The sequence below is a fragment of the Microtus oregoni genome, unplaced genomic scaffold (assembly GCF_018167655.1).
Source record: "Microtus oregoni isolate MIOR12 unplaced genomic scaffold, Mior012 000001F_ref0000356, whole genome shotgun sequence".
Classification (NCBI taxonomy): Eukaryota; Metazoa; Chordata; class Mammalia; order Rodentia; family Cricetidae; genus Microtus; species Microtus oregoni.
Window position 1 is genome coordinate 80,194,932 of NW_024543060.1, and position 144,179 is coordinate 80,339,110.

Here is a 144,179-nt window from a genome sequence, read left to right on the forward strand (position 1 = left end):
TGGAACAGTTTAACTAATTTTTTTAGTAATCCCTTGTGTATAAGCTTTGTACGGCGTGTTTTACAAAGCTGTGCAGCATTGTGTGCAATCAGCTCTGCTATTCTAAGTCTCTTAATGAATTCTGTTCTCTCACTGAGTGAGGGTCTGTATGTGTATTAGACATGAGTCATCTGTTACTGCCAGCATCTCAATGAGTCTATAAATCATGATTCTGGATAAAGAATGACTAAAGTCTAAGCTTTTTTATCTGCACGACATACGCACTGTAAGTGGAAAATTGCTAAGTGAAGAGCAGCAAATCCCGTGTTTGATCAGGCATTTGTCTATGACATTGGGGTTTTAAAGCAATTCAGAGTCAGGCCTGGGTTTTCCTTAGTTAGCCTGAGGCAGCAGGACTTTCTCTAAAAGCCTTGCCCGGGAAATAGTCTTCTGTGGTTAGATACGCTACAAGATCAGACGCTAGACAAGAGCCCTATGGATGTATGCACCTTAGGAACCAGCAGAGGCAGAGTCCAGGAGGACTTTAATGTTGCCTATAACAGGCACTATCATTTTGGAGAAAGATAGAATATGAAATTATGGCTTTACCTGTGTAGGACACTCTGTCAAAAAAAATAAAAATAAAAAATAAAATAGAATAAAAGTGATGGTAGTTTTTGCAGGATCTTCCCAGTAGTAAGGGAGAGGAAACAACAGAAAGAACTTCATGGGAGAAAATGAGAAACAATTGAATTTTGTTAGGACCTTAGTAAGCGCATCTCAGCAAAGTGGTTAAAAACCATATAAACTTGAAAAAGCTAGAAACCTTGTTGTCAAAAGCTCCATCTGGGCAATATTTCTTATCTTGAAAGTTCTCAAGATGAAATGAAAAAGAATATCTTTAATAGAGTGTATATTCAGGGATTAGAAACTCAAACTGTTGAACCTGAATATAAGAGCTAGAAAAAAAAAAAGAAACAAAAACAAACAAATAAAAAACATTTAAGGTTTAAGGAACTGAAGACAGTCTCAGCACCCCGGCCTTAAGGTGTCTGCCTAACATTGGCTGGGTGTCATTTAAGAGGGTTTTCAGCTACAGATAGCCTAGGCAAAATTAAGGTGCTAAAAGAAATCTAACAAGGAAAGAAGTTAAGCCGTAGAATCCAGGACAAACTCCCCGCTGTAGAGATTTCTTCCCTTCTCTTTATTGCTATATAATCACAAAGAAGCCTATAGTACATTAAAGGTTTGCTTCTCTTCTTTAGGCATAAAGAGAGGAGCGGCAGCAGACAGAAGAGGCAGCCGAGGCCATTATATTATCCTAATCAAGAAAACAACATTTCTTAGGAGCCTGTGTCTCTCCACTTTCTTTTTTATTATATTAGTCAGAACTGGGTCACGGCAAGACTCCAGAGATAAGATAAGTTATCAGGAAATCAGTGTTGAGGAGGAAGGACATTACTGTAATTTAGACCAGAATTGGGATAGGGGTCAAATTGCCCAGGAGCCCTGTGGGTTAACCAAACTTATCAGGGTCTGTGCTAACAGGGAAGAGAGGATGCGAGAGAATGCCAGGGTGTAGTCAACGATGGCTTCTGTCAGAATTAGCTACGGAGCCCCAGCCAATCTTCATGGTTGAAATCCAATCTTTCCAAAAAGCAATATATATCATTTCAGTGCTGGACCCTTCTGGAAAACAAACAACAAGAAAATACCATGAGGATATATTAGTAAAATATGTTTCCAATTTGTTTACTACTTAGGTAACTATAATAAATTCAGAGGTTTGTTGTGTATACTTATACACTTTTAGGCATGTAAAGAAAAGAATAAAACATAGAATCCTTTTTTTTCTTTCAGAAAAAAGCTGAAATCTCTCAGCTTTGCCCTGAAATTATGAAATCTTTTGTTTGTTTGTTTGTTTGTTTTTGTTTTTTTAAGACAGGATCTCTCTGTGTCTTTGGAAACTGTTCTAGAATTAGTTCTTGTAGACCAGGCTGGCCTCTAACTCCGAGATCCACCTGCCACTGCCTTCTGAGTGTTGGGATTAAAGGCGTGCACCACCACCACCTGGCCTGAAATGATGAACTTTTATCTTTGGAAAGAAGGAAAAGTTTTTATTGTAAATGGAAAGAAATTTAATTAAAGGTCCTTGGTAGAGACAGTATTCCAACTTCATGGTTAGGGAAGTACTTTAAAACCTAGGACAAAAGTCCGAAAGTCAGTATGGCAAAATAACGGTCATCTGTTGCTGTGCTCAGAGAAGATGGAAAAGTTCTAAGACCCAGGAGAGAGTGTGTTGCCATAGGATGCAATCTCAGACCTCCTAAACCCATTTTGGAATGCTTTTATCTCTAGCTTTCTCAGGCTGAAGCCATCCAACAATCTGGGGAAAGAATGTGGGGTGGGTAGCATTCGTTCCTGTAAGAGAGCAACAGATAGGAAGAGGAATTCTCCAGAGAGCTTTACCTCCCAGCTAGGAGGAGAAGGCCAAAGGCTCCTGATAGCACAGATGGAAAGAAAAAGCATGTTTGTATACAACTAGCAAGCCTGAAATGTTAAACTCTCCCCCCACCCCGCCCCAATTTCCTCTCTTTATTTCTACGTGTGCTTATGCAGCCTCTGTTTTATAACTGACACAAAGTATAAAGTCAACGCTGGGCTTTGGTACAAACTAAATTTTGAAATACGCTTCTAGATTTTACATGTGGTCACAATCAAAATTATGGCTTATGATTCACTGGAAAGGAGCCTTCCCACAATGAGTTCAGTGTATCTAGCGTCTCGTCCAAAGAAGAAATGAATTTCTAATTTCATAGGAGAATCAATACTAAGTGAAGAAGTCAACTTTTGTTTAGGGTCAAAGTGCCAACCTGTCTTTAATTTAAGTGTGTTTGAATCATGTTCGTCATACAAGATATTTCACCAGGGAGACAGCTACAAAGCATGGTAGATTTCTAGGTGTAAAAAACAGCATCCAATCTATCCTCTCTCTTTCAACCGACAGCCCCTGCTCATTGAGATGAACGCTACAAAACACTCTCCCGTTTTTTTTTTAATATTTGAGATTAATGGTTGCTTTTTTTAAAAAAAAAAAAAGATTTATTTATACAGTATCCTGCCTGTAGGCCAGAAGAGGACACCAGATCTCATTATAGGTGGTTGTGAGCCACAAGGTGGTTCCTGGGAATTGAATTCAGGACCTCTGGAAGAGCAGTCAGTGATCTTAACTGCTGAGCCATCTCTCCAGCCCCTACTCTTCTGTTTTGAAAAAGTTTTTCCAATTTTTTTTTGAGAAAAGAAGAAAAAAAAACATAAACAAAAATCAAGTTTCCACCTCCTCCCAGTCTCCCATTTCCCTCCCCCTCCTCCCACCCTTCTCCCCCTCCTCCCACCCTTCTCCCCCTCCTCCCACCCTTCTCCCCCTCCTCCCACCCTTCTCCCCCTCCCCCCACTCCTCTCCCCCTCCCTCTCCAGTCCACAGAGCAGTCCGGGTTCCCTGCCCTGTGGTAAGTCCTAGGTCCTCCCCGCTCCGTCCATATCTAGGAAGGTGAACATCCAAACTGGCTAGGCTCCCACAAAGCCAGCACATTAAGTAGGATCAAAACCCCGTGCCATTGTCCTTGGCGTCTCATCAGCCCTCATTGTTCGCCATGTTCAGAGAGTCCGGTTTTATCCCATGCTTTTTCGGTCACAGTCCAGCTGGCCTTGGTGAGCTCCCAGTAGATCAGCTCCACTGTCTCAGTGGGTGGGTGCACGCCTCGTGGTCCCGACTTCTTTGCTCATGTTCTCTCTCCTTCTGCTCCTCATTGGGACCTTGGGAGTTCAGTCCAGTGCTCCTGTGTGGGTCTCTGTCTCTATCTCTATCCATCACCAGATGAAGGTTCTATGATGATATGCAAGATATTCGTCAGTATTGCTCTAGGATAGGGTCATTTCAGGTTCCCAATCCTCAGCTGCCCAAGGAACTAACTGGGAACCTCATCTTGGGCACTTAGGAGCCCCTCTAGGGTCAAGTCTCTTGCCCACCCTAAAGTGGCTCCCTTACCTAAGAATTGTGGTTCCGTGCTCTCCTATCCACCTTTCCTTTATCCCAATTCTCCTGTTTCCCCAAGTCCCCCCTCCTTCCCTTCTACCTTTTCTCTTCCCATCTCCCCTTACCCCCATCCCACCCCACTTCCAATTTTTTTAAGTTGTAAAGTTCACTTATCAGAGTCCATCTCAAGCCTCATCAGAAAAGCTTCTCCTTGCAGTAGGAACCAAAAGGACCTCAACTGGTCAGTGTGCAGAGAATGAGAGACTGTGGCCTGCTCATCCCTAGCTGAGCCACACCTATCACAGGCTTTCCCCCAAGGTTCAGGGAGGTTTGAGAAACAGAGGAACCAAGGTTTTGAGAGTCAGCGGTGGTGGATAATATCAAGGGAACAGTGTTTTCCAGACAGAGAAGGGCAGTGGAAAAGACAGACTCAACGTCTTTGTGATATTATGTACGAGAGCTACACAAGCTTAAGATCAGTATAACTGGGGCGGGATACAGAATCTCAGCATAACTAGGGGTGTGTGTATGTGTGAGGGATACGAAATCTCACCACCAGTCAAGAAGCTATTGGCGTTTGATAGCTGCTGGGAGGAGGAGAGTCTGTTTTCTCTAGTGTCGTGACCTATAGTAGGTCAAGCACACACCAGGGCAGCCCTCACTCCTGAAACTAGTTGAACAACACAAACTGGATTTGATAGGAAGAAGAAGATTCTTCTCAGAATAGGATGGAGAGTAGGGGAGGGTGGAGGCGGTACTTATCAGCTGAGTTGGGGTAAGTGGGGGCTGTTAAACTTGTTTAAAATACATTGCATGAAATTCTTAAAGAATTAATGTAAACATTGCTTAAATTATTTAAATTGATTATTTATAAATTCATTATGCATGGACATACTATGAAATAAAGACAGGCACATACATGACCATGAAAGTGGAGAACTGTAGTTCAGTGTCCGATTAAAGTTGCTACAGATGCATATCTGTTTTGATCTGGGGTAGAAAAGAATAGTAAAAAATTCACAAAGTACTGCTTAGAGATCTATTGCAAGCTAGGAATTCATCAAAGGAAACTAACCAAAGCATCACCCCCTCTAAAACCTCCATATATATTATGTCTTTTGACCCACAAAGAAACAGAAAAAATAACTTTTATTAGCCCCAGTTACAGTGATAGAAACAATGAAATTCTTAATGACTTATAGTTGGTAGGTGGTAGAGACAAGATTGGTACCCAATTGTGTATGAACTTAAAAATCTGTATTTTTTCAATGATGGAGCCCTGTGCCCAGGACAGGATAGATGGAGATCCATGTGTGAATCCCTATCTTTATATGGAGTCAGGGGAGACAGCTCCACCTTGATCTTTAGTGAAGACTAACGTACAAAAGGCATACTGATAATTGTACATTTATATACAATATATAAAGAAAGTCTTATTCTACTGATACAAAAGTTAGCATCTATTTTTGACTAATCTCTGCCAAGATCAAAAATCTATTTCATGCCTTTTTTGGTTCAAACCCCACTTCTTACTTTCATTAATTTTTCTTTTGCTCTTCAGTTGTTCCCTCTGACATCGTGAGATCTACAACTCATAAAGACATACACACCTTACCTAGAGCTCCTGGCTCACAACTCCCTCTCCAAAGCAGGTCACATTTCCCAAAAATTCTACCTTAGAGTTGACCATTGATGCTATTTGACCTACTTTGCCTGATAGTAGATAAAAGATCTTCATGTCAAAAGAGGTTTTGCTTCTACTGTGGGGACTGCTGCTGAGAGAAGCCACTAAGGATCAGGACAGGTCATACATGGTCCCCTGTCTTCTGTTTAGTATCCTTAGATCAGACATCCCCTTTCATCCAATTATATTTACACATGGACTGTTCAAGCTTCAGGGATGCCTATTCAATAAAGTTGCAGTTAAAAACTCCAAAGAAGATTAATGGATCATCTGTACACGGGAACTGGAGAGGCTCCCAGGAAGCAGACAAGGGTTCATTAGCATTCCATGACCATGACTCAATCTAGCTCCTTGGGAACAGCAACTCTTACTCTCGAGATCCTTTCAAACCTTACTTTCTTTATCTGGTTGTTTAATATTCTTTTAATATGCCACTGGATTTACAGAACATAAACGTTACCAATGAGGGGTTAGCTAATAAACTCATCAACTACAAGAATGTATCTAACAGAAGTATGATGCTTATTACTGTGTCCATTTTTGTTGGTCTCCATCATTTACTTTAATGTGCAAAGCATGAGAGAACTAGAAAAGAAGTGTTTTCCAGTAATAAAAAAGTGTATTTATTTATGACTAATTACATATTCTGAGTCATGCACTATGCAAAGTCTCCCATAATAAACAGTGAGCCCTCTTTAGTAATCAGCACTGTGCCTGAATTCTACCAACAGTTGCTCAAAATTGTTCATTAATACACTTGTTGTATCAAATAATGAGGAATATAATGGTTATACCTATACTGAACACTTGTAGATTTGTCTCCTTTTCTTTATGCTATTAACAGAACAGTCCAAGAACACTCATGAAGAATTTGAGTTCCATTAGATATAAAGGTAATTTAGAGATCTGACAGATTATAAACAGATATATTTTAAGTAACCTGAGGATCTGCAAACTTTTTCATCTGCTTTGTTCCTAATAGCAAGCGATGACTGTATATAATTATTGCCAAATACACCTTGATTAACAATGTTTTAAAAATACACATTTGAGGCTGGTGAGACTCAGTGGTTAAGAGCCCTGACTGCTCTTCCAGAGGACCCAGGTTCAATTCCCAGCACCCACACAGCAGTGCACAACTGTCTGTAATTCCAGTTCCGGGGATCATGACACCCATGGCAAAACATCAATGTACATAAAAACAAAGCAAAACAAAAATATGTATTTCCTATCATTAATTTCAAGTAACTGCCATAAAGGGCGATTATGACAGAGCTCTATGAAGGACACTCTGAGACTAATACTGTGAAATGTTCAGTTACACGGTCAGAACCTTCTGGGACCCCTTGAAGGCGAATGTGTTCTATGACTTCCACTTAACTTCTGGAAGTTGTAGCGATCCTCGATTTGTAATGTGTCACTGTCTTCTCTGCCTCATGACTGCATAGCCTTTTTTTCTCTGACCTTATCACCCTACAACCTCTTTCAACTCTAATCATTGAATTTTAGAGCCGTCGATTCTGCCTGACAGTAACACAGAGATAACCATACATCTGCAGACCCTACTAACAACCGAGTTCATGCACGGAGGTTCCAAGCAGATGTGAGTTATGAAAGGTGCTAGTGAGCCCCATGCAGTCACTTGCCAGGGACATGAATTTGATCAAGAAACTAACTTCTTTGGGCCTCATATATAAATGGAGACTAATAATAGCATCGAAATCCTAAATCCTAGGAACATATCAGTAAAACATAGCCATGTATTCAGGATATTGTTTGGCAGATAATAACTGGTAAACAAATGCCAAGAAATATTAGCTCTAAGCATAGCAGTTCACTTCTTTCTTGTGAAATCCATCCTGCTGAAGGGGTTAGATCACTCCCAAACTGCAGCACAACCTTATTACATGTTCACAAAAGCTCTCCAAGAAACATCAGGGCCAAGAACTGTACCATTATAAGTATGTGCAAGAAAAGTCATGTTCCAAGAATGTGTGCACTTGGGGACTGGCTGCCTCCACTTGATCTTCCGATGAAGACAGTGGGTTGAGTAAATCCATGGAAGAATCCAAGGCTAAGATCTGACTGTGACTTCCAATTAACTTGGATAGGAAACAAAGATTTCTGCCTGTCTTCTCCTCTACTCTCTGACGGCCAAGTATGAATATGGGAAGGCACACAGCAGATACCAGAAGACAAGCAGCATTGGCCCTTCACATTGCAGACTCTAGGACTCAGTCCTGGTGGCAGATCACAGGTTTGTCAAGCGTGAAAGATGGAGATGTCAAGGTCCCCTAAGAGATGTGATGCTCAAATTCCTGAAAAGATTGAGGAGGCTGAATGTGTGGTCCTTGGCAGGCTGCGAGGAAGTCCAGCAAGTTGGTCTTTTCTCCCAGACTAGCTCAATCTTCCCAAGGCTGGGCATTGAAATGGACCCATGGGACCTCCTCTGAAGCACATGGACCAGTCATTGGTGTATAATGCTGACTTCTTTTCCATCTGGTGGAGGACCCCTGCACAACAGGACCAATGTGCTCAGTGACCTCTAGCTAGGTACATTGCTGAATGTGACTACCTGATAACATTACTCTGTGTCAGCTGGAGTGTACCATTGTGATTAAAAACTCTCTACCCTTATGATGCTTGCCTTCTAAAGAAGAGCCTACCAACAGGAAAGAAAATCTCATCTAAAGTCCTGTAGTGTCTGGAAACAGTTAACAATGCAAGAGGATGAAGATACTTCTTTATACTGGTGAATTCTGATTTATGGAGATCCCACCATAGGATACTTGATATTTCAGGAGTGTCAAGCCTGAAGTGAATATTCTATGTCTCCCAATATTTAGGGAAGTACATTTCAGGGATCAAATACTCTTAAGGAAAGCTGAAAAGTTTTAAGGGGCCTGGTATCAGTTGAGTTTGAAGAAGTTCAATGATTTTGAGGAAAACAGAAGAAAAGCATCCAAGATAATGGATTTCTTTATGGCATTTTCACACTTGTATGTCACAGACAAATGTCCCCATAATCACTCTCATGGTTTGCATCCTTCCTCTCAAGAAGCACCCTTCTACTTTCACACATTTTGAGATAATTATTTTATTCAAAACATACTATTACTAATATTAATGAATCCCCAGTTCCTAACAGTTAATTCATACAACCCTGGCTGCCCACAAGTAATCTACTGAGTCTAACTTGTCAAATGACTGACTTGAAAAGAGTCTGGATCAAAGAAAAAGGTATATTCTGCCTTCTCCGAGATTTTTGTTAGATTTTGGATCTTAGAACTATTGGTGCTCTTTTGTTTCTATGAACAACGCTACTCTAAAGAGAAAGTCACTCTAGGGATGAAGCATGGCAGAGGAGGGTCCAAGAACTATTGGATAATGTCAACTTTAAGGCCATTTGACTTCAAGACTTCTCAGCCACTGAGCCATCTCTCCAGTCCCAGGCTTCAGGACTTCTCATTACGAGTCAATGCTTGTCCTCATAGACTAAATCCTTGAGTCACTTCCATTATGAGTCCATTCAAAACACTCTAATGCACTGTTCTCTACGACTAGGGCAGTTCCTTCTCAAGAAGCAAAATACCTTTCATTCAACACCAAACTAAATGATCACATCTTCCATTAAGCCTTCCTCATCCCATGGGCAAGAATCATTGACACTTATTCTCCCATAATGTTTTTTTTTCCTCACCGAATGTTGACTAATATTTATGTGTTAATTTGTCTGCATTAAGGATTGTCAGGACAGTTTAATGAAGCATTATTCCTCAGAATTCTTGCAAAGCTTCTAGAAGAAATTAGCATTTGAATACATAGACTATGGGAAGAGAGTGTAAGCCAAAAGCTTAAATACAAGAACAATGCAAAAGGGAAGTTTCACTTTCTAGAGTTGGGACATCCATCTTCTCCTGATTTCAGATGTGCGTATTTCTGCTTCTCAAGTCTTCCAATTGAACTGAGCAAAATTGCAACACCAACTTTCTGGTGGTTCTAGAAATGCTGATGGCATATCGTGTGACCTCTTGATCTCCATAATCATTAAAGCCTAAAGTTCCTATACCAAATCTCTCTTCTTTTGCTTTCTCTCTTTCCTCCCCCCCTTTCCTCTTCTCTACACATACATGAGAACATAAGAACATATACATAATCTGTCTGCTTCTTTGCAGAATTCGAACACTTCCTTTTATTCATCCTCCATCCACTCACTGTATATTTACTGGGGATTTGTAGATGGCAGTTTCTGGATAGGCAAAGCCATGTACAAATAAGGAAAATGGTGGAACTCCAAGCCTCCATGGACCTTATGTTCTAGGTGACAAAACAAAGTAAATGCTACCACCACCAACAGCAACAGAAGCATGTAATGGCTATTTCAAATGTTTTTGATGAAGCTAGAAAAATACAATGCGTAGCCATGGGGAGTGGCTGCAATATGAAATAGGAGGGTTAGGGAAGTTTTATGGCTTCTTTCAGAAGACGAAATTTAAACAATGATTTCAAAGGCATGAGGAAGGCCAGGTGTGCTTGGATTCTACAAGTAATGCCAGCACCTGGGAGGTAGAAACAGGGGAATCACAAGTTTGATGTCGGCCTGGGCTGTTACAGCAAGACTCTGTCTGGAAAAAAAAAAAAAAAACGTTAAGAAGTAAGTGTATGATTGAGGAAAATGAAGCAGGATATTGGGCATGTTCAAAATTACTGTGTGATGGGAGAGAAAGAGTAGAGAACCAGAGAAAGGTGGAAAAGAAAAGAGGGGAGCACATGGGAAGCAGACATCAGATGCACAGGGTCTTGTAAGTTCCCAACATAGCTATGGGCAGATGCTGCCAAGATCTGGCTTCTGACCCCAAAGCCTCTCTTGGCTGCTGATTTGAGAGTTAACTTTGGGAGGCTGTTTCTCAAGCTGTTGTTGTTAGTTATCTGTTTCTCTCTAGCTCTTCTCCCCCTTACCAAGACTGATGTGTCTTCATTTTAATATTCTTGCTACTTGACATTGTTTGACTTACTGAGTGGTCATCATTTTATTGATTTTTTTCTATTTCTTCATTAGTGATTGTATATGTACATATATGTGCATATGTGTATATGTGTATATACATATGTGTATACATATGTGCATGTATTAAATGTGATGTGAAAATGTATGCAAAGCATATATCACAGAAGAGGAAAACTAAACAGGCAGGTGAGATTCAGGGAAAAGGAAAGCTACATAAGCTTGCACGTAGGAAGATAACAGATTTAAAACAAAGAATAAAGCAAAAATGTTTTGAGATTCCAAAATGAATTAGGACCTAAACAAATTGAGGATTATGATACAAAAAAAGGTATCAATTCAACATCTAAAATGACGATTGTCCTGTAGTGCAGCCCAAACTTCTTTAAAATTAAATGTTGCTAAAAGCCTGGGTAGAGACTCAGATGCCTGTGCTAAGTCACTGTTATGGGCCAACCACCGGGTCAGTACTCCACAGCCAAAGAAATTTGTCCTCAGCATCTAAATCAAATGTGAGCTTGAGGCACATCTGCTACTTCCAAGTACAAACTTGCAACTTCATTGACTTGTCAGACAATTCATAGGTTTTTACTGAATTTATTCTTCAGCCCCGATTGTCTGAGGTTTGAAAAACAGTATTCATCAAACCACTGGAAAATACTTCTAAGCTGCGTGGTGCCAGGCATTGGCAAATGTCCTCCCCTGGACATGTGCTGGAGCAAACAAGCCACACAGCAACTTCCCTCCCGCATAATCCTTATGGTTCAGTGGGATTGGATGACCTTCCTGGGAACTCTTTAGGGTAGTCCGCATGAGTGCCAAAAGCCCAAGGAAGCTTGCTGCGTTCTTCTCATTCAAATACTTGGGCTTGCTGGGTTCTTATTCAGGCATCTTTAGACACACTTCCTTCTTGCTCAGCAAAACTGCTAATTGGCACAGGAAACATCCTGGCTTTGTCTGTTTTCTATAGAAGTTGGAAACGCTTCTACCTGACTATACGGGCAGAATTAGACTTTCAATGGTATGAAAGGCCCAGACATTTCAATGACAACATTGGGAGCAAAGTAACACATAATACAGTTAGCTGGTCTTCAACTGTCTCGTGAAACAATGTAAGTCATTTAAAGCAAAAATCCTCAGAAACCGGGGATTAAATAAAATAGGTGTTTGGGATACGGCTGTTTAAGTTTGGTGAAAGCCGTACACAGGACTTTTCTGTTTCTATGTTCTTCACCTTTGCCGGCTCCCGCCCACATGTTTAATCTGTTCACCACTTGCTATAACTAAGAAGGGTTATTATAGTTGCTTTCCCAAGAAATGGTTTTTCATGAGAGTACATTGTATTGTCAAAAGTAAAGAAAATAGTACTTGTACTTACTGCCAGCCAAAAGCCCATGTCTCGAATGGACCTGAAGGCAGAGGCAGGGGTGGGCGAAGAAAGCCTTTAATTCCTATTTTTATGTCCTTCCTGTTTCTCCTGGATTTATGTAGAGTGGAAGGCAAGGGGAGGAACAATTAATCCCTTGTGAGTACATTGGGAACTTGGATTGAAATTATTACAAACTTTTAAGGTTGACATTAATATTTTGAATCTACTTGCCCAAGACACCATAAATTATTAGGTTATGTAATTGCATATATATATATATATATATTTAAATTCATGTAGATGAATTAAGTTTCACTTGAGTCTTTAGGGGTTGTCCTTCGAGGATGTTCTGTTATGATGGCATAGTCTGTTCAAATACATCACTATGATTAGCCCTCATGATCCAATCAAAAATTTTAAATAACAATTAACTAACCAGGTAGGTGGCTATATATAAAAAAGTCATCCTTAGACTTTTCTACATTAGACTTTTCTACACTTATAAGAAATCCATTCATGCTACCCTACTTCAGTGTTGGAAGTTATTTGAGTCATGAAAGTTCTATGCCCTGACAATGTGCCCGGAACGGTGATAAACATTTGAAGGGATGGAAAAGAAGTCTCCTGGAGAACATCTGTTCAGACAATGATTGAATTGTGATTTTTACAATCAGTGCTCGCTAAGCTGTTAGAATTAGTTTTTAAAAAGAGTTTGGAAGGGTAATATTTTATGTTTCAAACCCTCAACTTAAATAATCCGTTAATCTGCAATGCTCAAGTAGAAACTGTTTTCAGGATCACAGTGAGTTAAACAGTCAGTCTTTGAGAGGGCATTAAAATGACAGAACAGAGCTGACAGTTACAGAAAGAAATACAAAATTCTCATGGGGATTTGGTGCGCGACAAAGCTGTTCCTTCCACACAGTGAGGGAAATCAATTATTTACTAAATAGGGGTGAAACAGCTGGCTAGCCATTTGGTTGAAGTTCAAGTGGAAGCTACATTTTTGAACTGAAATAAATGCTTTATTAAAACAAATGACTTAACAACAACAGTAAAGGAACATTAAAATGGGATATAGTTTTTCTTCATTGTCATGGAACAGGTAATGTCTTTTTAAAAATTAAACAACACATGCAGTCCACACAGAATTAATGACAGAATTGACTACATAAAAACATGAAATTTCATGTCACAGAATTATATAAAACACAGCACCAAACAGAAAAGGTAGCAAAAATTATCTTTAAGATGTAATAGATAGATAGATAGATAGATAGATAGATAGATAGATAGATGACAGACAAACTGGTAAGAATATCTGCTGAATATAGAAACAAGAATTGAATTTCTATGTGAGCAAAAAATATTCACAAACCCACAAAACAACAAGAAACACTTACAACTTGATTAGCAAAAATGAAGGCAGAAAAGTCACAGAAAAGAAAACATAAAGGCCAGTAATCATATACGTCTGCATACTTTAAAAAAATTCATGTAGATGCATCAAGTTTTACATGAGTCTTTAGGGGCAGTCCACTGAAAACCATGACTACTCAGATTGGAGTATCTGAGAGAGCAAAGCAGGGGCAAACCCCTTCCCACACACTTGGGCACATGCTATCATAATGGGTGCCAATGAGAAGCCATTTTCCTAACTCATCTAATACAGAAGGAATAGTACCCTGGGTTGGCTTGCCCCTTTCTTCTCAACAGTATGCTGCTTAAACTAGCAAGGGTATGAATGTGAGTGTCCCCCGAATGCATTTGTTGGAACTTAATTCTTGCTGTCATGGTAATAATAGGGGGTCGTTAGGGAAATGATTAAATCATGAAGGTCCTACCCTCACAAATGGGATTCGTGTCTTCATAAGAGAAAATAGAGAGCATGTAAGCTCTTCCCTGCTCTGTCAAGCTGACAGTCACGATTAACCACCTTAAATAGTTTTTGAAGCTGCACTAGTTTCTGAAAGCTTCAGGAAGGACGTTACACTAATATATTTTATATAACTGACATTTCACATTACATTCACCTTAATATGGCTATTAATTACAATCTTAATTACAATGGTGATCTTTCCTTTTGCTTATAAAATACTGTAGAATCTTTCAGACCTGCCTATAAATGAGATAATTTCTATATTGGAATAATTTCTAAATGAAATTAGGATACATAAATAAGTACTAAAATTAATGTTCCTATTCAGATATACTTTAGTCACAGTATGAATATTATTTGTGTGTTATTAAGTATTTTAAGCAAATTAATTTTAATTGACAAAAATGTACATATTAAAATTTACTGTGTGCTGTATAATGTTTAAATCAGGGTAAGCATAGCTATGTCTCTTCAAACACTTATCATTTCACTATGATAAAAATCTCACAGCAATTTAAAGTTACTTAAATTTATATTCATTATTAATGTTTATGATTATCATTCTGTGCAACGGTACATCAGAACACCTTACTCCTACACCACAGCACTCTTAACCATGGAGCCATCTCTCCAGGTTCAATAATGTTTGACTCTAGCAAATTATATAGTAGTGGGACATTCTTCAATTAAGAGATATCAATTAAGGGAATAATTCTTATTAATTCTAAGAAGTCATTTGGAAAACCTCTATATGAGTGCTGGAATTGAACCCAGATCCATGGGAGATGGGCCTGTCAGAGCTGACTGAGGAATGAGGTCTAGCTGAATGAAGTAGGTCACTCCTCTCTCTCTCTTCTCCCTCTTTTTTCCTCTCTGCTTCCTCTTAGATTTCTGGCCTACAGCGAGCAAACAGCCTTCTCTAGCACCTTCTCCTTCTGCCATGACGTTCTTCCTCACCACAGACAGACTTGAAAGTAATAGAGTCTCCCAACATTAAGAGAAAACATGATCAGAAGTAAGTTCTTCTTTAAAGTTATCTTCCTGACTTGGCTGCTCTTCCTAAGGCTCTGAACTCATCCACAGATATAAGGAACATCCCCATGGTTCAGTCACCTATTAAATGGTCCAGTGAGTAGGGTCAGACCCTCAGCTCATGAGCCTGGAGCAGTCTCTTCCTATCTAAGCCTCAACTGTGTAGATCTTTAACCATTTGTTAAACTGACGACACTTTTAAGCAGTTTATAGTTAATACGTCGTGGAGAACATATTATGAGCTTTGCGTTATTTTCCTCATTATGATATTTAGTTTCTTTCTTCCTTTTTTTTCTGAAATGGGTCTGTCTTGCCACACAACAGTGTAGACTGTGCAACAGCGTAATATTTCTGACTCATTCCCCCTGCTGAGATTACGGGTATGTAAGATTTCTCTATTCTCAGAAAACACAGGGCTGCATCAAATCAACAAAATCTTTAAGTAGTTTGTCAATATATTCCAGTCGGCCCATTTCAAAATTGATTATAAGCCTATCTAACTATCTGCTCATGATTCCCTTTGTGAACTTACATTTTTCTATTGGCAACTTACTGTTTTTTTAAATTTATTTTTATTTATCCTTTGTGTCTTTCACATCATGCATCTTGATCCCATTCCTTTCCCCGTCCCTTCATATCATAAAATGTAAGAGAAAAAAAGAAAAAGGAAAGGAAAAAAAGGGGAAAAATCTCATACAGTGTACCTTTTTGGTCATTTATCTTTACTTGCAAGTGTTCATTGCAGAGTCATTGGTCTGGTTTGAGGCCTCTGGTTTCTGCTACACCACCAGTATTGGGCCCTCACTGGGACTACTTTTGAATATCCTGTGGAGATCCTGCAGCTTTGGGTCTGCACAACTGGCCCCTTCCCATGCTCCAGCAGATCACAGTTAGGGTGGATGTTCCTGTGCACCGTCTGATTCTGGGCCTCGGTAGTTGCAAGGTTGGTCAGTCTACCAGCAGTCTGCCATCCTTACCACCAGGGTGAGCTCTCCAGCCCCGCTCCTTTACACCTTGGTAGTTCAACATTGAGGAAGGGGCCTGGCCGGTTCTCCTGGTTTTTTGCCCGCAGGGTCTACTCCCACACCTGAATCATCAGGACCAGCTCTAAAGTGTTGCCCAGGTGAGGTTCAGGGGCCACTCACCTGAGTCCTACAGCTGGTGGCGGGGCAGGGACAGCTATCCTGCTCTTAGGAACTCAGGGCCAGCTCTCCCACCTGCCACAGGCAGGAAAGGGGCCAGTCCCGAAGATGTGAGCACGTGAGCGTGGGAGAACTGTCCACACTACTTGTCTGTCATGAGGTAGCGGTGAAGGAGGGGGGGGGCTGTCCCTCCTTACTCCTCGCCCCTCGCCCCTGATACAAAGGAGGGAGCCTTCCGTCCTGTTATGAACTATAGTACTTAAGAAAGTAGGCCCTGCTTCTGACCTGGGCACCACAATAGAGCTGACCTTGTTGGTAGAGACACTCGTGAGATAACCCTGAGCGTGTGAGAGTGAGCCAGCTGGCCACACACCCCTTGTCTGCCTTGTGGTGGACAAGACGAGGGAAAGATTCCCTCCTCATCTTGCCCCGGCCCCCACTGCTATGCCAGGGAGCTGAGTCTCCCTTTACCAGCTACAACACTCAGGAAAGTGGTCCCCACCCCTCTCCTGGGCAACAAAGCAAAGCTGACCCTATTGACAGGGGTACTGATGCCCTGGTTCGAAAACAGAGCATGGAGATCCGGCCCCACCCCTCATCTGTCATATGGTGGTGTGTTCAGGGGAGAGATGTCCGCCTTGCTGCCTGTGATAGTGGCAGAGCTGGATCTGAGGTCACAAATTACTGGTTATATATGATGTTTTTGCTAAAATTTGATTCTCAGAAAATAATGCAATTTTCTTTCCTCGGTGATCTTTATTGATTTCTGGTTCATATTATTTATTTAATTTAAATATCCTCTCAATTATTTAATAAATAAATGAATACAGAGACAGACATAGATTTTTAAATCTATTTTATATGCTGGAACCCGGGTTTAATAATTTCTGAAATGGTTTTTATGATACATTCCAAAACAGCCTTCCAAACTGCAGTTAAATGTACATAAATTTTTGTCAACATTTTAATGTGTTCTGACTTTTTACGTATTAAAAATACATTCAAGAAATCTTTAGGATGACATACTGTATCGTATTGTTTTTTAGGGTGCAGTGTACAACATCTTGACCTCTTAAAATCGAAGTTTAGCCAGGCAGTGGTGGTGCACGCCTTTAATGCCAGCACTTGGGAGGCAGAGGCAGTTGGATCTCTGTGAGTTCAAGGCCAGCCTGGTCTACAAGAGCTAGTTCCAGGACAGGAACCAAAAGCTACAGAGAAACCCTGTCTTGAAAAATCAAAAAAAAAAAAAAAAATCGAAGTTTTCAAGTGTTAAACATGTTCTGTCGACATGAGAAATCAGGAAGGAAAACATACAACAGCTGTGACATGTGGGAAGCATCAAATTGTGGTACCATGTAGACTGCTTTCTGAGATTAAGGAACAGACTCATCATATGAGTCTCACGTGTTTTTAAAACAGTCGCAGATGCTCTGCAGCAAACACCGGGCAGATGGGAAAGGCGAGCCACAGGCTGGGATAAAGTCTGTGCACATCACACATCTAACAATGAACTTGCTTCCAAAACCCCACAAAGAACGCTTAAAACTCTAGGTAAGAAAACAAACAGCCCAGCTTCAAAGTGGACCAAAGATGTGAGCAGAAACCTCACTGCAGATGTACAGACGGAGAATAAGCACACGAAGAACACTCATCCGCCTCATTGGTCACCGCCGAGCTGCAGGCTGAACAATAGCGATGGGCTATGACCCCAGATTTGAAGGCAAAGCTGGCCGTGACAGTTGCTGGCAAGGACGGGGAGCTGCAGGAAGTCCTCCTAGTCCTCGTGGCCCTGGATGTAAGATGGCACCCTGACTTGGGGGAAATAGTTTGGCAGCTTCTTCCAAACCTAAACATAGTTTTACAGTATAACTAGGCACCTGTATTCTTAGGCGTTCACTCAAATGATTGGCACTCTCAGGCCCACACAGAAGCTTGTACTGTACTACTGAGAGTAGTTTTAATAATAATGATCAAAATTGGGAACCAATCAAGATGCCCTTTGTTGAATGGATAGATTTCAAAAAGCAAAAACACCTGTGATCCATACAATGGGATAATTTTGAAAGGGATCGCAGGACCCACCCACATGGATGAAGGAGAGAACACATCCCTGCAAGTTGTCCTCCGATCTTCACATGAATCTGGTGCCACACACACAAAGGTTATGAAAGTCTCTCTTTCAAAAAGCTAATTTTGTTAAATTTTCTTGTTTCCTTGCCATTGAAAATTTTTTTAAAAAGTTTGTCTTTTGTTTAACTCTGTATACAATCAGCCCAAGTCCATAGATTCCATGTCTGTGGATTCAAGTTTTTTGAAAGTATTTTCAAGTGTCTGTACAGGACTGGATGTTCATACTTTTCTGTGGTTATTCTCTAAGCTGTACAGTATTACACATATGAGTCTGGCTTTTTTATTTCATATTAAGAAATATCGAAGCCGGGCGGTGGTGGCGCACACCTTTAATCCCAGCACTCGGGAGGCAGAGGCAGGCGGATCTCTGTGAGTTCGAGGCCAGCCTGGTCTACAAGAGCTAGTTCCAAGACAGGAACCAAAAGCTACAGAGAAACCTTGTCTCGAAAAAGAAAAAAGAAAGAAAGAAAAAAAAAGAAATATCGAGATGATTTTCTATATTAGGGATGTGTATAGGTGAAAACACTATGCATTTCCTATATGAGAACTGGGCATCTTAGAGTTAGCTATGGGCAGCAGGTTCTTAGAAAAATCCTCCAGTATCAAGGGATAAGCAAACTGCCTCATTGACTTTCTGGCCAGGAGAAACTTCTGTTTGGCCAGACTTGGATGAAACCAGTGCTCCCTTTATAAGGTAAATTAGCAGTTCTGAAAACATTCTACAAAGTGTCTCCTGGCTCCATACAGTTCCTCAACTCTCACCAACCAACTTCAGGTATCAGGTCCACAGAATACGTTTCTACCGTGTTATAGCAATTGGCTATGTACCATCAGGTCACGATGGGTTAGCGAGCTGGCACAGTAACTGTCACTGGAAGCAGTTCCGCCATCATCACAGCTACTGGTAAATATAGATGGCTGAAAATTTACAGAAATCCATGTGCGAACATGTGACGAGACTGCTTAGGTCCCCTCTCGTGCCCTATAATGTATGTGTGAAACGAGAGATTCTGACATGATAGTCTATTGAGTATGACAGAGACGAAGACAAGGGTACAAATAAATCAAGCGATAGTTAGTGATCCAGGCAATAAAACCCCCAAGGAACTGCCTGAAAATCTGCTAGTGTATGAAAGGAACAAGGAATGACGTTAAATATGTACTCTGGGCGTAGACGAGTCAAATTAAGGACCCGGAAAGGTGCCGCAGATGATGCAATGAGGCATGGAGAACGCATCTTCAGATCGTGTGGCAGCTGTGGGGGAGCACAGTCATTGACGGAAAGGATTGAGGAGGCTGAGGGGTCCTGATAAGGACCTGTGTTTAATTCTGAAATGGTGAGGGGAAATTATTTTGAGTCTATCATGCATTTCACTAAGTGTGGGCTGAAATGTCGTCAAAGGGCACACATACGTCACAACCTTGATGTATATACCTGTGATTTCCTGTCTGTTGATGCACAGTGGAGTGTAGTGGGCTGTTTTTTAGTCTTTACTCTTTTGGGGGCCCGACACCCAGCTCCCAAATAAACACTCATTGAGTATTATTCTTTTTTATGAATGCCCTGCCTTAGCTTGGCTTATTACTAGCCAGCTTCCTTAAACTAAATTATCCCATTTACCTTTTGCCTCTGGGCTTTCTCTCTTTCTTATTTCTTTCTGTGTATTTTTTGTTCTTACGCTGTGGCTGACTGGGAGGCTGGGTGACTGGCCCCTACTGTCCTCCTCTCCTTGCTTCTTGCTCCTCAATCTTCCCCTCACAGATTTCTCCTATATATTCTCTCTGCCTGCCAGCCCCACCTATCCTTTCTCCTGCCTTGCTATGGCCCTTCAGCTCTTTATCAGACCAATTAGGTTGTTTTCGACAGGCAGAGTAACACAGTTTCACAGAGTTAAACAAATGCAGCATAAAAGAATGCAACACATCTTTGCATCATTAAACACATGTTCCACAGCATCAACAAATGTAACACATCTTGAAATAATATTCCGCAACAGTGGAGGTAGATCTTTCTAGGCTAATGCACACTCTTTTAAGTGTAACAAAGTACAGACCAACATTACATTTATCATTACATATTACATTACATTATATTCTACATATTACACAAAATTATACATATTACATTACAAAGTACAGACCAATATTACAATTACATACACACGCACATGTGTGTGTGCATGTGTATGTTACATTCAAAAACTATTCTAGAGGTTGGCAAGATGAGGTAGAAGTGATACCTTGGGCACAGCCAACTGTCCTATGGAGGGAAGGTTGTAGGGTTAGGGCTCGTAGGTTTAAACTTTGAGCTATACATTATTCCTTACTTCAGGGTAGTAGTGCTTCATTGTAAAGTGTGAAAGAGCCAAAGTATGAATAAAGCAGGCTTTTGTCATCAGTGGGTTCCCAATTAGTGGATTCAAGCAGTCATAGTTGAAATGTTAGATAAAGTCTTCTTCTTCTTCTTCTTCTTCTTCTTCTTCTTCTTCTTCTTCTTCTTCTTCTTCTTCTTCTTCTTCATAGACTAGGAGGACTGAAGGGCAAAACCAAACAGCTCCAAGTTTATTTCTCAGCCAGTATATATACTAAATACAGTCAATAGGCAGAACAAAGAGCATTTTAAGTCAGCTAACCATTTCCCTGCACTATCCTTGGGATGCAGCTCAATGAGGTGCATTATCTTATTCAGCCTAGCAGCTTTTTCTTAGTTAATTTTTTAAAAAAAATTTTATTGTTTTTTTTATTGAGCTCTACATTTTTTTCTGCTCCCCTCCCTGTCTCTCCCTTCCCCTTCAATCCTCTCCAATGTTCCTGATTTACTCAGTAGATCCTGTCTTTCTCTACTTCCTGTGTAGATTAGATCTATGTATGTCTCTCTTAGGATCCTCATTGTTGTCTAGGTTCTCTGGGATTGTGATTTGTGGGCTGGTTTTCTTTGCTTTATGTTTAAAAACCACTTATGTGATAATGGTCTTTCTGGGTCTGGGTTACCTCACTCAAAATGATGTTTTCTAGCTCCATCCTTTAGCCTGCAAAATTCAAGATGTCGTTATTTTCTCTGCTGTGTAGTACTCCAGTGTGTAAATGTACCACATTTTCCTTATCCATTCTTTAGTCAAGGGGCATTTAGGTTGCTTCCAGGTTCTGACTTCGACCAAACTCCCATTACAGTGGTCCATTGAGCTCAGATTGTAGCAGTTCAGACTTCTGCAGCCCATATCTCCAAATTCCTCAACAGTCCTCCCACAAAGTTTGTGTTGGCATTAGGAACTTTGTCGCTGTGACGTGATAAAAGCAACTTATGGAAGGGTTGTTTCATCTCTTCAGGAGTGCAGTCATGATGATAAAGGAATGACAGCATATGTGTGAAGTGGCTGGACACATTGGGTCCTCAGTCAGGAAACAGACATAAATGTCAGTGCCCCACGCAACTTCTTTCTGTTTAGACTGGGGCACCAGCACATGGAACGGTGCAACTCATATCACATTCTAGGTGGGTCTTCCAGTATCCATTGAAACTGTCTTGAAAACTGTATTTATTACAAATAAAATCCACCCGGTGGTATTTTTCCTAGGCAACTACGCAACTACATACAGACAGATTGACACAAAGATTAATCAGTGCATAGTCGCCAGTCAGTGCCAGCCAGGGATTGAGTAAAATGTTTATATACTACCCAAACCACAGACATCATAGTGAGTTTAATTATCCAATGATTTTCTCAAAAACACACATGAATGTAGACACTAGGACTGTGTCTTCATTACCTGTTGTACCATCCTTAGGTCTCATCTCTCTGTATATCTTTTTTTATATAATATATGCTGAGGATACACTTGTTTGACTAGGTAGGAGAAGCTAAGAGGTTTTGACACTTCCTTGGTTTCAAGTATGAGACTGTCTTATCCTTCCAAGTGATAACTCCAAAACCAACTCTTTAAAGAACTTCCCTTGCTTAATCCAGTTCTTATGTGCCATGTGCCATAAACATGTTACCTGGACTCCAGTTTAGCATGTAGGGGTAGCGTGTAAGTAGTTACTGCAGTGTGACTTTGCACACATTATGGTGGCTTTCGTTTCCTTTTCCCATTTACGTTGTAATACTCTTGAAAGCAGTATACTATCTAATCATGTAAAAATTTCCTATCTATTTGCATTTATACTTCTATGAAATGCTGACTTGATGACAAGGGTCCACACAGACATAGATCTGCAGCTTGATAAATGCTAATCCATGTTGTTAATAATGTAATAACCTGAAGATATCAAATGAGAGGGCAGATTTATGAGGGTGCATAAAATTCTTTATTTAGAACAATAAAGTATATGTTTATATAATGTAATTTCAAATTCAAACCTGTATAAAAAGGGTCAGGACATATACCTATTTTAAAAAGTACACATACAGTATATACACATACACATCACATTTTACAACTTTTATTTAATTAAACTTCAGTCATAAACTATTTAGAATAGTGTTGACATACACTTACATTTACAATATGCAAACTCCAATCTATGACTGAACTAGCAATATATCTGTGAAGCCATCTAAATGTCTGAATACTTCTCAAGTCTATTGACTTCAAAAAAAAAAAACAGTGGCAGGTGGGCACAATAATCGCACACCAATCCCTAGACTACGGGAGAAGAAGACTATAGGAATCTGGATTGCGAATTTGTATTTAGTGAAGTCTTATACCCTAGATATGGAGTAAATGAAAATACCTGTTTTTTTTTTCTTTAAGCATTTTCTAAAAACAGCATTGTAAGAAAATATTAGGAGATGGCAAATGTGCATTTCCAATACTTAAGAGCAAACATTTCAGAACCATAAATATCCACCTTCGTATGGATGGCTCCTCACCCACACCTGTTATGAAAGAGTTGCCGTTAATTTTATTCTGACAAAGGCATTTTAAGACTGGTAAGTGGAAGGCAGTAACATGAGTTGTGTAATCAGATCCCATAAGTAACTTTTTTTGATCTGAATTGGTTACATTTAGAGCCACTTTCACAATATCATCCCAAAGATAAACCGGCTTACTTTCAAATTCTCGTCCTACTTTCTCAACTTTAAATGTAATTTATGGATTATCATTTTACAGATTGGCTTGAAAATATCTCTTGGCATCTAAGATCTTTAGTAGCACCCTCCGTCTTTTTGTTGTTGTTGTTCTTAGCTTTCAACAACATGAGAACATTTACACTGGGACTCAGACACATTTCCAAATGTTACCCCCGTCTTGTGTCTCTTCCTGATGAAAAGTCACTACTGGTTTTCATTCCTCAGAGATGATCCCAAACATTTATTGAAGCAAAGGTAAAAGCCATCTCATGTGCAAATGATTATCCAATTCACCCTACTTAAAACTGAATTTCACTTTTACTAATGGACCCTATTTATATTAGAAACTAAAACAGAAAGGACTTCTTCCAGCCCAACACTTATGCAGAAAGCCAGAGTTGTGTGTTTTCCATAGGATGTTTTCAGCTGTTTCTCTGTTTTGTTAATTGTGTGGTGTAAGGGCTCACCCCTGAAGAGAGACCACAGAGCTTGTCCACACACAAATACAAAACTGAGATCCAAAGAGGGAGGTGAATTATTGTATCCGTAGGTGGCAACCTAGAGCCCCCTGACAATCTTTCTCAACAGTCACTCGATGCCACCTAACTGCCTAATTTGAAAACTATATGCCTTCAAGACTGTGTCTAGGATAGCTAAGATTCTATATCAGAACTAAATCACAAAATCAAAACCCACTGTAGAAACACAGTAGAAACCATCACTATTCCACAAGGGATTTTTCTGCTCATTTCTAACTTCAACTCAGTTACAGAACCAAACTAGGCCATGCTGCTTATTTCAAAGCACATGAAAGTTCACTGAAATGTGTTTTTTTCTCAACTAGAAGCACACACTTCATGGTGGTTGCATTCTTTTACAGAGTTCCACTTTTTCTCAATACTTTTTGTAGTGCAGCTTTTTTTATTATTGTAGAGAAAAATTCAATTTTTTCTATGATTCATTACAACGTGGCAGTGTGAGAAGCGTGTCAGATAACAATATAAAACCCAGGACTCCACTCGCACAACCCACTGGTCACACAGATAGTACTGCTACAGGCTTCATTTCTACCGGGGGATACCAAGCTTCCAACACAATTTACACTCTGCAGATTTCTTAGATTGTCGACATTGAAAAACAAGTTTTAAACATTACAAAAGAGAACTCTTGGAAAAATGGGTCACTTTCAGGGTGATTTTACATTTCATCTTCTCAGTTGGGAGGTTTTCATATTTTAAGAAAAATATTCAGAACATATATGGAATAAAATATGCAAAGATATGTATTTTTTAATCTGAAAGCAGATATGCCATAGTTAATGTCCAAGCAGCTAGCATTCAAAATAATGGTCAGCATTTTCCTATTGTTCATGCATTTTATTGAACCTTAGTATTTAAAAAGAATTGGCAATCCACGGACCAACCTATTTAATCTTCCACCCTATACACATCGGATGTTATAGTCTGTTAAATTTGTTTAATCACACTATTGATTAAGATCGTGGTTTCGAGTGTTAAAACCCAACTGCTAGCTTTGAAAACCAATGTATTTATTGTAGTCTCCAGCTCAGTAAACAGCACCTGTCATAAGCCTGAACAAAATGCGACTTCCAGAGCAAGAAATCAAGCCACGAAACTGAGAAATAACAGCAGTCTCAATCTATATACACCTACACCTATGATTTGTGCTAACCTACATCTATTATTATCCCAAAGCAATCAATGCCAAACAACAAAATAGGTCCCTTCTGTAACTAACTTGATTTCTAGTTTATTACTAATTACTGGGCTATCTTAGGGCTTGAACAGGCAAATACAACATCTCGACGCACTTGGCTTCAAGTTGCGGGAATGATAGCATTGGAGTAACCTTGGAGTTTGAAATTAGGAACTAAAGAAACCATCTGAATTCTTTGGTATGAAGAAGAGCAGCGGCCAGGTACTGGAGTTGTATTTGGACTAGCTTGGAATGTAAGCTAGAATTTTTCATGCACGTTCAAGAGAGTAGAGACGCTAGCGGTTAAGTTCCCATGCACTTTCACGTAAGAACATTGAAAACAGCTGTCTGGAGGTTTGAGTACAGGGCAAATAAGAGTGTTACAAGGGTTTAGAATGAAATCTTGAAGTTTTGTATATGCCTATGGTAGGTGAAAAGACCCTTCACCGAAATAAAATCAGAAGAGAAGTTATTCTTTGATTTGGGCCAATTGTTCTATTAAAAACCAAACCAAAACAAAACAAAAACGGACCAGGGGAATCCACATCACATCTTGTAAGTTCTGGTCTTTAAAAGTACTGTTCACTGCCAATTTCCGTCTACTAGGAGAAATGCTGTCACACATTTGAAGTAGCAAACTGACAGGCGTAACTACATACAGCTCTCTTTTTATTTCATTTCATAAACCTTAATGCATACAGAGGGTCTGATTTTCAATGAATGGCTACCTGAAGGAGATAATGGCTACACTGTAAGTCACTAAAGTTTTCTCGTTCCTCGCATTCTTGGACAGTCCGAGTTACGTAGTTTGCAACACCCATATTAGCATTAAGTGAGCATTACTAACCTTATGTACTACATACCATCATTTATTTTCATTCTCTTCCATGATAAAATTAAAAAACATAACAAAACAAAACAAAAAAAAACCAGCGGGACCCTTACACATTCAGCATATTCTCCCAAGTCTGCTTTCATAGCTCTGCGGTAGTTTCTAAACCTAAAGGTGTCACATTTTAGTTTTGCAAACACGAATCACACACTCTAGAGTGACGGTCAAGGGAAAAGACCGGCTTCACTCAGGGCCAAATGTCTTCCTTGGCACGTTCTTCCGCTGGTCCATGGCGACAGCTTTCTCTGCTGCGGCGACTGCACTGGAGTCTTCCGTACACCATGGCATCCTACATCAGTCCAGCGCTGCTTCTGCGGCACGAACCAGCCCACCATGTCCATTTTCCGGGCGGGATGTGGTGCACATGGTTTCGGTCAGGAAGAGCCAAAGCTTCGGCTGCTCTTGCTAATCACAACCACAGAACAGATGTGCCTGCTTCCCAAAACAAAACATGCTCCCCCATAGCTTTCAACTCTATACAGTGGCTGATGCTACAGAATTATTGTTTTTAAAACTGTTTTCTACATCCCTTTGTGAAAGAAAAAAGTCCCCCCTCACCCCCAATATCCAGGCTGAGATCTACTTGCAGGGTCCAGAATTAACTACAGGCTGCAGGTTGTAACTGAAGACCGAAGCTGTGTGGGCATTTCCCAAGCCCTTCAAATGGCGCAAGTGGACTAGACACGCGTTCCTTCCTTCCCATCATCACTTGCGAAACCTCCAGAGTCCTGCTCCATGTGAATTCTTCTTTCCAGATGACAAATTCAGTGCCAGGTTCGCAGCCAAACGCTCTGCTCCCACATCTGAATCATCCATACAAAGTCATGGGTAGCAAGACCAGACAAAGATGAGGGCTGTCACTTCAGACAGAATAGGAGTTTGTTTAAAGCTGCTTCATTTATGAAGCAAACATGAACTGTCACCAGCCTAGAGAACGAGAAAGAAGAAGAGGATTAAGACGTGTCTTGCTGCCTTCTTTTATAGCTAAATTCACAATCACATAAAACCCCAGAGCAAGGATCAGAGTCAATGTGTATTACTCTCAGCCTTAAAGGACTGGGTAGGATTTCTGTGATAATGAACCACTGTCTCCTTGGGAAGACTTATTATCTCAAACCATCTTATTGATGATCTGTTGTCTTCTCTTCTCATTACTAGAAGCTCTACAAGGTCAGATGACTTCGTCTATGATTGTCACTGTTGTAGACGACCCTCAGAAGAGGGCCTGGCACGCAGTATAATAGGCAGGCAGCAAATATTTCTTGGGCATACGAATGGATAAATTTCACTGCTTCTCTCTTCATGATAGCAAGAAAATGGAGCCTGCAGAGGTGTCCCCTGACAGGTGGATGGATAATGAGATGTGGCGGTGCCTGTACCCAGTGGAACTTTATTCAGCCATCAGAGAAAGGGAAAGTACAAAATTTGCAGGAAAATGGTTTGATCTAGAATATATAATACTGTGTTGAAGTGACCCAAACTCAGGAAGAAAAAAAAAGTATGTGATTTTCTATAGGCACAAACACACACGCAGACATGCATGCACACACAAACACACACACACACACACACACACACACATGCAAACACACAAATGGGCATAAATGTGGAAAAAGCCTAGCAAGCTGTAAAGGAAACCAAGAAGGGTAAATTGGTGATGAGGAAGGATGGGGTGGTGCGGGGAAAAGGGCAAAAAAGAGATGTGAAAATGGAGGAAACAATGGGGGGGTAGGATGGGGGTGGAGATAGGAAGGGGGATTTGCTCTAGCAAGGTGAGGTCACCCTGTTTATTTCATAAGCGTGCTGTAAAACTTCAAAGTAACCTAATAAAAAATTAAAGTTTTTTCCCCCCATGGATGAATGACTGTAAACTATAGGAAGGAAGGAGAAATGAGTGGGCAGAGAATCAAAAGCATACTTTGTTGAAAAATATTATAAAAACAGAAGAGCAGAATGATGATCATTGAAAAATTAAAAATAATAATAAATGGACAAGTGGGATGGGAAGAGAGCTCAGCTGAAAAAGTGTCTACCAGTCAAGTATAAAAACCTGAATTTGATCACCAGAACCTGCTTGAAAACCACACACACACACACACACACACACACACACATATACACATACACAGTCATATATATACACACATACATAAATGTATACACACACACAAATATACATACATGCATGTATCGCCATATCAAAACCCATTTCTTTGTAAGCCAATAAAAATAACATTTAAATTAAAAGAAAAATCTAGACATGGTGGCATGTACTTGTAACCCTGGCACTATGGAAACGGGGACAGGTAGATCCTTGGACATCACTGGCCAGCCAGCCCAGATGAACCGGCAAGCTCCAAGCTGGTATAAAGGACACTGTCTCCGAAAACAAGATGGGTGGTACTCGGAGAGTGAGAGCCAAAGTGGTCTCCCGTCTCAACATGCATAAACGCACATGAACACACGTACACGAGAAAAAAGAATGAATATATTAATATCCCATGGCTGTCATGCTCCCAGACCTCCATTTATCTCAGTTTGGGGCAGGAGAGTGAGCAATCTACATAGCTTTGAAGTTCTCTAGCATCCAGAGTAGTGAATGGATGGTGAGCAAACAAGGTTCGAACCCAAGAAAGTGTCTAGGGAGTGTGGAGCCAGATGGAGTGGCATGAGACACTGGGACAGGTGGAGAAGTTGTCCAGAGGCCACCGTTCCAGCCTCAGGGCTGAGCAGTTCCAGGGTTCTGGCTGCCTAGCTAGTTCGAAGCAATCACTTCTCCCAGCTGAGGAAATCCCAGCAACAGGCTCTCAGTCAGTGTTTCTAAACCAAGAAAGAATTAATGAAATGGTGGCAACACAGGCTGAAGAAGTAATTCACTTGGCCTTGGTACAGTTTATTGTACTTGGTGAAGCACAAAAACCATACTTTGTTTTAGTTTCTCGGGGCTGGTTTTAAACCACCGAATGCTCAGATGTTTCTGCTTTCCAGCAATTTAGGAAAGCAAATTTAAATCTATACAGAGAAACGAAGAGAGATGAAAAGAAAACTTCAGAAGTTGAGAATATATAGATTTTTAAAAATAGAGCATGGCAAAGTCAAGCAAACTGAAATAAGAGAGCACAGGAGAGCTATGTATAATTCGAAATTCTAGAGTTAATTAAATACAGAGAAATCTGTACTGGAAATCTATTTTAGATTTTTGTTCTTGAGTCACTAGAGCAAAGAAAAGAAAATTGAAGGCTGACAGCAATTGTTCCATCGAACAAAATTACAAGTTCTTTATAATGACGTCTTGGGTTTTGCAGCACACTCATGAAATAAATAGAGTGGTACAGTTATTCCATCAGTATACAACGATGTGCCACTTAACGATAGGGATGCCGTCTTATAAACAAGGCATTTGGTGGCTTTGTTGTAGCAACAGTATCAGGTCTACAGATCTAGCTGGGACAACATGCTACACACCTAGGCTATAGTATAATGGTGGCATTGGATGACAATACCATCACAAGTAGGGTACACTGGCCTACACAGCAGCATGTGCCTAGGAAATCACAGAGGTTAAAGGATGCCAAAGCATCCAGGATGCTACAACCGGTTGCAGAGCCAAGGTTTGAACTCAGGCCTAACCTAACCCTTTCTAATCTTTTGCTTTATCATGCAGAAATAAAAGAAAACTCACAGGAAAAAGAAGTCCTCCCTAAACAAAGACACTTTTAGGAAACATCTCAGAAAGCAATCAGGAACCTCAATAACAAGTGACCTTCCATTTCCAAGTCTGCGCCCTAAAAGTCCAGGCGTGGCTTGAGCTTCCTCTCCTACCAAGTCTCAGATCTATTTCTCCTAGTGTAGCTCAGATCTAAAGGGATATTTTACTTTGTGCTGTTTTTAATCTTTCTTTATGACTGTCTACACATGTGTGTATGCATATGTATATATATATATATAAATTATAAAATATATTTCAAAAATACTCAAATGTTTATATATTGAAGTTATAATAAATGCATGAAAATATCCAATTTTAAGATGTTTTGAAATCATGCTTTTTGAAATTTACTTTCTACTCTTACCGTGGTGAAGTAACAGAAAGTAACTAAGTGCACGCTACAAATGTTAGCTATTAATGACCAGCCAGCTGAGCCTTCTCAACAAGTCAAATGTTTCTCCCAAGGTCTCGAGTGAGATTCTCCGTAGATAACTCTCAAATTCCAATCTATAGGTTTCACTGCATGTGGTAACTCCTCAGCTCAATAGTCATCTCATCAAGAACTCTTTCTTGACTTCAGACATCCCATTTCCTTCGGCAGGAGGGCCATCCTCTCTTCCTTAAATTACAAATGGTCGCCAAGACTCATCAAGCTGTCCAGTCTACCAGGAAAGACTGGTTGTTTCTTCTACTGCAATGTCTCCAAAGTGGTCCATCTTTTTTTTTTTTTTCCAAATTGTCACAACCCTGACCCTAGTTCTCATCTCTCCCATCTGAATGGAAGACATTTCTCCGGGGGATAACCTCTACCTCCAGTTCAAACCTCAGTCCCTCTGGTCACATCAGTATCTGATGACATTTCCTAAGTGTCTGCTGGAACGGCATGGCTAGTACTTTTCTAAGCCCCTGAACAGCTTTTAGATTACTTAATGGAACATAAGTCATATTCCTAGAATTCAAATGTGCTTTTAAACTGACATCCACTCTTTCTTTTCAGCACTGACCCTTGTGTGCTGAATCCTTTTCCTGTCAACTTGATACAGGCTAAAGTCATCTGAGAGGAGGGAACCTCACTGAAGAAAATGGCTCCCTAAGAACCAGCTGTAAAGCATCTTCTTCATTAGTGATTGAAGGGAGAGGGCCAGCCCATTCTTGGTGGTGCCACCCCCTAAGCTGCTGGTGCTGGGTGCTGTAAGAAAGCAGGCTGAACAAGCCAGGAGGAGCAAAAGCCAGTTACACAGCACCCCTCTATGGCCTCTGTCTGCGTTCCTGCCTCTGGATTCCTGCCCTGTTTCAGATCCTGTCTTGAGGTCTTTGGATGACTTAGCAGTGATTAGGAAGCATAATAATAACAAGGCATTCTCTCTCCATATTGCTTTTTGATCATAGTGTTGCATCAAAGCAGTAGTAACCCTAATAAAGACACCCTGAGTATGTGACTTCCACTGGAGTCCTTTGTACCAGCTGTGTGGCTTTGCAACAGTTGTTCGTACTCTGAGCCCTTCCTAACTTTGTTCATGCCACGTGAAGTCTCTACATCAACCTTCTCTATTGCTAATAAAATGCTACCAACCAGCCACCATTTGACACATTCAATCTATACATTACCCCTATCAATCATAGGACCAAACCTTTCTTCTATGGCCAGTGATTTTTTTTTTAACCCCTGAGATGGAGAGATTGGGCCTGGCACAACCCTAGGGGATGCTGTCCATATCAATATCCAGGGTTGTGACAAGCTCACATCTTCTATACGCAGTGGCCTCATCTCTTAACTTCTTACTGTATAGCCTTTGCAAACCCCATTAGTTACTTCTGAACTTCATAAATTCATTTACTTCAACATTTCATCTTGTAGTATTATTACCTTTCGTAGGCCACAGTTAACGCGAGGACACAACTATGCTGTGGTGGGGCGCACACACCAATGTAGCTTTTGCAGTTTGTTGGAATAACATTGTGAGAAGCATGAAGAACACAATTTCCCAACAATGTACCAACATAAATGAAGCGTTTAATGTAAGTCATCTCCACTTTATTTCTCTCTTTTAAGTTGTACCCCATCCAACCCAATTCATGAGTAAGCTGCTGTAAGGGTAGTTAATGTCATCTAGGTGACAAAGTCAAATTCTTATGTACTATAAAATTTTTCACGTTTGATGTCAAACAAACACAACTTTAACATGTTTTTTTTTAAAGAAACTTCTCTTGCTTCCAGTTCATCATTTAGTTCCTTCCACATTATTTTCATTACTCTTATTTTCATCTACAAATTTTATTTCCTTTGAAGAATCAGCTAGTCAGTGTTTTCTCTTCCATTTGGTTAAAATAGTTTAAGCCTCACTGGTTCATCCGCATAATAAACATTCATCAAGAATCCATATTGTACTGGAAAAGAGTTCCCCGTGCTAGGGATGTGGCATGAACCAGACAGACCCACCTCCTGTCCTTGAATGTTAGGAGACTGGTGGAAGTGTGTATAACTTTTTTGATTATATCTGTTCTAAAATGTCATCAGTTCTTCTCCTCCTATGCAGTGGCTTGGGTTCCCTCATCATAACCCAGATGTCACAGGGCACACACCACAGTGCAACCCACAGGACTGAAGAACTACACACCAAAACAGGATCCCTGAAATGCAATCTCCCACCCAAACAACAGTGGCTATCACCTGAGCTTCTAGGGTGCAATTAACCATTAAAGGGGAGGCAGGTGGGAAAGGAACACTGAAGCTTGGGCTGGGACTGAAGGACAGAGAAAGGGGATTCAAGGAAGAACAATGATTTCAACTTAAAGAACACTGTTTTTTTTGGGGGGGGGAGGAGATTTCATTTCCTTATTATTGCATCTATTACAGGAGAGGGGAAAATTGAGCCTCAAGAAGCTAGGACGGGAGCAGATAAGAGCCACAGTCATGGCGTGCACGTGGCAGTCAGGGGGATGGCTGGCAGCAAAAGCCAAATGTATATGGAGCAATTAGTTTCTCATGGTAAGTCCAGTTGTTAAAAATGGTCTCTTACACCAATCAAAGGGAGTTATTAGAGCAAGACGCAGAGGCTACGACCCAGGTTCCCCGGGGAAGATTCAATTTGGAGATAATTTTGGAATCTGGGACAGAGTGACAGCTGGAAGGACAGTGACCTGTAGGGAAAGGAGAGAATTCCCCCAGGCACTTTATCCTGAGAGAAGAAGGAAACGGTCCTTCGAAATGAAGGTGTGTAGGAAGAACTGAGGCTCTGGGGGGAGGAGCAACCAGTCCATCTTGCTGCAGAAAATGCACACAAGGCTAAGAGAGTGATCATTACTGACCAGGTGCCGGAAGTGAAAGTGAGTCAGAGGTTGAACTGATAATGGATCAAGCAGAGGGCTCTCTGGGTGTCCCACCACACGCATCTGTGCCTGAGAGCAGGAAAAGTGGCTAGCGTGAGAGATAATGAACACCTGTCCCCTCTAGCCAGGCCATACTCTCCTTTCTTGCACAGCATCCCCCAACCCCAAACCACATGATCACATCAGGTGTCTGTTCTTGGTTTATGGAGTCAGTCCACTGAGCAGGCCTGCACCGGTGACATTTTGCCTTAACAGTTTTGTTCTGGCTATAAGAAGCTGTTTTGTTTTGCTTTGTTTTCCTTTAAATGGCAGGAAAATAGTTTGGGGTTTTCTCTTTATTATCTAGCAAATAGGTCGCTGTCCTTTGAGAGTGGTCGCATCTAAATGAAATCGGTTGCGTTTATTGTTTTTTTTATTTTATTACTAATTTTTTCTGCTTCCTTTTACTCCAAGTCAAAATGACTAATATTTTGTGTATCCCCCATCTAAAATGAAGCCACTACTGTGGACCAACCAATGCTACCTACTTTTCAAAACCTGAGAATTTGCCAGTGAGAGAGGCAGGCACCATTCGACTTTGTAACCACTCCAGCTACATTTAGACACCAGTCCCATCAAGGACACAACAATCAAGTTTGTTTCTAAATGTTGACCTTTAAGATCTTTTACGCTTCTTGCACGCTCTGGCGGCTTGACTTCCAGCAACTTACCACTGTGCGAAGGTAACAATGTTGATACATTCACAATTACACCTCCTGAAACTCTCTCTCTTTTTGTTGCAACATACTGAAAAACAACAAGAAAAAAAAATCCTCATTTGCTTCTGGAGAGATTCTGAAGTCATCACCAGCAGCGCACTGTAAGAAGCTGATCTAGAAATGTTAGTAAATACAGGAGCAAAAAATTTGCTGGGTGGGGAAGGGTTAATGCAAACATGTAAGAAGCTTCTCTTAATGTCTGTCCTACAGAGAAGAAAGATGATGTGGCCTGTATAATATTGCCCCACAATCATTAGCTGAAGTAGTTAAAAATATATAGCGATAATATTTATATTCTCTCTCTCTCTCTCTCTCTCTCTCTCTCTCTCTCTCTCTCTCTCTCTCTGTGTGTGTGTGTGTGTGTGTGTGTGTGTGTGTGTGTGTGTGTGTGTGTACAGTGACAGACAGACATAAGAGAAAATACTATGGTGGAGATTATAATCGAAGGCAGATATAACAAAGTGCTGGGGTGAGAGGTGGAAGAGTCATCTGGGTCAGATACAGTAGATAGGAAAACATTTAAAATAATGGCATTGTTTAGCTTTAAATAAAAGGTGAAACAAAATGGGCAAAGTTAAGGGCTGCAGAAACCAGACTGAAGTAAAAAAGTTATGTTAAGACTGCCAGAAAGTCATTCTAAAGGGTTTTGACCAGGAAGTTGAATCACACACAGAGATTTAAAAAGCAACAGGACAAAGACTGTATCTACAAGAGCTGATGAAGAATATGCTGTCTGTATGCTGTCTGTGAAAGCAATTCAGGCAACAAGGATAAGACAGACACCAGACACAGGCAAGAAAAGGTTAGCTTCTAAGGACACAGGAGTCTGTGGAAAGAGAACACAGGCAAATGTGCCCTCAGAGACAGCTAGGCCACAGGAAAAGGCGTAGGACTGAGAAGACAGCGGACAGTCAGAAACAGCCAAAGATCGGGGAACACACTGAATGGGAGGTGGGGTCCAACAATGAACAACCCCTTAAAGATGTTTACGATCATGCACAGCGCGGGAAATGGCAACACCAAGCTTATCCGAGCACACACGGTTCCAGAGAACAAAATACCTTATCTCATTATCTTCTTCATTAATCTGTATATTTTCACCTGCTCTTGTGAGACTTGACTGTTTCTTCTGGGAAAAATAAAAGCAAAAACAAACCAATGGCATGGATTGCAGAAACACCAATGACTGCTGCAAGGTTTGAGGTCAGCGGTCTTCACTTACATCACTAACGGCAACTACGTGCCGTCCCAGGTGCTTTTCCTTAAGCATGCAAAATGTGTGTGCACATGTGCGTGCAATGAAGGTCGTGCAAGCATTATCAACTCAATAGTTTTAGACTATTCTATAAATAGTGATCAAATGAAAAAGCTATCTCTTAAAGTCAAGTCATAATGGTTTTAGCACCTTCAAAATTTTAGACTTCAGCAAGAGAACAAAAGAGGGAATGTTCAAAGTAGCAGCCACATATAGATATATCTGTTTGGCTTTTAAGCACAGCAAATATAAGTCTCAATATATTTAATTCCTTCTTATATTTAGTTAAACTGGGTCCCATCCCTTAAGTGTGCATACTTAGTTACGGGACTGCTCCAATGCACAATGAAGAAGGATGGAAATCTTTCTGAAACTTGAGTTTCATTGAGGCTCTACGCTATGATAAAAATGATCTTTTTTTTTCTCGATAGAACCATTTCTTGGAAAATAGGGGTATGTCAATCGTGTGTACATATGTGTAGATGGTATGAACAAACAAACATGTAAAGCTGTTGATGGGGTGGGAAGAATAGCAATTCCAGTATGAGGCTCACCTTCCAGTATAAGGCTCCAAAAGCAAATCCAATTACAAGAGAAATGAGCGCCGGCAATGCCATGGCTGTCCATTGTAGGCCGGGGTCTTCAGTGGACTTGGCGGCTTTCCCTGTGATTCAAAGAACACGGTGGTGAAGACAGCTGCTGCATTTGGGAGGTTTGCCCATCAGGCTGTGGTTGTTCCCAAAGGCTTCCGTACTGACGTGCACAACCCCTCACAGTTTTCCAAAAGCAGGCTTTTCTGTTGAATTCTCTTTTTGCAAGCAGTATAAATTCCATACATGCCCCAGCATTTAAAAAAAAAAAGAAAGAAACCCAACAGACAGCAGAAGAAAGAGACTTGAAGTGGTTAAGGTTCATGCATATGTGGAATACGGGCTTGGGATTTTTCCAAGCAGGAAGGATTTCTACCATCAAGCAAATCTTTCCTCTCTAATCAATTGTCAAATATTATCTAGCCTTCTGGGCCTTAGCGTTCTGATCACTCTCCCCCACCTGCCAACTTTAAAGAGCCTTGCAATGTGGACCATCAGATCCTGCTTGCAGTCTGTTGAGGTTTAGTCTGCTGCAGACACGAAGTCATTCAATGCATTCTGCATATACACTTTAAGCGGCCTCAAAACTATGGCTCATTACTTATTCACATCCTCAGTGCACTCAGGGGAACAGACTTTCTCCTTTCTACATCGGAAAGTTCAAAACCACACTGAAGACTGGCTGAAGCCACCAGTGTCACCCCAGTCGAAATAACACGTTGAGGACAAAAACAAATGACACCGAGGGCTGATACCTCTCCTTGAGAAGCTGAATGAGTCTCACAATAACCTCTTCCTCACAAAGTGAGACTGACTTTGATTTTCCTATGGGACGCCTCACAGAGAACAGTTGAGTTATTTGGAAACATTGGCACTTATGCTAGCTTGGAATTTCCTTTCAAAGAAATCAGAAATCTCCAACAATTACAGGACTCAAACTAAGATCAAGGTTAAAGTGACTGCTTTTAGCTAACCTTATAACAGGAATTTGGTCACGAGGTCAGCTTAAAATTACGTATTTACCATCTAACACCCCTCCAAGAGATGACTGTAAAGGAACAGATCCGCTGTGCATGTAAACCCATGCTGATAAGGGGAAAGCTCATAGGTTTAGCCTGAAATGTAAGAAGTCAGTCTTATCCACTACAGCCAGAACAGGGATCCGCTATTCCTCTTGCACATGTTAGCAACAAGGAGGGAATTTTTTAATTCTCTGACTCCTGTACTTCCAACATCATGTTTGCTTGTGAGCTCATGCACACACATGTGTGAGAGGGGATGCGAAGGGTAGGCGTTCAGCATAAAACACAGGGATTGTGCCGGAAGTTGTGGGAAGGGGTACCACCCACTTAGATGATATTAACACTACCTCAAGACAGAGTTAATAGTGTTCTGGCTGCGACATCAGACAGACTTTGGGACAGACACGTTCTAGGCATCCTAGGTTAGGGACCAATAAGCATTTACCTCTTCAAACAAAGCAGCCCCTGCATTGCAGACAGATTGAGTATAACCAAAGCAGTGACGTACATCATAAGCAACTTCACCGCTTCAGGAATCTCAGCATCACTGCCTACCAATAAACAATCTGGCCATCTGTGTTTGTATCCCCTTTGAAGGATGACCAGCTATGGCTGCCATTGCCTACTGGGACCATGCACCCTCGGACTATTGGGAGACACAGGCTGTACAGTCTAAAATGCAGCAGCGTTCCTTCTATAGAAAAGGAAGGGAGAGGGATCCCAAAAAAAGGCACGGATGCTATTTCTTCTGCAGAGGTCAGTGTTGCTCACACTAACACACACCAGGGAAGACTTCAGCACCATCACCGTGACTTCTCCACCAGAACTGGATGCCTCATAGCCCACAGGAAGAGTAGCTGACCCAAAGCCCATGCACATCACAGAGCACTGCTTTAGTCTCTACAAGAGATTGCCTGCCAAAACCTTGTGGGAGAGAGAGTCGATCAAGACAGATTCTGAGTCATCCTCTGTCCCTGGGTCACAACAGCATGGACTGTCCCTCATTATTACCAAAACCTGCCCGTGCTTGAAACAGCTTACGGACTGATTCATTTGTTACATCTCCTAGCAATCAACATCTGGAAAACACCTGGAACACAGACATCTGTGCTAATCTTGTCTGGCTTCTTTTTAGGGAATTAGCCTTCTTAGGAACTCCCTGACAATGGCTCTCTCTCGCCACTTTGGAAACAGGCAAATGATTCAGATCCCAGACTCAGCATCACTGCCCCACAGTGCTATTATCCCACAGGGTCTAGCTGCTCCCATATGAATGACTAACTCTTACTAGACATTAAGTATGGCTCCATGCAATGCACACTGAGTCATTTAAATTCACAGAAGTCCCAGTGAAGGAGGGATTAGCACACACCAGCCTAAAGATTTAGAAAGTGCAAGCCACTTGCCCAAGGTCACTCAACATGCTCTCGCGGGTCCACGTATCCTGATTCACAGCAGATAGCTAGGGGATGTGCAGCTGACCACAAAGCAGGGCTTTCTTTCTGCACTATTTATTTCAACACTGCTCAGAAGGCTCTCAGACAAGGGTTCTGAAAACACTCTGGCTTTGCATAAAGAATGCTACTATTTACTCTGTAACTATAATCCCATTCATATAGACAGTAGTAGGCCTGAGTATGACTCCTCCCTGCCCATTCACATCATTCATAAGCCCTGGTCCTCTGATTGACACAGTTTAGAACTCCTCCTCCTCCTCCTCTTCCTTCTTCCTCTTCTTTCTTCAACTTCGCTTTTGGTTTTCCAAGACATGTAGCCCTGGTTGTCCTGGAACTCACCCTGTAGACCAGGCCAGCCTTGAAAGAGAGCCATCTGTCTCTGCCTCCCGAGTGCTAGGTCTAATGGTGTGTGCCACCACAGCTTGGCCACTTATAACCCTTCCTTTTTTCATTTCTTTTATTGGTGTTTTGCCTGTATATATGCCTGTGTAAGGGTGTTGGATCCTGGAGTTACAGTTGTGAGCTGCCATGAATGTGCTGGGAATTGAACCCGGGTCCTGTGGAAGAGCAGTCAGTGCTCTTAATCATCGCGCCATCTCTTCAGCCCCTTCTTATAACACTTATCTCTACAAACTATGATTCTTTTTTCAAATTTTCCTGACCACTCTTCCCCAAACAGACCAATTTCCTTGATGCTACAGGCAAAAACATTTCACAATTCTATGGTGATTTATATCATAAACATAGGTGTTTCATTCATATCTCTTAGAATGTGAGCACCACAAAAGACTGGTATCTAACATATGAGTGACATTATACCTAGCCAAGCTGTGGAATGTAAGACCTATGTTTTACAAAAGAAAAAAAAGGGGTGAAATAAATGGGAATGGGGAAGGAAAAGAAAGATAGACCAGGATGTCCACCTTACAAAGGAAGAGAGAGAATGAGAGAGAGAGAGAGAGAGAGAGAGAGAGAGAGAGTCTTAAATAGCTTTTGGATTTGCATCCAGGTTTTCTTTTTTTGTTTGTTTGAATGGTTTTTTTTTGTTGTTGTTGTTGTTGCTGTTGTGGTTGGTGTTGTTTTTGAAGTTAGAAAGTAGGAAATTCTTTCCTTCAAATCAGGAGTGACAGCCTTCTCAAACTCCATAATTATAACCCTGCACACATTCTGTGAAACAACTATTCTCACCAATTAGGCCACAAACAGTACAAGATGTGACTACCAACAGAAATACAAGAAAGACCCATTACTGATTTTGGCTTCTCTTGGCTGGGAAGATGCAACTCCACTAAGGCTCCAGGCTCTCTTGAGAGATGGGAGTTCAGGGTTGCTGACTTGGGTGGAATTGAACCTTTGCACTTGATGGAAATGAACTGTGCAAACAAGAAGCATCACAAACCTTTTGCTGAGTCTCTTTAAGGTATCAGACAAATAATAACCTGTACAAGGGCAGGGAGACACATAGCAAAGGCTTGCAGGAACACAGCTCTTACCGAGCAAACACACTGATAGTCTTCACGGCAATACAAGGAGGTCTACGGCCCAGATTGCTCAGTATCCAAAGTACTCTAGAGACATTTCAGAAAACCCAAACCCTAAGAATGAGGCTGTTACCCTTTCCTTGTCCCTAACAGAGTTTTCAAACAAGCTCGGAAAGGAAGATGAAGCTTCTCTATCAGCGAAGGAACCACTAACCGAACAAAATGCAAGTCTCTAAAAGAATGCTACAAAACCCAGGTGCCATCTAACAATATAACAGTCATGATATGTGGCATATGTTAAAAAATTACTGATGTTTAGAGAATAGCTGGCCACAATCAGGAAAACAAAAAAAGCTATAGAGATTGAATGCTAAGATGACATACATGTTCAACTTAGGCGGTAAGAATATTCGACCAAAAAGAAAGAAAGAAAGAAAGAAAGAAAGAAAGAAAGAAAGAAAGAAAATGTCTTGATACAAAGATAGAAAATCTCAGCACCAAAACATAAGAAGTAACTAGAAAGAAATTCTAGAACATAAAAAGAAATCAGAGATGAGAGGAAACTCTGGCTGTAAGATTCAGTCCAGAGGAGGTTGAAGAAAACCTTAGTAAATTGGAAACCAAAGAAGTGAAAATTATACATTGAGATCAACAATGATAAAGAGGTTTCATAAAATTAATACAGACAATCCCAGCACTTGGGAGGTGGAAACAGAGAATCAGCAAACTGTGACCAGTGAGCTCAAGGCTAGCTGGGGCTGTGTGAGATCTTTTCTTAAGAGAAGCGAAAAGGAACGAAAAATAAAACAATGCAAGTCATGTGACACCTAACACAACACCAAACTAACAACGTGATGTGTGACCGGCTGTCTCAGAAGAAGAGGAACAAGAGAATAAGGAGGAAATAATTGCACACCTATGAGCAAACTCTCCTTAGCTTTGGGATTGGAAGTAAACTCAGAAATTCAAGAAACCAGACAAACATCAAGAAAAATGAATACAAGAAAAATCACCTGTCATTAGCATCTTTCACATGAATTTAAAAAAGGGGGGGAATATAAAGTACATGGAGAAAAGCAACTAAAATGGTTGGTTTTGCCTCTCAGATACCTTATCTGCAGAGAGAAAATGTAATAGTGTTACCTTTCAAAGAATAAAAGAAAAAAATTACTAACCCAGAATTTGCTATCTACTAAAAAGTACCTCTACAGGCAACAAATACTACATATGTTTCTCAAGAAGCGTGTTGTGGATAGATCTGTGTTGCAGAAAATGCCGAAGGGGTTCTATTTCCTGAGAAGAATTAATGTGAGGTTGAAACTTGGATTGAGGAAGAAATGGGAGGTATGAAAATAGCATAAAAGATGACACACTTTTTTTTTATTGCAAGGATACAGAGTTGCTTAGAACAACGGTTTGAAAACTCTGAATATGAGCATTTATGACTGAAGGGTATGACATTTCATAAACACAATAGATCGGGTCAGGTAAGGTCCATGTTTTTTTTTTTCCTGAAGTACACCAATAATAACTCTAAAAAATATTACAAGTTAAGATGTGTATGTTAGCTCCTCAGATCACTATAAATAACACAAAAAGATGCTGCATATCAAACAGAAATAAAATGGATCCCTCAGAAGAAAGGGGCTAGAATGAAAAAAGAGGGAATAAAAACTGGAGCAAGAAAGCAAGGGGGAAATTTATCCACAACAACGACATTAAATATAAAGAGTTGAAACAGCAGAGGCAGCTGGGTGTGGTACCCTTACTGGAATACTCAGTTCAGAAACTGAGACAGGCAGATAGCAAGCCTGGTTACACATTAGGAATTTGTTTCCAAAAAACCACGCATGTATGCATACTTTTGAAAAACCATAGAAACCCAATATACAAAAACATATGGGAATCAGCAACACCAGTGCATACAAAGGAACTTTTACCCATTAAGGCAAAGAAATTAGTTTAAAATCAACTTCGCAGTTTTTCCAGCTTTAGAATCTGGAACAGGTTGAGTATGTTAGAAACAAAGTAAGGAGGATGGAAACAGTAAATATTAATATCAACGAGACAAGAACTGATGGTCTAAGATGTTAAAAGTGATTTCTTTGAACAGACGAATAGGAGAGCCCTAAGATAACACACGCATGAGAAACTCGTCAGATCCAATGTGTTAAACATGCAGTTCAGCATTTTAGGTTTCGGGAGACTGTCCAGCAACATCAGACACTGTAGACTGCCAGCCTGTGAGCTCTCGCACCACCCTTCCATAGGATGTATTAAAAGTCTATCCTGTGAAATGTATAGATGATTTTTCTTTTAAAATGACATAAGTTACTATAAATCTGTAAAGGAACGAGGGCAAAGTATATACACAGTATATTCAAGAGCCTTTGTAATTCTCGTTGCACAGATTTGAAAATAAGACACAGTCTTAAAGGAACTTGGGCTCTTGGGTGGAGAGGACTGAAATTTCAGGGAAACGACTACATTCTCCTCCAACATACATTCTTGGGCAAAATGACAATGTCGGCAATTTCCCAAACATGTGGTCGTAACAGAGACACAAAACTGAAAATACCCTTGGATGTGAAGAGAGAGACTTAGCACAAATACTTTAAATCTCAAAACCCCATTCTGGCCCGGGACAGTCTCCACAAAGTTTATTTTAAGCCTACAATGATTTTATAAAAAAAAAAGTCTTCATCATATTTCTACAATTAATTTCATGCTTTATTTAAAATAATCTTAGCAGAAAGTTTATTGGCCTAATTCCTTCATCATTACCTTAAAACTCCAGGGAAATCCAAGTCTATCAATCAGATATTTAATTGTCAGGAAGACCATACAAGGAATAACGGTAACAGAACAGTATGATTAGCAATAGTGTATGAAATGTCTTTAAGGGCCATGCAATACTCCTAGAGAGGCTACTTGGAGCCGTGCATGCATTAAGTCAGGTGCGTGTACTTACTATTACTGCTACTGGTGCTGTCATTCCTAAGGGAGCTGGCTGCAACAGGGGGTAACATAAATGGTTTTGTGACACTGACTCTGGAATCTAAATAGAAAGCAATAACGCGTCAGTGTTACCATGGTGATTGATATGAATCACAGAGTTCCCCAAAAGGTGATGTGCCATACCAGAGCACGTGCTGGGCCTGCTCCCCAAATCTAGACCATCCAGTTCCTACTTATTCATACTTAGTCCCGTTACTCGGTTTTATCAAGAAATCCACTATAGCCATCTTGCAGAACAATGATTTATGGCACGAATACACAGGTTCAGAAATGTGAATAACGAAAGGCCGTTGGTAATTTGTCACATATTGAAAGAAAGCAAGTATGTTAGTTCTATCATAGGGACCCAGCTCAGGGAGAATAGGGATTCAAACGAGCCGGTGAGGAGTGGGATTCAAGTCTTAAGGAAAAGATCTGAGAAGTGAAGAGTAGGGACACTGGGAATGAAGAATAACAGAATTCTACTCTATTAACAAATATCAGGTAAGAAAAAAATGTGAGCCACCATTGTGCATTGTTAACTCACACAATTCTTCCACTTAAAAATAGTGAGTATTGTTTTTGCCTTGGAAATTGACATATCTCTAACAATTAATAGATGATAATCACTAGTGGTCATCGATACTTGGGTTTTTTTTTTTATTGGAAAAACAGATATGGTCTTACTATCATAATACATCCAGCTGATTCAGAAATAGAGTCTTAATAGAAGTCCCAGCTGTCTGCATACATTTAAAACAGAAATGCTTAAATGTCTTACCTTTCTCGGGACCTATTGTTGACGAAAGCACACAATCGCTGGTGTCAGCTGCCACCATAAAGTCCTTGAAAGCATCAATGGATCTATTGAAAATACTAAAGAATTCTTCAGGAGTGAAGAGCCTGGGTTCTGGCCTCTTCGGTGATTCTTTTACATTCTAGACCAAGAAATAAATCAACGAAATAAATAAGATTCTATTTTCCAAAGAACTCGAAGTTTTCACTGATATCAAGACAATGGACTACGGACCGTGCCCTCAAAGATAAACTATTTGAATTCTACAAGCGGACAGTTTCGAACAGCTGTTCTAATAGACACAACTCGAATTGGATAGAGGATAATGATCACATCAGATCAGTCTCAGATTCAACTCATGACCAAAGCAACTAGAGGAGGCAGAAATACAAAAGGAACGTAAAATGATCCCCCCAAATTAAGAATTTTTAAATATGCCTATTAAAGTATGAATGTTAGCATTTATTTATTTATGTTTTTCTTTGTTTTTTTTTTTTTTTTGAGACAGAGTTTCTCTGTGTAACAGCCATAGCTGTCCTGGAACTAGATTTGTAGATCAGGTTGGCCTTGAACTCTGAGATCTGCCTGCCTCTGCCTCCCCAAGTGCTGAGATTGAAGGAGTGCATCACCACACCCATTAAGTGTTAGCGTTTAAGAGACTCCTCCAGAAAACATGTTCCAAGAATTTCCATCTGGGCAGTCCAAATATAGAAAGGATTTGAACTGAAGGGAATTATTTTAATTTTTTATTTCTTAATTATTTGTACATATGTGTTGAGGGGGTTGGCGGCATATGCAAGTATGAGTACAGATGGCCATCCATGGAGTCCAGAAGAGGATATCACATCCCCTGGAGCTGGAATTACAGATGGTTATGAGTTACTCGGCATGGGTTCTAGAAACTAAATAAACTTGAAAAGCTTATTGCCTTTGCCTGATTATATTTGATTTATATATTATTATATATAATATAATCATATAATATTATATATAATATTATACTTGATTTATATTTGCCTTATTATATTTGCCTTTGCTCTTTACTGCTGAGCCATCTCCACAGTCCCACAGAAAATTCTTATACTACGTCGATCAAGAAATTCTGCTCACAGGGAAATATCCTACTGAAACTCTCATGCACACATATCATAAGACAGAGAAAAACTATAGCAGCAGTGTTTGCCACCCTGTGCCAATCAGTGGATGTGTGGCTTACTAAACAGTGGTATTCTCAGTAATAATGGAATCAACTGTTACATGTATGAAAGTTACTATAACATAAACGACAGGGGATGAAAGAAACACTTCAGAAGAATAGAAAGAGTATGGTTGGCTTATATAAAGCTTACAGATTCAAATCATAGCTCTCCGTTAGGAACACATAAACAATTAATATTATATAGTATCAATAGCACACATCTATAATTTCTGGGGCCCCAATAAAAATGTCGTGGTTAGCAAATGCACATTCTTTGTTATTTGTGATGCTTTATCCAACACTGCCATTCATTAAACACGAGTCATCTTTTAATCCTCAATATACATACTATTTCCCTTGTGATAATCTTGCGAGGTACCCATTCTTTTGTGATTTTTACTTGCTATGAATGAAACGACATTCTAGCCGCAATAGTAACAGGTAGTGTGTAGAGAAGTCAATGTTAAGATCGTGGATCTCAAGTTTTTGTGAAACAAGAGAAATGGTCAACTGTCATGAAGAGATTATTAATGACAAGAACACCAAGCAGAGACAGTGTTAAGTAGGATTTGAGTCTTAAGAGTATCTAGAGTTTTGGTGAGAACAGGGAGAGAACATTCAGGGCTTAAAGAAAAAAGTGTTCAGACTTCTACAAGTCCATCCAATAGGCCAAACTGGCTAGATGAGCCTTCTAACCAGTTGGATCTCGTTCTCAACCTCCCTATAGCTGTTACCCTTTAATACAGTTCCTCACGTTGTGGTGCTCCCCCCATCAATAAAATCACTTTCGTTGCTTCTTCATAACTGCAATTTTGCTACCATTATGAACGGTTACATAAATATCTGATATGTATGATATCTAATACGTAACCCCTGTAAAAAGGGGATGCTCCCCAAGGGTCACAACCTACAGATTGAGAACCACTGAATTAGATCCTCCAAAACCTAGTCTATTACAGAGATAGTACTACAAATAACAATACCAAGATGCGTCCACATTTGTTTCGCTGCATGTGGCCCAAAAGCACTCATCAGAGACATTCTATGTTGATACTTGTGAGAGAGATTGTGTCCCTGGGCCCCATTTTAGGAATAAAGAAATTAAAGTAGCAAAAAGTTAAGACAGGCAAAGCTGATCAGTGACAGACTTAGAACGTGAACTCCTTACTGTTAATTCCTTAAGTCCTGGGGTCCATTACTATCCCACAGGAGCAGAAGCCACACTAGGGTCCTGTCCAGACCCTGAAGATGGACCAACGATTCTACAATGACAGGAGGAACCCAAGTGTACTGCTGTTGTTCAGTGTATGCTAATTACATCACAGAGAGCAGAGTAAGCGGTCTGAGTTCTCCAAGGGCAACATTGGGTTTAAATACATTTGAAACTTACCGGGAAGGTGATATGAACTCCACTGAGGTATGAGATGAAAATAAAAGCAAAACCAAAATTGTTTTTAGCATTACAGTACGAAGATACTGTATTTTCACCTTAGGTGGCAACATTTAGGCCCGAATATTCATTTCAGCATTGCAGTAGAACTACAGATTATGGACTCTGACTAGTTTTAAAATAAAAGTGTACATTTAAAATAGCACCAAATCAGGAGGCTCCCATCCCACCAATACCATTGGATAGGAAAGGTCTTAAGAGCTGTATAAAAAGAATGAATTCTAATGACTATCACGTTACCTTAGGTGCATTTTCTTCCATACATTCCACGAGGTCATCCACTATCTTCGTAAGCTTGTCTATGATGGAGTAATTGCTCAAGCCTTCGGAAATATTTGAAAACTTGTCCAGAAGGTCAGTCAAGCTGAGTGACAACTGTATTACCATATCTCGTAACCAACAGTGGCTGGGCTGGAAGACATTCAAAGAGAAGACCAAACATCCATGAATAAAGGGCAAGGGAGCCAGAGGGCTCTTCACATCTATCTGTCACCCGAGTTAGTCACCTACTGCAGGACAAAGGACTTCCTTAGAACACAGCAGGTCAACTCTTGTCTTGCTCCAGCCAGATTTAAAAAAAAACAAAAAACAAAACAAAACAAAAAACCAGAATGCATGAGATCAGAGGAAATGGTCTATGACTTTCCCTTCCACGGGAGAAAATGAAGCCAATAAGAGCTAACCCTTAACCCACACAAAGTTCATCTATGAATGGACTTAAATTCTACAGAAGATTATTTATGGCTTACTCACGGTGATCCCCACCCCCAAGAGCATTAGATACAGGTTGGTGTTTTAGGAATTACCAACAGTTACTGGGAAGGGGAGTCTTAGCTCTGAAGGAACTCCAAGGCTAACATAAATTAACCTAAAGGTCTCGATAGGTTTCAAGGCTTCTGAGCAGACAGATTACACGGGCAGGCACATGGGTTGAGGGCTAAATAGAAGCCCTTCAGCCTCGTTTGGCAGTACCAGCTGTGTTGTGTGTGGGAGGGGAGCGCAAGGTGAAAGTGTTTTCCTTGTTCAAAAGTACCATTCCACAGTTTGCTCAAAAACTATCTAAAATTTCAAGGCTGTGATAGCGGCACACGGCGCCCAGCAGGCTCAGCTCAGAGAGCCAGTTCTGTCCAGTTGTTAGATAGCAAGGAGAAGCTGTGATCAGGCCCAGCTGCACTCTGGTCTAGAATTAATGTCTTGTTATCTATGGGGCCTCTACTGCAGCGTATTCTGGGGCGTGTGGGGTTGCTCAGAAACTATGCACTAAAAGGATAGATGAATGGATGGAAAAAATGAATTAATTAGCGGCCAGAGAATTGACTCTGGTTAAGAGCACAAGTTGCTTTGGCATAAGACACGGGTTTACTTCTCAGCATTCTCGGGACAGCTCCCATACATCTCTAGCTCCAGTTCCAAGGGACCCCAATGACCTAGCCTCCGAGGGTACCTGGCAAACACACAGTGCACATATATGTAAGCAAGCCCTCACTATGAAGACTGCAAATTCTCCAAGTTCCTACTTGGATTGTCAACAAGTTGGTTTCAAAGCTGTCAGTCTTTCATGATCCACTCTGTGAGTGTGTCTCCTATTGGGTCGATAGGCAAGCTCTGGAGCAGACACACTACAAGACCATTTATACAGTAAAACGGCCATCACCAACCTGTGCAATCAGCTACAGCTATACAAATTTCCTTTTTATTCTCTGCTGCCGATATTTGTGCCTATCCTCTTGGATCTTCTGACACAGTTAAATCCCTTTGTTTTGAACCAAGGCACCCCTTTTATCCTGAGGTTGTTTCTTCAAAAAAAGTGTTCCTTCTCTCTACTTTCTTTCTGTACCCCCTCCCAAGACCCCCTGGCTACAGTGGAAGACTATGCTCATTCATTTCTTGTTTTTAACCTGGAGAAATTTGAGAAGACTTACGATGCCCTCTGTTCAGCTCTACTTATGACATTTCATCTTCTCCTTTCTAGTTAGTTAAGACTTCTTTCATTTTCCCAGACTTAAATCAAGTCCGAGTAATAGGCTTTCCCAAGGTCTATCTTTTCAAACGTAGGGACAACTTGTCTTCATAATAACAACTTCTTTGACATAAATTCACTTATCAGCCAGGTGGTAGTGGTGAACCTTTAATCTCAGCACTTGGAAGGCAGAGGCAGATGGAGCTCTGTGAGTTCAAGGCCAGCCTGGTCTACAGAGCAAGTTACAAGACAGCCAGGGCTTTTTACAGAGAGAAACCCTGTCTCAAAAAACAAAAAACAAACAAAAAATCATTCATTCATTTCTTTCCTTTTTATCCCCATTCCCCACCCTGCTACGCAGATAGGACCTTGCTGTGAAGTTCAGATGAATGACCACCTTGTGATCCTTCTGCCTTAGTTTCCCAAGCACTGATTAGAGAAAACGCGCCACCATACGCCAGGCTTGCTAGATACATCTCTGGACACCTGCTAAAAACTCACCCATTTCTAAGCCCTTGCTATATTTTATTCAACAGTCACTATTGTTTGTACCAGGGTTCTCTTGCGAAGACAGCATCTTTAACTCAACCCTACACATTCTCTAATCTGTTCACACAGCTATGCAGGGGCTTTGTAAGACTCTTGGATCTACTGGAGAGACAACCAAAGCAAACAAATCCATATTCACTGTCAGCCTCTTTCCACCTTCCTTCTGGGAAGGCATGGGGGGGGGGGGTTACTAGGGGGTGGAGAGACAGAATGTGGAGGAACAGGATGAGGGGGAGAAAGGAGGGCAATGGATGACCAGTTTTGACTGGAACATCAAGCAGTTTCTTTTCCTTCTTCTTTTTTCTGTTTAATTAAATGTAGTCAATGATTTGCAAGGAGAACAAGACAGAGTGCACTAAGCATTTCATTCGTGAGGCCAGAGGAAGTCTGTTGTTCAATTGTTCCAAGATTATGGTTATGAAATAGCTGATTAAGTGTTGTCAAATTCACAAACAGAATCCTTTCTGCTTTGCCTGAAAATGGCACTAAGGCAACTTCTTATTTTTCCGGGGCCATTTAAAACTTTAATGCTTAAAAGTAAATATTAACTCACAGCCGTTATTAGAAGACAGACTGTTCTCGCTGACTCAAAGAATGTGAAGGGTGAGGAAAGTTAACAGCAATGCAAGATGTTATAGAAATATTCACATAGCTGAAGGACACATCATTTGACTCGACTGGGTTTGCTTTTTGTCTTTTTTTTCTAATCCATACATACATCCATCAAAAGAAGAAATGAAAACTGCTTTCAATAGGAAAACTGGCCTGCGTTTTTCCTTGCCTCTATACTGCATATAATCTTACCTTCCTCCCTGTCACCTTCCGATTTCCATTCTCTAAGTATTTCATTTGAGAGGTGGTAGGAGGTTAATTAGAGTGGGTCTTTCTGAGGCTCCTGGAGCATCATGTGTTGGCTACTCCTACATATTTGTACCCGTATTAATCGAAAATGCTAATTGACTGCATGACCTTAAACCACCATCTCTGGACCAGGAGCGGATCACTACCACTACTGATTTAGCTACGACTTTTCCTAGGGATTTGAGTGGACCGTGGGCACCAGATAACATGATTTCACCACACGACTAAACGAAAGATACAACGAAAGGCAAATATAATTGTCAGTATTCTAAACACGAGTGGGAGCTGAATACTTGGCAGTGGCAATGATGAAAACACCCACGCAGACCTACAATCAGGCGAATGTTGAAAAGAAGATGCGTGGGTTCCGTAAGCTGTGTGATGGAACAGCTCTGTGGCATCAGTCAGTCAATCTGAGCCATGCGTGATGAAAATGTGGTAGAAATACCTTAGGGGTTGCTAAGTCTGAATATTTTGTCCCCTCAGAATCTGACACGTTATTCTCCATCAGTTGGAGAAGCACAATCTCTTTGTGCCCCATATAAGATACAAGGATTTCAGCTGGGCGGTGGTGGTGCACACCTTTAATCCCAGCACTCGGGAGGCAGAGGCAGGTGGATCTCTGTGAGTTCGAGGCCAGCCTGGTCCACAAGAGCTAGTTCCAGGACAGGCTCCAAAGTTACAGAGAAACCTTGTCTTGAAAAAACATAAAAAAGAAATAAAAATAGAAGGGTTTCACAGTAAACAAAGCATACTTGGTATACTTGGTAGCTATGTACTTTCTTAGTGAGCTGAAATTTGGAATATTACTATCAATCAGATTCTGAGGGAGAAAAGCCCTAGCTAGTAAATTTGAATGGTATTCACAAGAAGCACACACCCAGCTTCTAATTCTTGGCCACAGCAATATGATTCCACGAGTGGGAAAATCTAATGTTTCCTTAAAATAGCACGCTGTAAAAGATTATGTCTTTCCATGGTTAGTAGAGTCTTCCCCAAAACTTAACTCCTTGTAGATGATCTGGGTTTGGGGATGATTCTGTGAGTCCTCCTCTGAACAATTCGTCTGGATCTTCAGTGCTTTTCCATTCAGTTTGCATGTTCTCTTTAGAATTAAAGAGATGGGCAATACTCAGTCTGACCAAGATGGTATTCAAACAAGCAATGTAAACACATGCTATTTCTTGGGACAGGACTAGAAACGGCTCCTGAGCCAGACCCAAAATAGCAAAGGGGGACACATCGCCGAGAGGTAGCAGAGCCCTAAGGTCACGAACTCAATTCTTAGGTACAGTCACCTCACTTGGAATTCTAGGCAAGAATTTAGGGCTTCCCTCCCTCCCTCTGTGAAATAAAGGGATCTGTTTCATTTGTCCTGGCAACTGCTGGAGTCGACCCCCATCTGTGGTTACTTGTAACAGCATGCACGGTGAACATTTAGTGTCTGAAGTGGAATTTATTGTAGGTATAAAATGTGCAGAGGATTTTCAATAATGAAAGGAAGGTATACTATTCTAGTGATAATTTTACATTTAAAGTAAATGATTGCATTTTGAATATTACAAGTTAAATATAATTTATTCCATTCAATTGTATCTGTTCTTTTAAACTTTTTTTTAAAATGCAGCTACACAAGAAGTGAGGATTACACGTGGCTCTTTGTTTTCTATCAGACAGTAATTTGGTTACATGTTCTAAACAGGGCCCAGTTTATCCATTTTTCTTTTCCTTTCTTTCTTTTCTTTCATTTTTAAGAAACACTTTTTTTTTTTTTTTTTTGGTTTTTCGAGACAGGGTTTCTCTGTAGCTTTGGAGCCTATCCCGAAACTAGCTCTTGTAGACCAGGCTGGCCACGAACTCACAGAGAACTGCCTGCCTCTGCCTCCCGAGTGCTGGGATTAAAGGCGTGTGCCGCCACCGCCCGGCTAAGAAACCCTTTCTTAAGGCAGGTATTGAAGGCATGGGACTATAACCCCAATACTTCAAGATGATGAAATAGGAAGATGTGGAATTTAAGGTCATTGCTGGCTCCATAGTGAGTTTGAGGTCATCCTAGGCTATAGGAGAACTTCTCAATAAAATATTTAAAGTAATACTTTCTGTCTAGATGGAAGGTTAAAGTAGGTGAAGAGATAAGCCTGCTTATCTACTTAGCTAAATTTAATTTCTAAAGTAAGTATCATATCACAGGGGTGGACTGTCTAAATCCATATGGACAGGGACATGTCTTATGATGACAGTAGACACCTGATTCAGATAAGCCCATAAGAAAAATCTCTGCCACAATAGTAGTGGTGATCAGAGCTATAATTAATAGTCTTTGAGTCCGGCTAAACTTTATTGTGTCAATTTAGGGACTGAGACAGCTGTGGAACAAGAAAGAAGCACTCTGCACAGACACAAGGAAAATCTACAGAGAATCAGACACAAGGAAGGGAAAACCTGGTAGCCTTGCAACCACTGTCCCCATGAAAGACACACATGCCCAGGCCCTTGGCAGTGAGCTGTTTTTCCTTATCCTCCAACAAAGGGACCTACCTTCCCTTCCTTTCTACTTTCCTTTCCTTTCCCTTCCTTTTCTTTCCCCCCCCCCTTCCTTTTCCTGGTTAAGTTTGAGTCCCCTATTGTTAAAAAAGGACATGGGCATCCTTATCAGTATGGTAAGATAGGCTTCTTCAATACTCAGAAATCTGGCATTTTCACTACAATTAAATTAAACGTTGTCTGGTAAGTGGTTTCTGAGTAAGTACTATATGTGGGAATGTACTATATCTAGGGAATGGAAAGAAGAAGTACTATATCTAAAGACTGGAAAAGAATACAACAAGGTGAAGAGGCCACCCCTGCTCTTTCTGTAGTTAAGACAGAATAAACAAAGGGGTCAACAACAGAGTCATAACATCTGGGCATGGTAGCACACCCGTGAATCAGCAGCCAGCCCTTGGGAGGCTGAGGCAGGAGGACTTCGAGCTTGAGACCCACCAAATTAATGATAATAATAATGACAGTGATGATGGTGACCATTATTACGTACATGCCATACATCACAACACATTGAGATGAGCACATAACCCCATATACTTCAGTTGCCTTCTAAGAATTATGATATTATACCCACAATGAAGACCTTCTTGGGAATTCCACAGAAATCAAGAGATAATGAGCTAAAAGACAATATTCCTTCAGCGCGCACATGGTGTTAGTGCTGCTGACCACTGTGTCTTCAGCATCATTTTCCTAGGGTCCCATATTAAAAAGGAAAGAGAAAGACCTTAAACTACTTTTAAAATAGCCATTAGCTATCAAATGTTCAGTTCCCAGATAGCCACAATTCCATGGTAGGATAAGTGGGCAGAAGAAAGGACATCCCTAGAAAGGGGAAGCAGCAATCAGCATAGCACAAAAGTGGAGAACAGGTAGGACTTCAGGGGGCAGTGAAACCTCAGGCTGGGGTAAGAGAGTTGGTGCGGAGGAAACATGGGTAATACCAGAGCAAGGCAAGATTGTGGAGATTATGGATTGTAAACAGCAAGCTTAGGGGTTTGGCTCTCAGCTCAGCCTTCTGCAAATGAGAACGAGATAGTTCTTGAGCAGAAATGATTCCATACAAACAGACTAGGAGACTCAAATGCACAACTAAAAACTCTTACAACGAAGACCTCATGGGATGTGAACAAATTTGAAGACTAAATAGGAGCATTGCGGAGGTTCAGATACTGCATCACCTGGGACCTTAAGGATCACAGGTGATTGATTACGTGTCAGGGAATGCTTCTACTTCCTTTCATTGTATCCTTCCATCAAAGATTTACTAAATGCCCCCCCCAGAAGCCACTGCAGGTGAAGATCAGCACAACAAATGAAAACAACGTGTATGTATAGACTTCCTTCATTTTTGCAATGTCTGTGGGCTAGGGGAAGACTACCAATCAAATAGCCCTGGAACCCATCAGGAAACTTTATTTTGAGCCCTTGTTGGAATAATGCCTTTTCCTGTTTCAGAAGATGAAAGGGAAGCCAGTCAGTACATACGAAGGAGGGATAGAGCCACAGTTGTATGATCATTTTTAAGTCACCCTGTTAAACCAGGAACCGAAGGAGACAATAAGAAGGAGGAAAGAGACGGTCAAAGAGCCTCAGAGCGAACCTGCATGTACCCGAGGAAAGTTATGGAGGAAGACATAGATGAAAGCTACAGATAAAGACAGCTAGGCAGTGTACTGTCCCCATAATGATAGAGGTCCTCAATCAATCATTTCCCTCTTAGCTGCTCCTTTAGGAACTGGGCCTGTGACTCAGTGTGCCCGGCATAACCGCAATCCTGGGTCTGCTCTCAAGCACCAAAACAAGCAAACCAAAACTGAAAAAGATGTAACCATGTAACCGTAGAGATTAGCTCGGGCAATAAAGGTCAATCGTTATGAACTTTGATAAGGAACAGAGTGTTCACGTGGGCTTAAGGTGTCTCCAAGGCTGTTAATGGGTAAATGCACAGGAATCAGTTGAACATCTTCACTAGGTGAGAGAAACAAGTTGCCTTGTGGGAGATGACATTCGTACACTCCAGCCTCGGGAGGGACAATCTGAGCAAGTGCCAGCAAGAGACACCCTGGCTTAGACTGCATCAATTCGGCAGAATCAGTAGGAACTATGGGTCACACTTGAAAGGGGACACTTTACCATAAACACAAAGAAAGACTGAGCAGGGACTTCTGAAGGGAACTTCATGCTACGATCTGCTGATTTCTCTTGTAGCTAGAACAAACTACCACAGAGCTGGTAGACAAGATGGAGTTTCTTCAACAGTTCTGGAGGCCAGACATTCAGGACAAATCTTACTGAGGTAAAGGTAAGTCACTCACAGGTACTCAGGGAGGACTTTGCCCTGCCCTTTCCAGTTCCTACAGGCCACCAGCCAGCCAGTGTTCCCGGAGCCACCGCTTTCATCTTTAAAGCCAGCACTAGAACATTTGCAAATTTCCCTCTCAATCTCAGACACAGCAGATCCCTTGATAAGGATGCAAGGGCCTTGGCTGGGCCCACTTGATAATAAAATCTTAACCTAACTATTTCTTCCAGGCTAATCTTCTCATCTCGCAATCTGAACTGAATTACTTCTTCAAAGTCCCCATAGCCAGATAAATTAACGGGACTACAGTATCTGTGGGGAAATCACTCTTCTTGATATTAAAATCATGCTATGCGAGAGGGAGCAGCTCAGCAGTTAGGAGTTGTTCTTCTATCCCATGCCTCAAGTTCAATTCTCAGCACCCATGTCCAGCAATACCTCTAGTCTCCACGGGAACCTGCACTCGTGAGCATGCATGTGTGTTTGTGTGTGTGCATGTGTGAGCATGCACACACACAATTTAAAACACTAAAAATAAATCTTGAAAAATTAAATCATAAATCATGATCAAGGGATGGACCTTTACTAGAGTCAGAGAAATGAAAACACAGAAGGATAAAACTGAAAACTGCCAATGCATTAACATATAATGGCTAAATTTACTAGAGTTGAAAGTATCTTGCTGATAGGTAAGAAATTATTCTCTCCTTAAGAAAGACATACTAAAGTATTTAGAAACAAATGGCCGTGAAGGACACAACGCATTTGGAAAAAATAATACATATTTATATAGAAAACAATAGCTTTTCTAAAGCAAATGGATACTCGGGGAAAAAAAAAAACAGTTGAACCTGAACTAGGACATACGTTGTTCTTTGAATATTCTTGCAATTATTCTGTACAGCTAAGGGCACTTCCAAATAAAAAGTAAAAAAAAAAAAAAAAACTCTGTGACTGTCTAAATATAATTTACTCTAATTTAAAAATGATGAGGAATTTACCCCAGCAGCTCCTGGTGTATGGGCTGAGACACACCAGAACAAACACAGCTGTGTAGCGACCTTCAGCAACCCCAAGACCATTCTTTCTATGGTAACCGCTGGGTGAATGAAGGACCCAGCAACGTTCATTCAGGTATTTCAGGGAATTTTTTTAAAATAACATTTTTTTAAAAAATTTATTTTACATACCAACCCGTTTCCCCTCTCCCCTTTCCTTTTTTTCCCTCCGGTTTCCCATCTACCCCTCTCCTCATCTCCTCCATCTCCATGGAGAAAGGGACAGGCCTCCCATGGGCTTGCACAAAGCAAGACACATCAAGTTGAGGCAGGACCGAGTCTCCCCTTGAGTTCAGGAAGGCCCAGGTAATCCAGCATGAGGAACAGGTTACCAAGAGCCAGCTAAGCACCAGGGAGAGGTTCTGCTGTCACTGTTAGAAGCCTTCCTAAGAGACCAGGCTACGCAATTGCAGAGAACCTAAGTCGTTCCCACGCAGGCTCGCTGACTGTTGGTCCCGCGTCCACGAGCTCCCTTCAGCTGTCTCTGTGGGTTCCTTTATCATTCTGGTATTTCTAAGCCTAAGAAGTTGAAGGAAACACCCAACCCATCTGGCGGTATTCCGGCTGTGAGGATTTGAATTGGTGATGCTCAGTTGATTCAAATACTAACTGGATGACCACAACCATCTGGCCGGGTGATGGTGGCGCGCGCCTTTAATCCCAGCACTTGGGAGGCAGAGGCAGGCGGATCTCTGTGAGTTCGAGACCAGCCTGGTCTACAAAGAGCTAGTTCCAGGGCAGGCTCCAAAGCTACAGGGAAACCCTGTCTCGAAAAACAAAACAAAACAAAACAAAACAAAAAAAAAAAAAAAGAGAGAGAATCTGTGCCAGGCCCTTGAGTGAGGAAAGTAGACTTTCCTTTGTAGTACTTAGCTGGTTTTTACAATGAAAGTGAAAAATAAACTGTAAACTGCCCAGTGCCCGAGGTTGACTTTTATTGCTTTAGGCCCCAGGGACCTTTCTGGCGTTAAGATCCACTCCACCCTCCTTTGTTTAAAGACAAAAGATTAGGCAGCTGGGGTTCTGACCACCAACAAATCACCGCTGCCGGCCACTCAACAGGGAAAGGCCTCTATCTTGGCAGAGATGAACACTTTAAAATGAAGGTAAAGGGTAAGACCCCAGTTTCTGGGCTGAGCCCTCCACACAAGCTTGATTTTCCTGCCAACTGCGGTGGCCAAGAACAATGTTTCTCAGTAGTTCCCCAATAGCATGCCAAGACCAAATAATAGCAGGCTTCTCTCGATCGCAGAAACACGCACCAAATATGTGGCAATCAGTCGGTTTTATTTTTACAAGCCTGGTCCTGGCTATCGCCAGCCCATACTGCAATGCATGATTTAGCACCATCTGTGATTGGACCAGCACAAAATCCGTCTATTCAGTTATTTCCCTGGCTTAAGGCTTGCTTTTGCAAAGAACAGCAGGGTTGCTTGGAGCTCAAGGGAGGGAGGGGGGGGGAACAAGAGCGGGAAGGCATCTTTATTACCTAGAAACTTGCAACATTTGGCTCACCACTGTAATAATCCACATCGCCATTTTCAGTAACCCAGGGTTAAGAGTCAGATGGGTGGAATGGGGAGAGGTTAGGGTGTGCTTCTTAGGTCTGTCACGTTCAAGTTGCAGAACCCTGGTCAAAATAAGTCTGGGCTGTTAACCTCCTTGAGTCTTTTGTAAAACTGGACGATAACATCTAACTAATATAAAGACTTTCTCTCACCTTTGTTGGGGGAAGCGGGGAGTGACATCCATCCTTTCACAGACAGAAAAGAAATGTCACACAAAGGCGATGTACTTCCTCTTCTCTCCGTTTTTTATTAAGACGTTTTCATTATTTACTCTTCATGGTGCTGCGAGTGGAATCTGGGACCTTACATATGCTAGGCAAGTACTTGAATCCCAAGGCCAGAGTTTTTAACCTTGTAAGCACAGGTCCGGTTGTGATCTTCACCAAGCCCTTGATGACAACGTGATCAGATGTCTGCACTGACCGATTTTCAAGCTGCTATGACTTTCTGTCTATTTGCAGAGAACGCAGCCACCTGAATTGAGCCAGTGGCTAGGCTCACAGACAGCTGGCCCAGCATGAAGACCCGTGTTCCATAGAGTTCTAAAGAACTTTCAGCTGTTCATGCTAATACACTCACCCAGTAAAAAGAAGTATGGCCACGGACAAGTCTCGTGGGCAGTATTTGAAAGGCGTTTTAAAGAACATAGCAATATACTTATGTTGGTCATCATGATGGCTGACATATCCACAAAACCCAGAAACAACACATGCATAATCATCACATGGTGAGTCTCTGGGGCAGGGAACTATGAGAACCGCAAAGGTGAGACCGGCCCAGGTGGCTTTAAATTTGCTTCAGGATGGCAGTTGCGACAGAGACTCAACAGGGATGCATGCACAGCATGTGTGCTGAAAACAGGCGGCTGCAGGGCAAGTTGGAACACACAGGATACCAGCCTTCACGCAGGATTGCTGTGCATCTCGTTGGTCTATATAGCTCTAGTGGGGCTTGCCAACAGCAGAACAACCAAGAACTTACATCAAGGCAGAAAATTCTAGCTCAGAATAACTTTTTTTTATCACTGAGAGACAATTAGGGGAGTCATGGAGACGGGGAAGCTTGTATGAGGCCATGGGGGGAAGATCTGAAGCAGAGACTGTGCAATGCCAGGGGTTGATAAGCTCCAGGGAGAGGCGATACATGATACGTTTATTTCATATTCACAAATTCTGATGCTACGCAATAGTGTTTTAGGGACAGAGGAGAACTTTTAATTATAACCACATACTTTTATTAGCATGGCTAATAAGTTCAGATATAAAATATTCCATGCTCTTAACAAAATAGGAATGAGTATGTATATATATACATATACATATATATATATATGACATCGTCAAAGAATTAAAATGAATTAACATATACTTTACATTCATTGAGTGTAGCATTAACTTTACATTCAAGCCCCTTTGAGAGATGTCCAGGGGAAAAGGAGACATCAGTTGCTCAATCTAATGAAGACCGTCTGTTTCCTTTTAGTTTACAGGCCTAAAACACAAGCTGAAATGTTAATCAATTGCTTGAGTGGAAATTTTTTTTTTTAAAAAAAAATTGTATAAGGCAAAAATCTACAGATATCGTCTTCAAATCAAATCAAAGAGCAGAGGATTTCTTTAGTGTGAATGACCCATTTCCCCCATTAGCTACTAAAATACAACTCAGAAATGTACAGATTACATACCAAGACATCCATTCCGGTGACATAGTTGAGGGTTATCATATAGTCATTTGGAAGATTTGCCACCTACAGAGACCAATAGATAAGTGAGTAAGTACAAAAGAATTCCTTGAGAAAATGTATACATTCCACCCACCCACCTCCGCCCCTTTGTCATCCAAAACCCAGTGATAAGACAAGACTTCTGAATTCTCAATCTGATCGCGGCTGGCTAAGTATACACCATACCTGGTACCGGAAACCTAGCCAGTTACCCACGGCTGGCGAAGGCACGGCCCTCAGAGGAGAACCTACAACCACTGTTTTGTTAAGGCCTCTGAGTTTTGGAAAACGTATCACGCATCTTCATTTCCAAAAGTAGCACTGGAATTCCCCCTTAGGACAATTTTCCAATTTAGTTCTACGTAAGGTCGTTATGCCTTTCTCGTCAGTAATTCTCAAAGCGCCAGGGCGGGCCAAAGAAGGAAATTGCTAGACATGCAAGTTCTCAAGCCTCATCAGAAGTGCTGCATCATTTTATATAACAAGTCCCATGGGGGATGCTGACAAACTCTCCAGAGGGAGCGCTATAGTTCCATGTTGATCCTAGGAAAAGCCAGGATGGACACTTTAGATTTTTACTTAGAAAGGTCTGGTTTTGTGATAGGACTCATTTCGGGTACTTTGGGTTGGACACTTGACGTGCTTCACCAACCTGCCTAACGTCTAAACGTCTGGAACAGCATCTAACCCTCTTAAAGCGATAAGCCTGGTATCAGCCAACCAGCAATGGACTGAGCGCTCGCCCTAGGGAATGCGGAATGAAGCTATTTTCCTCATTTATAAAACAGAGATCCAGTTATAGCTAAGTGAATACGCCAAACAGACTGTAAAATAGCAACCCATGTCCTTTCCTGAGAACTAGCAAGGGAAATGGTTTCAAAGGCATCTGACGTCTTTCTCCTGTGGCTGCTGTCTTCACTGTTCATATAGAAAGCCGGGATCATATGTGTATTTACAGGGGCAGGTTGTCTCTGGCAAGTTTTCAATGACATAAAACATATGCCGCTTCTTCAAATACGCGTGATGAGAGCAAAACTGACGTAGTAATTAGCACCACAGTAGGTTTTATTCCGCCACCCACCCATTTCATCCTCGCTGGACAAATTTAACTGTGCTTTGTGTGACATCTGCAATGATTAACAGCAAAGGAGTCTCATCCTTTTCAAATACTTCCGCTATCCTAGGCACTGCACTCTTAAGCATGCAAGGGCAATATTGTCTCCCTATCATGGTATCTCTATTTAACAAGTGAAGAAATGGAGACCCAGAGACCAAATCGCTTGGCCAAAGTCACCTGCCTCTCGGGTATTACTTGTGGACTAGAATCCAGGTTTCCCTAATAATGGAAGGTGAATTGCTGCACAGCTCAGCAGCACAGGTTCATCCAATTTGGCCCCTTGTGCATTAGAACAGACTGGACCCAACAGTCTACATGTAAAATACCACTACTTGCCTAGCATGTGACACATGCCTGTAATCCTAGTATTTGTGAGGCTAATGGCCAGGTGGCAAATAAAATTCTCCTTGTGACTCTCCACCATTATCTGTATCACGTGATATTCTCACTGTCAGCTGGAAACAAATCTGGGCTCCTGTAGAAGGTGGTGGTGTTTTATTTATTTTTAGGAGTTAACTCTTACATTCTATACTTTAACTTTCTTCTTCTTAATTTGTTTTCTGACCATGCTTCTATTACTTCTTTTGCTTTGTACATCATTACCCCCTACTTTGAAAAGCAAAACAACCTAGTCATTTTACACAAGTGTACCAACAGAGGCACAGTGTTTACCTTAACAGGCACGAGAGTGAGAAATTGTTTGTGTTCATGATGGACTAACCATGAAGATTAAAGCCATTCCATACACCAAGAAGCGGTAAGTATTCTCAACACGAGTTGCTGAAGAGTTTATATTACTTTCTAAAGTGGAAATTTAGAAATAGTATTTAAAAACCTCAGGGGCAAGGGTATAGCAAAAGGACAGAGATAAGGGAGATGCTGGCCAATTCTCATTTTATGAGAAATTAACACATAAAAATTAAAGATGCCAACAAAAGCTCGCAGTAAGTTCTATAACCAGGACACCAGCATCTCCACAGTGTCAGGGGGAGGATGCAGCTCCCACTGAGCTACCTCACGGATATTTGACTTGTAGCAGGACCAAAAGTAAGAAGAGAGTGTATTTGAGTGTGGTTTTACAATTCATAGTAGGTTTCCATACAGTCACCATGAGACATGCCTTATCAAGCCGATTTCACAAATGAGTATGAGGAGTTAAGTATGGGGGTACGGAAGTTAAGCATGGGGTTAAGTGGCACCTCCGAGGTCAGAGGCAACAGGGGGACCTGCAGCAAGGGAGAAACGCTGACGGGCTATGCTGGTGTCTGCAAACCAAGCCACGGTGTTGGCTCTTGATAGAGCCTGGCTTCCCCTATTACCTTTGGAAGAGAATTTGAAAAACTGAGCTGTAGATACTTATAATGTATTGCATCACTTCATAAATCATCACAGTACTTCTCCACATCTGCAGTATGTTGAATAGGACAGAAAACACGAATCACCTAGAGATATAAATTCTACATCTCTGATATGTTTATTGATCACTGGGGAAAGTTTCATAGAGACGAGAGAGTTTTGGACCTGACAGACAGATGCTTGCTTAAAGGAGCGGAACTTGAAGTTGGGGCCAACGGCACAGGTTCTGTGAAGACAGCCGTTTACGTTGGATCCTGGCCCGCCACCTGCTAACTCAGGTCTGGGAAATGACTCGAACGGCTTTAGCTTTCATTTTCATATGCACACGTGGAAATTAAACTAGACCGTGGCTAAAGGATTTATGAGGATTAAATAACTCATACTAAGAGCTAGCTGGGCATGTGATGGATGCCTTGATTCTCAGCCCTCTGGAAGCTGAAACAGAGGGCAAGTCATGAGTTCGAGACACTTGAGATACATAACAAGTATAAAGTCCTTTAGGGTACACGGCAACCCTGTCTCTAAAATCCACAGGGGAAGAAAGAAAGTTCAGGAAAGAAAGGATGGAGGGAGGGAGAGAGGGAGGGCTTGGACATGGTGTATAAAAGAATGAGAAAAGTGGGGGCCTGCTGAATACAAAGGCATCATATGTAAGGGAAGGAATGGAGAGCTTGAGGTACGTTTGAGAGACGAGATAGAAAAGAGACATTGAATTAGGACACATTGGAGGGACATCTGAATGCTGGGCACACAGATTCCTGTGGGAGGCAGCACCACTCAAGGGGAACAGTGGCCTTGGGCACATCTCACTATCTCCATTATCTCTGCGGACTTTCTACCCTGTGAAAGAGGATTAAATGGCTAATTACTAAGATTAAGTCTGGTTTAACTTTCTGGCAAGCAAGGAAGGAAAAAGGCAGTAAATTCAGGATCAACGGCCTAGAAGAACGGATGGGAGGATGGAGGGATCAGAGACGAGCAGTGCCACAAGTGCCCCACATTTACACAGAGAATGGAACTCTCTAGAAAAGCGTGAACTAAAGCTGGGTGTTGGCGTGCACAGCTGTAATCCTAGCACTCTGGAGGTGAGGGCAGGAGGATCGAGAGGTCAAAGTCAACGTTAGATATAGATTACATGGAGGGAAGGGGAATTCAAGCCAGTCTGGGCTACATGAAATGTCCCAGAAGGGCAAAAGATAGAAAGATAAAAGGAGAAAAAGAGAAAGGTGGAAAGGAGAGAGGGAGGAAAAGAAAAGCAGGGGCCTCGTCTGGGTTCTCCAGAGGGACACGATGATGGTGGTAAGGACCACACGAAGCAATAACTTTACTCCAAGGACCCGTCTGCAGTCTTCCTTGGATATCTGAGGATTAACCATACTCAGCGACGCTGGAAAAAACCAGCAAAGGAGAACAGTTTTCAGAAAGGCTCAAAACTTTGCCAAGAAAACATCTTGGCAAAGCAAGCTGGCACTGGCTGCTCACCAGCCCCTGCAGGTATTTGGGCTCAAGAGAAGAGAACACAAAGTCAGGACACTTAACTCCATCTCCGGGTCACTGCTCTAAAATGTCTGTCTCTCATGACTCAAATGTCATTCGGATACCGAAAAGTCATGTGATCAACGGGAGCTTGGACATCTGTGACGAGACCCTCAGGGTCTCAGGGTCTCAAGTCCACAGTGGTGACTCATGGTTTCCTTGGCACCATCTGTGAAATGTTTTCCTTTTCTAACCTTTATGGGAAAGAAGGTCGTGATCTTTGGCCTCTTTAGGAGCAGTCATTTAAAAATCATGGCAGAGCAGAGAAGGCTCACGGCATCCATGTCAGTTGGGTCTTGGCCAGCTTTCTCTAACGTGGCTTTTAGTTTCCAGTATACTCCAGGAAAATACTTAGTGTCTTTGGACAATTTTTTTCCCCATGAGTAACGCCTAAAAATCTAATTAACTAGATTAACTACCATTGATTGTTTAAGGATGTGGGTGATTTCTTTTTTCCTTGTGTAACAATCTTGGCTGTCCTGGAACTAGCTCTTGTAGACCAGGCTGGCTTCGAAGTCACAGGGATTCACCTGCCTCTGCCTCCTTTGTGCTGGGATTAAAGGACGTCTGCCACCACCGCCGGTCTGAGTATCTGGGCGATTTCCATTGCCATTTTAAAAACTGAAACAATGACTTCAGAAAACTTCCTATGCCATCTCTCATTAGTTCAAAACACTTAAATGAAAGCTGATAACCTTTGTTTCTTTGCAAATAGAAAACTTTAATTTTTTTTCTGTGCATATGGTACTAAGAATCAAATCCAAGGCCTTATCCATGTTGGTCAATAACTCGACTCACTGAGCTACAACCCAGCCTAAGCTCATTTTTTAAAATCTACCTCACAATGCAATGGTTTGAATATAGTTTGCACCTGCAAAATTAATGATGGAATTATTTTTGTTTTACCATTTTTACATTGATTTAGACTATTCTCATGCCCCCGCCTCCACACATGCATCTGTGGATGTCAGAAGACAACTCATGGGAGCCAGTTCTCTCTGCTTTTTCATGACAGTCCCTGGGATTCAACTTGGGACCCTCAGGCAAACATCTTTGCTCACTAAACTAACTCAGCAGTTCTTCGTGCTGAAATTTAATTTTGAAAGGTGGTGGGAATGTGTGAGGCTTTGAAGAGGGAGCTAGGATTCTGTCCTTAGGAATGTGGTTTGTTCTCTTAATATAATGTACAGATTAATGGGCTACCGCAAGAGTTTGCCTGCCCTAAAAGCCAGTTTGACTGGGTCTTATCTTTGCCTTCTGTCTCACTTTATGGTGCACTTCCCTGTCTTAGGACTTCGCTACACAGACCACCAGATACCATCTTTGACTTAACCAGAACTGTGAGCCAAATTAAAAGTCTCCATAGCTTACCAAGCCTGAGATACTATGTTCTTAGCAACAGAAACAGAATAAGATACATAAACCTTATGATGATTTCAGTTGTTATAGTAACTTAGCTTCTAAACGTGATTGATAGGTTCCATGAGAAAAGGTGGTACAGAAAACAGAATTCATTGTCTTACCCTGGCAATTCACAGAGGACAGCTAAAACATTTACCTCAGGCTATTGGAAAAGATTTATCAATTATGAATATCAATCTACCACACAAAAAAACTTTTGAGAAAAACAAATCACAATTTAGAGGGTATTTAAAGATTAAACAGAACAGTTAAAAAAGAATTAAACGTTTACATTTATCTAAGTTCCCCCAAATGAAGGGGAAAGTACCACAAATGAAGAGTCGGGAGAACAGATGGGAAAGATCTACTTGAACTATTTCAATATTTGGATGCCTTCCTACACGAGCAGTGACATTCAACACAGCATCCTAACAATCCATAGAATTCTTCAAGTCCATCCTTTCCCCCCAGATACTCGACTCTTTCCTTAGGTAGGTGTGTGCTTGCCATTTAAAACAGGCCTTGCAACATTTTTCAGAAACAGAGCAAAACGTTCTGTAAATAGATGAACCTATTATGCTAAGTAAACATGCCAGAAGGATTTCAAATAAAAGCCATGGGGACCATAGAGGCAGTACAAAACGTCCAAGAAGAAATTAAAAAAAATAAAATGTAAAGCTATAAATCATGCTCTCATGGGGCAAGAGAATCTCACCCGAGCAAACATACTTTAGGCCTGTGGGCACTGGGCAATTCTCACTTACTGTAAGGACAGAGCTGGCAGAGTACAAAGGGCACACAAAAACATAGTATGGGCTCACATTCTTCCCACCACAATGAATGTGCCAGGGTTAGCCTGCAAAGACTCTTCTTCTTGCCCTTAGTCTGGGCAAGATTGATTTAGTCTAGGCAGTACAAGCTAATGATGATACCTCACCACGGCATAGAATAATTTAAAGTTTAGAAGGGTTGCCAAATTCTCTAATCATACCGATCTTCTTGGGGTCCCAGACTTCTCTGAGAAGTGAGGAAAGCTATCTACACAGCCCCCTCTGAAGTGGACGTAAAGGAAAGGAAGGCACAATTTAGAGCTTCAAAGATGAAGGATTCTCAATCATGACCATGTTTTTCATTTCAACATTCAGAAAAGGGAATCCTAGAAGGGTCCGGGAATTTGCCTATGAGCAGATGACCAGGTGTTGAATGGTATTCAAACTACCCAGCTTCCACCAGCATGTAGTACCCTACCATTCTTTAAGAGGGATTCTGCAATCTTCTGCCCCCATAATCTCAGCAGTCACTCCTATTGGAAGGAATGGGGCTGCTAGATTAGCATAGGAAACACTTAACTTTCCAAATACACACACACACACACACACACACACACACACACACACACACCAGAGACAAACCTACATAGGCACTGTGGCTAAAACAGCCCTGCAGCCTCTGGTGAATCACTGAATCATCATATACTTTCACCCTCCACCCAACTTTGTAGCCTAGGAAGCCTTCGGCCCACATCCACAAGCAGCACCTCAGCACTTCTGCACCGGGACCACACAGCTTCCCCAGAGACTGGCAGGGCTGCTCTGCTCTAGCCTACCAATTTTGGTTACAGCCCTGGCTTCCTATCAGGCTCTCAAAAGCTCTCCTGCGTCAGGCCGAGCTTTATCTGGAAGCACGGATTGCTAAACAAAAGTCACAGGGCTTGGTGGCTCTAGGAATCCCTGACAGCTCCTGCTCCTGAAGGCACAGAAGGAGTAAGGGGCCCCAGAGCTAGGCTTCCCTTCTCTGGCACCTTCGTTTCCTTTTTTGTTTATAGCTTCCTTGGATATCTCCACATTCCCTTCTACATCCCGCACACTACCACCGCCATAAATGGCTGAGCATCCGAAGACGCTTGCCCAGACACTCTTCTATCTCAATTCTCATGATCATTTGATAAGATTAAGCATGATTAACTTATTGGAAGAGGCAAGAACACTGAGGTCGAGAGAATCTATGTGATACCAACTGGTTAAAATAAAACACACAAAACCCACCTTACTTAATACATGCCACAAAATTGAGAAGTAGAGACTGAGATTTAGAAAGGTAATTCCTTATCTAATGTAAAAGAGTGAGGATGTAAACTCAGATCTGCCGAAATTGATTATTTTGTAATCAATGGACACAGATAGGTATACTATGCTGTGAACTTTTTAAAAAAATTAATTACAGTTAGTGCGTGTGTACGTGCGCAGTCACATCAGAGAGTGTGTGTGTGTGTGTATGTATGTATGTATGTATGTATGTATGTATGTGTGTAGGTCTAAAGGCAACTTATGGACATCCATTCTCTCCTCTCATATCGGCTCCCAGGGATAGAACCTGGGTTGGCTGGCTTGCCAGAAAGTGCCTTTTACCTGCTGAGCCAACTTGCTGGCTCACATTGTGATTCAGAAAGCAGATCTATCAAACTTCTTCAATAATTCTCTGTGCTCAGGGTGGTTTTTATACAGTTTCCTTTCCCTCTCCATCAAACACAGGCTGTGAATTGCCTGTATAGGTCTTTATTCAGTAACCAGTGGCCTTTGGAGCCCTGTTATTCCTAACTTGACTTATTTTCAAATGTCTTAATATAAAATGCCCTAGAAAACATATTGATTTCATCAGAGGAACTATTAGATGTTTTTCCCAAGTCAAATGCTGGAAGGCAAAAAACCTTTCTCTTGTTTTTCTTGTTCAGTGATTTTAGCATTTGCGTTTGGAGTGAGAAATTATATTTTACTGTCAATATTAACAAACACCCGCTTTCCAAGCCTTTTTTCTTTCTCAGTTTCTTATTACTTTTGTAGTATTTTTCAATGTATCAACTTATTATTAAAAGGTAATAAATAATCCAGGGATAAAGAAGAGAGAGTCTTGGAAGGAGGTGTTTGTAATCCCTACCTGCGGTACTCGCAAATACCACTTTGACATTTACAAGAAGTCGTTCTTATTAAGTTATGTCCTGTCAACACTTTGCAAGTAATTTCTCTTAAGCATTGCATTAATTGCATGTTCAGTCAGCACGTATGGGTACTTTGTGTGTCTGCATGCACACCTGTGCACCATGTGTGTGCTTGGTGTCAAGGAGGTCAGAGATGGGCATCGGATCCCCTAGAACTAGAGTCACAGAACCCACGTCTTCTGGAAGAGTGGCCAGTACTATTGACCTCTGAGCATCAATCCAGCTTGGGACTGCCTACTTGAAATCTGCAACTCCCAAGCTCACTCTCAGCGTTCCCCAATATAGTAGCAGTTCCAGGAGGTTAATTTTCAGTGACCTACTTCAAAGCATACATTGGAGCTTTGTGCTAACTGATATTCTTAAAATCTGTATGATAAAGAATCACTTGGGGACTAGAATTGGGACTGAATTACAGCAAAGATAATGACCTCTTGACCCGTTTAAAATTACTATTAGCATTACTTTTGCAGCACTCGATGCTTCGCCTGGGGCTTCACACATGGAACGTCTCTAGTCCCGAGTGACATCTTAAGCACTTTGTCTCTAAACTTTTGACAGAAGAGGCCATCTAAAGCAAACTGTTCTAAAACCTCCTTACAGAACTTCATGAAAAATGTAGGTGCCTGGACCCTTGCCCGGGCTCACTGAATCAGCTCCTTGGAGCAGGGCCCAGTGTCTCATAAGCACCACAAGCATAGACGATCTGCATGGAAGTGCAGCCTGCGACTTCCCCCTTCACCCAACAACACGGGACGATGGTGAGTTGTGAGGGTTGGTTTCAGTGGTCGACGTGAGGCAATCTGGAATTGCCTGAGAAGGAAGTCCCAGCGAGGGACTGTCTACATGAGGCTGGCTTATGAGCCTAGCTGTGGGGGATTATCTAGGTTGCTCAAACTGGAGAGGAAAGACCTATTCACTATGGGTGGCAGCATTCCCTGGGCCTGAAACGCCCACTGTATTAGAATGGAGAAAGCGAGCCAAGCAAGCACTAACATCTGTGCATTAACTCAGGGCTCTCTGCTGACTGTGTGTGGGGGATATAATCAGGTGCCTCATGTTCTTGCCTCCTTGATTTCCCTTCAGCAATGGACTATTAACTTGGGATTATGAGCCAAATAACCCCTCTCTCAAACTGCTTCCATTATTCGTAACAACGGAAAAGAAAACTAGGAAAGAGAGTCCCGTGTGGTGCCGCGTATCTATCACCCCATCATGGATTAAAAAGGCCAGAAGTTTGATGAGGCCAGACTGGTGTACACAGGCAAATTCAAATTCAAGAAATGAAACAAAATGAAACACACACACAAGGAAATAACAAATCTCCCCAGTACTTGCATTTTGCACTGGTGAATGCATGTAACTCAACAATAAAGCACTTACTTAGCACACACAAGGTCTTTATATCATATTACCCCAACCACCACCCACCTCCAACACCCAGGGTGGGGGAGGGTCAACAAGTGAACATCTTTTATTAATATACACACAACTTAGAATATTAACACACATCCCCTTCTTAATATTATTTCTTGGGTCATCAGTTAACACAAAACTTGAAGAAGGAAACCATGGTCTATGTTTCCAAAACTCCTTCCTCCCTACACACTCATATATGTGGTCCTCAGCGCCAAGCTGGAGAGCCGCTAACTGTATCACTTTGCTTACCAGGCCTTCTGGTGACGTATGCATATGCTGTCATATTTTATGACGCTCAGTGCTAGGGAACAGACTCAGGGCCTTGTGCACACTGGGCAAGAATGCTTTTAAATCTGGAATGTTCTGGCATGCCAAGGAATCTGCATAAATCGCGCGCGCGCGCGCGCGCGCGTGTGTGTGTGTGTGTGTGTGTGTGTGTGTGCTTCTAATTCTTCACTGAGGCTAAGTTAGCTAAACCCTAACTACAGCATTTAACTTCTATTTTCAAGTTCTGTTATGAACACCATACACACACACGTGCACACATACACACACACACACACACACACACACAATCAACTCATAAGCCAGTAATGAATATCTAAAGATGGAACTTCCTCTGTTTCATCTACTAATACCAAGAAGTATATTTTATTCCTTTTCTCCATATAACAACTCTTATTTCTTCTTCTTTCGTATCACCTATGTTCTCTATAGTCAATTTTCTAATAACTGAGAGACACATAATTAAGGAATTTTCACTCAAGTTACTTTTCTTTCTTTTCTGTCATCATGTAGAACTCAGCTGTCCTCCACCTTATGACACTCCTGTCTCAGCTGCTAGCATCACTTTTTTGTGTACGTCATCGTGTCTAGCTCAAATTTTGATGATATTGAAATCATTCTCAGTACTCCAAGTTCAAGTACAAACTATATTTCCTAGGTCACGCGAGTGCGACACAGTGCATTTCCGTTGTGTTTGGCTCTCTGTCTTGAGTCTTGAAAGAGGAATCCAGAGAAACATAGCAGGAAGCTGGCTGGGGCCAAGCCAGTTGTGTTCAGAATGGCTTTTGCTGAGGGAAGGCTTCCAGAGTGACAAGCATGGGGGTGAGTGGCTTCTAGGGGGCGGGAGAAGTACCTCTTGCTATGTTCATTGGGATCAAATCTCTTGCTACACATGACAATCTCTGTGCTGCTAGGGGAACATGGTCATCATAGGTGGCCTGTGGCTAAGCTTCCTTGGAGAGCAGGAAGCATGTGGCAGACATCGCCACACAGAGAAACCCACTCAGCAGGTAACAGGGAAAAGCCAGTCACTGTCTTTCAGAGAGGACAAGACCAGCAGAGAACCAAAGTCATTATATTCAATTTCATATATTCAACGTCATATATTCAACGTCATAATTCAAAGTCCTATATTCAATGGGCCAGTTTCACAGACAAATCCTATGACCTATACATCTCCTATCTGTTCTGTGGAAGCCCTTCAGATTCAAACAGTCCTTGTTTTAGGAAACTATATGCACAGGGCAAGCGTGCCCCAAATCTATGGTCAGCACAGTCCTTGCTTTAGAGAGCTATGGGCTCAGGGTAGGAGTGCCTTATATCTATGGTCAGCAAGCACAGGGGGGAGTCGTAGCTGCCCAAATCATTCCTTACTTACCAATTTTGTGATGTCTTTTACATTATCAGTCACGGGGTTCCCGCAGATCTCCTTAGTTTTGACGAGAGGATTAAGTAGGAGCAGTTGAAGATAAATGCAAGTGATAATCCAAGTCTAAACAAAAACAGAAACATTTCTTGGAGCCCATCGGTAAAACATGCATGATTATGCAAACCAGTAACCCCCGTATAGCATATGTGGCAAATGCAAATAGACCAGCGCGTTTCTCAAAACCGGATGGCATAAATATAATTAAATGCTAAGTCTTCAAGCTGCTCTCATCAAACTTCAAAGAAAAAGAGCAGCAACAACAACAACAAAATATTCCTGGATACAATCCTGACTGAATTATCCTTTCAATGGCTTTACTGTTAATTTCTGTTGTAAGCTCTCCACAGCCAGTTTCCTAATAGCAATTAGTGACGAACTTGTAGCAACACGTGGAGGAATTATCACTTGGGGGGACCACAGGGAAAAAGGAGGAATGCATGAAATTCATACCCTAGGGCTGAAGGGAACCACTTTCCTTTTAAATGCAGACAGTTTGGCAAGCAGGAACACAACCTTGCGAGCAGCTTTCGTTTAGACCTCTGCATCAGCACACCCTGCCACAGGAGGCTGAGCTGTGTCTGTAGATCCAAGGCAGAATTTAACCTCAGTTCTCAGACAGCGAGAGAATCACTGTGCCGAGTCAATTTGGTAGCCACTTTATAGGGAAAGCACTGCCTTAGCCAATACTTAGGTGTTTCTGAACTCTGATGGGAATCTCTCTCTCTCTCTCTCTCTCTCTCTCTCTCTCTCTCTCTCTGTCCTTCCCTCCCTCTCCTCATCCCTCCCTCTCCCTCCTCTCTTTCTCTGTCCCTCTCTTCCTCTTTCTCCCTCCTCTGTCTCTCTTTCCCTCCCTCTGTCTCTCTCCTTCAAATCCTCCCTCTCTTTCACAGACACACACACCCCTCTAAGAAAATAACACCTTCCACCACGGATTGGTTATTTTTATTCACGGCTTGTTTTTCTTTCTTACAGTCGTTCACAGGATTTTCAGAACTTAAGTATCTGATTTGTGCATTTTTTTCCCCCCAGACATCTACAAAAGACATACACCAGTGCCTCGCATACAAAAAAATCCCTCCACTATGTGTTTGCCGGATGAATCCATGGCCACGACGAAAACCTGTTCTAATTCTCTAATCCGGTAATTATTTATTGAACAAGTGTCGCAAGGAGGCCGTGGCTGCAGCATCACCAGGAAAGTAAAGATGATGAAGATGTCCTTGAAACGCAGAAACCGGTAAATAAATAACACCGCCAGCCCCCGATAAATGTCTTAGGAACACAGAGAAGAGAGCAATTCACCCATTAATCTTAAAGGGAGACAAGGAGTAAAAAGGGCGGCTCCAAAGAAATGGAGAGAGGAAATGTGACTGTGGTTGAGGCCCGAAAAGACTTTGTGAATGACAATAAAGAAAAAAAATGACCATGGCAGAACAAACAAATAACATAAACCAAAGCATGTGAAAACATTTAAAAACATGTTAGATCTTTATTGCGCTAGTGTTCCTCTGGGGCATTTCAAAAATGATACGAATAACACAGGTGCACAAGGCTAGCCTCTTTCCTTCTTCTGTAGCTTGCCACAGGTTGTGAGGAGCTAAATTACTATCTTCTCAAAATAAATATCTGCATCCTGACACACTGGACCCCATGACCACTTTCACTGGCTACAAACTATCACTGTAATACCGCTTTGGTGGATACAGCGGCTTACAGATGGAATTAAAACCCCTTATCCTTAGCTGGGCAGTGGTGGAGCACGTCTTCAAACCTAGCACTTGGGAGGCAGAGGCAGGCAGATCTCTGTGAGTTCGAGGCCTGTCTGGTCTACAAGAGCTAGTTCCAGGACAGCTAGAACTGCTACACAGAGAAACCCTGCCTTGAAAAACAAACAAACAAACAAAAAAACCTTTTTTTCTTTCATGACTTGGGGTTTTCTGCTTCGGGGCTACTTCAAGCAATATGGGGGACACACTCCTCATTATACCATCTCCCTTAGCCCACAGCAAAGGCCAAATCTGTCTGGGGATCCCTGCTTGGGGAAAAACTTGGCACACACATTTCCCCTTGATATCACAGTTTTCCTTCATAGGTATTTATTTCATGATGCCTTTCTTTTATATTGCTGACGCTTAGCTGTGCCTCCCCCCTGAAATTATTTCTCCAAGGCCCTTTATCCTGATAAGATTTGGGAAGCCTCCCCAAGGACCTTGGTAACTGGCCAAGCTGCCAACCTCTCCAAGAAGAATGTTCACATTGTAGGTCTTAGGAAACACGGAGGCAGATGATGTTGCATGTCTTCACCAGGCACCATGCCTGACAATGAATGGAGAGAAAGAGAGAGGCAGACAAACACACAGAGACAGAGAGAGGTAATAATTTCTCAGCTCATTCAGCAAATAGTTATTGGGCACTTTGTTGAGTCTATATCATGTACTATGCTCTTGACACTATAGCAATACCCTGAACAAAAAGGCAAAACACCTCTTCCTTCAAAAACCTCACCTTTTGACTTAAGTAGATGAACCATAAACAAGAATGAAATTGTGCTATACGTAGCCTGTTATACGGACTTAGGGAAAAGAATCAGAGCCAGGGGAAGGGGTTGGTACTAAACAATTAAAACGAGATTCTTTGAACCGAAGATCACAAACAGGCATGATTTTTGTAACAGAAGACCTGGGGATGGGACAGTCATATCCAACCTCATTGGGCTGTGCTGTCGCACGTCACAGCTATTGTGGTTTTCACAGATTGAAGGTCTGTGACACACACATAGTGATGGGGTCTATGGGTGCCTATTTCTAACACCTCTGGTGGTCCTCAGCATTTTCAGCAACAAAGTATCTTTCATTTTCACTTAAATGTGTATGTGTGTTCTTTCTGCCCACCAAATAAGTTCCTGATGCCCACAGAGGTCAGAAGAGGGCATCAAACTGTGGAACTGGAGTTATAGACAGTTTGTCAGCTACCATGAAGATGCTGGGAATCGAACCCTGATCTTTGAAAGAACAGTCAATGTTCTTAAGCTCTGAGCCCCCAGGAAAGGTGTTTTTTTTTTTCTTCAGTCCTGCATACTGTTTATTTAGACATGATGCTGTTACACAGAATAGTATGGACATCAATGTTACAAGTACAGGAAAATCAAAGACTTAGTGACTCTCTTTACTGTGGCACTGGTTTTGATACGGTGTCTGGAACAGAACCCACACTATCTCCAGCTTCAGAGGAAAACTCAGGACAGACAGCAAAGAGCAGACACAGCTGAGCTGAAGTCTTTCGCAGCTTCAAAGCCATCCCTAATGTCTGCAAGTTGCTGCATACTTGGGATGCACGTGGCAATGACGGATGGCAGCCACGCAGGACCGCCTCTCTAGCTATAGTGTCCCAGTTCAGTGGCCCTTTAGAGACACTGAGAAGCTTCATCCTTTTACCAAAGTGACTGTCCCTCACCAGGAGGTATCAAGGCAATTAAGCATCAGTGATACTTCGTCTGCTACCTACTATCTTCAGCTGTGTTCTCTGGGATGAAATACAGACATGCTCCATGCATATCCTGAGGTCATGAGTTTGGAAAGAATTATAGAGAGGATCAAATTCCCTGGAATCCCGGAGTCTAAAGAAAAGACCATTAAAGCTGGCCTTTATCATTATCCTCCCAGGACCGCAGCGTGGGTGAAAACAGACTGGCATTTTAAACACAGGGATCAGTGGGTGCTTTTTGGGTATCCCCCCCCCCCCAAGGACTGGATGGAACTAAAGTAGTTCGTTTAGATATCTGTAAGAAAATGCCGCTACAGAGAAAAGAGGAGGCCAAGTCTTGAAGGTACACTGAAGGGATCATGTTTATTTAAAGGTATGGAGTAAACAAGCACAGCAGATGGCATCAGAGAGAATGGGCAGGGTGGGGGATCATGGGTATTTCAGTCCTCAATCCAGTTTTCCTGTGAATGGAACAAGCTGCCTTGAAGACTGAACAAGATTCGCAGAAGGCATAGGAGCAGGCTTCGAATTAAAATAAAACAGAAGTAAATTAACTTAGGGGCTGGGAATGGAGTGCTTGTTAACACAGCTGAAGCCTTGAGTTTGATCCCTGGGACCACATAAATCAGGCACGGTGGCGCAAACCTGTAAACCCAGCACTTGAGTTAGAAGCAAGTTTGAGGGTCAAAGTTCAAGACTATTCTCAATTAGATAGCAAATTTGAAGCCAGCCTGGAATACAAACAACCACGTCTCAAGATAAACACTTTAATTACTTAAACAGACTCCTTTAAATAAACAAGATTACTGTAATTGCCGTAGGGTAATGAAAGGCAGAAATGTTTTTAAAAGAATAAAGTAAAGAGATAGTAATGAAGAGATACCATCCTAGGAGCCACCAAAGATGGATAACAAAAAGCATTGATCAGCCTCAAGAGTCTGGCCCTCCAGCTTATCCCTGGATCTGGAGAATTACAATTGGAGTGATTTGAGACTCAAGGCAACTCAAAGGTTTGGACCCGAACAAATGATTGTTTGTGCCAACTGAGATGAGTGTGGGGCAGACTAGAAGCTATGTTGCTTGTAAGGTAACTTGTACGGTCTTCCAGGGATGACACCAGCTCAGGACATTGGCATCTGGATTTGGGCTATGGGGTCGGTTGGGACTGGAAATGAACATACCCCCTTTCAATGGATACACTGGATTCTAAACAAAAAGAATGGATTTGGTCACCCGGGGATTCTGAACAGAGACACTAACAAAGTACTGACTATGGTACCGTGTTCGAGTTCAGGTCCCACAGAAGAGGAGAACTCATGCAAGAGTCGTACCGTAAATGTAGACACATCAAAGAAGCAAGGAAAAACAAGTATAATCAAAGCTAAGAGCAGAGTGTGGGATCTCCTGACTATGAATCTTGGAGTCTTAGGCAGGTGGATCCCAGTGCTGTTGTGAATGACACCATGGCTCAATAGGAAACAAAGACAGATAAAACACCAACAAGTAAAGCAGAGGGGTCTGGGCCAGATTATATTAAAGACAGAGGGCCAACCCCTAGATTAAGCAAGAGCAACATGGAAGCCATTGGTAATACTAGCCAAGCATTTTGATTGAGGAAGCCTGGGGGGGGGGGGGGGGGGAACTTGTCTGAAGTGGCTTAAGGAAGCTTGAGCAAAAGGAAACCAGAATGAACAAGAAACTCTTTTGAAGAATGTTCTTTCAAACGAAAGCAACTTAATAAACGGACTACAAAAATAAAAACAAAACAGAGTGGTAGCTGACAAGGAAGTAGGAGTTGGTGGGGGTGGAATTGGAAAGAAGGTGGAAACCTTAGCAGACTTGTGTGTGGTTGGGGATGGTTCAGGGAGAGGAAACAACTGGAGATGCTGGTCAAAGAGAGGGAACGGCTAAAGATGGATATCTGAATAGACTGGGCGAGGTAAGACCTGTGTCTAGGTACAGCAGCTGACTTTGAATAGGAGTGTAGATACCTCACCAAACCTAGAAAATATGGGAAGGTCAGTGCAGGCAGAGAGTGTGACTAGGAGGGGAGCGATGCAAGGAAGAAAGCTATTCATTTTAAAGATTTACTATGTATTGAGCATCTTGATTATCTTATAGCAAAAGAACGTAATTTTAGCGCATCCTAATCTTAAAGATGAGGAAGTTGAGGTGATTTCAGAATAGTGAGGACCACTATGCAAACTCAGGTCTGACTGATTCTAACGCCTGTCCTTCTAAGCACAACACACTGTCCCAAGGAAATCTGTAAGATCGTTTATGAGGACATTAAGGCATAGCTCTAGTACTTTAATAATTTTGCAAATACCAAACATATGGGAAGGCATTTGCTCAATATTCCATGCACAGCTGAATATTCTGCACCATTCAGATGATCGTAGCTTTTAGTGTATGTCCTTTGATAGTTTCTTAAAATACAATTAAGACAGATTGCTACAATTGCAAAATAATTTCACCTGCACAGCCTCAGTTTTTGCTGTCAGTCAAATACAAATGTCTATGAAGATATTTTTTCACTGATTTTTATAGAAGTGTACTTGTTTAAGGTGAAAATCAAACCTGTGTTAACTTAATCAAATGTCACCGGAAAACTTCTACTTCCTGAAGAACTTGATTTCCAAGCTATTACAAATAAATCTGCATTGCAATGGAGTTTTGTATGTACTTTGATGCCACAAAAAAAAAAAAAAAAAAAAAAAAACACCTTCCCTTGGACTGGAGAGATGGTTCAGCGGTTAAGAGCACAAACTGCTCTTCCAGAGAACCCAGGTTCAATTCCCAGCACCTATATGGCAGCTCACAGGTGTCTGTAACTCCAATTCCAGAGGATCTGACATTCAAAACACCAACATACATTACAAAAAAAAAAAGAAAAGAAAGAAAGGAGGGAGGGAGGGAGGGAGGGAGGGAGGGAGGGAGGGAGGAAGGAAGGACCTGCCTCTCTTGCAATGACCTAACTTACTATTTATTCTAGTATAGTTCAGCACGAGAATGAGGGAAGCAGAGTCAAGAATGCAGAATTCATGGGAAATTTTCAGAATCAATGATTCTATAAGAAACTTCATAGCCCACTCTCTTCCCTGATTTCTTGAACCTCAGTAGAAATATTAAACTTGTATTCCACGGAGGCCTTTGTAAAGCAGCTCCCTTGTGCTGTTGCGAAGATGCTCCAGATCTCCGGATTTGTAGGGATGTCTGGTTTCCGGTTTTCATCCTCCTTCCCAGCCGGTCAGTCACCATTCTCATCACAATCCTCCTGAAGATGTGTTTCTTCTCGAGCCTGCCGAAGGCGCTCTTCCCCTGCCTTCTTCATCTTGTCATTTGTGGACCCCTCGTCTTTTAAAAAAAATTTATGACTTCTATTTTTTTGAGCTAATATAAAATGACATCACTCCCCCCTCCCTTTGCTCCCCTAAATGCTCTCATTTACCTCCCCTTGTGCTCGTTCTGATTAATGGTCTCTTTTCGCCTTAATTGTTGTTACATACACACATATATTTTAGAGTCCTAAGTAAGCCTGCTCGGTCTGTATTTGTATGTATGTTTTCAGGGCTGACCACTGGGAACTGGATAACCAACTGGCATGCTCTTCCCTGGGGAAGACGTACTCTACTCTGCCGCTCAAGTCTTTCTTTTTCTTGGTGGTGTGTGAACACAAGTCTTGTCCGTCCTGGGGACAGCACACTATCCCTGAAGACGACTGTGGCCTAATAATGGAACCTGCGAATGTGTAGTTTTATGTAATAGAGTGAACCAAAACCCACCAGTTGGAGGACCCAGTTCTTTCCACCTGCATCCTTTAAAATGGAGAATATTTACTGTCTCTGGTCGGAGAAATAATGACATGGGACAGACATGATTGACCACAGCTAGCTCTAAAAGCAGAGAAAATAACCCAAGAGTCAGGACCAAGGCTACTTCTTGAACCTGGAAAGCAGAAGAAAATGCTTTGCCTCCCTAGAGTCCTTGGGAAGGAATATTTGACTTTAGTTTTATGATCTCAGAAAAATCCTAATATATTTGCATTCTAGTAAGCCTCTGGATTTGTAGTGGTTTTCATGGCTAAAATATAAAAGCAAAACAGACCTCAAAGAACACATCCTGAATGAGTGGAGGATGTAGTGACGAGGCTACATCAAGCCCTTCTTCCTGGGGAGAATGAGCTGCCCCTACCAGAACTCTGGGCCCCTCCCCTCTATTTTAAACCATGAAATCCAGCTTCTTTCTGTACTCTTCTTTATTCACGCCTCTGAGTAAGATTTTGTTTGAACAAAGCTTTCCCGGGGGTGGGGGGGGAGGACTCTCTTACACACACACTCTCTCTCAGAAACCATGAGAAACCAACACAGGATTCAAACACTCTAGAGCCCCTGACCATATGGCCTTGAACAAGGCAGTTGATTCCTCCTGGCTGACACACAGACCCCTTTAACAGCCCCAAGCCTCACCCTTCTCACAAACCTGCTGGTAAAAATAAAATGAGGAACTCTCCCAACCAGAGGGGAACTACACAACCATTCATTGTGTGCCTTATGAACTTTGGATGGGCTAGACTAGACGGGGGGGGGGGGGGGGGGGGGGGGGATATGAGGAATGTTTAAATAAGTCAGCAGGGCTGGTTCACACCTATAATCCTATCACTTGGAAAGGCACCGGGCTGCTGTTAGTTCAAGGCCAGCCTAACGAACTAGTCAGTTTCAGAGCAGCCTGGGTTTCAGAGTGGGATTTTGTCTCATAAAAGAAATAAAGCAAAATAAGAAAGAATGAAAAGCTTGCGTAAAAAGTCGTAGGAAGTCCTTTACAGACTGAAGTAACGGTGGACATTGTATGGCCTTTAAAAGACACATAAACTCCTATCTGTCATGGGGAAGGTGAATATGGACTTTCATACACAGATCTTGTGACACCGTTTGGGGGGTTGGACACCATGCTCCATACTTTACTTTTCAACTGTGTTGAGAGCGGAGGCATTCAGGAAAATCCAGTGAAGCGTGCCAAGATAGGAACAGAATCTCGCCTCCTGTCTTTCTCCCCCTCTTTCACCAAGTTCTAAAACCTTCAAGGAGAGCCTGTGCACCAGCGCCTCCCTCACAGGCGTTCACACAGACTAAGTAAGCACACATCCCCGTGGAGATACGGCGCAGAGGCAAAATGTGAGTTCTGTTCTAAATGTATCTCTTCGACTTGCAGAATCAACTTGCCGTTGTGTTTCGCAACATTCTCTTCATCTGAATGGCATTTTCTTTGGCTACTCTGTGTCAGGGCGGCACAAGTCTTTTCTCTAGGCCACACTCAGTGTGTGATAACCTCCCCTTTGAGATAACCTTTGCCACACAGACACACTAAACAAATCTTACTGACGGCAGGGCTTGATTTTTTTTCCCTTTTGTGAGGTAGGGATCAAAAGTATCTCCCACACACTCCCCATAAAACTTACTTATCCTTTCATTGCAAAGACTGCTTTCACGTGACGGGCATTATGGGAGGGAAATCAAGAAAAATCTGCAAGTCCTGTTAGGACTCTGTCATGCAACAGAAACAATCCTGGGAGAAGGAAGCAATAGAGTGTACAGTTCACACTCCACTGGAAAGGACAGGTCTCAGGTCCTTTCCCAAGAGGAGGTTTTATAGTGAAAGTGACAGGGGGCCGAAGGGGGAAGCTGGAGCTCACCCCTGCACCCCTGCAACCAAGCATTATTGGGTAGAACAACCTTAAACAGGACGCCAAAGAAACATTCATGTAATCCCTGATTCCCCAAACGCAGCCTGCCACACAGCACAAAGCTACAATCCAGCAAGGGGGTTTGCTCCCCTGAAGAAACACTATTCACTTAATTGGAACCTGTGTCCGCACAGAGACGTCCCCTGTGTGGCACTGCCGCCCTTTCCTAGGCGGCACTAGGAACCAACTCGCACACGGGCCAGGCTACTCAAAAAACCAGAAGACCCCAATTTGGTAAACCTGAAGTACAAAAACCCTCTTCCCCGTGCGCCTACGTGCGTGAGGAGTTTTTAAAACGATACATTACGAGGCTCCAAGTTATGGACTCCACAATGTCATAAAGGAAGGGGAGAGTGTTCTGTATGCAGGAGAACCAACAGAGTGGATATTAGATCGAGTACCACGGACAAAACAGCCTCCGCTGCCAGAGGCGCCATTCATTTCCTCTTTAATGTCACGAGCCCACTCTGGAAGCAGGCAGGGTTTTGTTTTTTTTTTTTTTTTTTTTTGTATCCCAAATGTGTCTTGGAGCATACCCAACTGGCTTAGCCCAGAGTCAGGGAAGTAAATTATCAAGGCCCAGGTAGAGCAATTAGTCTTTAGCTCAGGTCTTTTGAGGTCATAAGAAACAGACTTTTCCCAAGTAAACCAACAACACAGTTCTCATTCGGTAAACAAGCACTTCGTGTTTTACTACCATTTTGCTTCTCAGATTTTTTTTTTTTTTTTAGATTTTTTTTTTTTTTTTAAGTGCTTAAAAACTTAGCATCAAGCGTTATCGGGGGCACACAGCTACTCACTGTACACTGGCGCAAACTTTCTCTGATTTCTGCCTAGTCATTTCCAAGGGAGAAAGGCAACAGCAGAATTCCTTCCTAAATGTCATTGCTCAGTGAAACCCGCTAAGCAGGACAGCCAATTCCCTGTGAGGTCAACTCTGCTACCATCTTTACATCCCCTTGAAGAGATGTAAGGCAGGCGTTAAAGAAAAGTTAAAGGTATTTTACCACATGCATGGTGGTAAGTGTGTAGTGGATGAGCTCTTGTAACAAGAAAATTAACACCGAACTTTAGCATGGTGGTGGATACCTGCAATTCCAGGAGGCTGAGTGGAAACCTAGATTACAGCGCAAGCTCTAGGTCATCCTTGGGATATGGACAGAGCTACTCTTGCAAGCAAGTAAGCAAGCAGTTTGCCTTTCCCAGAAACAAATTGCTTAATATAAAAGCAATGAATTTAATAGGAACTTTAAAGACTTTAAAGTATTAATCTATTGTGAAAGGGGGGAAAAACAGTCCCAGTAAAAAATCCTTGTTATATACAATGGCTCCTTAAAGGAGAATTCAGCCTATGTTTACTAAGGGCTTCACAAAGAATGAACAATTGGCCAATAAGATTTCCTAGGACACTTTCATTTACCAAGTAAACATTGCCCTGTTCTGGAAGCCAATAAAACACTTACTGAGAAACTAAGTAACTTCCTTCAGGCCCTGCCCCCTAGGAAATCACAGTTAGGTTTTCGCAAAGATTATACTAAACTGGGCCAGTGCGGTAATAAAACTGATCCCATTTACATGCAACGAACCATTAAGTTTTATGTAAAGGTCTGTGGAGAGAGAGAGGAGAGAGAGAGAGAGAGAGAGAGAGAGAGAGAGAGAGAGACTCAAAATTTAAATTGAAAGGTTCCTTAACAGGCATAGATGCTTTCTGCTTTTTAGAAAGCCTCTCTCAAAGAGACTTATCCAGCAAATAAACTTTGGAGCACCAGAAAAGCAGATAAGATAAAAGCAGAGAAGACATCAGTAGAAGCTCAAGCTATCCGCAAAGCAACTGAGTAGAAAGGGCCAGGATTAAAAACCTGCTGGGGGAGATAGTGGCTGGGGGGACCCGGACAAGGACCAGATCACACACCAGGACTTCACAATCAACTTCTAATGGAGTGAGATGTTCAATACATCTGCAAGCTCTCTAGAGACAGGGGCAGTAAGGCAGCTTGTTGGAAATGAAGTTTCTTCAAAGGTTTACAGGAGATAGGAAGGTCAAATGAGCTGTAAGGAGTGAGGGTCCAAAGAACAGAGGGGACAAGAAATGTTCACAGAACACCATGTTTGCAGGGTCAAAGATTTAGCTGAGTTCAATCATGGCCACTGGCATGAGGCAGTGGGGTGGGACTGTTATGGAATGTGGGCCACTATTCAGTGTTCACAACATTTAAAAAAAGGATGTCCTCTCTCTCCAATAGCTGGCCACAATCCCTCAGTGAGGGTTGGGACCACATGAAGTCCTCTCCCTCCATGAAATGAAATGGTATCAGTTAATCTAGCCTGGCAAAGAGACCAATGGTCAGGCCATATCCACAAGAGGCAGCGTTCCTACAGGACACACATCCCCAATTCTTCTGGCTCTCCTTCTCGGAATGTACTGAGTCTTGGAGAGGATAATGCAGATGTTAAGCTCAGGGCCAATCACTCTTCAGTCATTTATTTCCCTCAGACAGACCAGCTGTGAGTCCCTACATTAACTGCCACCTACTTCAGCCGGGGAGCGCCTCTCATAAAGGTCAAGAGTAGCATTCTCCTAGCAACGACAGAAAGCCTGGCCAATTGTGGCAATTTTACTATTAAGGTACTGGTGGCCCTAGAAAGAAGAGTGTCAAGATCTGACTCACTTCTGAAAGAATGACCAGGCATCAAATGGAAGGAGCGGGGAAGGGGAGCAAGCGGAGAGGTAGGAGATCCATAAGAGGAGTTCTAGCAACTTGGTCCATATTTGGGCAAGATGGGAGACAGTGTCAGTCAGAGTGAAGTGGCCAAGCTCCAGATGCGGAACTAGAACGGGAGGCCTTCTTGACTAAGAGATAGTGAGTGGCACAAAGGGAAGGTACAATTGATTTTCCGGTTACAACCTGGCTGAGTGGGTAAAAAGCGAAGTCATATAGATACATAGATGAGCAGGAGGGAAGCCTAGTCAGGATGACCTTTGGCCAACAGAAAAGAAAGAACTGCACGCAGGGTATGACGAGTAAAACACGCACAAACAGAGGTCAAACACGCAGCAGGTCCTAATCAGCTCTGAAGGTGGGTGACCTTGACGAGGACAGCTGTGTGTTGGAACTGAGCTCGGACCACAGGGGAGAGGTCACAGACTTGAGAGGGGGCAGGGTCACTGGACTGCAGAGGCACAGCTGGTCATAAAAGGACAAAGCAGAGGGAGCAGCATCTGGAACAGTAGAAAGTTCACCTCTACCTTGGTAAAGGGGGAAAGGAGGAGGCTGAAATGACAGCCTCAGCAATTCTCTTTTGCAAATGGCCCAGAGGGGATGACTCACCTGTGGGGGGGAGGAAAACCACCTCAGCTCAGAAGGTTTGATCTCAATGAGGAGGAGCCAGATGCTGGGCCCAGTGCTCAGATCTGTGGTGGTGATTTGCAATGCATGTGTGATAGGATAAGCCTTTGAGCTGGTGTGTGTATTATTCTGCTAAAGACAGGTCACAAAATCTTCCTATGAGCAGTTCTTTATTAGCTCTACCAAACGTGGGGTGGGGTGACCTCGACCTAGGAGTACACTAGAAAATGGGGTTAACAGCTAATTCACATCAATTTTATGAAGATGAGATGGGACAGAATCAGCCAAGAAGACTCTGAACATAGAAGAAGGGTACATCTGTTGCTAACTCCTTGGAATATAGTTTTTTCAAAAGAAGGAAGAAGAAGAAGAACCAGAAGAAGAAGAAGAAGAAGAAGAAGAAGAGGAAGAGGAAGAGGAAGAGGAAGAGGAAGAGGAAGAAGAAGAAGAAGAAGAAGAAGAAGAAGAAGAAGAAGAAGAAGACAAATAATAGGAACAGTTCCCAAATTCCCAAAATTGGTCAGACTATAGAAATACAATTAAAGAAAAAGAAAAGAAGAAGCAGGTGAAAAAACCTCCTGAGACTTTGAAAACATCCCATCTCCACAGGCCCTGCCCTTTCTGATGACAACGGTTCAATCACACTCCAATTAGCTGTCCTTCCAACTGACCAGCAACAGAATCATGACCGGCAGTTTGTGCTCTCCTACACAGGAGGCTGGCTCCCGAAATATGCTAGCTCGTGAAAATCCAGATCCCAGAATTCTCTAAAATCTGTAAAAATCTCCCCAATTGTAAACAATCCAGTCATGGGAAATGAGAGTAAGCTTCCTCTAAGTCTGGAAGTGAGTGCCCAGAGCATCCTAGGACCACTTGTGTTTCTTGCCAGGGATGTAATTAAATGTGAATGATTGTCAGGGTAGGTGCCAAAACAGTGGCTTGGGGGGTGGGGAGGGCGCGGTCATGGGCCATTTCAATTTTTAACAAACTCCACATCAATGCTGAGAATTCATACACAGTTAATGGTTAATGAGGGAGGGATAGGGATAGCCACTTTCGTTAGAAGTGTAGCTAACTACTGATAAGACACAAAGGTCCCTGCAAACAAATCTCTCACCCATACTACAGCTAACAACCCTACTAAGGAAACATTGAGTGTCCCCTTCCCCCCAAAAAAGCAGTGAGAGCAGGGAGGGCAGCTGGGAAGAGTAAAGGATTAGCAGAAGAGGGGGAGAAAAGGAGGGAAGGGGGAGTTAGTATAATTAAAATACACTATGTCATAATCGAACCCTTTATTATGTATAGAATTACTGATGCTAATAAAAATATTAAAAAGAGTCACATCAGGGAGCAGGTCAGACAGTCTCCAAAAATCCAAACTTTTCTGTTCCCTGGGTTTTTTGCTCGATTATGATACAATCAACTTTTACAATCTGCCTTCCCAAAGCCCTCAAAGCTGGCAGAGAGAAAGACATGAACTCAACAAACATTCCCGATCTTGGTCATTTTCTTCATCACATCGGACAACAAGCCTGATAAGCAAAGGTCAGAAAGACCAGCATCCCGAATTGGTCAATGTGTGCTGGACACAAAAATTGCCTTCTGCCGAATGACATCAATTACCCGGGGGCTCCCCTTTCATCGACTGTGCCCCACATGGAAAAAGGGGAGCCGGCTCTCTTATGGTAACAGGAAGCAGAATCATTTTGGGTGCTAACTTAAAATGCAGATTCTTGACTTAAAATCCAGATTTCTCAGGGTGCATCTGAGGCTTGTACATCACATACCCTCTATGGGATTCTTATATGTTTTCCGAAAGCTGGGACACTATTTTAGGTAGCTAATAAGTACAATTCGATTAATGAGAACACACACACACACACACACACACACACACATGTCTAAAATGGCACACAGGCTTTGATTCCATTCATAAACCAGCTAGCGGATGCCTGAGATTAAAATACCTTGGTGCAAGCACAGTGAGAGTGGGGGGATATAACATGATTAGCTTTTCAAATCCTACTGTACTTTCCTTCTAGCATATTCTATCCTGAATGCCTAGAAAGCTAAAAGTGAGATCTCTCAGCCTCCACTTAGTTTGCTAGGCTTGTCGATGTGACTCAGGCCCCATCAGTCTGTCAGGCATTACCCTGTAAGGTTTCTTAGGAGAAGGGAAAGTGGAGAGGAGAGGCTGGAGGCTGGATGTGTCTACCGGCCGCACCTGAGCAAGACAGCAAGGCTTTGCGGCAACAGCAATTAAAGTCTTTCAGCACTGAGCTTAGCAGCTTTATGGACTGCAGCAGACTTAACTGGGTTCTGAGAGCTGGAAGCCTTCCCAAGCTCACCCCACACGCTGTGCCTGTGCTTTCCAACAGTTTTAGAGATCGTTCATGGCACTTCAGGGCACCCCGTTCTGTTTAATGCCTGCTATGGCACATTACAATTATACGCGCAAATCTGACACAAAAAGACAATTATAAAAAGTGATTAAGCATTTATTCTACAGGAGTTTGGGGATTTTTCTATTAGCAGTAGACAGTGAAAACTGGAAAGCAATGATCATCTGAAATGCTTTTCAAAGGAAGTTTTGGTGGTCAATTCTCGAGAATTTTAATACACATTTACTATTTGAAGCACATTTGTGGGGCTTGACACGTTCTTGTGGTAAGACACTTCAGAAGTAGCTCCAGGCACACGCCTGGGCTCTGTTTGCCTCATACATTTCAAGCGCAGGGGTTTGTTCATCTTGTTCTTGTTGTTTCTGTTCTTTTTACAAAGGCAATTATGTCTGAAGTAGAGCATCATCAAAATAAGACCTGGGTTCAAATTTTGGCTCTGTCACTTTTGGGTCCCCACCATACAAAAATTATGAAGCCCCTCTGGGGCCTTGGCTTTCCTGAAATGACATTTCTGAATCTCTTTAAAAGATTAAATTAGGCATTATATTTAAAGTACCTATAAAAGGACTCGCAGAGATGAGGCCATTTGACAGTTAACGCCAGTTACTATTTTATTAGCAATAGGAAATCCCTTAAATGTTGGCATCTACAAGCTGCACCTGAAGGCAAAGACACTGTTTTGGGCGTGTTCTGCCTCCCCAGGCACACAGGAGTGATAAAAGGTTGTGAAATCACTCTTGGATCTGGGTTTGGATCAGCAGTCCCAGAGGAGGCAGGCTCCTGCCTTCCAGCTGTAAGACTGCTGAATGGTTAACCTAAATAGCAAGCTCCAAAAGTCAACCTCAGCTCCCCTGACACCACCAAGAGGGCCTGAGGAGACCAAGTATTTATTCTTTTACAGGGTGGCAGGTGAGGGGGAGAAGGCAGATAGAGTGAGAAATAAAAATCACCTATTTCAGAATCCGACAGCCCAAATGTTCCTCTTTGTTGGCCCAAATGTTCCTCTCAGTTCCACCATCAACTAACCTGTGGCCTTCAGAAACTTATTTAATCTCTCTGTGCCTCTGTTTCCTCATCCGCGACATGGGCATAAGAAAAGAAATCACTTAGCGGACGTGTGGAAGATTAGATGGAATTGCTGGAATTGTGTGTGTAAGTCACTTGATACATTACTTGAGAAATGTCTCGAAAATTCTCCTACTATTATTGTCAGTTCCAACCGTATGTCAAATGAGCATGGCCAGTTATACCATTTCCAAGTTTGCAGGATGGTAGTTCATGCCAAAATTCTGAGTATCATCTTGATTCTTTCCATCCCCCTGTTTCTCTATCTTGTCTGTCATGTTTCCTAATACCATAAGCAAACACAGTCTCAAAAGAAAACAGTCACTCCTCCTGCTTGTCCTTGGTACTACGACACTTCCTACCAAGTTCCACCACTGTTACCGGAGGACGACCATGAGGGTATTACAAACAGTGTTTTCCCTTCCGTGCTTGATACAGCAGTGTTCCCTGGAAATATAAACTGTCGCTGCCAGCCTGAAATGCCACAATAAAAAAAAACACACACCCAGTAAGATCTAAACTCACAACCAAGGCTTATACAACTTACCACTGCACTGAATTCCCATGCCTTACAAAGCTTTTTCTCTCTACTATGCTTTGGCTGTATCAGCCTCCTTAAATGCCTGGAACATACAAAATACATTTATTCCTCAAGACCCCTGTGTTTTGGGAGTGGCAAATCCTTCTTATACTCAGAACCACTTTTGCAGGGAAACCTTCTAACATTTGGTTGTTAGGTATGGTTACATATGATATTTGTAACACAGGCTTTCCTTTTTTCTTCTCTCTCTCTCTCTCTCTCTCTCTCTCTCTCTAGTATTTGTCCCCAGCTGGCAGGCACTATTAGGAAGGCTCTAGAACCTTTGGAAGTTGGAGACTAGCTGGTGAGAGAAGATTACTAAAGAGAGGCACCTGAAGGCACTAACACCACCCATTTCTGTTCTCACTGTTTCCTGTCAGCCATGATGGAACAGTCTCTGCCACATGTGCCCACCACCATAATAAACTGAACTCTGCCATAATGGACTGAAAGCCTCAGAATGAAACCAAAGTAAACCATTTTCCCATCAGTTGTCTGTCAAGCAACACCAAGGTATTAGGGTAGCATCTCAGGGAGGTCTATCAACCATGTCAGTTTTCTTCTCTGCAGAGAAATTTCCAGCCCCCAGAAATGATGCGTGCATGTCTGTGTACAACGTGCATGTGTGTCTCTGTGCGTATAATATCTATGTGTATACGTCTGTATGTATGTGTGTCTTTGTAAAATGTATATATATATATATATATATCTGTGTGTATGTATGTATGTGTGTCTCTTTGTGTGTATATGTGAGTATGTCTGTCTGTCTGAGTGCTCTCTCTCTCTCTATATATATATATAGTGTATGTATAATGTATGTGTCTGTGTGTCTGTGTATCTCTGTGTATGATGCATATATGTGAGTATGTCTGTCTGAGTGTGTGTCTATGTAGAATGTGTATGTATAATGTATGTATCTGTGTGTCTATATATGTGTATCTCTCTGTGTATAATGTGTCTTTGTGTGTGTGTCTGTATCTCTGTGTGTATGTGTATCTCTGTGTGTATGTGTATAGTGTCTCTCTGTGTGTATGCATGTGTGTCTCTGTGTATGGCTGCCTGTTTGGGACAAGAACTCACTCTGAACCAAGGCTGGCTTGAAACTTAATATGTAGTCCAATTTGGCCTCAAACTCATGACAACCTTGCTTCGACCTCCACACTTGCTTCAAATAAATGGTTATTTCTGTTTGTCTCTGCTTACTTCTTTGCACATGGTAGGCAAGTACTCTATCACGCTTGCAACCGTGGCAGAAATTGGCATGATAGTTTGGTAGGTCTACTCGCCACCTGCTCCTTATGGTGAGTGTATATACAATGTAAGAATTAGGGATTTACTATTCCTATTCTGTCTTAACCTGCTCCTTATAGTGCCTACTCATCCACATTTGTGACTGGTGTGCATTGCTTACTATGTCTACACTATTTATAAGAGTTGTGCAATGCCGGGAGTGATGTTGTAGTCTTGCAATCCCAGCACTTCAGTGTCTGAGGCAGGAGGATTGCCATGAGTTTAAGGCTACATGATGTGTTCCAGGCCATCAGGATCCTGTAACAAAAAACAACACACACACACACACACACACACACACACACACAATCTCTTACAGTTGAATTCTCCTTTATACAGTATAGACCATGATGATGGCAACATCTTTGTCAACCTGTCCTGGCTGGTTTTATATGTCAACTTGACACAAGCTGGAGTCATCAGAGGAAGGAGCCTCAGTTGAGGAAATGCCTTGATGAGATCCAGGTATAAGACATTTTCTCATTTAGTTACCAATGGGTGAGAGCTCAGTCCATGGTGGGTGATGCCATCCCTGGGCTGTTGGTCCTAGGTTTTATAAGAAGGTAGACCAAGCAAGCCATGGGAAGCAAGCCAGTAAGGAGCTCCCCTCCAAATCTTCTGTATCAGTCCCTGTCTCCAGGTTCCTGCCCTGTTTGAGTTCCTGTCTTGACTTCCTTCAGTGATGAAAAGCAATGCTGAAGTGTAAGTCAAATAAGGCCTTTTACCCCAACTTGCTGTTTGGCAACAGCAATAGAAACCCTGACTAAGATACAACCATCTTGAGAATAATGCTAAGTATTGTGAAAGGAACAGAGGGGATGTTACTGTGGTGTTTAGTTCAATCCTTAACAGATGGTGCCCATATTTACATAATGGGGTTGATGTTCCCTTAACCAGTTGTACTTATCTGTCTCCCACACTGGAGTGTAAGCAACCATAAGGCAGGACTTTCAGTGTGTCACTGTTCTGTGGAAGGTGGTTGGCCTAGAGTCAAGTTGGAAAAAGTCTCTTGGAACTATTTAAAGAATGCATGAATGAACATCAGAAGAGTCTTCTCACAGTTGAGTACGAACTTCTGACTTTTGTGTCTAGAGTTAGAATTTGAAGAGCCATCTGATCAATTAACAAACTGCTCTGCTCTTTGAACTTCTAGCTCTCCTTCCACCTTGAAATTTCTCTCTCTCTCTCTCTCTCTCTCTCTCTCTCTCTCTCTCTCTCTCTTTTTGATTTTTGGAGACAGGGTTGCTCCGTAGTTTTTTGGTTCCTGTCCTGGAACTAGCTCTTGTAGACCAGGCTGGCCTCGAACTCACAGAGATCCGCCGGTCTCCGCCTCCCGAGTGCTGGGATTAAAGGCGTGCGCCATCACCACCCGGCCTTGAAATTTCTCTTGATCCAGGTAAACAGAAAATGAGTACAAAAAACTAAGAGTGGATTGCAGACTCCATGGAAACAAGGGGGAAAAAAATACCCCTGCAAGTGTTTTGCTTATTACTGTATCTCTGGGTTTCAGAACAGGGAGATTAAGTTTTCATGAATTAACAATCATTGGAAAATGCCTCTCTCCTAGTGGAGTGATGGTAGGTGCAGAAATGTAGCAAATCCGAGTGTTGATGGTAAGATCCTGCTCTCCCCATCTGCAGAAGTGTGTAAAGATAACCAACTCTCTTACATTGTTTCAACACAGTGGTACCAAATAAAGCCACCACAATGTCTTGCAAAGCCAGTTTCCAAGAAGTCTACAATTCCAGGCAGCTAGAACTTTCTTCCTATAATGCAAATAAGCTGCAATCGATCCAGAGCCGGCACTTCATAACTAATTATTCAGAGCGACTCTGCAGAGGAAACGGACACAGGAAGTAAGGTTTCACCCAGGGACAGACCCATTTGGAAGTGATGACATAGGTCCATCTTTTAAATGCTAATGACATCCCTTCCCAAGGCTTGAGATGACTCTTACCTATTTGTCATCCCTCCAGAAGCAGACCAAAAAAAAAAAAAAAAAAAAAAGTGGAATTTTTGTATGCCAGTCAAATTTTCACTTACTCAAGAACAAAAAGAACAAAACCAGCTCCCCTTTCTTCAAGGTCACATGGAAGAGTGCTGACGCATCCCCGTCACGTGACTTCTCATAAGAGGCAGAAAGTGTCAAGCCAGACAACTCATGTTAATATCTCATCCCCCTCCCACCACACACACAAAAAGGCTGCCTTATTGCCTATTTATGCTAATGAGATGAGTAAGTGAGGCAAGCTCCCTTTTGAAGCTTTCCTATTCAATTTTTTTTTTTTTACCATGACACCTGGGAAATTGTACCTAGCAGTCTCTATAATAAGATTCTAAAGGGTACCCCCAAAGTCATGCATATCAGAAATAAAAAGAAGTAGATATTATTTCTAGACTCTATCAGCATAGCTGGTACCAGCAGACATCATTACTATTATTAAATGCTTGTTTATTTGTTTGTTTGGAGAAACAGGGCCTCATTGTGTATCCCTGGTTGGCTTGGGACCCAGAGATGACCAGTCTCTGTTGCCATGGTGTTAGGATTTAAGGCATGTAGCAACACTGATATGATTACATGTTCTTAAAGGTTCTGTACGCATATTCTTTTTCTGATGTTCTGCAATTCATACTTATGCAAAACTTGGGGAAGGTTACCAATTAATCTCAGTTTATAAATGAGAAGAATAAGAACAACGGGCTTCAAAAGTTCAAGTCCCCACACTAAGTCATGCTGGGAGAAGAAGAAAGCAAGTTTCTCTTAGGGACAGGAAAGGGGGTAAGTGGGTAAACCATCCCAGGGCAATCCTTTGGGCTTCTCTTCAAAGCAGCTGCTTTGTTGAGCATTCAGAAAGAGAATGGAGCAAGAAATGTAAACACAAGACTGTTTGGAAAGCAAAGAGACTCTCTCACCAGATGGCAGAGAGCGAGGATGGGATCGACTTCCTCAGGAAATGGAGAGAGGGACTTGGGAGCTGCTCATCCAGCTAAATGAAATTAAGACGACATGCTTCAGCTGCTGCAGCGTCAAGAGTGCCAAGTCTGCACTGACCTTCCCTCACACAGGCTTCTGCTTCCTTTGTTATCTCCACCCCTCGCTAATGGTCCCTCCTGGATGTCTGCTTGCAAACTGAGGCAAGAGCTGACCTTTGCCCTTGGTGAGAAAAGTATCGAAAACTTGCAAAGGGCTGGTGCAACTTGTTTGTTTCTTTTCCTTTCTTTCTTTCTTTTTTCTTTTTGACCTAGTTTTGCTAAATGCTACAACTAGCCTTGAACTTGTAGCCATCCTCCTGCCTCAGACTCCTAAGTACTGGCATTTCAGCATATACCATCATATCCAGCACTAAGATGCTGCCCTCTGTGGTACACGCTATCTAAAAACACCCCCTCTAGTAAACCCTTCTCCAGAGAGCTTTACCCCACCCACCCCTATGTCATCTCTCAACTGTGGGAATATTGTTCTGATAGACTCCTTAACCATATCTGTCTTTCATTCCTAAATATCACCCAGAGGGATTCAATGAGAACTTCTCACACTGTACAGTCCCAAGTTAGCCTGTTCCACGTATCAAAAGCAGTACATAGTCACAGCATCCTCTGCATGCCTATTGCACTGGCGACCTCGGGTACCTCCTATCTAGTCTAGAACACAGGGAAACGTTTGAAGGAAGCATGATAAATGTGGGTATCCCTGGGGAGGGGATTCATTTACCGTAACTGTCTTGCACAGTATTGCCACGAACAAGAAACTGGGAACAGATGAGACTTGATGACTAGCGGTTACAAAATGCTGAGTAACTTGCTCAACCTCTCTGAACCCATCCATATTCCTCTTCTGTACAAGGATTTGTCACATGGCCACTCTCACAGCTGGGGCAAATTAGGACGCAAAGTACGCGACCCGCTTAGCTCACAGTTAAGCATCTGGCAGGCAAAATGAACGGTTTCCATCCTAGAACCCTGACTGGTTCTTAATTCTTTCATATATCTAGAATTGGCTGCAACTGGTACTTGTCTTTCAAGCTATCGTGTGAGGTCCTGAGAGCACTGGTTCTTAACCTCTGAGTTGTGACCCCTTTGAGGGTTGAATGACCCTTTCACGGGGGTAACCTAAGACCATCAAAAAAAAAACAGTTATTTACATTAGGATTCATAAAAGGAGCAAAATAACAGTTATGAAGTAGCAACAAAAATAATTTCATGGTTGGGGGCTACCACAAAGAGGAAACATCTCAAAGGGTTGACACATTAGGAGGATTGAGATCCACTGTCTTAAAGAAAGGCAAGCAACTGCCCACTGTGTTCCAAAACCTCAATAGAATGTTTATCATTTTTCTCTCTGAGCAAAATTATGTTTGAATGACATGTATGTTTATGCAGGGGATTGTTGTGTGCATGGTTTCATGTGTCCCCATTGACACTGATGCATTAATAGTAATAGACACATTCCTTCCTACTTTCCAACTTCCCCTCCCTGAGGCTCACAATGTGTTGACTCATGTCCTTAGGCATAAAACTGTTAGTTGCCCAGATCTATGCCTAGACTACTGATGGTAGATGTTTTCCCAGGGACACCAGGCATGATTCACTAAAGTCTTCATTTAGGGCTGTTGATGCAGTCCAGCAAGAAAAGGGGCTTACTGCCACCTGACAGCATAAGTTCGATTCCCAGGACCCACATGATGGAAAGAAAAAGCCCAGTCTGGCAAGTTTTCCTCTCACCTCCAAACATGCCATAGTATACACATGCTAAATAAAGGCAGTAAAATCTTTTATAAAAAATAAAATCATGGTTCCGTTTAAAAATATCTTCACAAAGACTGTGGCAGTGTGTTACCATAAGATAAGAAACTTAGTTTAGCCAAGTAAGTAAAAAAGAGAATTTCAAGTTATTATGAACGGTACTTGTGATATGACACGTGTGTGTGTGTGTGTGTGTGTGTGTGTGTGTGTGTGTGTGAGGTGGGGGAAGAAGGGCAAATGGACCCCATGGATGATCCCTAGAGAAAGACTCATCTGCATTAGGCAAATGAGCCGCGGGGCCTTTAAGAACGTTGGCTATGGCATGAATTAGAACATGCGATCTGTCATAATTAGAAGATGGCAAAGTGAAATTTTTAATATTAATTGGGGTGTGGTAGAGATAAGCCACAGCCAAACCAGAGGACCTTGCATAGTGTGCTGTGCAGGCTTGAATTTGATCCTGGACTTTGAATAGTGTGCTACGGGCTTGGGTTTTACCCTGGTACTACAGAGACCAGTGGAAGATTGTAGCCAGGTTAGTCAGGGGTTAGCCTTGCCTTGACACCCCTGCACAGTGTGCACTGCAGAGAACCTCTAAGATTCTAGAATCCACTACTCATTTTGCCAATTATGAAATGGATGTCTTCTCTGTGACAGACTACAGGCCAATACCAGACACTTGAATTTGTGAAGGGAGCCTCTTGTGCTGCCTTACAAGTTCTTATTCTGTTTCTGCTTCAAAAATTAAAACAACCCAGACCCTTGGGGAAAGGTAGATGCTTCAGCTCTTTTAAAATCTAACTCTGCTCCTAAGCCCTTTATATGTGTAGTCAGTGTATCTTTCTTGTTCTCTTCCTTAAAGGGAAGACATCGCAAGTGGACTACCTACCACCACCACCCACCACCACCACCACCAATAGCAACACTTACCAAGATCCACTCTCACCACCTACTCTTACCATCCACCACCACCACCATCCACCACCACCTGCCACTCACCACCAAGACCCACCAACATCCACCACCACCACCATCATCCATCAACATCCACCACCACCACCACCACCCACCAACAAGACCCACAAACATCCACTACCACCACCACCACCCACCAACAAGACCCACCAACATCCACCACCACCACCACCACCAACATCCACCACCACCACCAACACCCACCACCAACACCCACCAACAAGACCCACCAATATCCACCACCACCACCACCTACCAACATCCACCACCACCCACCAACATCCACTACCGCCACTACACGTACCACCCCAGCAACACCATCCATGAGAGATTTCCCATCTGTTTTCCCTCAGTTGGAATTTTGTGTCAGATCCTCCTCTGCAATGAGTCCACCCTGACTTTACATTTGTGGCTTGGTGAGTTTAGGCGAGACATCACAAGTCTGCAATCAACGATTCAGGCAAGAAACCCTTAGAAGCAACGGTGAAGTTGGAAGAGATGAGAGAGGGAACAGGAGCTGTTTTCTCTCTTTCACGAGGGCTTTGAACAAGTCAGCACACCATCAAAGAAACCTAACAATTTAATGTTCTGTCAGTGAACGGGATGCTTGTTTACCTGAAGGAACAGACTGATAAAAGAAACATGTGTCTGCCTTGACGGGTACAAAACTCACTCCAAGATCAACCTGCACAATTAAACACTGGCAAGAGGCTTGGGGTTTCCTTTAATTGTACAACATGTGCTTAGCATGTGTGAGGCCTTAGGTTCAATCGCCAGCACCAGAAAGAGGAAAGAAAGAAAGAAATCACTGAAAAGAAACAGAACATGAATTTATATGGGAGATGTTTGAAACCGTGTCTCCTACATTTATTAAAGAAACACTTCAAAAATTAAACAACAAAAAAGTTAACACTTTAAAAATTAAACAAAATTAAAGGCATGTGGTGGTGGCGCACGCCTTTAATCCCAGCTCTCAGGAGGCAGAGGCAGGTGGATTCTCTGTGAGTTCAAGGCCAGCCTGGTCTACAAGAACCAGTTCCAAGACAGCTAGGACTGTTACACAGAGAAACCCTGTCTCGAAAACTAATAATAATAATGATAATAATAATTATTACTAATAATTAAACAACAATATTGCACTCCAAAAAAACATTTAACTGGAAGCAAGCAGTATTTCTCTAGGTTCCTGGTACCCAGTTCCTAACCCTTTACATACTTAGTCATTCAATGATGGGAATCACCTTAAAAATTAGACTCTAGCCTCATTTTACAAATGAGAGAAAATCTAAATATTAGAAAAACAGAGTGCATCAAAATCTCCCAACTTGAAGAGCAGCCTGTGTGACCAAAAGAAAAAAAAAGGTTAAAGCCCATGTTGAAAGACATTAATAAAAGGCATTTAGAATGCTTGAAATTTTTCCCCTCCCTCTAGGCTCGAGATAATAGGACTTTTGCCCCAGAATAGGAGAAAACATTCTATAGAGTGCTACCTCATGCGTCACCGCCTCTCTCCACTCTCAACAACCTGTGTCAGCATCCATACAATCACCCACGCTTCTGCCAGGCTGTTTGCAATGACACAGCCCACATCTCATAGTGCCCACAATCTTGCTTTTCAAGGAGACCGGCTTCTAAATGATCACAGCCGTCCTACCCACGGAATACACTGACAGAGTAGGCAGACAATGTACTTACTTCCTTACAGAGAAAGGCCCCTAAGTTAGACAACTTCCCTGAATATCTCATTTAATCCTGTGCTCTAACTGTAAATTACTTCCATCATCCTTCATCCAGATCAGTGTTTCTCAATCTATGGGTGGTGACCTCCTTGGGGGAGAGGGGGTTGAATGATCCTTTCAGAGGGGTCACCTAAGACCATCTGCATATCAGATATTTACATTACGATTCATAACTAGCAAAATTACAGTTATGAAGAAGCAATGAAAATAATTTTATGGTTGGGGGGGTCACCACAACAGGAGGAACTGTATTAGAGGGTTGCAGCAATAAGGAGGCTGAGAACCACTGAGCTAGATGAAACTATGAGGCCTGGAGAAAGAAAATCATGTATGATGGTCTCTGTGATTGACAGGCTAAGATAAAAGCCTCATTCAGACTCTAAATCTTACTCACGTTCCTCTGGAATATGCAGTTTATCAGTCAACACTACAATACAGAATTTGCCCACTAACAATACAGTAGGCAACGTGTGAACTCTGAAAGGTTTCTTTCTATTTGCACGATTGTGGCTAGGGAGGGAACTAGGGCCCTTCAGGGGCTAGGCTAGCCCTCTACCACTGAGTTCTATACCCCCAGCTCTGCAAAAATGCTTGTCATACAATTCCAAGAAGGTTCATCACATACATGTTAGTCCTAAATTTAAAGGGGGGTTGGGTGGAGAGGGAAGGAACAAGGGAAGGGGAGGGGGAGAAAAAACAAACAAGGGGGGAAGAAAGGGAAGCTACAAAGTCTCATCACTCCATTTTGCCTAAGGTTACTGAAAGGTTAAACCAAGTTAAATACATTGCCCAAGACCCCACAGTAACCCGGAGTCAGAGCCACAGGGAAACCCCAGGTGCTCTAACACAAAAGCCACACTATTTCCCCCTCCCCTCAACGAGTAGGTGGATTTCTTCAGATGCTAAAACCGACATCTCTCCGATAAAAAAAAAAAAAAATGGCAAGGAAGAACACCCTGAATCAAAATGAGAAAAGGTTAATATTGAGCCCCACCACCACCCCCAGTTTTCAGCGCAGGGCTTATGCATGTGGACTTCGGATACAGACCTCCTGGTTCATGAACCAGCCCCCCCCCCCCCCCCCTGCACTGCTGAGCTCTGTGACCTTGGGCATGTGACAGAAAAGGAACTTTGTTCTCAGTAAACTCTCTTGAGACTGGATAAAAGCTTCTAATCTTCCGTGGCTTGACAGTTGATTTCGTTAGGAAATGAGCCATCACTACAGATGGACACTCCGTTCCCGTTTTCTTCATGCTAACGTAACTTCCCCAGGTGTTTGTTTAAGCAGTATTTCCTTTTTACCCGGCACTGGCCCAAGTTCTTTCTGCGGGCTATTTCTTTCATTCATAGTCTCCTATGAGAAAATGTACATTCACCTTCTTTGACAAATGGAGAAACTGAGGCAGGGGGCTTATATGAAAAAGAGCAGCCCATCTGCCACAGTCTATTTTGCTGAGTCTCTGCTCAGCCTGCCCTACACTACAAAGTAATTAGTTACATGGTGATACTGTTGCTAAGGATGCTAAAAACAACTGTCTGTAAAAAAGTTATCACTTCAGGCATAGCGTTTGCTACCCAAGCACGAGGTCCTGAGTTCAGATCAAAAAAAAAAAAAAAAAAAAAAAAAAAAGCCAGGCACAGTGTGCTGCAGGCCCATAATCCTGGTGCTAGGTTTTAAATCTCTTAAATGAATTGTATTGGGGTCTTTGCTGAATAAGCAAGGAATTCTACAGTAAAGAACACAATACAAACAAAACTACAGACTTAAAACTCAGACATAATCATAAAGGCATTTTAGTGAAAGTTTCCTTATCTGATTGTGGCCATTTAAGATTGTCTTTAAAAAATATTATGGAAATAGAGTCAGAGCAAATTGATAAATGTAAGCTCTATAGCGCCCCTCTCTCTTTGTTGAGTTCTCTCATAATTTAAAGACATTTAAAAATCTGCTCTTTGCCTTTCAAGTACTATTTTATTCGAAAGATGCCAAACCCATCCAGTTAAATGGTGTTTTGACAGTTTGCAATGGGCCTCCCCCACAGCAGTCCGGAGGCTGGGTATCGAGCTCCCATTGGAGAGTCCCGGAAATTGGGGGGGGGGGGGTTGGAGAGCTGCCCATGAAGGCCAGGATCCCTGACTCTCAGGCCCTGTTCAAACACAACCATTGACACCTGTGGACGGCACCGAGGAGCTGGCATCAAAGCAGATTTTCCACTTAACCGGAAACTTGGGCTCAACTTTGCTCTCGGGTTCCCTGGTTCAAAAAGACATGGGGGACTAGGGGACAAGGAGGAGGAGGGGAGGTGGAGGGGAGGGTTGTAGGAGGAGAAGGCAGCAACAGCAGTCACTCCAACCTTACACATTACCTTTGTTTCCATGGCTGTGGAGTAAAGAAATTGAGGTGATCAACTTTTAAGGAAATAAAGGTTCCTTTGGCCTTGGAGTTTCCAAGATGGTAGCACGTGGCCACGTGGCCTCATTGCTTTGGGCCTGTGTATCATGGTGGCATGGCTGAGGCCCGTTCTCTTTATGGTTGCCAGAAAGCAAAAGGAGGAAGGAAAATGGGGACTTGGGGGCTCCAGTGCTCCCTTCAAGAGCATGCACTAAATGATAAGGTCCTCCCTCTGAAGACTCTGCCACTTGCCAACAGCCAACAGTACTACAGGTGGAGAACCAGCCTTCAGCACCTTGCCGAGGGGGAGCACAGCAGTAGAGCACAGGTGGCGCCTCTGAGCATGTGTGTCAACATGGGTGTGTGACATCTCAGTGATTAAGAGGGATGGAGTCTTTAGAATTTAATAGGTGTGGCTTCCGGTTCTAAACCCCTGGACTTCCTAGCATTCTTTTCCTTGCTAATCCCAGGCAAATATTCTGAATCCTTCTGAACTTTGTTTATTTAATAAAACTCAGGATTGGCAAAAGGCAGGGTGATGGGGGTGGAAGGGGGAGGGATAGTCCTCAAGTCATTGTATTATGTACTTCAAAATATTTTTGCTTGGAAATCTTATGCAGTTTGTGGCTCAGTGTCTCCTTCCTGGTGAGTTCAACATATACTAACTTAAAAACTAGTCTTACTAGCCTTACCTAATAAACTGCCCTTTCACTTCTTAGGCAGCTACAACTCTTGGTACCTTTCACAGAAATGGTAACATGTGAAGTGCCAGTTGCCAGGACATAGGATAGTCTATCATTTGATTATCCCCATCGAAACGCCTACCTTGTAGTTACTTCTGTCCACTGGAATGTGGGGATAGTAAAATACACAGAGAAAAAAAAACTAGAGGGTCACAAAGCCAACAAGTGATAAAAACAAAGATAAGTCTTGTCCTCAGCTCTTGTCACTCAGGTGGGCTCCAGTAACAGAGGACATGGTCCTTAGTAATCAATGAATTGCCTACTCACTGAAAATTATGCCTGTAAGTGGTGGCCAAACTAGCCTCTAGAGCTATGGACGTATGAAATGAGTAATATTTTTTTAATTTAGCACTTTAAAAAAAAGGAAACGTTTCCAAACAATTGTCCAACCCAAAGCAGACACACATTCATTTCACTGCGTGTTGACTGAGCATCCACCGTGAGCCCCTGTGCTAGGCAACGGTAACTATGACTTTCCGTCCAAATGCTCTCCCTGGCAGCTGTTGGCGCTATCTGAATCACTTTTGCTTTCTAGTCGGGGTTCCTGTAAACAGAATCTGTATCTCCACAGAACTGAAGAAGTTCCACGAATGTGCTTGCTGAGTCACGCTACATCCCTCTGGGTGACAACACTGGCAACATTGCAAATTCACGGAGGAAATGCCTGCGTCAGCTTCCTCGTCTGCATAAGGAAATTTAAAAAGGAATGACATCTACCTCCCAGAAGAAAAGCTAAGTGAATTGATTATGGAACTACTTTCTACGAAGCACCATTTTGCCACATTTTATTACCAAACTGGTTAAATTTTGTAAAATGATGGTGAGAACTTTATTTATTTATTTATTTATTTGGTTTTTCGCGACAGGGTTTCTCTGTGGCTCTGGAGCCTGTCCTGGAACTAGCTCTGTAGACCAGGCTGGTCTCGAACTCACAGAGATCCGCCTGCCTCTGCCTCCCGAGTGCTGGGATTAAAGGCGTGCGTCACCATCGCCCGGCTGGTGAGAACTTTAAAATGGCTTCACATTTCAGTACTTTACATGGATTATAGCATTTATATCCTTCAACTTGACTTATTTATTTGGGGGCATGTGCACAGAAATGCTAACAGTAAGTGGCCAAGTCAACTTTATACTGAAAAGTCTGTTATTTAAAATGTTGAAGTATATAATGGACTTAGAAAGAGCCCTTTGATTGTGAATGATAGATTTCAAAACTAGCTGTAAGTATTAGAAACTATTTCTGAATTTTTAAATTAAAACTCTTCACAGTGAATGTGTGTTTACTTGGAATAAAACCTTGCATCTTAGTAAATTACCAGACATAATTCAAAAAGCGAAAAAGAGGTTTCTACTGTTTCCTAAGTAGAGTTAGGGCACAGATTACTGTGGCTTTTCAACATTATAGCATATGCAAAAGGTTTGGTGGGCGGTGGTGGTGCATGCCTTTAATCCCAGCACTCGGGAGGCAGAGGCAGGAGGATCTTTGTGAGTTTGAGGCCAGCCTGGTCTACAAGAGCTAGTCCCAGGACAGGCTCTAAAGCTACAGAGAAACCCTGTCTCGAAAAACAAAAACAAACAAACAAACAAAAAGGTTTAAAACACTCTCCTGGGGAGGGCTTAAATTTAAAAAGCCACTTTCTAATTTGTTACAAAAATAAAAAAACTATGCGAATTGTATTTCTACATAAAATTAACTTCACCTTGATATTAAAAGCTTCACATGAATCATCGCCTTTCCAATGCTCATGAATCTTGCCTAGCCCCTTGATGACTCCGCAGTTCAGCCTCTATGCGGACCACCTGGAAACAACAGCCACCTGCGCTTCCTCTATGAAGCTGCAACTTCCAAGGGGAGAGACCTGTGTGGCGCTCCACCTAGCAGGATGCACCAAAAAGGTCTCCAGTGAGGCCTGCCAAGCACAAGCTGTTGACTAGTGTCCCGGATCCAGACGGAAGCAGCCACAGAGGTATGGGTTGGTGGTGAAAACTGGGAAGGCCTCTTGTGTTTATCATTTCCTACGCACTGAAGTGTTAGTGTATATAGAAGCCTAAATAATGGCCTGGCGCAGGACTCCTGGGCTTTGTTTTGCAATCCCTTGGGCTTGGTTTTCTAGATCATGGTATAAACTATTTTCTCTGCACACATCTCCACTCTCCCTTCCCAGGACTCATCCTGCTACACTCCAGCAGCGACTTGAGTTTTAACAGCATAACACACAGTACCCAGGAGGGAGCAAGACCTTTAGAACAAAACAGCCCATTTTCTCTCTTAACTCTGTTCTTTGAAACCCAGTGTGTTTTCATAAGGTGGTTGTTGGGGGGCAGGGAGAGGACACCCCAGAATACAGCAGAAAGCTCACCACTGTAGAGTATCTAGGGATCCTTCCCAAGCATCCACCACTAAACAGTTTTGCGTGTCCGCAGCAATCTCATCTATGCGCACTCAAAGACACACAAGCCAGTCATGAGCTGTGGTTCACCCAGGAGTTTAGTAAGCACACTAAGATGGAAAAAGGTCATTTGCTTCCAAGAGTCCATGTATATCAAGGTGAAAAAGAATTTCTAAGCACCCATGGGGCTTTTGTTCCTAGGATGAACTCCTGGTGGCAACACAATTATATGTGTGCAAAGCAAACCCCCTAACTGCCCCTCCCCCCCCTCCCGGCCAGGCTGTGCTCTTCTTCCCTCCAGGGTTTACCCAGGGACATAGTTACACAGCAGAGATGCCCTTTTGCAAAGATGACTCAGGCTTGCTTTTGTAAGTGGGGGACTGTGGATGGATGGGTTTCTCTGTGCTCTTTTCACTCCCTCTTTCGCGGTCACCCTAGTGAGCAAAGGCATTCTTTGCAAGGCAACAAGGAGATGTTTCAGCTGCCGTCTGTGTGCAGAGAACACACACACACACACACACACACACACACACACAAAGGCCACCTAATCACGCCCCTCCCGACAAAACCAGGCTCTAATCCACAGCCCTCAAGAGAGCCAAGCGGCGCCAGCAACTACAGGTGCAGCGTCAAGTGTGAACGGGGCATCCCGACAACCAAAGGACGGCTATTGCTGTCTTTGTTTTTCAATTGTCTGGATTAGCGCCTCAATTGTGAACTTTCTTTTTAATAGGCAACTCATTACTCTCTGGCAACACTCAGAATTGAGCATTGTAGCCGTTGCCATGCACAGTTTTTCAGAGGAATCTCTAGTCTCTTGGCGGCAGGACGGTCCGGCTGACTTTTAAATATTCTGACATCCACAAGGAGAACCGTGGCTTGTGACATCTAAAGAAAATCTGTTGTCAGCTATGCGTCCTGTATCTAGTATTAGCCAAGGAAGTGAGGTGGACGGGGATTGCTCTAGAGGCACTCGGGACCCTGGCAAATGCTGAGGCAAACAAGGACTTGGCAAACATCACTACAGAGCTAGCCTTCCCCCAAGCCTCCCTGTTCTGTCCATTTCGATGGCCGCAGCTGCCGCCTCTCACCTCCATTGTCTTCTCAGTATTAACTCATGGATGCGACTCAGGGATGCGGAGACTTAGTGACTTGTCCAAAGTCACACACCTAGAGACAGATGAAAGCACACAGCCCTTCCTCTGGTTCTCTCCACTCATGCTTTCTGACACATCACCAGGTTTGTTCTTCTGCAAAGCACACAGCCCTTCCTCTGGTTCTCTCCACTCATGCTTTCTGACACATCACCAGGTTTGTTCTTCTGCAAAGCACACAGCCCTTCCTCTGGTTCTCTCCACTCATGCTTTCTGACACATCACCAGGTTTGTTCTTCTGCAAAGCACACAGCCCTTCCTCTGGTTCTCTCCACTCATGCTTTCTGACACATCACCAGGTTTGTTCTTCTGCTTTCACCCCATACAGATGTTGGAGTCTGGCAGGACGACACAGAGAAGCATGACCTCGAAAACGGACGTTGTGGGACTGTCTGTCTATTTAGGAGTCTTCCTCACTCACAGAACTCAGAACATTAGAAGAGAGAGGAGGTCTTCTTCAATTAGAAACATCATTCTTGTTTTAGAGAAATAACAAGCGGTAGGTGAGATTCCTAAAGATTAAACCTTAATGTCTCCCAATAATGCGCTGTATTTGCACTGAAGCAATGACTACAAAAATCTCAGAAGTAAAAAGGAAGCTCCTGCACCATCTGGTTCCAATTTCTCTCTTAGAAGGGTTTTTAGAAGAGAAGGGATTTTAGAAGCAAAGGCACAGAGAAGTAGCCAGCCCTACTCTCCCATCTTTCAGATGAGGAAACAGTTTTGGAGGGGTCCAAAGATTTCCCAAAGTCACACAACTCGATATCCAGGTTATAAAAAGAACACAGGGGCTGGAGAGATAGATGGCTCAGATGAACAGAGCACTGGGTGCTCTTCAAAAGGACCCAGGTTCAATTCCCAGCACCCGCATGGCAGCGCACAACTGTCTGTAACTCCAGTTCTAGGGGATCTGACACCCTCACCCACCTACATGCAGGCAAGTCACCAATGCACATATAAAGAAATATAAAGAAATTTTAAAAAGAAAAGAACACCAGAGTCCCCTAATAGCCAAGGCAGTGTGTTAGTCTAGAAGCAACCAGCAAAATACAGCCCAAAGGATACAGGCAACACAACAGTCTTCCCTCGGATGACACACATCATACTTTTTGGGGGAAAAAAAAGAACCAGGAGGCCTAATTATATGAAAAGCGCCCCACCTTCTTTTGTTTCTGGATAGACAGAAATAGGTAGGGAAAGATAATGATAATGCCAGCTCTAGCCCCAGTAAACAGTGTTTCAGTGTGCCCATAATTAAGACAAAAGGGAGCAGCAAAAAACAGCAGGGCAGGAGCCAATGGTTTCCATGAAGCAGAGACACAACAACCCCGAGTGCCGGGGCACAGCTACTGTTCAAGCATCCCATCCGGGTGTTCTCTCTCTCCACAGGGGTGACTAAGACCAAAGGCGGAACTGCTCCAGCTGCTGCTGATTCACTTACTTGAACAGATAACAGATCTCTACTCAGAGATTTATAGCCCAGTGTCTTACCCTGATTTACAGATGGCAACATCGCAGAAGTTGAGAAAATGGGGGGGAGGGGGCGTCCCCAAACTCATAGAATGGGGGGAACTATCACCAGCTGTTGCCTGGTAAGGAGGGGGATGAATGTACATCCTCGCCGAGAAGAGCAATGACAATACACAGATAGGAAGCTGACCTTAGTCTTCAGGACGACAGGCCCTCAGAACCAATGATGAACTTGGCACAAGTACATAAATTGAAGGGTAAATCAAAGGAACGTGTGTCCCCCCCAACATTTTCTGGGTCCCACTCTACTTCTCTCCTTTACTTTCGACTTGAAAGAAAACTTTAAAGAGCTTCCCATTGGCAGGTCCACGCACCATCCTGGAGTTCAGGCCTTCCTAGTTTGCCCTGTCAGCTTGTAATGAAGTCGAGGCGCTGAATTAAAGGATCCGGATTTAGAAAAGCTGGCTCTCTGCTTTGCTCCTCAGAGGTCATTTTCCTCTGGCTTTTAAATTGGCGGGAAGGCAATTCTCTTCAGACAGTAGTTAGAGTGAGCTACTGTTCGGGGACAGTGACTGTCTATCCCCTGTAGTCCCATCAGCCACCATCTGAGAAACATCTTCATAACTATTTCACTAACATCACACAGATTACAAAACGGAAATCCCAAGACGCCATTTGCCTAAGGTCATTTGTCTCCTCAGTGGTAAAACAGGAATTGAAGCCTAAGTCTCTCACAGGCTAAGCCTAGAGTCCTCCCCGAAACACGTGTTTGAGATGCTCCACCAACTGGGAGACAGAGGAAAGGGAACATAAAAGAAACTTCCAACCCTGAAAGAGGAGCTATTTGGGCAGGGATTTCATTTTCAACCTTACTTAAGGTGGCAGTGAGATTCCGCTCACCTGTCAGCAAAGAGCAAAGGCTCACTCAGGATTCGCTATCTTCACATCAGCAGTTAGGGACATAAATAAAATTTAGCAATTTTAATTGGTTTGGCACCGACTTTCAGATTCCCATATGGTTATTTTCCCTGTTTTATGTTAAATGTAATCGACTTCGCACTTGAGCCTCAATGTCTTGGCAGAATGTATCAATTAAAAGCTGCATGAATTAGGACTACTGGAAGCACACACTTCAAACTGAGTGACTGCAGGGACGAGATTTTAAAATGCTCTTTTTACAAACACGTTCATGTCCTATATCGTAACTGCCATTGTCACCCGCGTGACAAATATCTCATACACAGAAAGAGGGTATTTCTCTAGTATCGTCAAAGCTAACATCCTATGTGTTGCTTCCTTGGGAGCTTCAGTGTTCTATCCCTAAAATAGACCTTTCCTCATTGTTTTCAAGACAGACCTTTCCTGTCGACATCCACAGCACCCACAACTATGGAAACCTGTAAGGGACTAAAATGTAAGCACACAACAGACAGAAGCATGAACGCAGCAAGCTGACCACACCACTGGCCTTGCAATATGGCCTCTCAATGGTAATGCATCGTGTCAGGGTCCTGTGTTTTTAAAAATAGCTGCTTATTGAGAGCGATACAGTGTCTAAGCCAGAGTCACCGTTTTCTTTAGATACCGTAAATTCGTGCACTATGAGAGGGGGGGTGGGGAAACAAACACAAAGAGAAACTTCAAAAATACAAAAGACCTTCCTCATTGCAGATTTAAGACATAATTTATTGTCCTGGTTGCCCAGCATGCCGCTGTGTGTACTTATTTTCCAAATACTGAAGCCTATCACTGGTACTAAGTAAATCTAAGGGTCATCCATGAGGCCCCAAGTGGCTGCTGATGGAATTTTCACACTTATTTAGTTTGACTGAAGGCTCAAAATGCCTGGTATCCCTACGATTCTTGCCAAGCTGTATAACTTAGATTGAAATCCTTTAAAGGGTTATGATTAAATTCTTTTATCACTTATTGGGTAATGAGAGCATATGGAACAAGGGGGCTAGAAGGGAAGTTGGTATTGTTCCTATATTGACAGTAGAGTATTTAATAGATTTTCCTTCCAGGCAAAGATAACATCCAAAATTAAAAAGAAGAAGAAGAAAAAGAACCTGGCTTTCTCTTAGTGTCCCGTTCCCTATACCATGCCTTACACATGCACAGCTGTGCAGAAAATTTCCTTGCTACTCTTGGATTAGGAGACTTGACGACCGGAAAGAGAATCTAATCCCTTCCTTCATTGCCGTGGATTATTTGATTGATTTTGTGCTTTTTTTTCCCCCAATGTCCAAATTTTTTTAGGAACAAGAATGTGAATATCTAGAAGTATCCTTAAGGGAAACCTTGAAGGCCATTAGAGGGGAGACAATGAATGCCTTCATTCAATGAGAGCACTCCCCTCTTTCTGCCGACAAACCCTTCAGCAGCAGCAAGTTCCCCCCCTAAGGGCCTGCACTTTAACTTGGTCCGAACAGGTCAAATTTCTAAAATACTTAAGTCATCTCAAATGTCTCTGGTCGGCAGCACTGAGTCACCCTTGCCACCGGCCACAGCCTTTCAGGCTGGATCTACCTCTTTCTGGTTTTCAATGGAATTATTCCATGTAATCCTATTTACACAGCCATTTCATCAAAGCGAGAAAGGCGATTACAGAGCTCTCGCGCTTGTTTTGCAAAGAGGGTGCAAGGATCATCAATCCTACTGACTCTCAGAGTGACTCCATAGCCCATTGCTGGGCTTTGGTGTGTTGGACATTAACCTTGTCTGTCTCCTGTTTTCTTGTTTAAATAAGAAGGTTGGGGCTCCCTTCCGGAACCAGAAGCTGCTCCACTCTGAGCTGCCACCATTATTCATGGAAGCAGATGCTCTTATAAGAAAAGAAATTGGTACCCCACCCTTGTTTATTATTCCACAAAGCAGAAGGCAAGTACACACCAAGCAAACACAGCAAAACTTTTCTTTGTTGCAGGAATTGTTCACATCCCCATCTCAGAAGCACACTGATCTCAGGTGTGCTGCCTTGGGTAAAAACTAACCTGCATGCAGGGGCGGATACCTGCCATTCATTTTTCTTCTCCCCCCGCCCCCCCCCCCCAACCTCACTGACTCAGGGAGAGTGTTCTAGGGGAAACACCTCCAGTATGCCAAGCCATGCTCCCTTCCCTGTCCCTTTCCAAGCCCAGGATAGGTGCTTTATTCTTGCTGTTTCCTAATGGGTCCGTTTCCAAGCCTAGCTATCTATTTAAAATAAGATGTCATATGAGTAATTTAATTAATTACTTGCAACACACCGACGCCCTGATCAATGCAGCAGAAGAGTACAAACCCTCAAATCTCATTCCCTTCCATACATTTCAGAAACTGCAATCACCCACAGAAGTGAAAGAGCTGCTTTACCCAACCTGCTGCAGCTAACAGAACAAATCAGAAAGGAAGAACCGTGAAGAGGTAGCAACCGCCGAGGGTAAAAAGAACTACAGACAGGAATACTACAGTAGCTCTTTCTAACCCCGAGCCAGATCTGTGCGTCAACGAAGAAAAGACGTAATTGTACCCCCGGGCAATGTTTTATGCATAAAGCGCAATTTAGCGACCCTGGGCATTATCTCAATGACTATCCTTAGGAGGTGCACATTTAGAAAAAGAAAGGAAAAGAAAAAAAAAAGAACTTTTACTGTTTTGTAATGGAAGAGGGCTTCATGCAGTGTGGAAGTACTACAACTCCATCTAGAGCTTTCTGAAGGGCCCACCCATAGCTGTGAACCCGGCCGACTTCTCAGGCTGCCAAGTTTTCCCCGCCTGCCGGGCAGGTTCTACACCCCTCCTGGCGCTGCCGCCTAGGAGCTCAGGGTTGGCTTCACTCCAGTGCCTGCACCCGCGTCCGCACCGCGTCCCGCGCCCACCTGGGGACTGCATAGATAAATCTGACTGCCAGAGCAAGCGAGGGTGGCGCGTGGGAAGCTGTTTCATAATCTCCCCGAATCCGCGGGGAAACACCTCCCGTGCTAAAATAGCCTTCCCTGTGAGAAGTCGAACTCCCAGGCCAAAGAGCGAAGCCAGCATCTGCGGCTTGCGACTGACAGCTCCAAACTTCGCTGCTGCGGCTGCAAACTTGCCACCGTCTCCCTCTCACCCTTGGCGCTCCCCAGCTCCCGGGCTCACCCCCCAACCCCCGCAGCGGGGAGGCTCGGGCTCGCACACCACGCCTGCCTCCCCCGCACCTTCCTGGCTCACCCGACGGGCGCAGCCCCACATGGCCCGGCTGCCGGTCCCAGGGCACGCTGGGCTCCCCAGGGCTCCGGGCGCGATTTTCTTGGAAAGGCTTCGAGCACCTCCCGGGCGTGCCCTACTCACTTGTGTCTTCTTCATAAGGAAAGGCAGCGCTGCGATCCAGCCCAGGCAGCGGTGTGGCGACTCCGTTTAGCTGTTCTGGTGCTCCAGCATATTGCACGAGCAGCGGCTGCAGATAGTCCCAGCATTGGGTAGCCCGAGCGCAGCGCCCTATCCTCGGCCCGTTGCTTTTCCGCGACACCCCCGGTCCCGGCGACAGACAGCAAATGAAGCCCGGACTGCTGAGCCGCCGGCGCTTTTTATATACAGCTCCCTCCCGCCCGCCCGCTCGCTTCGGACACGCCTCCTTCTCTTCCGGAGCCTCGGGGGAGCCAAGTAGCTCGCTCTGGAGGGCGGGGATCGTCCCAGAGGTTCGACCGATCCGGCCTCGTCCGTCCGTCCCCCGCCTGGGTCCTGGCCAGAGTCCACTGGGGCGCGGGGCGTCTCAGTGGACTCAATCGAGCAACCTGCAGCCGTCGCCCGGGCAGCGCGACCCAGATCTGCAGCCGCACCTCGCACCGCTTGGGGACTGCGGTTCCACCCGGCGCTCCGGAGAGAGTCTCAGCTCCGTCTATTACCGTGAAGCAGCGCCTCGCGACAGACTTCACCTGGTTCTGAGCAAAGCCTTTTCCCCGCCCCGCCTTAGGGAAATAGAACCAACAACAAAAAAAAGTTTAATTACAACCTATGGTTTAGCCATTGTCTTGGTCCGTCTTTCTTTCCTCCTCTATTACTTTAGTGAGAAACTTATTGAGTCAGGGTCAAATGTTACTAAGGGAGATGTTTCCGAACAGTTTACTACATACAGTGCCTTTTGAAAACAAAATTGAAAGAGATTACTAACTGTACGAGCTGTCCTCACCACAAGGGTTTTAAAGATCCACTTTTTGGTTAGGAAAGTTCGTAAAAATCGGAACGATAATGCAATGGTCAAAGTAATAACTAACACCATTATGCGATGGCTCAGTTATTACGTACTAGGTGTTGTGTAAGAACTATGCATAAATTATCTCTTTAAATCTTTTCTATGGACCTGGTGCCTGCATATGTGTCCCATTTTACAGATAAAGAAATGGCCTCAGGAGGTTAATTTTCCCAAATAGCCAAGTAAGAGAGTTATGATTTAAATCCAAAACCTTGGATATACTGCCTTTAAAAAATGCCAAACAATAATATTCTTGATTTTCCAAAAGCACTTCAATATTTTTACGCGCAACTGGGGGATAATAAAGAAGCATCTGGTAATTCTTATAAAGAAAATATTGACCCAGCACCCCCATCAGTAATCATTTGGAGCAAGCGAGCCGTATAAATTTAGGAGTCCAGTCATTCTCATAAGAGAGGAGTATTCCAGACTTGCCTTGATTGGCTCGGTTGCCATTGTTAAAAAAAAAAAAAAAAAAAAAAAAAACGAATGTGCCGAAGTCACTGTGTTGCTTGTCTACAGCAGCTGTGAGAACTTAACACAGACTAAACGGCGGGAAGCATCGCACGTTAGTCTTAGTGTTTGGGGGTCAAAAGTCCAAAATGCCTATTGTTGAAGGCAAATCAGCTGTTGCCAAGACACATTCCTCTAGGCAGGCTTGAGTGAGAGAGAGACTTCATTTCCTCGCCTTTCCCAGCTTCTAAGGTTGCCCAGGTTCGCAGACTCATAGCCACCTTTATCTTCAAAGCCAGAATTGCTAAACTGAGCCTCCTATCAGCCAACTTTTACCTTCTGGTCGGCCTCCCTGTGGCACTTCTAAGGATTTAGGAGATTGCATTGGTTTACCGGGGGTTATCCGCAATAATCTTTCCACTTTCAAAGCAATTGTTTAGCAATCTAAATTCCACTGACAGCTTGGATTCTTGACAGAAGTGCTAGGGAACATAAATCACAGATTCCAAGCACCGGAGCATGGCTGCTTTAGGGGCTAATATCCTGTCTACGTCACTCATCTGCAAGCTTGTGGAGAACAGAGCGGAGGCAAATCTCTGTGCATCCTCGGTGGGAGCTCCCAGCTGGAAGAGTAAGTCCTTCTGAAGTTATAAGATTATTAAATTTTAATGAGGGAGACCAGAAGAAAAGCTGAAGATATTATATAACTGTCTGATTAAAAAAAAATAGCCAAAAGGTACAGCAAACCCTTTTGACCAGAACAAGAAGGCAAAATGGCACCAAATATAAGCACAGTGGAAAAAAATCTTTAAACTAAGGGGTCCCTCCTGGCAATCCTTGTCTTGACACAGCCCTTCACTGGCTCTTTGGTTTGTCAGACAGAATCTCCCAAATACCTGCTATATGTACAAAAGAGCTTTATCACTATAGTTTGTGTTGAGATCTAATGAGAGATGGTTTTGAGGAAGGCTGATTTTCCTTCAGATTTCTCAACAGACTGTACAACTTGTCTCCAAGGTTCAAAGCCAGGCAGGCATCGCAGCCACAAGGAAACCTGAGATGATTTTATGTGGGTTCATGGCTTATACAAATGGTGAACTTGTTCATAGCATTAGTATATGCAAAGAAGTATATTTAATAATGTAATCGGTCAACAAAATATAACAAATGATTGAGGCTCAAACCTTTTCTGTATAAATTGTCTTTATCAAGAACTAGTATTAACAATCGTGGGCTTGGTGGTGCGTGCCTTTAATCCCAGCATTTAGGAGGCAGAGTTGGGTGGTTCTCTGTGAGTACCAGTAAGACAAGGCTACATAATAGATTTGGTCAAAGAAGGAAGGGGATAGGTGAGTATAAATACGTAAAATATTAAAAAGAAATGCTTAATAGGAATAGTTGAGGCATAGCAAGTGTTTTCCTCTATTAAGTTACTTTGTGGGACTGAGGAGAGAACTCAGTTATAAAGAGCACGTATTGCATTGCTAGAGGACCCAAGTTTGAGTCCCAGAACTATTAGCTGGATGTAACTCCAGCTTCAGGAAACCCAGTCCTCAATTCTGAACCCCACTGGGCACCTACACACTTGTAGCAGACACATATACACACACATGCACATGAATAAGAATAAATATTTTAGAAAAGGATTACTTTTATGTGAACCAATGTGATGACTTAACAGGTAAAATACTTGCAGGGCAAATCTGATGACCTGAATTAAATCTCCGGAACCCGTGTAAAAGTGGAAGGAGAGCATCATCTCCACAAAGTTGTCCTCTGCCCTCATGTGCACACTCTGACATGTATGTATCCCCACATACATCCTATATATGCATGCACAATAACGAGACATGAAAACATTTAAAAATTATTTTTGAAGTCAAGAATTTTTTCCCTAATATTTGACAAATATTGCATATTTGTATCATGTACATTTTATTATATATATACACTTTAAATTCTATTTTTTATTATACATGGGCATTTTGCTTGCTTGTATGTGTTGTGCATCATGTGGTACCCAAGGAGGCAGGAATAAGGTGTTGGATCCCCAGGAACTGGAGTTACAAATGGTTGTGAGCTGCCTTGTGGTGCTGAGAATTGAACCCTGGTCCTCTGGGAGAGCAATCTCTATTCTTAACCACTCAGACACTGCTTTAAGCCTATAGTGAGATTTTAAAATCAAACTTAAGTCTACTTTCTCATCAATGTCTAGGTATACAGCACATTGTCCACTGTGGTTACCACACTGTCATTTGGGTGATCCAATCAAGTGACTTAAAGGTCAAGGAAATATAAAGAGTACATGAGAGGGATTGGGAAGAGATGATAGTAAATTGAACATTGTGGGTCAACTCATCCTAGGCTGAGCAGTGGGTGAGAAATAGTAGTCCTCATAGTTGATATTTTTCAGCAGACGCAGGTCGTCATGAGTCCTTATCATGAGAACCAAAAATCTATTAATACAGAAAAGATGATGCCCTGGTAGACAAGGCCCATGGGGTGTTTCCTCATGGAAACAGTAGGCTCCTTTCCACACAGTTCACAGTTCAAGATGCAGTAGGCTGGGCAGAAAGCCTTCGTACGGCTATCTAGTCTTTTATACTTCTGATGCTATTGGTAGGTAATTCTTTGTGCATTTTTTAAAATTAGTAGAATTGATGGAAAACTTTGGGGCGATTTACTCTTTCTGTTGTTGTCAGACATGTTTAATTTAGAAAAATAGATTTTATAAATCTTTGTCTTGAACACAGGACCTGTCTTGTGTTCACTTACCATTCTGTGGTTGTCTTCTTCCTTTAGATAGTATGATTTTAAGAGCAGATTTGTGTGTGTGTGTGTGTCTCTCTGTGTGTGATATATTTGTGTTTATGCACATATGTGTGAGATGCGCTCATATGTGGGAAGTCAGAGTTCTAAACTTGGAATCTGCCAGGTTATATAGTTTTTGAGACAGGGTCTCTCACTACACCTGGACCACAACAATTTCATCTAAACTGGCTGAACACCCATAATCTACCTGGGCTTACAGGCCTATGTGTTCATGCATTATTCTGACCTGCACACTGAGGATTTGTATTTATGCTTGTGTAACATGCTTGTGTAACATGCTTGTGTAACAAGTATTTTACCTAGGGAGCCACGCCCCAGCCTCATGTACCTGTTCTTTTTAAAAAGTGGCACACCGAATTGAATCCTGCACAGTCTAAGCAAACTGTACCAAAAGGATGCCATCCAGTTCCAGTTTAGATAACTAAAGAGGAACAAGCCAAAGGGCAAGAATCATTCTCTGATTACAGAATCCCCTTTGCTGAAAAGCCTTTGGTGGCTTGCCACTGCTCTTGTCGTAGAGAATCCAGAACCTGCAGGATGGTGATGATGCACGCCTTTAATCCCAGCCACCAGGAGGCAGAAGTCAGAGGATCTCTGTGAGTTTGAGGCAAGCCTGGTCTACAGAGCGAGTTCCAGGACAGCCAGGACTGTTTCACAGAGAAAACCCTGTCTAGGAGTTGGGGGGGGGGGGGGAGGAAAGGCGGGAGAGAGGAAGGAAGGGAGGGAGAGAGGGCTGACTTTAAGGCTTCCCAGGCATATCCTGAGCTGCTCTAGAGGTAAGCCATTTTCCTGCTCCCCACAATAGGCTCTCCTCTCAGTGCAGCTGCAGCTCCCTTTTCCACTCTCTCTTCTTCACCTAGGACATATCTGCCCAGTATTCAGGGAGGAATCAATGCACCCTGTAGTCCCTTCTTCAGTGAAGCTACTCCTGACGGCTTCCATTTGCTCGACTCGTCTTATTATAAACTGAATCATAAATCCCTTGCCTTACAGAAAACAGCTGCGACTTCACATCTGTTTGCTTTCGTGATCATTTTGCGCAAACCAAAGAGTGTGCACACCTTCCCGTGTGCATAATTTCATCTGTAGGGGCTAGGACTGGGAGCACAATGCCGAGACAACTACCAAATACCAATCTGACTAAGTTCCAGAGACCATCTATGAGCCCGTTATTAGAGACATGAGTCTGAGAGCTAGAACCTCTGGGTGCATGTCAGAAGAACTAATTCAACTTTACAAAAATAACTCTTGTTATCTAGTCACCAGTTCACTTAGTAGACAATACTTTCCCAAAGCACTGTTTTCCTCCAAATACTAACAATTAATAGTCAATAACTGATTTCTGCCAAAATACTTTAATATTATTAGTAATTTCTTCCAACTCATTGCCCATTCTTATCTCTTTCACATTGTGGATTATTTTTTTCCAACTCATTGTCCGTCCTTCAGAGAAGTCTGTGAATCTCACCTAACTATCTGCGGATAGCATTGCAAATTTGCTGCCAAATTTACTGTTACGTGTGTACAAATCAAGCCATGCCACTTCACTGCCAGCACACAGATTTTTATTCTTGGTACCTAGAGAATAAAATTAAAGACTCACAAGTTGGTCACAGTGTGTGTAGTTTCCTGGGCTCGTCGACTGCAGGATCTACTTCCTTTCAATGGCCCCATTGGATAGCTACCCCTTTCCTGATCATTCTTTGTGTTCCTTTGCTCGCCGTTCCTTTAGCATGAAGCAGCTTTTCTGCTATTTTCTGCCTAAAATCTTCTTTTTATTCCTGAAGCCTGGCTCAAATATCACTTCCTCTCTGAAGCAGAGCAGTTGCTCATTCCTTTCCACTTCTAGTTAGGTTTACTGTTGTCAATGGGAACATTAATTTGTAACACACAAGCTTCCTCCACTCCACGAAGAGTAAAGAGCATTGCTCAAGATACACCTGGTGAAAGAATACAATGAGCTGCGGAAAGCTGAATGGAGCCTTCTAGAGAGAGCATGCTTATAGGGCTTGACGGGGCCTAGCTTCTTGTCATTTCTTTTCTCTACCAGGAGGGTAATGTCATTTTTAATTTAAGAAACTTTGTTTTCAGATAAAAGAAACGGGATCGTTTTATTTAATTTACCTATCTGTGTGAGTCTGTTTTCTACTCTTTAAAGATTTTAGAAACTGTTTTACTTCCTGAACATGGGTTTAAAACTGAAACAAAATTTTGGTGAATTGTAGTTACACAACTAACCCGCAGCTAGAAAAACAAAACCCCGAGGACCAAGATGAGCCCATTTATAGTAGAAGGAAGGCACCATTCACATGTCTAGACCTGACTGATGAGAACTAACCCAGCCAATCCAGAAGTAGAGCTGCCAATAAAGATGAAAGAGAAAACATTCTGTTCCAGAAAGAGGTGAAAAAAAAAATACAATCTTTTAAGACACGGTCTCCTCGTGTTGGTTAATTCCGTTTCAAGTTCCTAGGTTCCAGTGAGTTGCTTTCTAAGTTGGTGGGACGATAGTAGGCATGTACCACCTCACTGGAATGGGTGGTTTATATTTTAAAATATTTAGTTATTTGTGTGTATGGGGGAGTATATCCACACGTTTCTGCGGGTGTGCTCATGCAGAAAGGGGTTGCAGTTCCAGGCCTTGGGGGGATGCCCACCTTCTTACATATGTTCTGGAATCAAACTCGGGTAATCAGGCTTGGTGACAAAAGCCTTTAGACACTAAGCGATCTCACTGGCCCAGTGATTTTAAGATTGTTCATATAACAAATTTGAGAGAGGAGGAAAGGGCAGAATTGATTTTCTGCATGATGTGTTATTCTGGGAATGCTTTTTCATATATTTTGTTTCCTCACAACCTAAGACTGTATGCATACACATCGGATGCTCAAATGTCTTAGAGTTCTACAGCTTGCATATATTCTATTACATAACTCTTCTCCATTATCATGTACGACATATCATAGGATTGCACATTCTTACATAATTTTAGTTATGTCTTCTTCTCTGTGTCTGATCAATTTTATGCGCCTTAGATAAATTTATTTGGGCAGTGACATTATCTGTTTTCTTTTTTTTTGGTTTTTTTTTTTGTTTTTTTTTGTTTTGTTTTGTTTTTTGTTTTTTCGAGACAGGGTTTCTCTGTGGCTTTTTGGAGCCTGTCCTGGAACTAGCTCTTGTAGACCAGGCTGGTCTCGAACTCACAGAGATCCGCCTGCATCTGCCTCCGCCTCCCGAGTGCTGGGATTAAAGGCATGCACCACCATCGCCCGGCCCATTGTCTGTTTTCAATGATTTGGTTATGAGGAAATGTATGGGCCTAGTGCTCTTTTTTACATATTCAACTTTGGAAACATATGCCCGCTAAAGAATCAATTAAATGAGAAATTGTCAGAGCATTGCTTATTGCCAAAGTGACTAGAGTGTTTGGTATGACTCTCTCTCTCTCTCTCTCTCTAACAGGAGCTGCACTGTCCTTTCATCAGAACAGCTGAAGGCCACCAGTCTCTCCACAGGCTGAATGACTTTGGAAGTGGTTAAGTTAATGAAGAATGTAGGGTCCTAGCTAATTGTACTATTGTAGGTTCTAGCTGAAGACAGAATCTTCCTGTAGGAACCAGCAGAGATCATGGGAAAGCTCACCAGGTTAAGGCCTTTTTCTGCTAAACCTGGGGAGCTGAGCGAAAGTTGTCTCCTGAGCTCCCTTTATTCACCATGGCGTGCACAGGTGCCCCCCCCCAAAATAAATATACTGCTACAACTGTAAGCAGGGAAGAAAGAAACTGTCAGTATCATAGATGGTGGTATTATCTTTTTTTTTTCCAGAGTGATGTGGGGCAAAGATCTGATATTAAAGCAGCTAGACAACAAATGGACGTCACAGCGCAGATTCTACAATCTAAAATGGGCCCTGTAGACCCACTTCCCCTCCCCCTTCTTCTTTTCTTTTCTTTTCTTTTCTTTTCTTTTCTTTTCTTTTCTTTTCAGCATATGTGCTCCTTGCTCAGACAAGTAGCCGCTTTTTCATGTGTTCTTCCAACGTCATCAAACCCCTTATCAATTTGGATAAAAGATACTTACTAACAATGTGCTCTATTGTATGAATTTTCTCTCAGCTAGAAATGGGAAGGTCGCAAATGACCTCCGTGGCTAGTGGTTATGTGCAGCTTGACCAGTCTTGAACGAACTCTCCAGAAGCCTTGCGGGAAAAGATAGTGTTTGGGCTTTAAGTATCCCAAGCTTTGAATGAACTATAAGCTCCAGAAACTGCCATCATCAGTGGCATAAATCCCCCATGTTCACCCACCCTCTTTTCTGTTGCTCTATATTCTGGCGATTTCCTTGACAAATCACATATAGCCCCGGTGAAACATTGGACGAGGTGATCATTGCCATAAACATCGATTTTCAAGTAAAGAGTTTATTTTTGATGATAGAGGACACATGCTTAAATTGAATTCATTGTTGCTCTGATAGCTCCCATTCCCCTTATCATGTTTAAGGTGGCACCATGAAGTGTACTGCGTGCCAAGGGTTACAAACATTCTACATAAGAAATTCAGTTCACAGGTAGATAACGAGCTCTCTAACTGGAAATCTCCAGGTACTACGGCACGCTCACGCAAGTACCTCAGTCACATGAATCCACCTTAGGATCTAGCTGATGTGATATGAACACTGGGCATATACTACAAATAAGAACGGGTGGGCATATTCACAAAGAGCATATTGTAAGGAAAAGTAGGAAGTTTGTGGTAGGGAAAATATTGACTAATTAATCGTTATCACTAATCTAAAAAAAAGAGCTCTCATTGGTAAACTAAAACTGTTTAGGATTGGTAGACTGGCTTAAACGAGTTCAGAGATAGTCATTCTTAAGAAAGGTCTGAGAGGAGGGGGAGTATAGGAATGGGTAGGAGAGATGATGGAGAGAGACTGGGAGGAGAGGAGGGAAGGGAACCTGAAGTTGAGAGTGTAAAAGCAAGCAAACAAAACAAACAAACAAACAAAACCAGATAGATCTGAGAATTCAAGGAGGTCAAAACATCTTAGCAATAAAAACACACTAGGGATTTGATTTCTACATATTCTGAAATACTCCCGCTACTGATGTTCGAGGGTGGCTAATGATGTATTTATCTTAGACAACTCACTCATAGAAGAATTTAATGGAAGAGTCCAATTAATTCAATTCCATTCAGGGCTGGAGATTAATCTCCCAAGAATCTTTGGTATGGCCTGACCTTTGTCTACACAACCAGTATATTGTTGGAGATCCATATTGATGGGGAATGGAGCATTGGCTCTGTTGGGAACATGCTTCTCCTGTAAGCATCAGAATCTGAGTCCTACAGTGACTATAATCCCAGCGTTAGGGGATGGAGACAGGCAGATTCCAGGAACTTGCTTGCTGGCCAGCTGGCTAGCCATTCAGAGGGTCCCAGCTTTTGAGGGAGATCCTATCGGAAAAAAAATAAGTCAGCGAAGTAATAGAGGAAGACGATGTGGGCCTCTGGCATCCCCGTGTATGCCATTGGTGCCCACACTCATACACATCCACACCGAGACCCTCATCCTTCTCCCAAAATCTACAATTCCCTAGCTAATTTTTACCTATCATATGATAGAAAGATGTCTTTATTCACCGAAATTGAGGATCAGAAAAAATTATGAATTACATGTATTAAAATAATAAACGTGAAACTATTTTTATATTTTACTATGTACTTTACATACTCAGCTTAAATTTTATAATAGGAAAACTTATAATGTCTCTATATGTTGCAAAACTTAAATCTATGACTTACTTTCAATTTATACCACAAAGAACCCAAGAGTCGTGCATATTTAGTGGGCGTGAAGCCAGTTCACAAATGTTTATGAGCACCTCCCAAGCAATAAACACTATAAATATATAGTAATGAATAGTCATTATTTTTTTGAACACTAGTGCTCTTAAACTGTTGCCTGACAAAGCTTTTCCTGGGGAAACAAAACTGTGCACACTCCAGATAGGGGACCCAGAACACACAGAAGTATAGACACCCGCAAATTCCAGCATCCGTAAACCAATGTGTTTTACTGGGCTTATTTACAAGAATATGAGGGAGGGATTATTTTACAGGAGCAGAAATGACTCCGAGACAGCTGCATCACCAAAACCCACCACCAAGATCCACCCCGGCATGGGTGACAGCTCACAGAGCTGGGCACCTGGAGCACACTGCACAGCCTGCGGGCGGCTCAACAGGTTGGAGGGGGTTCCTTCCAGGCGCCTCAGCTGATCTAAACCTCTTCCGGGCAGCTGGGCTGGTTTCTGCCTCTTCTGGGCAGTTAGTCCGGTCCCAGAGTCATTCTCGCAGCATTTCTTCTCTGGGAGTCTTCACAGCTCAACCTTTCTTCCTCTGAGCTTCTTCTGCACCCCTAGAGGTCTACTGTTTAATCTTGCAGGGAGGGGCCTGGTGAATCTGGTCAGTTTCTGGGAGTTCATACTCTTTAGGTTGTTTACCTCCCTGCTCTAGGAGCACCCCTGCAGGATGGAATGCTAGTATCCGAGGGAGCTCTTACAGGGCACAATATCCCCGTTACTGTTTCCGGTAAGCCATTTGTCATCATTTCCAGAAAGAAACATGGGATGATCACATTCACCAGGGGTGTGAGTAGCATCCTGGTTCACAGATGAGGAAAGTAAGCCACAAGATAGTTAAGTCATTTCAAGGTCACAGAGTTGGGATTCAACCTGACCCCTAAAGCCCATCATTCTAATCGTTAGGTTTTACTGCATAACGATGCACTATAATAATTCTTTGTGTCAAATAAAGATATATATGGGGTAAGAAACAAGTGAACTATATATAATACTCCAGTATTTACCCTGCACGGTTTTCTTATCTGGTAGAAAGGTAAAAAGGTAACTTGTCAAGTCCTAAGGCATGCTGGGTAGCTCCCAGGTCTGCGGGATAATTAAACACCTTTCAAAGCAGTGCTCTCAGCATGGAAAATGTCCCTAAGGACTTTGATTCAAATGACTGATTTCATGACAATGAGGGCCTCTAAGTGGAACAAGGTTCTTTTATGTAGAGCAAAGGAAATAGGGAGGGCAGCGCTGAGCCCTTTCGTGGCGAACATGGGAATCTGAAGATTATCGGTGCTGATTTTTTTTTTTTTTTTTTGGCCTTAATCCCTGTTATTGGGTTTCTGGTTACCCGACCTTAGTGTGGCCTATACAATATCATCTCTGTAACCTTTGTGTTTGTCGGCTTATCTGGATGAACTCTCAGTGCAAAGTGAGAGGCCACCTTCATCTCGCTTCCAATGGCGCTAACTAGAGAAAGAGAGGCGGAAAAAAAAAGTTTGCGTTGAGCAGAAATAAGATATGAAAGCACGAACAGTGAACTTAAAGAAGGTGTTTGAAGACGGAAGGATTCCTAGGGAGAAGGTTCACTAAAGAATAGCCTACAACCCAGGACACTGGGAACAAAGTGCGGTGACTGAAAAACCCGATCATTTTCAGAAGTACAAAGTTTTTCTATTTGAACTTTACTAAAAAGTTTTTGTCAGTTCATCCTTCTGCTGAAGCTGCCCACCTAAATCTCATGCATCAAAGATCGACATTGTTAAGAAAGCTAATCCTTGAACTCCTAGGAAGAGACGGGGAGAGCTGGCATAAAAGAGAAAAAGGGGCGGGCAACGTTCCACACACCTTACTCCCTGGAAACAGTAGAGCAAGTTTGGATCCTGGAGACCAAGGGGCCCTGAAAATAAGAGAAAAGGCTTCAGAGTCAAGGAGAGATGAGAAAGCGAACAAGGACGTCGTAAGACACAACACGAATTTTTTTTACAACAGTTTGTTAAACTAAAGGAAGGCACAGTTTGTGTATCTTCTATGGATCCCTCTCCTCCGTTGTAGTGGGAGTCACACAGTAGTGCAGGGGATGGACCCGGGATTAAGTCTCCACTCCTCCACTTCCTCTTTGGGAACCCTGCAGTAGTTCCTTTAACCTGCCTGTACCTCACTTGCTACAAAGGGGAAGTAGAACTTTCAGAGTGTCCTCAAAGTCCCGTGGGGTCTCTTCCTGGTTGTCTATGTGACTCTAACCTGCAAGCTTTAGAATTATTATTCCCTGTAAGAAGGGAATAATAATGCTTTATGCTCTTCAGTCTAGAACTTTGTCTTGCATACCAGGACAAAACATACAGGACTGATGTTCTTTAGTGATTTATACCTTCTCAAATGATGATAATAATGACTGCCTAGTACTGCCATTTTAAAGATTAAGCAATATTGAAGGTCTCCAATTCTTAGAATCCAGGTTATAAACACAATCGACATTAGGGTTGCATTATCAATTCTATGCAAAGTCTGTTGCAAGTATTTGCTTACTCAATATTTACTTTTATAGAGAAAAACATATATAAACCACAGCAGACAACAGAAAGCAACGATATCCCATAATTTTAGGGTTTTTTTTTCAGATTTCAAAACATAGCCATGGTTTGATGAAGAAGAACACACACACACACATACACACACACACACACACACACACACACACACACACGTCTTTGTTTTCCAAAAGAGGGGGCTGAGATTCAGAAAAAAAATGGTGATATGTATTAGACATGATCTCATTTTAAGTAGAGGAGTCACGATAGAATCTGAATTGCTAAGTTCTCCCCAGGGGATAAGAATGCTTGCCCTACAAATATGAGGATCTGTGTTCAAATCTCTAACTAGGTGTGGCTGCATGAAGCCATAAACCCAGCACTGGGGCCAGAGCCAAGAAGATCATCACCGGGCCTTGCTAACTACCAGGTCCAGTGAGAGACCCTCTCTCCAGGGAAGAAGAGCCATTGAGCAGGACATAGCCCATCTTCTTCTGACCTCTGTACGTAATGGCCATCATGCTGCACCCATACACACAGAGGCACGTACACCACACCAACGTAGTCAAGCATGTGCACGCACAAGAAAAACAAAACAACACACCCATGGATTCCTCAATTCCGTCCAAATTACACTAAATTCTTGCTGTCCTGTTGGTCTGTCATCCTTGCTAGACTAAGCCTCTAAGAACAGGAGAGAAGCAACCAAGATGTGCTTTTCTATTATGAGCCATGATACATGGTAGTCTTAGCTTTCAGTGTCTTAGAGAGAGACAGGGGTAGCTAGGGATAGAGTTTAGATCAGAGAAAACAACAATGAGTAAATTGTACTACTCCTAGTTTTGAGCTTTGAACTCATTTCCAACCCTTGAGAATTGAAAAATTCACCAAATGTTTTGCTATCTCTGGAAAATAAAAAATTATGAATGAGCGTTTAAGACCACAAATCAAAATTTTCAACTCTAAACAGCTAAGGGGAAAAGTGAAATATTTTGAGCAGGTGAGCAAGTGGATTATGAATATTACTAAAATTTTTTGAAATACCTATTTTTAACAGTAGCTTGTTTCTGTTCGTACATTGCTTAAAAGCCTTGCTTCTGCAACATATTTGTTTTCACAAGTAAAATATTTTAATATCGGCTTTGAAGTTTTGCTAACAGTACTAAAATACTTTAAGAAATTGACAGAAATATAGAGAAACTTCCATGTACTATTGATCTTTTTTTAATTCAGTCCACGATGCCTATTATAAGCCTATATCACCAAGCATGTAAGACTCTGAGGAAACCACAGTCTCTGCACGTGAGAGAGCCAGGGTCTGAATTTGATGGTGATATATGATGGTGATAGTGCTAACTTATACTGAGTTCTGACATTTGCTATCTACTCTGCTGAGAGTTTTGCACGTGTTTTTCTTTTCAATCACCTGCAAAGTCCTTTGAAGATAATATTTCATTAGCTCAGTTTATAGATGAGGGAAGCATAGCTGAGATTAGAAAATTTATCCAGGGACACACAGCTTATCAATACAGTTCAATCTTTTTCTTAATTGACATACAGATACAAATGAACATATCTATGCAAATATAAAAATTCGAATATAGGGCTGGAGAGATGGCTCAGTGGTTAAGTGCACTGGCTGCTCTTCCAGAGGTCCTGAGTTCAGTTCCCAACAACCACATGGTGGATTATAACCATCTGTAATGAGATCTGGTGCCCTTTTCTGACCTGCAGGCAGAATGCTATACACATAATAAATAAATAATTTTTTTAAAAATTCAAATATAAAAACATTGTTTCTTTTCATCAAAGAAGTCTTTACTGTTTCTCCTGCTTGCTCTTGTTCACACAGAGGTGATGTGTGGTTCAGAACACTGGAGTGCAGAAAAGGCCATGCCTTAACATTGATGAGAGCAAAACTCTCCCAAGACCCGAAAATTCAGCCTTGCATGCTCTCACCTCCCACAGTAGCCTTGTTTTTATTTTGACAAAAGAAAATTGAGGTCAAGTATAAGCAAAATGATATTTAAACTTAGGACTGGCTTCTCAAATAAAACTTCTAATCTTGAATCACACTTGGAATTGCATTCAAAGAAGTACACCAAGCACATGAAGCCAGCATCTTTTAAATAGAACTACAAGAGAGGCGCAAATGGAAATTAAAAAAAAAAAAAACCTGGAAAGCACAAAACATTAAAAAATAATAACTTCTTGTGGTGATATCTTGTTTGTACTCTAACAAATAAAACTTGCCTGAAGATCAGAGGGTGGAGCTAGCCACTAGTTAACCATAGAGGTCTGGAGGTCTGTACAGACAGACAGGAAGTGAAATGGCTGGGTGGAGAGAGGAATAAAAGGCAGGAGGAGACATGAGGTTGGTTCTTTTTGGCTGAGGAGTTAGCAAGGTAAGTGTTGGCTGTGGCTTGTTCCTTTCTCTCTCTGAACTTTCAGCATTTTTTACCTGATATCTGGCTCCAGGTTTATATTATTAAGACCAATTAGAATTCATGCAACAACTTCTCTACCTCATATTTAACGTTTTGTGATGGGAAACGCTTTTATTTTATACTTTGCCAATTTCTAGTCTCCTCCCTCCTCTCCAGTTTCTCACGTGTGCTCAAGACTAGTTTCTATGCAGATCAACTTTCTTAACTTCCACATAGGAAAGAGAACACATATCAGTTGTCTTTCTTTGTCTGACTCATTTCATTTGACGCAAGTGTAGAACATTTCAATGTTCTGAGTTTGTATGTATTTAGTTTCTAATATTTCACTGCCACTTTTTCTCTCCCGGTTTTACCTTTGTCTTTTTTCTTTGAAAGTTCTCCTATTCTATTTTGTGTCAATCAACTGACTCCATCTTAGTTACATTTGCATTATGTTAAATCCTATTCTGGTTATTAGTGTGTTTCTTATTTTCCAGCACAATTTCTAAAGAATTTAAATCCTTACTTATTTGGTTATACTACTTTTTAATATAAAGGCAAGTAAAACTACAAATTCATCTTTTCCTTCATTGCATTCTATACATCTTTTTTCTTTTCTTTTCTTTTTTTTTTTTTTTTTTTTTTTTTTTTTTTGGTTTTTCAAGATAGGGTTTCTCTGTGGCTTTGGAGCCTGTCCTGAAACTAGCTCTTGTAGACCAGGCTGGTCTCGAACTCCCAGAGATCCTCCTGCCTCTGCCTCCCGAGTGCTGAGATTAAAGGTGTGTGCCACCACCGCCCGGCCATTCTATACATCTTTATCTCCAAATGGAACTTCCTCCAAATCTGTAAGGATTTAAATTTTCTTCTCACATAATATATCCTGATTACTCTCTCCCCTTCCTGTACTCTTTCCAGTTTCTCCCCACCTCCCCTCCCATCTGGATCCATCCCTTCTCTGTCTCTCATGAGCAAACAGACTTTTAAACGGTGATAATAAAACAGAATAGAATATGTACCAGGCTTTTTCTTTTGGAGCATTGACCAGCTCCCAAATCATGACAAAGAGATTTATTGGTTTTGAATGTTCAGCCTAGTTTAGGCACAATTCTGGCTAGCTCTTTTAACTTAAATCAACCTCTTTCTCTTTATCTACCGTTTGCCTTAGGGCTTATTACCTTTCTTACTTCTGTATATCATCTTTTCACTGCTTCTCTGTGTCTGCCTGGCTGGCATCTGCCTGGCGTCTTGCCCCAGGCTTGTCCCTCATTCTCTTTCTCTCTCTATCTCCTCACACCCCACCCTTGAGCCTAGATTTCTCCTCCTATTTATGCTCTCTGCCCACCAGCCCTGCCTGCCTATCCTTTCTTGTACCTAGCTATTGGCTGTTCAGCTTTTTGGTAGACCAATCAGGTACCTGAAGCAGGCAAGGTAAAACAAAAACTAACACGTTAGAGTTGGACAAAACAAACAAAAAGAACTAAAGAGCTCAAGAGAAGGCTCAAGAAATAGAGACTCATTGGTATGTATGCCCAGGAATTCCATAATAATACTAAACTGGAAATCATACTATATTTCAGTAAGCCAGTGTGAGCCAGCTACCGCCAGAATCTACAGCATTGTATTTTAAAGAGCTCAATGCCTGGGATGGGAGACTTAGACAAGAGACAGGTGAGAGGTGGTTTTACACCAGGCAAAGTAGGAGGACATAATATGGCAACTGATCTAGGGATGGAAGAGTCCTTTCCTAGCAAGCAGGAGGCCCTGGAAGCAATTCCTGGGAGAATGCACACAAAACGAAAGCAGCTGAGTAAATGAACAAACACTCAAAAAACAAAAACAAAGTGGCAATGCCCATCATTGTCCCACTTGTAATCTTTTCCCATTTTTTTCTGTGAGGTTCTAGGACCAATCTCTATGAGAGAAATCAGAGAGAGGGAAGGCAAATAGGAGCGCCTACTAGAGCGGGAGCCAAGGTCCGTGTCCTCTGGTACCCAGCTCTTCCCTTTGATGAGCCCTTATTCTCAAACCTATAACCTGACAAGTATGGAGTAGGGAGTGGTCATCACTGATGGGAGTGCTTCTAACAGTGGAAGCAAATGAATCCTCTGCTCCAACCAGCTCCAGAATGAGGCAATTCACCTTGGCCTATCTTCCTCTGCTCTCTCTTCCTCTTTCCCACCCCAAAATGCTCTGCTTTATTTAAGACGACCCATCACTTCATGGCCTCATTCACAAATATGCTGTCTTAAGGATATGCTTCAATTCACAGCTAGGGTGTTGAAATATGAATTTTTCATGTCATTCTTATTTCTGATAATTTTATTTCCAAATAAAATGTATATCCTAAATAATGGTAAAAGTATTTTCTCAGTGGTATAATTCTAGGATTCTAAAAAATGTATCTGGGAAAAAATCATTTTCATTTGGAAGAGATTAATGTCCCTTATACCAGTATTGCTACATGATGTCTTTTTTTCCTCCCCCAATCCCAAACATTTTTCACTAAAATTTCTTGTTTCTGAAAAATTGTGTTATTCTACTTCCTGTCTAATAACCTTAATTGATTTTCTATAACCTGTAGGGTGAAAGTATGAAGATGTATGACAGCCTTATACTATAGAAATTGCTGACATAATTTTGTAGATGATGTATATAGAAAATTAATTATTTAAAAACATTGGAAGCCAAAGAATTGGCACAGGTTCATAATTAATTTCTGTGGGTAGAATAAAATAAGATTAATAAAACCTTAAAATATTTATTTAGAGTCACTCTGCCCAAACTTATAGCCCATTTAATTTCTCATTCTACCATTCCACACCACCTCAGCTTGGCTGGGTACCAGCCTACACCTGTCCCAAATAATATGCCTGGCCTCTTCTCTAACCCACGAGTCCCAAGGCTTCAAGCTTTCCATTCCTTTAAAGTCCCAAGCTTTGTATTTCTTATGCCCAGTTTTCCCAAGAGGAACGTAAACCCCAAACTGCATTCCCCGGTGGGTGATATTTCTTTTCATTCAGACTCCTTCTGAAGCCTCTTGATTCCTAACCATTATGTTCAGGTGTGTGACTCTTGGTTTTGCTGCATTTGTTTAACTCTGTGAAGCTGTGCCTGTCTAAAATACCTGATGGGCCTAATAAAGAGATGAACAGGAGTAAGGATAGGCGGGGCTGGCAGGCAGAGAGTGTAAATAGGAGAACTGAGACCAAGCAGCAAGAGAACAAGGAGAGGAGGACCTCAGGGGCTAGCCACCCAGCTACACAGCAAGCCACAGAGAAAGAAGAAAGGTATCCAGAAATAGAGAAAGATAAAAGCCCAGAGGCAGAAGGCGGTGGGGATAATTTAAGCTAAGGAAAGCTGGCTAGAAACAAGCCAAGCTAAAGCCAGGCATTCATAACTAAGAATAAGCCTCCATGCGTGATTTATTTGGGAGCTGGGTGGTGAGCCCTTCAAAAAGCCGAAAGAGTAAGACTTCACACAACATACCCATGCACCCCCCCCCCATTTTAAAAAGCAACCCAGTAGATTCTGTGCTCTTCTTGTCTTGGATACACAATAGCAGCCAGAATCACACTACCCTAAAATAGTCCCTTTGAACTTACCCTACACTGCACATGTTAAGGGTTTTTATTCCTCTGTCCCTGTTTGTTGTCCCTACCGTCACCTCTAACACTCACCACTTCTTGAAATATGTTATTCTTCTGTATTTGCCTATTAGCTGTTTTTTTTTTGCTCAAAATTAATGAATAGGGGTTATTACTATTTTTTGTCTTGTCCAACATCCTGTCCACTTAGTAATCGTGGAATATATGGAAAAATAAAAGAATTAATGATTCCAAAAGGCGGGATTAGGAGACCGTGCTGTTCCAAACTGTGACTTTGTAGCAGCTAGTTGAGAAAGAAGGAAGATAAAGATCACTCCTACAGACAGGGCTATCATTTGTCCCAATGACAAGTCATCGCTCTAGTAGGTGACAGAAACCTTGAGTAGACAAAGGCGTGCATGGCATTTGACAGATGATGTAGGGTTCCATGTTAGCAGTCTACTACAATGATTGAGGTTTAGAAATGATTACATGGCACGCTGCTGTTTCGTATAATTGTGCATCCATCCCTCTTACTTGTTGGCTAAGGGAGGTGTGAATGAATCCAAGAACAAGGGCAGTGCATTGTAGGAACTCGAAGGCTGGGGCTGTTTTTGAGGAGCTTGTAAAGAGGCATGAGTAGGCATGGACGGACAGAGGGGAAAGCTCTTGAAGAAGGACGTTTAAAAGAAATCCCACACTAGCTCAGAATTGAGTATAATAGAGTGCTATTTATTTAGGGGTGGACTCACAGATCACAATCCTCTGCTGGAACGGGGAACAGCAACCGAATACCACAGCCAGAAAAGAGGACATATGTGTGCTTTTCATAGGCATGCATAGTCTAAGAGGCCGTGCCCAAGTGGGCAGGTAACTTAAAGGCTACTGGTGGTAGGAATTCCTACAGCAAACTTTTGTCCTACATGCTGAAGGAGTTAACACCAGATGGGAGGCATTTCTGACTGAGGAAGCGGAACTGTCCAAAGATGAGGGGCTGGAGAGATGGCTCAGTGGTGAAAAGCGCTTGTTCCTCTTACAGTAGAGCTAAGTTTCATTCCCAGCACCCACATGGCAGTTCACAAACATCTGGGGATCCGATGCCCTTTTCTTAACTGTGTGGCACCAGGCCTGAATGTCGTATACATACATACAAACATACGTACGTACAGGCAAAACACCATATGGAAAATAAAATAACTCTAAGAACAACTTTTAAAACATATATGAGAAGGACCCTGGTGTCACAGGGGAAGTGTTCTTGTTTATGATAAGAAATAGCTAGAGATGGAGGTTGGGGCTGAGGTAGAAAGTATCTTAATGACATTAAGTGTTTGTCCTAAATAGGTTATAGAAAAATCACTTAAGATTATTAAGCAGGAGGTAAGTGTGTAGGGGGAGTGGGGGAGTGTGTTTTCAGAAACATGAGCATTCTTAGAGCAAGTGTTAGGGATTAAGAGAGAAGAGACATTTCATCAGGATGCTAGCTTGGGAATCCTTTCATCTGGTCCAGGTGGAAAGGATGAAGATCACAGTAACAGTGACGGAAGCCGAGGAGGTAGCAGAGCAGGTAAATATTTTCTAAGTGTATTCCTTAGGACTTCATGATTGCCGGATGCTCAGGACGAGGCAAGAGAAGGAGTGAGGAATAGTGATGTAGCCTCCAATTCAGACAATTGGCATAGTGCTTTCTTCCTAAGTCACGCGACTAAGACATGGGAGAAGAGGGTCGCAGGCTGGCTTGAAAGGCACCATGTGTGTGTGAACTGCGAGAGAGACTCCATATGAAACAGGGCAGAAAAGGAGATTTGGGTGACATTACTGAGACCTGGATTTTGTCAGCTCTATCAGATAGAGAATAAAGACCAAGCATAAAAGCATGCTAGGTTCTAGGGTGCGGCTATTACACAGGAATTGGTGAAAGCCGAATGAAGATTCAGTCTCATTGGTGTAAAGAGGAGAGAGTGGCATCACCGCAGAAGGAGGAAATGGACAGCTGAGAAATACCACTCCTGACGATGAAGACATTCAGCAGTTAGTGGGCTTGGGGACCTTCCCAAGAGCCATAGTTGGATTGCAGGGCTGGCGAGGAGAGAAAGCAGGGCGAGTAATATACGTTTCACGTGAACATACGCACCATCCGCCATTGCGCCCTCTACTCTGGCCTTCTCACGGAAACAGATTCTCTGTCATCCAGAACTCTGGAGGAGGCTTAGCACCTTGTGCTTCTATGAAGACACTAACAGTGTTCACGAGTTCGCAGGATGTGACTGCCATTCTTTCCTGTTCCCTTAGCATCCTCACGGATGCTTTTTATACTCCTCAGGAGCCTCACTTACTAAGGTGTACTTGAGAAGGCAAGCAAAGCCTGGAAAGTCTTCAGGTTGAAAAATATCAGCTGCGCTCAGTGTTAGTCTGCAACTTCAATTTGATTGTTTGTGTGCTGACAGCGTTCTCTTGCATCTGTCTGGAGGATCAAAATGCCTCAATCCTTTGATGAATAGAGCTTTCCACAATTAGAAAGTTGAAAAGCACACGTACATGCATGCACAGACACAGTTACATATGTATCTATACAGAAAAAGCAGACGGACACACATCTAACAGTTTGCAATGAGTTCCTCAGAGGAGAGGTCAGGTCAGCTGAGAGATAAAGGAAACGTTTGCCTTTTAATGCTTCTTCTTCTGTACACGTTAAGTTTTCAATTAGCATATACTTGAGTTTTATTTGACTACTTTAAAAATTGTATGTGTGCATGTGATGTCTATGGATACTTCCAGGAGGACGTGTGTTACGGTCAGAAGTAAATATCAGGTATCTTTCTCTATTGCTGTCCACCATATTTTCGTGGGTGACAGGGTCTCTCACTGAACCTGGAGCGCTCCGTTTTATCTAGAATGCCTCCGGGGCTCACCTGCCTCTGCTCCCCTGTGCTGGAATTACCCATGCTCGCCACCACAAATAAGCTTTTATAAAGTGGGTGCTGGGGATCCGAACTTGCACCCAAGGGCTTGCACAACAGGCACTTTGCCTATGGCGCCGTCTCTCCAGCCTCATTTGAGAAATTCTTTCGAAGACAGTATCCCCTTAAGTGAATGGCCATGCCTTCCATCACACGTATCCTCTCACAACATGCAGCAGAGAATTGATAGTGCATTGACTTCAAACATGATTTCCACAGGTCAGTCTTATCCATGAGCCTGTGAGTGAGTGGAGAGCTATGAGAGGGTAGAGGGGGACAGAACAGAAGGGAATATCAACCCTGAGAAGAGGTTCCGGTGCTCCCTTCAGCATCCAGATGGTGTGGTACACTTAATGAGTCATGGCATGGTGTCCAACTGCATCCGAAACATTTCACTTTGCTCAACACATAGGATTCTGGGTAGGTGAGGCCTAGACACCTTAAAGCGTTCCTAAAGAGCACTTCTAGTGATTTATATGTGTATAGCAGCAATGGAAACATCCTTGCAAATATAAAACATTGCTCACTTGGGACTCTAGGACCTGAATGGTAGGCTCATACTCTCCGCATGGTTTGGATAGACCGCTTTCTGCTTAAGTATTTCCCTTTGTATGCCATTGTTTTGGAAGTCCACGATTTTTAATCATTGTATATGTGACATAGCACTGTGAACAAGACCCTTTCCTCCAAGAAACACTTTCCATGATCTTGTTGACATTTGTGCTTGGTCCTACAAAGGGAAAGGAAGCCGTTAATGAAGTTGTGCTTATTGAATGCAAGCCAAAACGGCCAACTGACTTTGTTTACTATCTCAGACCCTTGCTCGCTTATCTCTGATAAGAATGCCTGCTTCTCCAGGTCACCAGTGTGGGCCTGGGAGTGATCCTTGCCATGGGTGACAGGAGTGCAGCGATCATAAAAAACGTCTCCTATCTCTTCCTGTGTTGTAAATATTTAGATGTGAAGTGTCTGTAATGGCTGGAACAGGAGATGGGGCTGGCTGAAGAGGCTTGCGATTAGAAAAGTCTTGAAAACAAAGTTCGTTTTCCTTCCTTCAAGCTCGTGGAGTATGATGCTGCCCACTGGGGAGATGACACCGACTGTCCCTTGCTCTCTGCGCTCGGCACCTCCATCATCAGGAGCCCAGCAGCTTGTTTTACTCCAGTCCCAGCACGTTGAACTGGATGCTTTGCCTCCCGACACACAGTGGTCCAGGATTAGCCCTGTGAGGTAGCTTTGGATTTATATCCTGATCCGAGGAAGCCAAACAAACAGCTGCAGAATGCCTGCTGGAATCGAGAGGCTATCTGCTGGCCTTTGTTCTACTGACCGAGAAGAGAGGAGAGAGGAGGGGAAGGAATGGAATTTGCTGGAGAGAATTTTCTGTACTTTGGTATTTAACAGTATATAAGATATTTTTAAGAACTTGCCTTTTTTCTCCCCTTCTCTCCCTCTCTTTCTTCTCTTCTATTTTTTTTAACATTATAGCAGATACGATTACATTCCCAGAAAGCCTAGTTTAATGAGAGGAAAGCATGTAAACTTACCATCATAAAAGGTGACAGTTCCAAAGATATATAAGTAAAACTCCATGAGAAATTCTTATGTTTGTTTAAAATCGTTAAGAACACAAAAATGTGGTTTCCTTGTTATTCTATAACACTCCGCTGAATTCTGCACAGTCTGCTATACCATAACCACAATGCAAATACCCTCTATCTCCTTCACAATGCCCTGAAATTTCCTAATAGCACACAGGGAATCAGTGTCCCAGCTGTATTTTGCAAGACATTTGCCCCTTCTTTGTTTTTTTCCAGTCCAAGAACTATTGCTCTTTCTATCTTTGACCCTCTTCTCATCTTCTTTCTTTTTTCCTTTGTTCTTTGGTTTTTCGAGACAGGGTTTCTCTGTGTAGCTCTGACTGTCCTGGAACTCACTCTGTAGCCCAGGCTGGCCTCAAACTCACAGAGATTTACCTGCCTCTGTCTCCCAAGTGCTGGGATTAAAGGTGTGTGCTGCCACCACCTAGCACTTTCATTTTTTTTCTTTTTAAACATATCATTAGTTTATATGTATTAGCATTTTGCTTGCATATACATGTGTGCTGTGTGTGTGCCTGGTGCCTGAAAATGGCAAAGGAAGGCATAGCATCTCCAGAAACTCGAGTTACTGGTGGCTATAAGCTTATATGTGGGCACTGAGAATCGAATCTTGGCTTCCTGGAAGAGCAGCAAATGTTTTAACTACTCAGAGCCCCCTCTCTCTTGTTATGGGGATAGGACTTAGGACTCTGCTGCCTTCAGTAACTAACTGAAGTACATCCTTAGTGTCTCTTTTTCTTCCTTGTTGTGATTATAAAATATTAGCATGTTGAGTTCGGATAGCACTAGTCTATAGTGTGTAGTGATTTATTAATACATGCTTAATAGAGAAACACATTTTAAAAAATCACCACTGCTTATGAAGTCTATATTGAGGATAAGCTGAAGAGTAAAGTACAGAAAAAGTCTGATAGAAAAGGTTTGCATTTAAAAAAGGGAAAAGGTGCCTGATCAAATAGTGAGAGGAACAGGTCATTCTGAGACACTCTGAGGCTGATTTGTTGTTCCCTTTGGATGGTACGTTGATAGAGATTATTTAAGAGAAAAAAGGACACAACCAAAAAACAAGGAAAAGGGAGAAAGAGTGGAAGGAAGGGACAGCAAGGACCTGCAGGGTACTAATAGCATCTCATCTTGAATTTTTTCCTTTATTGTGACCCCTTTATTTATAGTTGACCATTCTATCTGTGAGTTTGGCATCTTCAGTATTCTAGTAACCCCAGATCCAATATATTTGGGTAGAAGGATTTGTTTCTGCTGAACATGAACAGATGCTATCAAGACAGCTTTCCGTAGACAATACATTATAGCTCCTATACAACATCTGCATTGCATTCAGGAGTACAAGTAAAGTACCGCTTAGAATGCATGCCAAGGTGTGCAAATATTATATGCAAATGATCTGTCATATTAAATAGAGAGAGCATATATGGATTTGAGTATCTGCAGGGGGTCCCGGACCCAAACTCACATTATGACTTTATAATTAAAGCTTTAGTTAAGCCCTATTAATCATTGGGGCTTAGAGTACATTTTTTTCTGAGGGATTCTGCAATTGAACTCCTTGATCAGAGCAGTAAACAGCTCAAGATCTTAGCTGATTCCCTTTCCCCAAGGCCAAGAGAAAGGTGACAGCAAACTTTCAAGGGACACATTGAAATCATCATCTGTTAAATTCCATCAGTTGGCCACAGGAAAAAGAGAGACGCATGGAAAAGCAAGGAGGGGGCTGCCAGCCTTGGACCAGAAGAATGAGGAGCCACTGTTCTCCAGGATGGCCAGTCTACTGAGAAAGGAGAATCTGAACAGAGATGTGGATGCTGGAACTCAAGCAAACTGAGAGTTGACCACTTATCTCTGAAATTCCACTGATTTCTTAGTCCCCAGGAATTCCCTGCTTCTCAACAGTATGTCAATTCGGTGTCATGGGTCTTGTAGGGCCCTTTGCCGTTCATGCTCTGTGATGGTTTGCTTGGGGCTGGGTGCTGTCCAGGGAGTCTTTGAGACTGAATTCCTCTCCATCTTCCAGGAGACAAACATAGGTGTTAACCTCTGCCTCCACCTCCTCCACCTTGACCTTCATGTTTCACAGCTCTTCTTACTGCTGTTCTTGGTATAGCTGCTGGCTCAGGTCTGTGGCAGCTCTGAACTCTTACATCTGTATGTTGTAGCTGGCTTCTGTGTCTCTCAGCTTAAGCTAACCTTCATATTTCTCAGGGAATCTAAGGCCTGAAAAGTATGTCTCAGCTCTGTAATTATTGTCTCGGAATCTCTGATCTCTGGAGACTCATTGGTGACCATTGTGTGCTGTGAGACAATGGTCTTTTATCCTGTTACTTGTATTATTTTTAATAAAATGCTCATTGGCCAGTAGCCAGGCAGCAAGTATAGGCGGGGCGAAGGCAACCAGGTAGGAAGTAGAGGTCTGGCAATGAGAATTCTGGGAAGAGGGACGCTCAGTCTCCAGTCATGACCCAGCCGTAGAGGAAGCAAAATGAGACTGCCTTGCTGAAAAAGGTACCAAGCCACATGGCCAATATAGACAAAAATTATGGGCTATTGCCAGGCAGTGGTGGCGCACGCCTTTAATCCCAGCACTCGGGAGGCAGAGGCAGGCGGATCTCTGTGAGTTCGAGACCAGCCTGGTCTACAAGAGCTAGTTCCAGGACAGGCTCCAAAACCACAGAGAAGCCCTGTCTCAAAAAACCAAAAAGAAAAAAGAAAAAAAAAATATGGGCTATTATAAATTATAAGAATTAGTTATTAGGAAGAGCCTTAGATACTGGGACAATCAGTTTATTATTGATATAGACTTCTGCGTGATTCTTTGGGACTTATGACTGCAAGACTGGGCAGAATGATGACCTCAGTCAACAATTGTGGTCCTCCTCAATTTTCTGGGGCTGGTGCCTGCCTGTACCTTTTGGTTCTTCCAAGCCAATTGCTCATATGGGGCCTTATGTCTATCATGATCTTGCTGAGAGATTTTGCTCCTTAATTTGGAGAACATCCTCTTCCACTCTGGACCCATGACTGACAACTGGGGCTTCTGGGCTTTTGTCTTTCCTGGTCCCAATTCTCCTTCATTTAAAAGTAGCTTCTCCCTGAGAGTTTTGATTGAAGTCTCCAGCTGCAGTGTGTAACACTGGCATTTATCAGTTGTCTTTCTGAGTCTACAGATGCCATTCTCCACAGACTGACATGTGACCAGATGTCTCATAACTGACTCTAACATCAGCAGCAGCAAGATAAGAATCACCAGTCTGTAGGACAATGCAAACATTGGCCATGTAATTCTCAAAGGTCTGAACCTTCAGGTCCTCAGTGGTCTTGAGGCTGTGCCCCCAGTCTCTGGCCTTCTGGGACCTTTCTCCGGTTTCCCACTGTCAGTTTCCAGGGTTACCACTCTGTCCATGTATGAGGCAAGGTGGTCTCCTCCTTTCTGCATGCCACCCATTTCTACCAGGCCTCTGGGCCCTGAACCTGCCTAGATACTTATGGAGCAGGACATAAAGATGCCAGGCCTGGAGCCCAAGGTACCTGCATAGCCATTGACTGCGCTGCTGGCTGGTGGGACAACTGACTGGGAAACCAGAGAAAGCCCAGGGAGTGGTAGTTGATGGGAAAGGAGTTGGAGCAGATACCAAAGCTCATGCTGTTTTCAGAGATAAAAGACCAATAGTCAGGTATGGTGACTTCGGGGATTTTTATTTTAAATATTAAGTAAGCCGGAAGATCCTGGAAAAGGATTCACCACACCGTGGGTAGGTGCTGACTGGTTGGTCTGCAGACATGAATGAACCCAGTGCTAGCATGATCTGTGAGCTGGTATTTTCAGTGATCTCTCAACTCCAGGGATATCTTGCTATTTAGGCTGGTTGACAGTACACATCATGCAACCTTAGATGTACAAAGTTGGTATCTGCAAGGGAAGAAGACAGGGAGTACCAGGAAGGAGGAACTCTTAGAGGTCATCCAACTGGTTAGAAATGAGTGGTGTTGATTTGATTGGCAGCTCTGGTCAAAGAGAATGACGGTGGGAAAACAATCTGACTTTGCAAGCAGGCGCAGCGCTGTTTCCCGCTGTCCTCCTGGAATTCAGCCATTGATACAATGCTGGCTTTACAGACTCATTTTTCCCCCTCAATCCTTCTTTATCCTCCAAAATTTGCTTCAGATTAAGAAACATAGAACCACACTGAGTAACAGTGATCCACTAATAAAATATTCACAATCCATAGGCTTAGAGCTCAGATTTATTTTTCTCATCCTTGAGGTTTGTCAGTTTAGCGATAAGTAGAGGCACTTCTGGGAAGATTGAAATTAATTTTTGTCTCAAGTTGTTGTCATCTAGTTAACACTCATTCACTTCATATAAGCCCCTTTCTGTGTCAAACAATGAGGGTTTTATACAGAATAATCCGTAAGTATAATTATGTTTGATCTTTTCACTTTGGTGAAAAAACTCTTTTCTTAGTCAATAGTCTGGTTTCTGGGATCAGAGGTGAACGGGGGGTATTAATTGTGGTTGTCACTTAGCACAGCGCGCCGGTCCTGATATCAGGAGCCAGGGGCCTTAGAGGGAGATATAAATTGGTGCCACAGGCCTGGCGCCAGGCACAGACAGGGCCTGGCCTCAGTCATGACAGATGTCCTACTGTCAAAGTGATTTCTGGATGCTGTGACCTATTACCAGCCCCTCTGCCCCCGAAACGCACAGCCGGAATTGAACAAACTTGTCATTAATTTGTCTGTTTGCTTTTATGTTCCTTTGCTTTCCTGGCCTCCCTGGCTCCATTGCACAGCATCAGTAAAGAGTCCGTCATCTGGATAAAAGTCCGTGTGAGGGGATGCGACTGAGGTGGCAGGGAGCTTGAAGGAGCAGGCTCCTCAGACATCTGGAAGCTCGAAAGGAACACCCAGGGAAACGATGAATTGGAAAAGAAAAAGGACTTCTTCAAAGGATGTCGCGGGCAAAGAGCAGTCGTGTGAGGGTTACCTGGAAAAAGAAAAAACCCAGAAGCTGAAAAATCAAAGAGAGCCAGGCTAAAAAAAAGAAAAATAGGGGACAGAGGTAGTTGGGAAGACAGAATTCAGGGGGGGCAAAAGAAAAGTAAAAGACAAAATCTTAGGAAGTGTGTGACACGGATGGCTTCAGGGGCTTCCCTATCCTTTTTTCCAAATGTCCCCCGAGTGTTCAAATGCTCCCCAGCTGGTGGTTGTCATTGTAAGTAAGTAGCATAAACTTTTAGGATGGGGGCCTACCAAAAGGAAGTGGGTTGCAGGGCTGGGGGTGGGAAAGGATGCTCCAGGCCCCAATTCTCCCTGCTTCTGGATCCCCTGGAGAGGGAACAGGCTCCTCATCAAGCTCCTACCACAGAAGGAGCCCCAGCTGTAATGCCTCCCTAGCCATAACACTGACCTAAAAAAATAAATCTTTTTGTTTGTTTGTTTCGCTGAGGTTTCTCTCGGGCAATTTGCCCCAGAGGTGACAAAAGTAACTAGCAAAACCAGAGTATACACTCATGATGCTCCTGAGCCCTTCTCTAACCCATTAGCCTTTGAGTAATCACGTTTCCAACAATTAGATTTCTCTGAAGAAATGCATTTTGAGTATCTACAGAGAGAATTTGATTAGTAAGCAATTCCCATCCCCAAGCTGATGCTTTAAGACAGGGGTTCTCAATATTCCTAATGCTGAAACTCTTTAATACAGTTCCTCATGTTGTGGTGACCCACAACCGTAAAATTATTTTCGTTGCTACTTCATAACTGTAATTTCACCACTGTTCTGAATCATAATGTATATCTACATTTTCCAATGGTCTTAGGTGACCCCTATGAAAAGGTCCTCGGTCTCCCCAAAAGGTCACAACCCACAGGTTGAGAAGCACTGCTTTAAGACTTAATGAATAGGGGACTTGGAAGACTGTCTTTTATTTTGAAACAAATTCTGTCCTCTTCTGTTTTGCCATTGAAGTCTTTTGCAGCAGTGGACCAAAGGACATCAGAAACAGAGGTGTTGGCAATAAAGCCTATCACAAAGTAGAAATGGCTCTTTGTGGTCCCCAAAGTTCCTATGGACCATAGCTCACTGAGGCCACCGTCATTTTTCTGAAGCTGTATTTGCTGTGCATACTCACTTTTCAATGGACCATAGCTCACTGAGGCCACCGCCATTTTTCTGAAGCTGTATTTGCTGTGCATACTCACTTTTCAATTAGCTGGAGATGTACACTCATATTTCATTACTTACAACTTATTTATATTTAATATCCAAATGTGTTATAGGTCAGGAAGGTCTCAATTTCCTGCCATTATGAACTTGGCATGTAATCATGAAAAAATAGACAGGAGTCAGCAGAACACAGGAAATATTGATGTGAGAAAAAAACAAAACCAAAAAAAACCACAAACTCAAAAACACTCGAGAAAATCTACAGACAAATATGGCATTGTCAAGGATGTCCACGACTTGAAATGATTTCTGCCGCTGTCACTACTTTCCTTTAGCGACTATGGCTACCTGACACTTTATCAAATTCTGGTGCTTCGAACTCAAGTCTGTGATTATGTCTGTAAAGGTATATATGTATAACCTTAATATCTGGATATGCAGATTAGGTGAAGCCACCTCTCCTTCAATCAACTGAAGGCCTAAATAAAACACAAAGACTCAAAAAAGGAGGAGAACATTTCCCTGTGTGAGACTCTTTGAGTTGAAGTATTCTGCCATCCTTTGACCTCAAACCTGAATTTGCACGCAGATGAGACCTATATGATTGCCTTCCTTGATCTTCGGTTTGGTAACTGTACATTAGAACATTTCTTAGCCTCCAGAATTTCATAAACAACCTCCTTATAATATCAGTCTCTCTCTCCTTCCCTTTCTATCTGTCTGTCTGTCTTTCCATATCTATATACGTATACCTTTGTGTAATACTTATTTGTATGTATGTATCTCTCTAAAATATTTACCTTTTTTCATTCTGACCTCTATATAGCTTTCTCTTGAGGAATTCATGAGACTTTTCTAGATCATAAAAACACTACGTTCAAAGATCTGTACTCCTCCTATGGAGTCTCCTTAAGGAGCCTCTAAGGGACAAGAAGACCATTCCCATTCATGTGTCTTGAACTCCATTGCAAGGCAACCCTGTTTAAATAGCTCATTGGGATAAGGAAATGTGGCTTCCTTGAATCCCCTCCCCTGGCTGACTTCATTAAATAGCTCTGTCTATTTCTCCCTGGCTTGGAGTCCCAAAAGGCTTTTAGCATCTGGCAGTGCTTGCTCAGTTCCCAACTGCTGATACGACGCTGCTGGTGACTCGCTCAGCTTCTGGTTGTCTCTGCACTTGTTATTTTCAAAGCCTACTGCTCTGACAGCTTCTACTGGAACCGCTGCTGACTTCCCCAGTGTTCCTTCCACCCACATGTACGGATGGATGGGATGTGGGAAACCCTTAACCCCACGACATTAAGAAGAAACCTCATATATTAATTTGCCGGATAAACAGATCATGTAATTTTTTTCCTTTTGGATTTTCAACTCACACCACCCAATGAGAAAAAGATTTTTGTCCTAGGGACTGCCAGGCATTTGCTGTTGTTGTTGTTAATTCTTTAAGGATTTCTGATTCTTATACCTTGGGAAGGGACAGTAATTCAAAGAGCCATATCATTTGTTATATCAGCCACAACATTGACTTTGTTCTTTTTTTTTTTTTTTACAAAATATATTTATCACCTCAAATATTTACTATTTCTTTTTTATAAGGACATTCTAAAAAAATCTTCTCTTTGGGCTATTTAAAAATTTAATTCATTATTATCTAGTTTCTCCCCCTTGTCAGGAAGATTGGGTTGTCTTCTTCCACACAAGGACATCGGAAGCCATCTCGGCAGTCTCTGGTTGGGAGGAACACCTCAGGGGCAAGCACTGCCATCCATGTTTTCAAAGAAATGCTCTGATCCCCAAGCCTTCAGAGTGTGCCATCCACACGTTCACCACTGATTTGACTTACACAGTGTTCTGTCTCTTAAGCCCCCACATCAGTAGAAGTTGTGTTTCCCCCACTGGCCCTAAAGTATCCTCCTCTTTTTCTATTTGTCTATAGCAAGGTGCATGAAAACTCAGCGTCAGTATTGTCTCCCAACACTGACACACTTTTTGGATGCCCAATTAATCTATGCATTTACTGGCTTTTGAGAAAACGTCTCACTCTGTAACCCAAACTTCCCTCACACTTCTAGTCCTGCCTCAGCCTCCTAAATGCTGGCACTACCAGTATGCCTGGCTATCTTTTGATTTTAGTGCCTGGGATTTTCCAGTTTAAGCTCCAGTGACAAAGCAAATTTACTGCTGTAATTTCCCTCGGAGAAAAGGACTATCCCCGGGATGTCCCTGGGTTCTGCCAAGCCTCTGCTAGCCCATCATGAGAACGTTCCAGGTTTATCTCCCTAATGTTCCTAGCACCTGAGCTTAGGACTGGTCCTTGTCTGCAGGGAGCTGTTGCTCTAGAGAGAGAGAAGGTATGTAAATATAGTGACAGTAAAGGGCGAGGGCAGCTATAAAATGAGGTCTGTAAATGCAGTGGGACTGCAGCCTAGGGGGCAATTAATTCTGCTGTTGGGAGAAGACTGGAGAGGGCTTGGCTAGCTCCGAAGATGAGAGCTGTTTCTCCTGGGTCCCGATATAATTTAGCCAAAGAGCCCAGTAGGAAGGAAAAAGAGGAGATCTGCTAACAGTAAAATACTCTGGAGACTTGAAAAGTATTTAGAGAGGCATTGTATATGATCACTTTCTGAAAAGAACATTAAGTGTCCCTATGAAGCAATGCCTGATCCAATCATTAAGGCCAGGAAATTGTGTGCCCATTTTTTGTAGTTGGCAGGGTCTGTCTCTGCCTTTATTACTTTTCGTTTTTAGCAACAATTTCAAGACACTTTTAGGAATTCAAATTTTCTCTGCTTCTTCTTAGGGAGAAGCTCCTTAATTCTTTTACTTAACACTTATAAAGTGCTTTATGTATTTTATTTTATCATTTGGTAAAGGATTTTATATTTTCTAGGAGACAGAGTTGCTATTGCTAAACACTGTAAGGTTTGACTTATTTCAGAAGGTCGTAAGTTGGATTCATTAATATGTTCTATTCAAGGGACCATTCAGAAAGAAATATTTGTGTATGTGTTTCAAGTTTTAAAATAGTTTCTGTGTGGCACTTCCTGATGTACCTACTGCCCTATCTCAATCAAAAATCAGAACATGATATCCTTGATGCCCACAGAGTTAGGCTATTTGGGGGCAGCTACTTGAGGAAATATATTTGGAAATTTTTATGCACAATCGTCTAGCCAATCTTATTTAAACACTTCAGTGACTGTAAGAATTTTGTTTCCGTTTTCCATTATTAACTTATTATTCTCATTAATTGATTCTTTAGCTGTTTTGCTATATAGATATTTTCAGCTGTTTTATTGGCAAAAGAACTTCCCTCTGAAATAGAAGAAGCTGTGCAATGTGTTTCATAAAAATAGTCTTAATGAAGAATAAAACTGTAGACAAGAAATTCTAGCATTAGTCTGTAAAGGAAAAACACACAGAAGTATCAGAGACACATCACAAAACGATAAATTCTGCCTGAGGGGCGGGGGATGTGGCTCAGTTGGTTGTTGGTCCATGCCGGTAATCCTAACATTTGAGGTGTGAGGCGGGAGTATCAGAAGTTCAAGGTCACCATTGGCCATACAGCAAGTTCGACGTCAGTCTGGCCTACATGATTCCCCATCTAAATAAAACAAAACCGCAGCCAAGCACGGTGGCACACATCTTTAATCCTGTCACTTGGGAGGCAGAGGCGTGTGGAACTCTTTGAGCTTCAGGCCAGTTCTCCTGGTTTACATAGCAAGTTTCAGGAGTGCCAGGACTACATAGAGAAACCCTGCCTAAGGCCTCTGCCCCTCAAAAAAAAAAAAAAAAAAATTCTGGTTGAGAGTTGACAAGTCTGAGAAAGGCAAAGTGCTTGAGTGGATGAGTTAAAACAAAGACAAGCCAGGCAGTGGTGGCGCACACCTTTAATCCTAGCACTCAGGAGGCAGAGGCAGGCAGATCTCTGTGAGTTCGAGGCCAGCCTGGTCTACAAGAGCTAGTTCCAGGACAGGCTCCAAAACTACAGAAAAACCACGTCTCGAAAAACAAAACAAAAATCCAAAAACCCCAAAACAAAACAAGAACAAAATGAAGTCAAGAACCTAGAGAAAAGCAGACAATAGCTCAGGTATCATGGGTGTGAACAGGGAGCGGCTATTCCAGGCAGGCAATGAGGTTGGGAATAGGGCTGGGGAAGGAATTACCAGGTAAACTAAATGGAAAACAGCTGAAGATAGGTCTTGGAAAGAGAACATTAGTAACAAGAAAAGAGTCTAGAGCATTCAGCAACGACCAATGACAAGGATACAGTAGATGTCAGGCAATATGAGAACTTTGGCTGTGGTCCTCACAGTGGAGATGGCCAGGGGCTCAGAGGAGATGGCCATGGGACAGAGAAATGTTTGGAGAGAGTGGACATGACAAGATCAGGACACCAAAAGTAGAGAGGAAGGTGGAGAAGTCTTAGAAAAACAAGTGGCAGGTGACTACACGCTCAGTTGTAGAGACAGCATAAATGGACACTAACGTGCAAAGAAATGAAGGCTTGTGGAAGAAGCCAAAATACTTAGGCTTTTGATAGCAACAAAAAAACAGGGATGCAGGCTTTGAGTTAGTTCTTCCTTCCAGGTCTGCGAAACTTGGAAAAGCCCTTTACACTGTCAGTTTCTTTTTTATCTGTTGAAAATGTGCTTGCAGAGTTGTTGGGTAGGTCAAATAGGAAAACGAAGGTATGGCAGGCATGGGGCAACTTCCTTGGACTATCAGGGCACCCCGCCTATAAATGTTACTTTCAGTGTCTCCCTTTGAACTTGAGAAGCAATAAAGGTCCAAACTAGTTATCCAGCTGCAGAAAAATGAAAGGAAGTTGAAGCAGGGAAACTGATGAAAAAGGTTTCCTGAGAATTATCAAAGACGGGAAAACAAGAGATTCTTGATTTCACATAGATACAATTCTTATTTGAGATTGCATTGGGGAAAGAAGTATCTGTCTTATTTCTAACATTACAAAGTCTAGAGGCAAATAATTATTACTCTTACTGCATTGTATATAGTTTAGATAAGAGTATTCCAATATGCTTTCCAGACCCTCTTTAGAAATACATCTTATGTAGAGTGTATTATCTATTTTATTGATCTATCCTCCCAGTTGAAAAGAAAAAATGAGCTAAGGAGTTATGGAAACAGATAATCACTTACATAAAGCAGGGAATAGGCTCTAGAAAGTCAATGTGATCCCAAAGAAGCACACTCAGACAAGCAATGGCTGTGGTATGTTTTGAACATGGTAAGATGGAAAAGGAGAAAAAGTCAAGACAGCTGTCATGCAATAGGCAGTTGGTGATGACTTGTTGGGTGAATAAATAGACTCATATTTCATTGAGCATTTTGAAATAACAATATTTTATGATTCCTTTGTTTTAAGTCATTCTCCAATGGGATTTTTTTTTCTGATACAAATACAGAAAATAGTTTTCCCCTAAGGAGCATCTAAATAATCTGCATTTGTTTCAATTGTCGGGTTGAATCTGCCAAGTAGATTTAGTACTCAACAGGTTCCAAACCCTCTGTTCCATCACTCCCGACCCCAAGAGGGCATGGAGGGCACCTTCTGCCAACATTAACTTTAAAACACAGAGACTACAGAGCACTTCCATCCTGTCTAGTTGTCCACCTTGTTCTGAGATTTGAGATTATCAAAAAGAGAGGTTCCCTATTGCCTCCCGGATGCTTTGGATAGTAAGAGATCTATTTAATTTCAGACATTCCTGTTTGGTATCATAACTTTATCATGTTTTGTCTAGAGACTGTTTTTTTTTTTTTTTTACAGCCCTGTATGAGTCCTCTGTTCCGGGCAAAAGCATGGTATGACCATCTGTCCTATTAAATACTTTCAGATTGTGTATGTATGAAGTCACTTGCCTTAAGAGCCAAGGAGTACTGTCATCCTAATCTTCTGCAGCTTGACCAGCAGATGCTATCTCTGTGCCAGTTTCCTGGTCCCATGCAACATCCGTTTTGCTTCTGCTCCTTTTACAGGAAAGAGACAATCTGAAATCCCAGGGGATCAGTGTGTCGCTTGTAACTCTTGGCTACAGAAGAGGCAAGTTAAGCAGTCTAGTCTCTTGGCCACACGGTATGTTCATTTGTTTGCTTGCTTTTTTGATATCTAAGTTTGTTCTAAAACAATTTTATTTTAGTATTTGAAATAAAATTAAACACTATCCCTTAGAGGTAAGAGGGGATATAGTACATCAGAAGATGGCCGCTGTCCAATGGACTGGTGTGGTCCATTGGAAGGTTCTGACTTTGCGACTGACAACTTTGTCTATAGATTGTCCCTCAAGCTCCCAGGGCTCTGCTTCTCAGTTAATTTACAAACCTTCCAGGACACCTACCATAGAGTTCCCACTTTCTTCCAGGGCATGCCCTTCTGCCTTGTGAATTTCTTTTTCTTCTGAAGTCATTCCTATCTCTTTTGTCTCACCAAGACATTGTTTTTCCCTCTAAAATAACTCAGCTCCTTTTAATTAAACGGTAGAACAAAAGCCTCTAGAACACAAAACCAATTTGCCTTTCAAAGGGAGAATCTGCTTTTTCTATTTAAAAGACGAATGTATTTCATCAATATCCAGTATCTTAGACCCCTGTCTTCCCTAGTTCGGTGGCTGTACCTGCTTTCATGGGGTAGGGGTATCCTAAGTGGATGCCTACCAAGGACTTGGATTTTGGGTAGAGAGGTCTCAAGGGTTGAACATACTGTGTGTCCATGCATATTTATATGTTCAAATATAATTTAATTTGAAGTATTGGTGAACAAATAACTGTATATTCATCCCCAAAGGATTTTATGAAATATGCCTGAGGTGCTGGGATTATGATTGGGATTGACAGTACAGTTGTGAACAAGACCGACCGACCATGGGAATGTAGATCTACCAGGAATGTGCCTGGACTGTGATGGCAATTATACTGGAAGA

At 42.3% G+C, this 144,179-nt stretch overlaps 1 protein-coding gene across 3 annotated transcripts; it reads right to left on the minus strand.

Annotated features, from left to right (window-relative positions):
* Window positions 1–22,847: 22,847 nt before the first annotated feature.
* Kitlg (KIT ligand) lies at window positions 22,848–108,122 on the minus strand. Of its 3 annotated transcripts, XM_041667486.1 has the most exons (10): window positions 107,910–108,122; window positions 70,032–70,145; window positions 58,509–58,571; window positions 46,220–46,390; window positions 43,317–43,473; window positions 42,510–42,596; window positions 35,543–35,652; window positions 34,795–34,862; window positions 33,686–33,761; window positions 22,848–26,863 (listed from the first exon to the last, which is right to left on the minus strand). In XM_041667486.1, exons 1-9 carry the CDS (start codon window positions 107,922–107,924, stop codon window positions 33,722–33,724), a joined length of 825 nt encoding a protein of 274 aa, XP_041523420.1. In that variant the 5' UTR covers window positions 107,925–108,122; the 3' UTR covers window positions 22,848–26,863; window positions 33,686–33,721. The 3 variants fall into 3 exon arrangements, with proteins under 3 accessions (XP_041523420.1, XP_041523440.1, XP_041523430.1); XM_041667506.1 differs by lacking the exon at window positions 42,510–42,596; XM_041667496.1 differs by lacking the exon at window positions 34,795–34,862.
* Window positions 108,123–144,179: the final 36,057 nt, after the last annotated feature.

Bases quoted from the DNA above. Each gene is read 5' to 3' on its own strand.
- Kitlg (XM_041667486.1), bottom strand. The intron at 42,597-43,316 runs GTAAGACATTTA...CTTTCTATTTAG, and splicing joins AACAATAGGTCCCGAGAAAG to ATTCCAGAGTCAGTGTCACA. The intron at 34,863-35,542 runs GTGAGCCTCATA...TATTTTTCCCAG, and splicing joins TTGGAGCCTTATACTGGAAG to AAGAAACAGTCAAGTCTCAC.